The 106,150-nt window shown below is 43.0% G+C and overlaps 2 protein-coding genes across 3 annotated transcripts in view; both read left to right on the forward strand.

Moving 5' to 3' along the window:
- Nucleotides 1-4,888: 4,888 nt before the first annotated feature.
- Nucleotides 4,889-68,577, forward strand: ECI2 (enoyl-CoA delta isomerase 2). 2 transcript variants are annotated; one of them, XM_077810698.1, is made up of 10 exons: nucleotides 4,889-5,148; nucleotides 44,850-45,015; nucleotides 47,146-47,244; nucleotides 55,890-56,075; nucleotides 57,354-57,423; nucleotides 60,533-60,635; nucleotides 62,080-62,200; nucleotides 65,488-65,577; nucleotides 66,815-66,958; nucleotides 67,930-68,577. In XM_077810698.1, exons 1-10 carry the CDS (start codon nucleotides 4,889-4,891, stop codon nucleotides 68,083-68,085), a joined length of 1,395 nt encoding a protein of 464 aa, XP_077666824.1. In that variant the 3' UTR covers nucleotides 68,086-68,577. The 2 variants fall into 2 exon arrangements, with proteins under 2 accessions (XP_077666824.1, XP_077666825.1); XM_077810699.1 differs by having other exon boundaries at nucleotides 5,013-5,148; nucleotides 44,853-45,015.
- Nucleotides 68,578-89,671: 21,094 nt separating this feature from the next.
- FAM217A (family with sequence similarity 217 member A) overlaps nucleotides 89,672-106,150 on the forward strand; it is a 22,525-nt gene continuing 6,046 nt past the window's right edge. The window contains exons 1-6 of the mRNA XM_077809133.1: nucleotides 89,672-89,733; nucleotides 89,818-89,911; nucleotides 91,473-91,557; nucleotides 91,648-91,673; nucleotides 94,379-94,450; nucleotides 94,568-94,647. Of these exons, the coding sequence (XP_077665259.1) occupies nucleotides 89,672-89,733; nucleotides 89,818-89,911; nucleotides 91,473-91,557; nucleotides 91,648-91,673; nucleotides 94,379-94,450; nucleotides 94,568-94,647 (419 nt within the window). The remainder of the gene's footprint in view (nucleotides 89,734-89,817; nucleotides 89,912-91,472; nucleotides 91,558-91,647; nucleotides 91,674-94,378; nucleotides 94,451-94,567; nucleotides 94,648-106,150) is intronic.

The following is a 106,150-nucleotide window of genomic DNA, read 5'->3' on the forward strand; positions in this document are numbered from 1 at the left end:
ATCGGTAGAATGTGGAAACCCATCAGACAATAAGTTTATGCCTTAAAGGAGGACAGGAATGCTTTTTAAAAATCTAAACCAACTGATGAGATCTCAAATCACTAACAGAATGCATATTCTAGTTTCAAAATGACAAGTAGATATGTTTTTAAAATTAACTTAATAGATTTTTATCCGCCATAACCTGAATTCAGGTTTCTAAATTTCCCCTGTGGGAATTTATGGCATCACACACCTACCTAATAAAAGAAAGGAACTATTCTGTTTATCCTGCATTAGGTGCTTCCTGGTGTAATCAACACTTATAGGGTCATGAGAAACCCAAACTACAAATCCCATAAGGCACCATGACAGCTCAAGTGGGCACAGATTAATGTTAAAATATATCAATTTGGGTCAAATGTTTCAATTTAACTTGATAAAAAAATAAGAAAATTAAAAATGTCAGCCAAATCAAAATTGTAGTTTGTGGAAACTGTATTTTTCAAAGAAAAAACGTTGACTGAAAATTCCCTGACCAGCTCTACTTCCAGCCCAGTGCCCTGACTCCTAATTGCCATTGTTATTTGCACATCCCTAGATCCAGTTTTACTTAATTCCTGGGTACAATATGTAGAAGCAGATTATGTGGTCATCCAGATTTAGAAGACAACCTGTTAAATCATCTGGGTGATGAGACCCTTGCTGAAGAAGTTCTTTGATGAACTCATATTAGAACTTCTATTCCTATGACAAGGTTCCTTCCTGGACAGATTCACTTTTGATCTTCCAGCAACCAGTTATTTTAAATTAGTCTTCACGGGCAGTTAAACAGACATCTTCCATTTGTTACACTGTAAACTACTCTGGGTCAATTAGGTTTGGCTACTTGTGTGATGACAGATATGTGCACAGAGAAGAAAAAATACCATTTCCTGCTGAGTTTTAGCCAGTTTTGTTCACTAAGGTTCTAGAAATATAGGGAGAATATTCACATTGGTACCTGCAGCTTGGACCCATCTCTTCACGGCTAGTGAAATCACATGAAAAACTCTGGATTCACTGGTGAAAATTATTAATGTCTCTTTTTGGGAGGGTAGGGTGCCAGCATTCCTGGAGCAAGTTATTACTAGAGTTGCTCAAAAAAACAAGTGTTGACACTGACAATTTTTCTGACTATCCCCAATTTCATTGACTATCTTAAATTACATTTCTTGAGAAAGATGGTTGAGAAAATGGCAGTGAGGAAACTCAGACAGTTACTGGAGTCCTCAGATCACCTTGCTCTTTATCACTTAGGCCAGGTCAACTCTAGGAACTTTGGTTTGCATCAAGGGCGCAACAAGGTGGGGTGGGAGCAAGATGTCCAACTCTCCCCCACCCCCCGCTCCAACCCCTCACTTGAGCTGGCATGACGGAGAGATTGCCGGGCCAAATATAAGTGGCATTGCAACCCCATACACTTACTCTTCCCACACGCTTTTGCAGTCCTTCCAATCAGTGTCCATGGGTACTGGGCACCCCCAATCCCTGGAGCAGGAGGCATCAAGAACCTCCAGTACCCAGGAGTTCTGGGGGCAAGTGGATTTGGGCTTTTAATGCTTCCTGGGAAAACAGACACAGAAGCAGGATGGAATCTGGGGCTCCCAGAATTGCCTGGCCACTGGTGGGAATGGTCGTCTTCAGCCTGACTGCCTCTCTGGGTAAGAGCTTGAGGGATGAGGAGACTGCGGAGCTAGGCGCAGGGGGGAAAGATGGAGCTGGCTGTGGGGCAATGTGCGGGGAAGAGTGCAGGGCTAGGTATGAGACAGGAGGAGGGGTGTGTGTGTGTGGAGCTGGGTGCAGGGAGGGGAGCATGGGTTGGAGTGCAGAGTCAGCGTGAGAGAGCTCAAGACTGGGTATCGGGGAGAAGCAGGAGGAGAGCCTGCAGCTAGGTCTGGGCCCCCTCTTTAGGAATATTTTGGTTGTGCCCCTATTTGGCATAGTTTTGTTGGTCAGGGGTGTGAAAAAAACACTACTGCTAGCTATGCCAACAAAAACTGCAGTGTAAACCCCCAGCGTACATGCAACTATGTCAACTATGGGCATGTCTACACTACAGTGGCACAGCAGCTATGGCACTGCAGCTGTGCCGCTGTAGCACCGTACTGTAGACGCTTCCTACATTGACAGATGGGATTTTTTCATTGATGTAGTTAATCCACCCATCCAACAGGCAGTAACTAGGTTGATGGAAGAATGCTTTCATCAACCTAGCTGCGTCTAAACTGTGGTCTAGGTCAACATAACTACAGAGCTTTGGGCACACAATTTTTTATAGTCCTCAATGATGTAGGTAGGTTGACCTAATATTTAGGTGTACACCTGACCTATGTTGACAGAAGAGCACAACTGACATAGCTAATATTCCTGGCTTGGCAGAAAAACTCCTTCTGTTAGCATAAGCTACTATACCAGCAAAGTATTTGTGGTGTAGATGAGGCTTTAGTCTTATGGCTGGTCTACACAACACAGTTAGGTTGACGTAAAGCAGCTTATGTTGACCTAATTATGTCAGTGTCTACACTACAACCTTACATCCCACTGATGTAAGTGCCCTACTACACGGACATAATAACTCTACCTCCATGAGAGGCATAAGGCTTATTTGCAAAAAGAAAAGGAGTACTTGTGGCACCTTAGAGACTAACCAATTTATTTGAGCATGAGCTTTCGTGAGCTACAGCTCACTTCATCGGATGCATACCGTGGAAACTGCAGCAGACTTTATATATACACAGAGAATATGAAACAATACCTCCTCCCACCCCACTGTCCTGCTGGTAATAGCTTATCTAAAGTAATCATCAGGTTAGGCCATTTCCAGCACAAATCCAGGTTTTCTCACCCTCCACCCCCCACACAAATTCACTCTCCTGCTGGTGATAGGAGTGAATTTGTGTGGGGGGGTGGAGGGTGAGAAAACCTGGATTTGTGCTGGAAATGGCCTAACCTGATGATTACTTTAGATAAGCTATTACCAGCAGGACAGTGGGGTGGGAGGAGGTATTGTTTCATATTCTCTGTGTATATATAAAGTCTGCTGCATTTTCCACGGTATGCATCCGATGAAGTGAGGTGTAGCTCACGAAAGCTCATGCTCAAATAAATTGGTTAGTCTCTAAGGTGCCACAAGTACTCCTTTTCTTTTTGCAAATACAGACTAACACGGCTGTTACTCTGAAATAAGGCTTATTGTCAGTGTAGTTAGGGTGACGCAGTGGGCATGGCTACACTTACAGATGTAGAGTGCTGTGAGTTAAATCATCCCTCGGAGAGCGCAGTAGGGAAAGCTCTGCAGTGTGTTCACACTGTCAGATTCAAGCGTACTGGTGTGGCCACATTAGCAGCTCTTTCAACGCCACAGAGAGCAGTGCATTGTGGTAGCTATCCCAGCGTTCAAGCGGTTACAACGTGCTTTTCAAATGCGGAGGAGGGTGGAGTGTGACAAGGAGTGTGTTTTGTGTATGTGAGGGGAGAGAGAGTTGGTTCTTGGGGTGCTGAGAGTGTGTCAGCATGCTGTCTTGTACGTTCAGACAGCAGCAGACCCCTCCTTTCCCCCCACCCCACACTCACAGCAAGCAGCATTCCACAGTAATGGTTCCTTTGTCTTGGAGCAGATAAGAAGCCAGCTGTCAGAAACGGAGCTTCGAAAGGCATATCTGCATTCCTGCAGCGAGTTCAAAACAATGACAAGAGTCGTTTCAGAGTAGCAGCCGTGTTAGTCTGTTTTCGCAAAAAGAAAAGGAGTACTTGTGGCACCTTAGAGACTAACCAATTTATTTGAGCATAAGCTTTCGTGAGCTACAGCTTCATCATCCGATAAAGTGAGCTGTAGCTCACGAAAGCTTATGCTCAAATAAATTGGTTAGTCTCTAAGATGCCACAAGTACTCCTTTTCTTCCAATGACAAGAGTGACCACTTGACTTAAGGGGATTATGGGACATTTCCGGAGGCCGATCACAGCGCAGTAATGCAACACCTCGTTTACACTGGTGCCATGGCGTTTCAGCCAAGGCGTTATGCTTCTCTTGGAGGTGGATTACAAGGAGTGCTCCAGCTGTAAATAAGTGCCTTGCCAGTGTGGACAGGTCAGGAGTTAGGGTGCCTGGGGCTGCTTTAATGTGCTCTAACTCCGTAGACACTGCCTTACTTACATTGGCTGTTGGGTGTCTTCTCAATTTCACGGCAAAAGCCCTGAATTTGACAAGAAAGCTAGGCAACCAGAGCCCAGCTGGGTGTCTGGATCCTGTGCTCAGCTGAGAGCCAGGGCAAGAAGCCCAGGCATCTGGACCCCGCTCACCAGGGCCAAGAAGTCCCTGGGGCCACTTGCCCTCCGTTCCCCCTGGGTAATGGAGAGCCGGGAAGGGGGGCTGCACAGGAGCATGTGCTGCAGGAGGGCTTCTGGCAGGGAGCTGCTGCACCTCTTAGGTCAGTGGAAGCGCTCCTGGCGAGGAAGCACACTACCGATCCATGGAGGGTAGTGTGAACATGCACCACCACAGTAATTACTGCAGTGGCAGTAAGTCGACCTAATATAAGTCGACTTACCTTTCTAGTGTAGACATGTGTCTGCGTCTGGTTTGTAGAACTAGTGCAGAACTGCTCTTGCACCGCACATTTCACTCCGGTGGATGCTGCATTTTCTGCCACACAAAAATCTGACGGCGAAGACCCAACTCTACTAAATGGGGTTAAAGTCACTATTGAAACCGCTGCCAACACTGGCGTCTCTCTCGCTCACACTTCTCCCCATACACACAATCTCTCCTCTCCCCACAGCTTCACTGCCCCTCTCAGAGGCAAATTCTCTCTCTCTCTATCACACACACAGTGTCTGTACCTCATTCACCCCCATGCCGGCCTCACATGTCACACACCGCCCCTCACGCCCACACGCAGCCCGCTCCCAGGCGCCCCCTGCCAGGCGCGCCCCGCAGGACAGGGAAGGAGGCGGTGGCAGCGGCTCCTCCCCCGGGGCCTTGTCCTGCAGCCGCCTCCGACGAGCCGGAGCTCGCTTGCCTGCTCTCTGCGCCAGGCTTCTGCATGGCAGCTGCTGCTGCCGCCGCCGCCGCCGCCGCCTTCCGCTTGGCCCGGAGCTTGCGGCTGCGCCCGGTCTGTGGGGCAAGGTGAGCGGCTGCGGGGCGCCAGGGAGGCTGGAGCTCCCGGGCTGGGAGGGAAGGGGGCTGGGCACTGACAGAGCGAGCAGGGGCGTCCTGTTAGCCTGCTGCGAGGCGGGACCCGCCGAAAACCCCAGTCCAGCGCCTGGCTGGCTCCTGGTTAGGAGTGGAAGGTTTCACAGGCAGGGGCGCCCCTCGGGGGCCTGTGCAGAATAACATGGAGCCTCCCTGCCCTCCCCCCACTGTGGGCATGGCTGTGAGGTCCTGTGCAAGCTCCAGCTCCCTCCTCTAGGGTCCCACCCTACAGGACATGCCACCCACTCCAGTCCCTGAGAACACCCAGCTACTCCCAAGGAGAGGGAGAACTAGGGAACAATAGGGGCCAGAGAGCCCAGCAGGGAGGGGAAAGGGTCCGGGTGGTCTATGTATTGGCAACAGGCATCCTTACAGTGAGGCATCAGTGACAGTCACTTCTGCTGGCTTTGGCCAGGGTTGGCCTTTGAAGAAAAATTCTAGTGCTGATGTTAACGTGTAACAAACTTCTTCCTACTGCAGAGCTAGGTAACTCTTGTTTTAGCGTCTCACTTTTCACACATAGGCTAATAGGCGTTTTCTGCTGCCAGAAAAATTGTTTTTGCTCAGTTCATTCCCTCAATTTATTTTGCAGGCTGCAGGGTCATTTTTTATTACAAAAGAGTCCTGTTGAATTTTAACCACTTCTTTGTCATTTAAGACATGTTATCTTTCTAAGTCAAAAGTAATAGTCTTGCTATCAAGTTGTGTTTATTCCCAGTGTTTAGTTAATATAAACAGCTCTAGGGGGTCACAAGCTGTCTCGCATGTTCTCTTCTCTGCAGTGATACAGTTGCTGTCAGTGTTAGAGAGAAAATATAATAGAAATTTTATAAACTTTTAAAGTGGCATGAACATGTTAGGTCTTTTTCAAATATTTACATGCTTAAAGATAAACATGCAAGTAGTCCCACTGAGGTAGTGGAATTAATTTCATTCTTAAAGTTTAGCATATGTATAAATAGTTGCAGTATTTGGAACTCGAACACTTGTTGTTCAGTGAAGATTTAAAACTGTCTTGTAAAGAGTTAGTAACCAAAAAACCTGCAGTATTGTGGTTGCTTGTGAGAACCAGAAAGTGAAACTGACAAGTCTTTTCTTCATCAAGGCTGAATGAATTGCCAAATAGTATTAGTAGTGAATGAATTTGTTTCAGAGTAACAGCCATGTTAGTCTGTATTCGCAAAAAGAAAAGGAGTACTTGTGGAACCTTAGAGACTAACCAATTTATTTGAGCATAAGCTTTCGTGAGCTACAGCTCACTTCATCGGATGGGAGCTGTAGCTCACGAAAGCTTATGCTCAAATAAATTGGTTAGTCTCTAAGGTGCCACAAGTACTCCTTTTCTTTTTGAATGAATTTGTTTTTTTAATAACATCAACTGATTTTAAAAACAGATTTTTACCCCAAAGTGTCCCTTTAAGTTCTAAAAGATTTTCAGAGAGTGCTGAATGAAAGTCACAGATCCACAATATTTTAAAGTTGTAAATTTTCAGAGAGAACCTGGTCCTTTATTTCAAAACAGAGGAGTTTATTTTAAACCAGTAATTCCACTGTTGAATAATTCAAAGGAGATCTGCTGATCTTTTCTAAAGATAGCACATAATCCTCAATGACAGAAGTGCTCCAAGTAGTAACAGGCAAAATAGGCTGTCAGTGTTTGTTTATATGAGCACTTACTATGGGGCAAGCTGAGGTGTAAATCTGTAAGCTGCTTGACCTTGTGACCTTTATCATCTTGTTCTAATTGACAATTCAGCTCCAATAGTGCTCTGTCAAGTTCTCCCATATGATGTGTCTACATAGAGAGCATGATATACAAGGATGGAGTGAGCAAGTAAAATGGGTTCCGGGGAGAAATTTGAGGCTTCTGACGCTCCAAACAAGATAAACTATTACATTGCAGCCAGGAGTACCCGAGGGAAACAATTTGTTGGTAGATATTTTCGTCATCTTCAGACATGTGCATGTGAGAGGGTAAATCCATTACATTGATTGAAAAAAACCCTTCATTTGAAATGTGCCTGTCAAGTTTAAAAAAGATATTAAAGCACTGTAATAGTTATACAATACATAAGCTTGAACCAAAATTTCAGATCCAAATACTTCTGAACACTGAAGTGCTTGAAATCCAGATTCTAATTTGGTGACTTGAATCATCTCTCAAAGGTACTTTTTAAAAAAAAATAGTTCATTGCTCTGCTATAAAACAGCTGAGTTCAGCTTTGGTAGCTTTTTTTTGGCTCATATGACATTAATAGCACGCCAAAAATGTGGCTGTTTTTTGTGTATCCTTTATCAGCTTTGACTTGACAAAAGGTTTGGGCCTGGTATCCTCCCCTCTGAGGCATTTGATCATCACATGTTGACCTATATCAAAATCATCCCAACAGTCAAGCTCACAAACCTATTTTTCTGTCTCGTTCATTCTTCACTGTCTGCTGGGGACTATCCACGCTGCTGCTCCTTTCAGCTGGGATTCAGTTAGTGGCAGCTGGTGATTGACAGGTGAGGCATCTATCACAAACTCTGACATTCCAATATACACGTTCCTCCTTGCAGTCCTGGCCTGGAAGGGGGAGTGCCTTTGTTCTGCCCTTCCAAGGCAGCAGCCTCCCCATTGCATTTGCAGATGTCCAGTGTCACTGGCCCTGTGGTTGTGCAGGGAGCCCTCTGCAACTCTGCTGTCATACAGCACTCTCTCACCAGCCAGGAGTGTGGGAGCCGTCCCAGGGCAGGAATTGTTCAGCAGTGGGGTGGCCTCCCCCCCACAGCCAGGGGCTCACTGGGTTCTTTGTAATCCTGGCCGGGAGTCTCTAATCTGCCAACCCAGGATGTCTACAGCTTCCCCTGCGACTTGTATCCTTGTGTCTTAGGCCCCTCAGTGGTGTAGGTAGCCCCCCTGCATTTCCACTGTATCAGTGCTGGGAGGGAACCCTGCATCCATTCTGGCAGAACTGCCTTAACTTCTGCAACCCTGCAAGCCCTGGCTAGCACAACAGTGCCCTCAAAGTGGCTCCTCAGCAGGGTTAGTTGCCATAGTTACAAGGCAGCTTTGAGGCACTACTACCTATACTGTGATTTGAGCCTCATCCACAGCACTACATTTTTTTGGCATTACGGAGATGGAGAGGGTGTGAGTAACATGAATTTAAATCCAATCACAAGTGCTTCTTCTGGATATATGTATATATAAATAAAAAAAATAACTGTCCTTAATCTTTATATACACAAAAATGTAGCTTTTGGGAATTGGCTTCTGAATTCTTTGGTTAAGCTGTGCCTCACTTGCTTAAGCTGATGAGCCACCCCTGGATAGAGGCCATCCATATAACAGTTCAGACCAACTGCACCAGTATTTCCCCTGGGGCTCCAGCAAGGGCACCACTGTCAGGCTTTCAGCTCCCCACCCATTGCATTTCTTTGGTGAGACTCATGTCCCACTTCCTTCTGACCAACTATTTCTAGGCTGCATAGTTCTGATATAAGCTTATTGGCATGCATCATCCCAGTTCTAACATGGGCTCTGGCAGGAGCAATCCTTCAGTACCCTGCCCAAGGGATTTCCTTTGTGATAACAAGTTCAACACAGCTTCAGCTCAGAAAAAGTACCCAGTTTTATGAACCTCAGTAGGCCAAGTCCTTCCAACCCTACTCTAAGGTCTAGGGTCTTTCATACCAGAGGTTTTGTCCATTTGCTGGATCAGGAAGAAGGCCCTGAGCCAGTTTAAAACCAGGCTATTTATCCAAAAATCGTTTATTGGTCTCTGGAGAATCCAGTTTGAACTAGTATATGTGGATCTTTCCAGGGAGTAGAGTTTCTCTGGAGATATTACAACCTGAGTGAATTTAACTAATCACCCCTGCCTGCTGTTCTCCTGTTTACTCTTCTCATGGAAATACAATGACACAGAGATGAAAATTAATTGTATTAAAATGTAAAGATATTAAGCTCAATTGAATAAGGCTTAACTCAATTAAGTAAGGTTTGTCCAGGATATTATTCTGTCACAACCTCCTCCTATCCACATGTCCCTTGGTCTTCCTCCACTCTGTCCTTATCGCTAATAACCCCAGTTGATATGAGCTAGAAAGTTTGTCCCACCTATCTACAATTCTTATGACAGACCAATCTTCCATCCCCACTGTGAAGGGACCAGTAAAGAAGTATGGTGTTATCCCTTTTTGGCCTGAGTGGCTAGCCAAAAATATGGGGTCTTGCAGGTTGTTCTTCTTAAGGGGAGAAATTGAGGGTGGAGTTGGGTACCTTTGATGCAATCTTGTTTGTTTGTACAAACAAAGGAATGTACAAAATCCTGTTTTTTCCTTGAAGCTGTAAGCAAAGAAGCTCTTAGCCAGCACCACACTATGCTTGTCCAGGCTGTGACAGTCTGCCCGTTGTGTCATTCTCGCTTTCTCACGCACATGTTTCCCCCCCACACTCCAGGATACCTAGGGAGCACTCTGCTTGCATAGTTCAAATTCCTGAGTGGCCTCAGGTGTGCCTTTGTTCTGAGTGGTGACGTGTGCCTGTCCTTTGATTTGGAGACAACAATTATTTCATAAAGGAGTTTAACTGTTTCTAATGGAGAGCGGCAGTTACACCCACCAGCCGCAAAATGGTTTAATTTAACGCATCCCATAACAGTACAGTCATTGGATATACTAAGGGGCCAATCCTGCTTCCACTGAAGTCAGCAGGGGTATTGTGATGAAATATGTATTTCTATTTGATAGAAGTTAATTAGAGTTTTGGGGCACTATAAGATTTAGGTCTATTAATTTCCTTGATCTTTAGTGCTTGGGTTTTGTAAGTGATAAGGTAAGTGTGATACACTTGTCACTTAGTAACATTTACTAGTATTTTAAATGTTACTCTCTCAGTCTCTAAGGTGCTACTAGTACTCCTTTTCTTTTTGCGAATACAGACTAAGCCCTGGTCTACACTAGGACTTTAGGTCGAATTTAGCAGCGTTAAATCGATGTAAACCTGCACCCGTCCACACGATGAAGCCCTTTATTTCAACTTAAAGGGCTCTTAAAATCGATTTCCATACTCCACCCCTGACAAGTGGATTTGCGCTTAAATCGGCCTTGCCGGGTCGAATTTGGGGTACTGTGGACACAATTCGACGGTATTGGCCTCCGGGAGCTATCCCAGAGTGCTCCATTATGACCGCTCTGGACAGCACTCTCAACTCAGATGCACTGGAAAAGAACTGCGAACTTTTGAATCTCATTTCCTGTTTGGCCAGCGTGGCAAGCTGCAGGTGACCATGCAGAGCTCATCAGCATAGGTGACCATGATGGAGTCCCAGAATCGCAAAAGAGCTCCAGCATGGACTGAACGGGAGGTACGGGATCTGATCGCTGTATGGGGAGAGGAATCCGTGCTATCAGAACTCCGTTCCAGTTTTCGAAATGCCAAAACCTTTGTCAAAATCTCCCAGGGCATGAAGGACAGAGGCCATAACAGGGACTCGAAGCAGTGCCGCGTGAAACTTAAGGAGCTGAGGCAAGCCTACCAGAAAACCACAGAGGCAAACGGCTGCTCTGGGTCAGAGGCCCAAACATGCCGCTTCTATGATGAGCTGCATGCCATTTTAGGGGGTTCAGCCACCGCTACCCCAGCCGTGTTGTTTGACTCCTTCAATGGAGATGGAGGCAACACGGAAGCAGGTTTTGGGGACGAAGAAGATGATGATGAGGAGGAGGTTGTAGATGGCTCACAGCAAGCAAGCGGAGAAACCGGTTTTCCCGACAGCCAGGAACCCTGGACCTGGAGCCAGTACCCCCCGAACCCACCCAAGGCTGCCTCCTGGACCCGGCAGGTGGAGAAGGGACCTCCGGTGAGTTTACCTTTTAAAATACTATACATGGTTTAAAAGCAAGCATGTGAAAGGATTAATTTGCCCTGGCATTCGCGGCTCTCCTGGATGTACTCCCAAAGCCTTTGCAAAAGGTTTCTGGGGAGGGCAGCCTTATTGCGTCCTCCATGGTAGGACACTTTACCACTCCAGGCCAGTAACACGTACTCGGAAATCATTGTACAACAAAGCATTGCAGTGTATGTTTGCTGGCGTTCAAAAAACATCCGTTCTTTATCTCTCTGTGTTATCCTCAGGAGAGTGAGATATCATTCATGGTCACCTGGTTGAAATAGGGTGCTTTTCTTCAGGGGACACTCAGAGAAGCCCTTGTGGCACCTTAGAGACTAACCAATTTATTTGAGCATGAGCTTTCGTGAGCTACAGCTCACTTCATATGCATCCGATGAAGTGAGCTGTAGCTCACGAAAGCTTATGCTCAAATAAATTGGTTAGTCTCTAAGGTGCCACAAGTACTCCTTTTCTTTTTGCGAATACAGACTAACACGGCTGTTACTCTGAAACCTGTCAGAGAAGCCCGTTCCTGCTGGGCTGTTTGCCTATGGCTGAACAGAAATGTTCCCCGCTGTTAGCCACGGGGAGGGGGAGGGGGTAGCCATGCAGTGGGGGGAGGCAAAATGCGACCTTGTAACGAAAGCACATGTGCTATGTATGTAATGTTAACAGCAAGGTTTACCCTGAAAGAGTGTAGCCACTGTTTTATAAATGTGTTTTTTTAAACACCGCTGTCCCTTTTTTTTTCTCCACCAGCTGCATGTGTTTCAATGATCACAGGATCTTCTCGTTCCCAGAGGCTAGTGAAGATTAGGAAGAAAAAAAAACGCACTCGTGATGAAATGTTCTCTGAGCTCATGCTGACCTCCCACACTGACATAGCACAGACGAATGCGTGGAGGCAAATAATGTCAGAGTGCAGGAAAGCACAAAATGACCGGGAGGAGAGGTGGCGGGCTGAAGAGAGTAAGTGGCGGGCTGAAGAGAGGGCTGAAGCTCAAATGTGGCGGCTGCGTGATGAGAGGAGGCAGGATTCAATGCTGAGGCTGCTGGAGGACCAAACCAGTATGCTCCAGTGTATGGTTGAGCTGCAGGAAAGGCAGCTGGAGCACAGACTGCCACTGCAGCCCCTCTGTAACCAACTGCCCTCCTCCCCAAGTTCCATAGCCTCCACACCCAGACGCCCAAGAACGTGGTGGGAGGGCCTCCGGCCAACCAGCCACTCCACCACAGAGGATTGCCCATAAAACAGAAGGCTGGCATTCCATAAATTTTAAAGTTGTAAACTTTTAAAGTGCTGTGTGGCATTTTCCTTCCCTCCTCCACCACTCCTCCTGGGCTACCTTGGTAGTCATCCCCCTATTTGTGTGATGAATGAATAAAGAATGCATGAATGTGAAGCAACAATGACTTTATTGCCTCTGCAAGCGGTGATCGAAGGGAAGAAGGGAGGGTGGTTAGCTTACAGGGAAGTACAGTGAACCAAGCGGCGGGGGGTTTCATCAAGGAGAAACAAAGAGAACTTTCACACCGTAGCCTGGCCAGTCATGAAACTGGTTTTCAAAGCTTCTCTGATGCGTACCGCGCCCTCCTGTGCTCTTCTAACCGCCCTGGTGTCTGGCTGCGCGTAACCAGCAGCCAGGCGATTTGCCTCAATCTGCCACCCCGTCATAAACGTCTCCCCCTTACTCTCACAGATATTGTGGAGCGCACAGCAAGCAGTAATAACAGTGGGAATATTGGTTTCGCTGAGGTCTAAGCGAGTCAGAAAACTGCGCCAGCGCGCCTTTAAACGTCCAAATGCACATTCTACCACCATTCTGCACTTGGTCAGCCTGTAGTTGAACAGCTCCTGACTACTGTCCAGGCTACCTGTGTACGGCTTCATGAGCCATGGCATTAAGGGGTAGGCTGGGTCCCCAAGGATACATATAGGCATTTCAACATCCCCAACAGTTATTTTCTGGTCTGGGAATAAAGTCCCTTCCTGCAGCTTTTGAAACAGACCAGAGTTCCTGAAGATGCGAGCATCATGTACCTTTCCCAGCCATCCCACGTTGATGTTGGTGAAGCATCCCTTGTGATCCACCAGAGCTTGCAGCGCTATTGAAAAGGACCCCTTGCGGTTTATGTACTCGCCGGCTTGGTGCTCCGGTGCCGGGATAGGGATATGGGTTCCGTCTATGGCCCCACCACAGTTAGGGAATCCCATTGCAGCAAAGCCATCCACTATGACCTGCACATTTCCCAGGGTCACTACCCTTGAAATCAGCAGATCTTTGATTGCGTGGGCTACTTGCATCACAGCAGCCCCCACAGTAGATTTGCCCACTCCAAATTGATTCCCGACTGACCGGTAGCTGTCTGGTGTTGCAAGCTTCCACAGGGCTATCGCCACTCGCTTCTCAACTGTGAGGGCTGCTCTCGTCTTGGTATTCATGCGCCTCAGGGCAAGGGAAAGCAAGTCACAAAGTTCCATGAAAGTGCCCTTACGCATGCGAAAGTTTTGCAGCCACTGGGAATCGTCCCAGACCTGCAACACTATGCGGTCCCACCAGTCTGTGCTTGTTTCCCGAGCCCAGAATCGGCGTTCCACAGCATGAACCTGCCCCATTAGCACCATGATGCATGCATTGCCAGGGCCCATGCTTTCAGAGAAATCTGTGTCCATGTCCTGATCACTCACGCGGCCGCGCTGATGTCGCCTACTTGCCCGGTATCGCTCTGCCAGGTTCTGGTGCTGAAATATTGCTGGATAATGCGTGTGGTGCTTAATGTGCTCCTAATTGCCAAAGTGAGCTGAGCGACCTCCATGCTTGCCTTGGTATGGCGTCCGCACAGAAAAAAGGCGTGGAATGATTGTCTGCCGTTGCTCTGACGGAGGGAGGGGCGACTGATAACACGGCTTACAGGGTTGGTTTCAGGGAGCTAAAATCAACAAAGGGGGTGGCTTTACATCTAGGAGTATTTCAAGCAGGACTTCATGGAGGGTTCCAATAAGAAATGGTGCATCTAAGTTATTGTTCTTATTGCAACAAGGAGGTTAGTCTGGCCTCTGATTGATACATGGCTAGATTTACCTCGCTGCACCTTCTCTGTGAGTGACTGCAGTGTGACCTAGAGGAATGAGTCCCCTAGACGGGGGAGGGGGAGAAGCAAATGAGTACAAAACAAATCTGGTCTATTTCTTGTTTTGATCCACTCCATCTTTTACATCTTTGGCTGGCAGCAGACGGTGCAGAAGGACTGCATGCCATCCACATCTCAGGGCTGCTCGGCAGAAGATGGTACAATAGGACTGCTAGCCATCCTCATCTCTTGCCTGCCTGGCAGAAGATGGTACAATACGACTGCGAGCAATCCATATCGCCTGGCTGCTCACCATAAGATGGTTCAATAGGACTGCTGAAGGACTAAAGAGAATGAGTTGATCAAGTCACTCCAAATTTAGTCCCTGCGTCCATGTCTGCCCAGGCGCTTCTGGCCGACATGGCCAGGAGCACCTCGGACATGATGATGACGGCTACCAGTCCTATTGCACCGTCTGCTGCCACAAGGTGATGGGTTGCTGCAACTGTGTAGCAATGCAGTACCGCATCTGCCAGCAACCAGGAGACATACGATGACAGTGAGCTGAGCGGGCTCCATGCTTGCTGTGGTATGGCATCTGCACAGGTAACTCAGGGAAAAAGGCGCGAAACGATTGTCTGTCCTTGCTTTCACGGAGGGAGGGAGGGAACGGGGGGCCTGACGATATGTACCCAGAACCACCCGCGACAATGTTTTAGCCCCATCAGACATTGGGATCTCAACCCAGAATTCCAATGGGCAGCGGAGACTGCGGGAACTGTGGGATAGCTATCCACAGTGCAATGCTCCGGAAGTCGACTCTAGCCTCGGTACTGTGGAAGCACTCCGCCGAGTTAATGCACTTAATGCACTTAGAGCATTTTCTGTGGGGACGCACACACTCGAATATATAAAACCGATTTCTAAAAAAGTGACTTCTATAAATTCGACCTAATTTCGTAGTGTAGACATACCCTAAGACAGCTGCTATTCTGAAACCTCTCATTCTATGTGTTTCCATACATTCAAAACATTGTCTGAAAGCCCAGATCAGATAGATTCCTTTCTAGATTTCGAGGTCATTATAAGGATTAGAGTTGGGAAAAATCTTTTCCATTGTAGTGCCTGTTTTCTTTGCTCCATAGTTTTGTTTTGTTATATAGTATGTTTTTGTATCAGTTTGCCTAAGTCAGTAGCTTATGGTTTTGTTTTTTTGTTTTTTAAATAGAGCCTTAATGAAAAGGCATATCAAAATACCAAAAGTAAATGACACTGTATGTCCCCAAACAAGCATCAGGGCACATTTGATCCAAAGTTTAATTGTGTCAGCTACATGACTCTAAATAACATTGTCATAAACATACAGCTAAGGGTAGCATAAAATCCCTCCTTTACCTATAAAGGGCTGAGAAGCTCAGATAACCTGGTTGGCACCTGACCAAAAGGACCAATAAGGGCCAATAAGGGGAGAAGATACTTTCAAATCTATGGGGGAAGGTTTTTGTTTTGGGTTTTTGTGTTCTCTCCGGAGACAGAGAGAGACCAAACAAGTAATCCAGCTCCTACTGAAAGATACATATAAACTTCAGAAATAGTAAATAATAGCAAGGAAATGCGTTAGAGTATCTTTTGTTTTAGCTTGTGAATTTTCCCTGTGCTAAGAGGGACATTTATCCCTTTTTTTGTAACTTTGAAGTTTTGCCTAGAGGGGAATCCTCTGTGTTTTGAATCTGATTACCCGTAAAATTACCTTCCATCCTGATTTTACAGAGGTGCTTCTTTTATTTTGTTTTTATAATAAAGTTCTGTTTTTAAGAACCTGATTGGTTTTTAGTGTCCTAAAAACCCAAGGGGCTGGCCTGTGCTCACCTTGTTAACCGATTTGGTTGGTATATTATTCTCAAGCCTCCCCAGGAAAAGGGGTGAAGGGGTTTGGGGGGATGTTTTAGGGAAACAGGAACTCCAAGTGGTCCTTTTCCTGAATCTTTGTCTAACTCACTTGTGCCTTGGGGAAGTTTTTAACTTAAGCTGGCAGAAATAAGCTTAGGGGGTCTTTCATGTGGGTCCCCACATCTGTACCGCAGAGTTCAGAGTGGGGAGGGAACCCTGACAAATGTAAAAACAACTACATATTCACTTATCCCATTCCAAGGATGGAGCACAAACTGAGTCATCTTAAAATTGTAATGAAATACTTAGTAGAATTACACAGCACGTTTCTATATGACTTGTTCAGATAAAGTAGGGATGGTCATTAGATGAGTAAAGCATTTATCTTTCTCTGTCCTTCCAAAAAACTCTTTGTCTAATGTGTTTAACTTGTGCGGAGCCATAAATGCACAGTACTGGCAGTTGGAGAGCTGTTTTGGTAATTTCATTTTTTTTAAGAAGGAGCAGGAGTGGTGATGGGGGAAATTGCTATGGCTTCAATCAATTAAAGTCAGTGGGACTACTTGCATGTGTGAAGTTAAGCATATATATAAGTTTGCAGTATTTGGGTTCAAACGTGTAGCCATGACTTCTTATCTAATATGTTTCAGTTGCTTATTTTATGATGTAAGGGTCTCAGGGGAAGGGCCTTGAGGAACAATGAGTATAATCTGGTTCTCTATAAATAGTTGCTTAAATGTCCTTGTATGTTTCATATGTTGGGAGATAGTCCAATCTTTCAAAATACAATGAGATTCTTTGCTCAGAAATTGGTATCTTCATCAATAGCAAAGCAGTCCCATATGGTACAGTCCAATATAATTTTAATGAGGATTTGGGTTTGAGAATATGTACTGTGCAGAGAGGGTGGTGGGAAACTGAAGAGATTGTGTAGGCAAGATTGTTCTTGGACTTTTATTTTACAAACTTTCAAACTCTATTCTTAGTGAAGAACATGATTTTAATTACTTTAAACTATATTATGAACACTGATAGGACCAATTATTTGATCAGCTGGCATGAGATGAGGGAAATTGTGGGTTATTTAAGAAGTTGTCGCTCTAAATATGCAACCATAATAAGGGCTTGGATAATACACTGGAGTTGGACGGTGTAATTTTCTGCTCAAGCAGACGTACCTGCACTTTCTTTGATTGAACTAGTACCGTAAAAATAGAGGTGTAGCCGCAGCAGTGCGATGAGCTGGATGGCCTAGCTTCCCCAAGTATGATCCTATCCAGGACCCTAGGTACATAGGCAGGTGGCTAGCCTCTCTTGCTGCTTGTGCTGCTGCGGCTACACTTGTTTTTTACATGAGGTAGCTGAATCGGAGCAAGCATAGGTATGTCTACGGCCACATCTACACTACCTGCCGGATCGGTGGGTAGTGATTGATCTATCGGGGATCGATTTATCGCGTCTAGTGTAGACGCAATAAGTAGATCCCTGATCGCTCTGCTGTCGACTCCAGAACTCCACCAGGGCGAGAGGTGGAAGCGGAGTCGACGGGGGAGCAGCGGCCATCGATCCGGCACTGCGAGGATGCGAAGTAAGTGATTCTAAATCAATCTAAGATACCTCGACTTCAGCTACACTATTCTTGTAGCTGAATTTGCGTATCTTAGATCGATCCCTGCCCCCCAGTGTAGACCAGGCCTACGTGAGCTGGAAATTACACTTCCAGTGTAGACATACCCTTAGTGGGTGTGCAGGATGTAGATGAGAAGGGCGGAATCAGGCTCAAAGTGCTGTATTAACAGTCTGCATCCTTTATTGTCGGAGTCTATCTTAAAAACATGCTTTCAAAACAAGTTTTAGAAATAGATAGTTCACTTTCTCCTGCATGGTGAATGGTCTGGAAGCTGCTATTTTTGGATAATTCCCGTAGGAATCCCAGTCTGATGTAGTTTAGGATTTGAGGGTCAGTCAGTCATGCTGTCTGTTAGCCCATGCGATCTCACTGACTATTGTGGGGTTGCTTAACTGTAACAAAGGACACAAGTTGATCGAAGGAATGCAGCTGCCATTTGCATTATTAGCAAGTGAGCTGGGGGAGACTTTGAAAGTTTGAGTTTAATTGTTTCTGGTGATTTAGCTTTTTTAAAATTAATTCAATTAATTTGATAAGAAAACAAAACTGATGTCAGGTTTTTTTAATTAGTTTCTCTTTTCCCCTGGCTGCTATTCATTCTTCTCCTCCATTTTCTTTTTGGCTGGATTGTTTTCCTTAGTTATAAGGAATAGTATGAAGTATGTATATTTATCTCACATACCAATATTTTGTGCCCAAGCATTATATTAGAATGTGAATTGCAGGAGGTTTTTAGTCTTTTCTGAATATTCACTGTGTCTCCTCTGTGTGTTGCTGTCTCTTTGCTTTCGTATGTCTGCTCACATTTATCTTGAATTAAAAAAAAAAACCAAAACCATTTGGTCATGCATTCACTGGGGTTTTTCATTTTGCAAGTCATTCTGTACATTAGGTTAGCAGCTCCCTATGTAATAGTTATTTTCAGGAACGGGAGGAAGGGTGGGGTGATGGTGAATAGGCACAGTGGAGGGAAGAAAAGTCTATAACCATGGATAGAACACATTCCCTCACAGAACCTGGAATTGTAGAAACTGAGGACTCCTGGGAGACACGAGATCAGATTTGCACAAGCGCTGAGCACTTAAAACCGCAACTGAAGTTGATTAGGGCTGTGCTTTGAACATGTATAGTGCTGTAAAAATTCTAAATACTCGGAAAAGTCAGGCCTTGGATGTCTCAAGCTGGGCACCAAAATTTAGTGGATACTTTTGACCTTAATTTCACATCCGTTCCACATCTGTAAAATGGGGATAATAACACAACTTAATCTCACAGAAGATAAGTGTTGTGAAGATAAATGCATTAATGTTTCTGAAGTACTCATACTATGAGAACATGAGAGAAACACTCGTGAAAATTAATAATTTTGTATTCAATGCAGGATTTGGATGGTGTCCATTAAATAAAGCCTGGGGCCACACATTCAGTGTTGAGGATAAAAAGAAATATCAAATAGCTGTCCATTCTCTGAATAAGGTGGGGAATGTCACTCACCGCCGGGCTGGCGCCTCCTCTTGGTTGCTCTGGGGATTAGCTTGAGGCCAGTGCCCCCAGTCTGCGGCTTGCACACTGTCACTGCATTTGCCTGTAGCTCCTCTCACAGCCTGAGGCACCATAGCACCCTCTTTGTCACTCAGCCCTACAGCTGTGTCATCATCTGTGTTCCCCCCACCTCCAGGGGTTAGTGTCTCAGTCCAATAATCATGCCACTTCCTCAGTGGCAAATGGAGGGCAGGGGGACCCTGGCCCACCCACTTCTCTGAGTCCCAGCCCAGGGACCCTGTGGATAGCAGCCTCCTGCTGTGATCCCCATGGCCCCAGCACCTTCTTCGCCCTTGCCCCAGGGCACTCAGCTGCGCAATCCCTGCAGTCCACCAGGAACTCTCCCTTGCTCCCCTGCTCCTTTCTTTTAGCCTGCTAGAGACACAGTCCTCATTATCTTGGCCATTATCTTTGAAAACTCATGGCGATCGGGGGAGTCCTGGACGACTGGAAAAAGGCTAATGTAGTGCCCATCTTTAAAAAAGGGAAGAAGGAGGATCCTGGGAACTACAGGCCAGTCAGCCTCACCTCAGTCCCTGGAAAAATCATGAAGCAGGTCCTCAAGGAATCAATTCTGAAGCACTTAGAGGAGAGGAAAGTGATCAGGAACAGTCAGCATGGATTCACCAAGGGCAAATCATGCCTGACTAACCTAATTGCCTTCTATGATGAGACAACTGGCTCTGTGGATGAGGGGAACGCAGTGGACACGTTATTCCTTGACTTTAGCAAAGCTTTTGATATGGTCTCTCACAGAATTCTTGCCAGCAAGTTAAAAAACTATGGGCTGGATGAATGGACTATAAGGTGGATAGAAAGCTGGCTAGATCATTGCGCTCAACCGGTAGTGATCAATGTCTAGTTGGCAGCTGGTATCAAGTGGAGTGCCCCAAGGGTCGGTCCTGGGGCCGATTTTGTTCAATATCTTCATAAATGATCTGGAGGATGGTGTAGATTGCACCCTCAGCAAATGTGCAGATGACACTAAACTAGGAGGAGAGGTAGGTACGCTGGAGCGTAGGGATAGGATACAGAGGGACCTAGACAAATTGGAGGATTGGGCCAAAAGAAATCTGATGAGGTTCAACAAGGACAAGTGCAGAGTCCTGCACTTAGGATGGAAGAATCCAATGCACCGCTAGAGACTAGGGACCGAATGGCTCGGCAGCAGTTCTGCAGAAAAGGACCTAGGGGTTACAGTGGACGAGAAGCTGGATATGAGTCAACGGTGTGCCCTTGTTGCCAAGAAGGCCAATGGCATTTTGGGATGTATAAGTAGGGGCATTGCCAGCAGATCGAGGGACGTGATCATTCCCCTCTATTTGACACTGGTGAGGCCTCATCTGGAGTACTGTGTCCATTTTTGGGCCCCACACTACAAGAAGGATGTGGAAAAATTGGAAAGAGTCCAGCGGAGGGCAACAAAAATGATTAGGGGACTGGAATACATGAGTTATGAGGAGAGGCTGAGGGAACTGGAGATGTTTAGTCTACGGAAGAGAAGAACGAGGGGGGATTTGATAGCTGCTTTCAACTACCTGAAAGGGGGTTCCAAAGAGGATGGCTCTAGACTGTTCTCAGTGGTAGCAGATGACAGAACAAGGAGTAATGGTCTCAAGTTGCAGTGGGGAGGGAGGTTTAGGTTGGATATTAGGAAAAACTTTTTCACTAGGAGGGTGGTGAAACACTGGAATGTCTTACCTAGGGAGGTGGTGGAATCTCCTTTCTTAGAAGTTTTAAGGTCAGGCTTGACAAAGCCCTGGCTGGGATGGTTTAATTGGGGATCGGTCCTGCTTTGAGCAGGGGGTTGGACTAGATGACCTCCTGAGGTCCCTTCCAACCCTGATATTCTATGATTCTATGATTCTCATTGCTTAGGCTCCCAGTAGCAACTGATTCTGCTCGCCCCTGTGGCTCTTCTTATATGGTCCTGCTTGGCCTGGATTGGCTGTTCCTCACAGTGTCTCTCCTATTGGCTCCTTCCCGTGCAGCCTTCCTAGGGGTCTGTTCACCCCTTACATGCTGGTGTGGGGTGGATGCTCCATCCCAGGGGGGCTGGGGAAACAATAGTATGTAAACATGTAATAAAGACTGTATCATAATATGCACAAGGGGGCTGAAAAGGTTGCATATTTGCACTTTAATTAATCGCAGCTGAATAGGGTGGGGACTTTGACTGCAGACTTTGTTTACAGGAAAGCAGCATATGGTGGGAGATCTTGCTTGTGGAAGCTCCAGAACTTGATGTAGTAAACTTATCTTTCCAGAAAGCAAGTCTTGTTGTTGAAGGTGTAACATTAGTACATACTTGGATCTGGATGTCCTTATGCATTGCTAAGGAACTACAGAGCTTCTCATTTGTAAGTCAACAGTTAGAGCTAGGCTAGGCTAGATTCAGTAGGGATTAAAAATTGTTTCCATCTAATGGCTATTTGGAATCTATATGAGAAATTTGGTGGGTCTCAATTCTCACTCCCACATCACAAACTCACTAGCATGCTGTCATAAATCCAAAAGTGGCCTGACGGTGTCTACTATGAGGGGAAAAGTGCTGGTGGCGTGGAAGAGGTGAACCTCTCCCTGACCCTTGGGCGTATGCAGCGACAGCAGATCAATGAGCTGTGCACTAACTACGTGCCGACGTTCTCAGCCATCCCAGGACTAACTGAACGGGCATACCACTCCATTGATACAGGTAATGCTCACCCAATTAAAGTACAACCTTACCGGGTGTCTCCTCAAGCTAAAACTGCTATAGAACGGGAGATCAAGGACATGCTACAGATGGGTGTAATCCGCCCTTCTGGCAGTGCATGGGCATCTCCAGTGGTTCTAGTTCCCAAACCAGATGGGGAAATACGTTTTTGCATGGACTACTGTAAGCTAAATGCTGTAACTCGCCCAGACAACTATCCAATGCCATGCACAGATGACCTATTAGAGAAACTGGGAAGGGCCCAGTTCATCTCTACCTTGGACTTGACCAAGGGGTACTGGAAGGTACTGCTAGATGAATCCGCCAAGGAAAGGTCAGCCTTCACCACACATCTCGGGCTGTATGGATTTATTGTACTTCCTTTCAGGCTGCGGAATGCACCCGCCACCTTCCAAAGACTTGTAGATGGTCTCCTAGCGGGATTAGGAGAATATGCAGTCACCTACCTTGACGATGTGGCCATATTTTCGGATTCCTGGGCAGAACACCTGGAACATCTACAAAAAGTCTTTGAGCGCATAAGGGAGGCAGGACTAACTGTTAAGGCTAAGAAGTGTCAAATAGGTCTAAACAGAGTGACTTACCTTGGACACCAGGTGGGTCAAGGAACTATCAACCCTCTACAGGCCAAAGTGGATGCTATCCAAAAGTGGCCTGTCCCAAAGTCAAAGAAACAGGTCCAATCCTTCTTAGGTTTGGCCGGATATTTGTACTGCAATTTGTACAGGCGATTTATACCACAATACAGCCAAATTGCTGCGCCACTGACAGACCTAACCAAAAAGAAACAGCCAAATGCCGTTCAGTGGACCGAAGAGTGTCAGAAGGCCTTTAACCAGCTTAAAGCGACACTTATGTCTGACCCTGTGCTATGGGCCCCAGACTTTGACAAACCGTACCTAGTAACCACAGATGCGTCCAAGCGTGGTGTGGGAGCAGTTTTAATGCAGGAAGGACCGGATCAAGAATTCTACCCTGTAGTGTTTCTCAGCAAGAAGCTGTCTGAGAGGGAAAGCAACCGGTCAGTCAGTGAAAAAGAATGTTACGCTATTGTGTACGTTCTGGAAAAGCTACACCCATATGTTTGGGGACGGCGTTTCCACCTGCAAACCGACCATGCTGCGCTACAGTGGCTTCATACTGCCACGGGAAATAACAAAAAACTTATTCGGTGGAGTTTAGCTCTCCAAGATTTTGATTTTGACATCCAACACATCTCAGGAGCTTGTAACAAAGTGGCTGATGCACTCTCCCATGAAAGTTTCCCAGAATCAACTGTTTAAAATCGTCCTTGAGATGTGGAAAATATTGTTAGTCTTTATATACTTGGTCGTATATTTAGAGGTGCATGTGTCTTATTAACTCTGTTTTCTCCTAGAGCTCCAGGAAGAAATCACAGCCAGCGTTTCACCCTATCTGTGATTTGGGGTGTGTGTCATAAATATAAAGGGAAGGGTAAACACATTTAAATCCCTCCTGGCCAGAGGAAAAATCCTTTCACCTGTAAAGGGTTAAGAAGCTAGGATAACCTCGCTGGCACCTGACCAAAATGACCAATGAGGAGACAAGATGCTTTCAAAGCTGGACGGGGGGGAAACAAAGGGTTCTCTCTGTCTGTGTTGTCTTTTGCTGGGACCAGACCAGGAATGCAGGTCAGAACTTCTGTAAAGGGCTAATAAGCATTCTAGTTAGATATGCGTTCGATTCTGTTTTGTTTAAATGGCTGATAAAATAAGTTGTGCTGAATGGAATGTAGATTTCTGTTTTTGTGTCTTTTTGTAACTTAAGGTTTTGCCTAGAGGGATTCTCTATGTTTTGAATCTGATTACCCTGTAAGGTATTTACCATCCTGATTTTACAGAGGTGATTCTTTTACTTTTTCTTCAATTAAAATTCTTCTTTTAAGAACCTGATTGCTTTTTCATTTTTCTTAAGATCCAGGGGTTTGGGTCTGTGTTCACCTATACAAATTGGTGAGGATTTTTATCAAGCCTTCCTCAGGAAAGGGGGTGTAGGGTTTGGGAGGATTTTGGGGGGAAAGACGTTTCCAAGCGGGCTCTTTCCCTGTTATATGTTTGTTAGACACTTGGTGGTGGCAGCAATAAAGTCCAATGGCAAAAGGTAAAATAGTTTGCACCTTGGGAAGTTTTAACCTAAGCTGGTAAAAATAAGCTTAGGGGGTCTTTCATGCAGGTCCCCACATCTGTACCCTAGAGTTCAGAGTGGGGAAGGAACCTTGACACACGTTTTGCGCTAATTAGAATACTCAGCAGAAAAGCTGAGCCATGGAAACTGAACTGTCTCTGCCAATCTTAGTTACTAGCACCTCCCTCCTCCTCCTACCCCCTATACACACGCTACCCATAAGAAGTGAGGCCTTCGGGGGGTGTGTGTGTGTGTGTGTGTGTGAAAAGCTTGCTCTAATGCTGTCTTGTAAATAATAAACAGAGGACTCCATTCACCAAGGCAGTCAAGCCACTGCCTTTCACCAACATTACATCCATATGATTTTTCTTATGCTGAAGTTTGTAGTTACATATAAATTACATTCAAATATGTAAATTATCTCATTGAATACATTGCGTAAAGTGTCACATGGAATTATACAACTTGGCACCTATGAACCTTCATTTGTAGGGGTGGATGAATGAAGAGGAAAGAACAGCTTGATTTAAAGAGACATGGTTGAATTTGCTGTGTTGCCTTTTTGTTTTTATTAAAGCTGGTAAGTGGCAAACTTCAATATAAAATTTGATGAATAAATGTGGAACTAGAAGATGTCATTTTTAGTCACTTCTTCATGTAATAACAGCACTTAAAACAATTTTCCAATTTAAATGGGAGTCTCTTCAGTAAGCTTACATGTGCTCAATAAGCAAATTCATAAGCAGAATACATGTATACATTATACGTTTTTCTCAATGTTTGTTTTGATCATGATCAGGGAAATATGAAGTTTGATCAGCAGAACATGAAAGTTCATCAACTAAAGTGTGCACCTTAATCAGTAAAACGTACAAACTGAAGAGCCTGTAGTATATAGCTCAATTAGGGAGGAGAGCATTTTGCCCTGTAAAGTATAGTCATTCATGTAGCTTGCCCATTAAATTGTAAGTTTTTCTCTCCAAGCTGTGTGGAAAAATTAACTGAAGTATGCAGATTGAACATCTTAAGATATGGGGGGAAACTGAGAACATGCAAATTCTGTGATCAGCAGGACTTCTGCCTTCATTTAAAAACAGAGCTCTCTTAGCAGGCTTCCTACAGATAAACAATGTTGATTTAATGTAGCTGGTTAATAATAAAAAATAATCAAATCCAGGTCAGAAAACATGCCTTGATAGACCTCAGATTTGCTTATTACCGTGTCTAGAGGGGGGAAAAGCAAAACATATATTAGTTTTAAACAGTTTAAGATCCTAAACTAAACATAAGTAGCATTAAAAATTACTGTCCACTTTATTTTAGAGACCATCTCAGGTTACATAATGCTGTATAAAACACTTAGACAATTTATGTCCTCAAGGAGTTCTCAAAGAAATTGAAAGGAAAAAAAGGCTTTCAAAGAGGACGGGGAGCACTGGGAATGGGAGGCTGTTCCATACAGGGGGCAGCATGAAAGAAATTGCTGCTTCTTTCTTTTTTCATTTATCCTGCTTTTCCTGGTGAGGGTTGCAGCAGCAGCATGGAGAGTAGGAAGGACCGGACCTCCCTTTCCTCTGCAACAGGTTCCAGCTCCTAAGGGATTCCCCACCATTCACAGGCCTGCTGGGGGGAGATAATCCCTCCAGCATGTCCTGGGTCAGCCTCAGGGCCTCCTCCCAATGGGATGTGCCTGGTAGAGTTCCAAAGGAAGACTCCTAGGAGGCATCCTTATCGGGTGCCCTGAACCAGCTCAGCAGGCTCCTCTCTATCAGGAGGAGTAGAGGCTTTACTCCAAGGCCCTCCCGAATAGCTGAGCCCTTCATCCTGTCTCTGAGAATAAACCCAGCCACCTTGCAGAGAAACCTCATTTCAGCTGTTCGTACCTGCGATCTCGTCCTTTTGGTCATTACCCAAATTTCATGACCGTAAGTGCGGACAGGGACATGGATTGACCTATACACCTAGAGCTGCGTATGAGAACTCAGCTCCTGCTTTACCGCCATGGATCGGTACAGCACCACCACACCAATTAGCCCATCGATCCCACACTCCTGCTTACCATCACTCGTGAACAAAATGAACTCTTCCACTGAGGACAGCTGCTCCCCCATCACCTGGAGAGAGCCGTCCACTTTCTTCTGGGAGAGGGCCATGACCTCCAATTTGGAGGTGCTGATTCTCATCCCAACACTTCACACTGGCAGCGAAATGTTCGAGTGCACATCAGAGATTGCAGTCTGAAGAAGTAAGAAGGACATCATCATCTGCAAACAGCAGAGACGGCCACCTTCTAGTTCCTGTACCAGATGCACTCCAGAGGTCAGCTGCATCTTGATCTTGTGTCTGTGAAAATTACATACAGAAGTGGGGACAAGATGCACCCTGGGCGAAGTCTAACGCCCATCTTGAATGAACTCCACGTAATGCCAAGAATACGAACACAGCTCTCACCCCAAGAATAGAGGGACCTGATAGCACGCAAAAGTGGCACTGGCACCTCGTACTCCTGCAGCACTTCCCATAGGACATCTCAGGGAATTCAGTCATATGCCTTCCCCAGGCCCACAAAACAGGGATACTGGATGAGCAAATTCCCACGGCCCCTCGGGTATCTGTGAGTGAGCAAAGAGCTGGTCCGTTGTTCCACGGCTGGGATTGTTCCTCCTGAATCCGAGGTTCAGCTGATGGGCATAACCTCCTTTCCAGCACCCTGGCATAGGCTTTGCTGGGGGGAGGCTGAGGAATGTCATCCCCCAATAGTTGGAAACACCCTCTCATCTCCTTTCTTAATGCTTGGGACCACCACCCCGGTTTGCAAGTCCAGAGATACTGCACCCACCTTCCATGCAAGATTGAAGAGGTGAGTAAACCACAACATCCCAACATTGTCCCGTGGTTTCAGCACCTCCGAACAAATCTCGTCCACCACTGCTAACTTACCACTACGAAGGCACTTTACCACCGTAGCGACCTCAACAACAGTAATAGATCCAACCTCACAGGAGGTTTCCAGCGCTGCCTCCTGAAAGGAGGGCATGTCCACCAGGTTGAGGAGTTCCTCACAGTGCTCTTTCTGCCTCTCAACAATCTCCTCAAGTCTAGGTCAGTGTTACATCACCCTTGCTGAGAACAGCCTGGGCAACGTCCCACCGACCCCTCCTAAGGTGAACAGTTTGCTAGAACACCTTTTGAGGCCATTCGGTAGTCATTCTCCATGGTCTTTCCAAACTCCTCCCAAGCCCAGGCTTTCACTTCAATGACCACCTCATCCCTCTTGGCCAACCACTATCTTGCTCTGCTGTTATCAGGAGTCCAGTTTGTGAGCATTTCTCTGAAGGCCGCCTGCTTCACCTTGACAGCTACTCTCACCACTGGTGTCCACCAGAGGGTCCTAGGGTTAGAAAGAAATTACCTTTAAAACTAAAACAAAGATTTCAAACTTATGCCACCTCCTGCTACCTGAGTAAGTAGACAATTACTTACTTTTTTCCTGCCCTCTTGCGTGATTATACATATTAGGATACTGTTGTTCCAGTTGTCTGGACTCCTGTTGTCTGTAGGCCATATTTGCTTTCTCCTTATGTTATTTTTTGTCCTGCCCCTTGCACTGCCTAAATAGTTGATATAGTTTATTCCTTCACAGAAGAAGAAAAGGGAGGGGGGGAAAGGGGAACCAACAAGAACCCTAATATTAACTTTTTTTTTAAAAAAAAGAAGACCAGGTTTAATCCTCCAGAGAATGTAAATTCATCCTGCCTCTCATTTAAAATGAAGATCAACAATGAGTCAAGTGACACATGAGATAAACTTTAATATGATTGCAAATAGACTTTTTAGGTAGCTAATTTGCATATATTTGCCCCGATCCTGCAAAGAAGCATATGTGTGTGTGTGTGTTTTTGCAGAACCATGGACTCAGTATGGCTTTTATGACTAAAAGTGTCTTCCAAAAAGCTTTAAAGAATCCTAGAACAAATAGTTGGGCAACAACAGATAACTCGCTGATGGTATGATGACTACGAGAATCTCTGGACATACTTATATGTTTGTGTTCCACTGTCCTGGTTATTATTGTATTAAGAGTCTTGCTCATTGTTTTGTTTGTGCTTGCGTTTTATGTACTTTAAGCAATCCAGCACAAAATAAAGTAAAATACCTCTAGTCATTTGGCTGGAAATGTGGTTGTGTGTGGGCATTTTGTCAATAGATATTGTGTGCCCTGAAACATGATCACTGGGCAGCAAGATTTGAATATTTAGCCTAACAATTCTGCAGCAGTGCACTACAGAAGGAGACAAATAGTTAAAATCTGTTAGGGAAGCCAAACTATGGTAGATTTTCTGCAATGGTACTAACATTAATTTATCTTAACTGAACTGTTACTTTCTGTTCCACTGGATCTGCAAGTTTGCAAAAACTCTGTTTATATTTGCATGCTTAAACAAAGTGTGAAGGCCATATTACGGAGCTACTGTCCAGACAAAAAAATTAATAAATTAGATCCATATGGAAGCACAGGAGAATATGCTGTTTGTGTACATTTCTATAGGAAACGATTGTCCTGTAACAGTTAAAAATCAAATGAAAACAATGAAAAACAAAACCGCAATCTCATCAACTCTGTAGCTGAGCCAGCATTTTATAACTGACTATTATATAGTTAGGTATCTGTTTTGGAACATGGATTGAAAAGTACCTTTCTGTTACAGTTAATGAGCTTTGAAGCAGGTATTTATTGAAATTCATTGACAAAGCTGAAAGTTATTTTTTAGTCCTAGATCTTTAGCTGGTTCTGAAATAGTTTTGCTGTCCTAAAAAGAATCTGGTTATGTAATAAATGTGAACAGGAGGGTAGTTAGGATGTAAATGTGTTTTTAAAACTGGAGGGTAGGAAAAGAGAGGTGAATTCACAAGACTTCAGCATCTGGAATCATTTTCACCACCATTTTAGTTAAATTTGTTGAAAGGCAGTCCAATGGACCTGAACTGGACGCACGGAGGGTTTTTTTTTTTTAATGTATGTAAATTTTCCCAGTGTAGACATATAATTGAGATTCGCTTTCTGAAATAGTATGACAACATTTTTTCCTGTTTACATTAGTAATCAAGCCATTTTCAATACCAGTTCTGGGATATTGCTGCCATGAAAACCATTTTCATCAATGGTTCAGATTTCTAGCATAAACAGTATTTGAAGTGTATCAAATTCGAATCCATACTTGCACAAATCTCTCTAGCTGGGTATTAAGTTACAAGTAAAAGACAGGACACTATTACGTAGCAACTTGTTAGAGTTGGCTCTTCCAAATCTTTTTGTGGGAGTCACAACATTATATTAAGAAAAGGAGTACTTGTGGCACCTTAGAGACTAACCAGTTTATTTGAGCATAAGCTTTCGTGAGCTACAGCTCACTGCATCGGATGCATATTGTGGAAAGTACAGAAGATCTTTTTATACACACAAACCATGAAAAAATGGGTGTTTACCACTACGAAAGGTTTTCTTTCCCCCCCACACCCCACTCTCCTGCTGGTAATAGCTTATCTAAAGTGATCACTCTCCTTACAATGTGTATGATAATCAAGTTGGGCCATTTCCAGCACAAATCCAGGTTTTATATTATTATAATATACATTATTATTCTACCAATGTTCATGTTTGTAATTTTTTCATGAAAATAATTTTTAAAGTATCTACATTAGAAACTCTGCAACTTGCCTAAGTGCATCTTATAAAAGAAATAACAGAGTATCTTTTGCCTCTTAGTTTTAGTCATTAATATTCTCATTCTTTTCCAGTTCACTTTGAATTGTGTAAGAGAAGGCTTTCATGGGGATACAAAGTGATGAAGGGAATAATTACAGTTTCCTTTGTAACAGCTGTGATTAAAGAATATTAACAAGTGCACATTATATATGATAGTCTCATTTTGACTGTAATACTACACTATATCTCAATGTTTATTAACTATTCTTTGGATCTGAAAACTATCAAATGCAGCTAATCAATTCACCCTTAACAATGGTGAAGCAGCACTGTGATCTGCCAAGAGACATATCATTATTTTGTGTATTTTACATACTAAGACAGTATAATGTAAAATGTTAAGGGCCCGTGGGTATAGTAGGCATAAATTGCAATTAGAAGAAATATTGAACCTTAGGCTCCCCATAATCTTTACCTGCTAACTCATACAAAAACTACAATGTACCATGTCGTCTTTAGGATTTTACTGCAATTACATTAAAATTAGCTACTTACACCTTTTTTTAAATATAGTGAAGACAAAGGCCTTTGTCTTATGTGATGCTAGTCACAGAAAAGCTATGTCAATCACTTAGCAATGGTTAAGCGTTACCTCCTTCCACACATCACCACTGTGAGAAAGCTATATATTGGTTGCTGAAGTCTAAAGGAGCAGGGTTTGTCAGGGGCTTAGCACAAGTCAGGGTCTCTGGTCCTGCCATCTTCTGATTCAGGGCATGTAATTTCATGAGTCTTTCATACTGATTGCATCTTAAAATGCTTTAGATAAACACAGAATCATAGAATATTAGGGTTGGAAGAGACCTCAGGAGGTCATCTAGTCCAATCCCCTGCTCAAAGCAGGACCAGCACCAACTAAATCATCCCAGCCAAGGCTTTGTCATGCCAGACCTTGAAAACCTGTAAGGATGGAGATTCCACCACCTCCCTAGGTAGCCTATCCCAGTGTTTCACCACCTTCCTAGTGAATACTGTTTCCTAATATCCAACCTATACCTCCCCCACTGCAACTTGATACCATTGCTTCTTGTTCTGTCATCTGCCACCACTGAGAGCAGCCTAGCTCCGTCCTCTTTGGAACCCCCCCTTCAGATAATTGAAGGCTGCTATCAAATCCCCCCTCACTCTTCTCTTCTGCAGACTAAATAACCCCAGTTTCTTCAGCCTTTCCTCTTAAGTCAAGTGCCCCAGGCCCCTAATCATTTTCATTGCCCTCTGCTGGACTCTCCAATTTGTCCACATCCCTTCTGTAGTGAGGGGACCAAAACTGGATGCAATACTCCAGGTGTGGCCTCACCAGTGCTGAATAGAGGGGAATAATCACTTCCCTTGATCTTCTGGCAACGCTCCTACTAATACAGCCCAATATGCCATTGGCCTTCATGGCAACAAGGGCACACTGCTGACTCATATCCAGCTTCTCGTCCACTGTAATCCACAGGTCCTTTTCTGCAGAATTGCTGCTTAGCCAGACAGTCCCGCAGCCTGTAGCAGTGCATGGGATTCTTCCTTTCTAAGTGCAGAACTCTGCACGTGTCCTTGTTGAACCTCATCAGATTTATTTTGGCCCAATACTCCAATTTGTCTAGGTCACTCTGGACACTATCCCTACCCTCCATTGTATCTACCTCTCCCCCCGGTTTAGTGTCATCTGGGAACTTGCTGAGGGTGCAATTAATCCCATCATCCAGATCACTAATAAAGATGTTGAACAAAACTGGTCCAGGACCGACCCCTGGGGCACTCCGCTTGATACCGGCTGCCAACTAGATATCGAGCCGTAGATCACTGACTGTTGAGCCCGACAATCTAGCCAGCTTTCTATCCACCTTATAGTCCATTCATCCAATCCATACTTTTTTAACTTGCTGGCAAGAATACTGTGGGAGACCGTATCAAAAGCTTTGCTAAAGTCACGATATATCACATTCACTGCTTTCCCCATATGCACAGAGCTAGTTATCTCATCATAGAAGGCAATCAGGTTGGTCAGACATGACTTGCCCTTGGTGAATCCATGTTGACTGTTCCTGATCACCTTCCTCTCCTCCAAGTGCTTCGAAATGGATTCCATGAGGATCTGCTCCATGATTTTGCTGAGGACTGAAGTGAGGCTGACCAGTCTGTCGTTCCCCAGGTTCTCTTTTTTTTGTTTTTTTCCCCCTTTTTCAAATATGGGAACTATATTTTCCTTTTTCCAATCGTCCGGGACCTCCTCCGCTTGCCACAAATTTTCAAAGCTAATGGCCAATGGCTCTGCAGTTGCATCAGCCAACTCCTTCAGCACCCTTGGATGCATTAGATCTGGATCCATGGACTTGTGCATGTCCAGCTTTTCTAAACCTGTTCTTTCACCACTGAGTGCTGCTCACCTACTCCCCATGCTGTGTTGCCCACATAATAGCAGAAAGAATTTTAAGAGGGAGAGAAGAGGTGATTTCATAAGAGGTGGGAGAGTTGGTGAGGCAGGTACAACAAGGTTTCAGACAGCAGGAGCTGCAGTGCAGAAGGTTCTCACACCTTCTGTAGCCACTCTACATTTTCTAGTACAAGACAAGAAAGTCACAAGATGGCTATGAACCAACAAATCAGCTGGAGAAATGCTACTTTTTAACATAATGGCTCTCCTGCTGAAATCTTTTTAATAGGATGTTTTGACTGATTGTTATGTAATTTAGACTTGCATAGCTCTGTGATGGGGAGTGCAAACCTCACATTGGCCAAGAAGGTCTTAACAAGAGCCTGTGGGATCAGTCAGCCATGTCCTAACACACCTGCAGTAGGTGTCCGGTCTAGAGGGTGGAGGTGAAAGGGGAGAACCCAGGTCAGTTGGTGGCTGACTGGGAAAAGGAGCAGATTTTCAGCTCTCACTTGGTAAGAGAAGCCTGGCTGGAGACAGGAAGCTGAGTAAGACTGCAGCCTGTCACAGCCTCCCTGAGAGAAGCTAGGTCTGAAGCAGGGAGTCCAGAGGAGTGTTAGCTAGAAAAACAGACTGAATAGCAGGGCTGCATCCAGCCATGAACTGGAACAGTCAGTTCTCTTTTCTGGTTTTGTTATATTTGTTTTGTAACTTAGATACTCCAAAAACAGAGGAACTTCGACATGATTTAGTCCTGACAGCATCAGGCCACATGGGAGGTGGCTGCTTTGTATGACTACTGATGACCTGGAAGGAAAGCAAGGAGGATGAATAGTGCTACGACAAGCCACAAGTGAGCGTTGTGGAGGCCAACCCTACTACAGACTGAAAAGAGGCACTCCTTTCCACTTGAGAATATACTGATGGGATTGTCCTGCAGGCATGCTATTATTCTGATAGGATTATCTACAATGAGATTATGCACTATGATATCCCGCTGTGAATTTACCCTCCTAGAAGAAAGAGAATGGCTCCTTTTAAAACAAAACAAAACCTGAGAAGGGTGGATGAGGGGAAGAACTAGTGTCTAACTGGCTAGTCCCTCGAGCTCTTGTGGTGAGGCCCTTTCATTTTAGACTGTGCTGTTATGTGTGCTCTATATTGAGTCTCCAATAAATATAGTAATTGGCCTCCCCCCTACTGCTGAGTGGCTCGTGGGCATGTTAGAGACTGGCTGGGAGAAAAAAAAAGACTGGCTGAGAGAATGTAACAAAGTGTTCTTTTCCTGGATGGTGCTGTTTGTTGTTGCAAGGACAGCGTGTATAGCATGTCTATTGCTAAGCAAAAATATACTTCAGAGTTATTGTAAATGTATTGAATGTACAAAATTCTGCAGGCGGATAGTGAAAGGCTTTAGCAAAACTGTTTGTTCAGCCTTTCAGGGAAATTGAGTAGTAAAGGCATAGTTAATGACTTGTTCATAGTCATTTGACACTTTTTAAGAGTGGCTATCAACCTTTTAATCCATTTTTAAAATCCTTTTGTTAGAGTTTCACTTGATTACTCATGAGGCCTTAGAAAGTTAAAGTGAAATCAGTTTCTCAGATTGAATCTGCCTCTCCGTGTAAGACATTTATTTTCTTTTATTTTCCTATGGAAATAGTTTTATTTCAAATACTGATTCTAACTCCTAGCATCCCTTCCTTTTCTGAATTGATTGCTGCATCAGGGCAGCCACCCAGCACTCCTCCTCATCCCCTGAACTGAGGCTATGGCTACACTAGAGAGTTTACAGTAGATTATCTAGTGTAGCTGCTCTAAACTGACAGAGAGCTCTCCTGTCAATTTAATCCATCCCAATGAATGGCAATAACTCTGTCAGCAGGAAAGCTACTCCCGGCGACATAGCACTGTTGACACCGGTGCTTAGATCGGTGTAACTTATGTTGCTTGTAACTTATGGGTTACATACACCCTGAGTGACATACACGGTAGTGTAGACATAGCCTTAGTCTTTTTCTCTCTCCTGAGCAAATAAATTGATGGTAAGGTAGTGGGAGCATGATGCTCCTCCCCCAGTCCCCTTTCCTTCTCTGATCTCACAATAACTCCTGGAGGAAAGAGGAATGGAAGGGAAAAAACAAACGCGTTTTTAAAAAATGCTCAACTCCTACAGCACTAGTAAGCATTTCCCCTCATCACTGATAGCTCTGCCAAGCAGGCAGGAAGTGGGCCATGTTAGCAGTTTCTGAGATACTCTGTGTTCACACGTGAGGTTCTGTTCTAGCAGCAGGGAGAGTTGCTAGTATGGAACTCCCATGCAGATAATTATTCCTTTTTTTTCAATTTGCCAGCAGTTTCTCAGTGAAGTAGTTGTTCATGCTGTGGCAGGCCTTTTGAACGCTCTCTGGATTGAGTTAACACCCTTGTAGCCTTTAGAAAATTACAATTCTGGTTGGCATCCTGGAGTATTGGCATATTTTATGATGCATTGTCACACACAGCGCAAGCGCAGCAGGAAGAGACTGAAAAAGTAGTTACCATATTATGAAGACTAGTTTCCCCACTTACTCACTAATGCCATGTGTTAAGAGATGCAGGGAAAAATCTCAAAACAACTAACATACAAATGACTGTAGCACTTTGTCGCATTCAGCTTGGCAAGCCAAAATGGAGATGCAGTTTGTAACATGCTATATCTCTGAAACAGAATTTTTATATTACTACCAAAATTAAAAGCCCATGGAACATGATCTGTCTTCAGGATTTTGGATTGTGTAAGGAAAAGACATTATTTCACGGAAAGAGTGTGTGTGTGTGTGTGTGTGTATGTATATGTGTGTATATATATATATATTTTTGATGGTCTTATATTTGGTTTAATGGCAACTCTTTGTCAAGTCTGAGATACTCAATTGAAAAGAGAACCTATTACTGGGAAACAAAATTCTCCAGTGAAAGAGACCCCATGTTTTTTTTTCCCCCTACTGTTCCTCACACGTTCTTGTCAACTGCTGGAAATGGCCCATCTTGATTATCACTACAAAAGGTGTTTTTTTTTCTCTCCTTCTGGTAGTAGCTCACCTTACTATGCACACTATAACAAGAGTGATCAGTTAACACCCACTGTTTCATGTTCTCTGTGTATATAAAATCGTCCTACTGTATTTTCCACTCCATGCATCCAGTGAAGTGAGCTGTAGCCCACGAAAGCTTATGCTCAAATAAATTTGTTAGTCTCTAAGGTGCCACAAGTACTCCTATTCTTTTTGCGGATACAGACTAACACAGCAGCTACTCTGAAACTTTTCTCCAAAATGTGTCTCCTGCTATCCAAACGACCGAATCGAGTTTGTTTATATACTTATTTTGCATAGCAGTTAAGTACTTGTGTATTTTCTAGAAAACAGAAAAACTGAGTGACTGCTGCTTAGTAGCCTGTGCTAAACTGATTTGGAACTACAAAAAAACCAAAACAAAAAAACCAGAAATAATTGGGGCTGTCCCTCTTATTTTTTTCTTAGGCCTTGGAAATCTACTTGGTGGATATATATATTTTCTGTAAAGCAAGCCTTAATTAATGTCTCTGTAAATGTCCCAGAAAGCAACATGCAATTTTTCTTCCTAAACAAATAGTTAATTACATTATTCAGGACATAGTAGATTAGAAACTCATGGGGTACCTAGGATAGATCGTGTGCCTTCTAGGACAGTCATTGACATTATACTCTTCACTGCTGTACTGTGCCATTTCTTATACCTAGTCCCAGAAAGAGACTTTAAAACACAAAATATCAGTAACACACATAGCTATTTGATAAGAGAAATATTCCCATTCGGTGGTGGTTCTCCTCCTCCTCTGCATAGTAAGTAACCAATAATTTGTTCATACGTCATAGGGCCCTAACAAATTCACTGTCCATTTTGATCAATTTCACAGTCATAGGATTTTCAAAATTGTAAATTTCATAATTTCAGCTATTTAAATTGGAAATGTCACAGTGTTGTAACTGTAGGGGTCCTGACCTAAAAAAGAGTTCGGGGGGAGGGGAGGTCGCAAGTTTATTGTAGGCGAGGTTGCGGTACCACTGCCCTTACTTCTGTGCTGCTGCTGGGGACAGCACTGCCTTCAGAGCTGGGCGGCTTGGCTGGGAGCCCAGCTCTAAAGGCAGCGCTGTTGCCAGGAGCAGCACAGAAGTAAGGATGGCCTGGTATGGTACTGCCACTCTTACTTCTGCGCTGCTGCCTGCAGAGCTGGGTCCTCAGTCAGCAGCCGCCACTCTCCGGCCATACAGCTCTAAAGGCAGCAGCGCAGAAGTAAGGGTGGCAATACCACACCTACTTCTGCAGTGCTGCGAGCAGGCTATTGCCTTCAGAGCTGGGCGACCAGCCAACAGCTGCTGCTCTCCAGCCATCCAGCTCTGAAGGCAGCGCAGAAGTAAGGGTGGCAATACTGTGACCCCCACCCCTTTCCACGGCTCTCTTTTGGGTCAGGACTCCCAATTTGAGAAACATAGGCCTCTCCCTGGAAATCTGTATAGTATAGGGCAGTGGTTTTTTTGAACTTTTTGAATTGAAGGGCAAACCAGGATCTACCCTGCCCCAGTCACTCCATCCTCCCCCCACCCCCATTGCTTGCTCTCCCTCACCCTCACTTTCACCAGGCTGGATCAAAGGGTTGGGGTTCAGGAGGGGGTGCAGGCTCTGGGCTGGGGGGTTTGCAGTGTGAGATGGGGCTTTGGGCTGAGCCTGGGGCAGGGGGTTGGGTGCTGGCTCTGGGAGAGGACTGAGGGCAGGGGCCTGGGGTGGAGGAGGAGGTTCGTGGTGCAGGAGGAGGCATGGGGTGCTGCTGGCTCTGGGAGGGGGCTCAGGGCTGGGGCAAGGGCTTGGAGTGCAGGAGGGGCTCAAGGTTGGGGTGTGGCCTCCCACTGGGCAGCACTTAGCTTGGTCAGCTGCACAGCAAGGCTAAGGCAGGCTCCCTGCCTGCCACGGCTCCATGCCACTCCCAGAAGGGGCCAACACGCCCTTGTGGCCCCTGGAAGGGCCAGAGGGCACATGGCTCCGCGCGCTGCAGCTCTCTGCATGCACCACCCCGAAAGCTCCCATTGGCCACAGTTCCCCATTCCCAGCCAATGGGAGCTATGGGGGGGATGCTTGCAGGCAGGAGCAGCGCATGGAGACCGCTCCCTCCCCCCGGGGCTGCGGAGGCGTGCTGACCGCTTCCGGGAGCGGCATGGGGCCATGGCAGGTGGCCCCTGCTGCGCTGCCTGGCCAGAGATCACAGTCAACTGAGAGAGTCCCAAGGATCAACCAGTCATTTGTGATCGACGGGTTGGTGACCACAGGTATCGGGTAAAAGCACACAAAAAGACCAGATTTCATGGGGGGAAACCAGATTTCACGGTCCATGATGCGTTTTTCATGGCCATTAATTTGGTAGGTATTTTATATTAATAATTTATTCTAAAGTAGTAGGTAAGTGGTAGAGGACCTATTGATCATCTTTAACATGGTATATGATGATAATACTGTATATGTAACCCACACGCTTGCGTTGCAACATTTAGTGGTGCAAATAAGGGAGGATACATAGTTTCTTGTTTTGGGAGCACTCTCTGTGCCTGTAGACTTACCTAAGCTAGGCAAGGTGACTCCACTGGATGGTTTATAGCAGGGGTGGGCAAACTTTTTGGCCCAAGGGCCACATCTGGCTATGGAAATTGTATGGCGGGCCATGAATGCTCACATAATTGGGGTTGGGGTGCAGGCTCTGGGGTGGTGCTGGGGATGAGTGCTTGGGGTGTAGGAGGGTGCTTCAGGCTGGGACCGAGGGGTTTGAAGGGCACGAGGGGGATCAGGGCTGGGGCAGGGAGTTGGGGCATGGGAGGGGGTCAGGAGTGCAGGCTCCAGGCGGCGCTTACCTCAAGCAGCTCCTAGAAGCAGTGGCTTGTCCCCCCTACTCCGGCTCCTACGCGGAGGTGCTGCCAGGCAGTTCTGCACACTGCTCCATCCACAGGCGCCACCCCTGCAGCTCCCATTGGCCATGGTTCTTGGCCGATGGGAACTGTGGGGGCAGTGCTTGGGGCAGGGGTAGCATGCCAAGCCCCTTGGTTGCCTCTACATGTAGGAACCAGAGTGAGGACATGCCACTGGTTCTGGGAGCTGCATGGAGCGGGGCAAGCCCCCAACCCCGCTCCCTGACTGGAGCGCCAGAGCAGGGCAACCCCCGGACCCTGCTCCCTGGTGGGAGCTTGAGGGCTAGATTAAAATGTCTAAAGGGACAGATGCAGCCCCCAAGTCATAGTTTACCCATCCCTGGGCTAGCGTCATTCAGAAATTGGGTGTGGCAGGCACTAGGCATGCATCATTAGCTGTTTGAAATTACTTGGGTGACTTTCATTCCAGTCAAGAAGCCTAGCGGGACACCATGAAGAGTCACCTTCCGAGTGGAAAATCAGAGAAATGTAGGACTGGAAGGGACCTTAAGAAAATCATCAAGTTCTCTGTGCTCTGGCAAGACCAAGTGTTTTCTCCAACTTGTTTTTAAATGCTTCCTGTGATGGAAGCCTATTCCAGAGCTTAACTACCCTTATAATGAGAAGGTTTTCCCTAATAGCTAAACTAAATCTCCCTTGCTGCAGATTAAGCCCCTTGCTTTTTTGTCCTACTTTCAGTGGACATGGAGAACAATTGATCACCACGCTCTTTATAACATCCCTTCACATATTGGAAGACTTATGAGGTTGCACCCCAGTTTTCTTTTCTCAAAACTAAACATGCCCAATTTTTGTAACCTGTCCTCAGAGGTCAGGTTTTGTAAACCTTTTATCATTTTTGTCAATCTTCTCTGAATTCTTTTTAAGTTGCCCCCATCCTTCCTAAAGTGTGGTGCCCAGAATTAGACACAGTAGTCCAGCTGGGGCCTCACCAGTGCTAAGTAGAGCAGGACAGCTACCTCTTGTCTTGTAGACAATACTCCTGTTAATATATCCCAGAATCACATTAGCCTTTTTTTGCAGCTGCATCACATTGACTCCTCATATTCAGTTTGTGGTCCATTATAACGCCCAGATCCTTTTCAGCAGTATTACCACTTAGACAGTTACTCCTCATTTTGTAGTTGTGCTTTTGATTTTTTTCCTTCCTATGTGAAGTACTTTTCACTTGTCTTTATTGAATTTCATCTGGTTAAATTCAGACCAGTTCTCCAATTTGTGAAGGTCATTTTGAATTTTAAACATGTCCTCCAAAGTACTTGCAATCCCTCCCAGTTTGGTGTCATCTGCATATTTTATAATCATCCTTTGTACTCCATTATCCAAGTCATTAATGAAAATAGTGACTAGTACCGGACTAAGGACTGACTACTGTGGGACCACCCCAAATACACCCTCCCAGTTTGACAGCAAACCATTGATAACTGCTTTTTGAGTACGGTCTTTCAACCAGTTGTACACCCACCTTATAGTAATTTCATTTAGACCACATATTTAATGTTTCTGAGCAAATGGCCGGCCTGCTTAAAAAAAACCCGGAGAGTTAACATTTAAATATTTTATTAATGTTTTAGTTTTTAAACATATAAAATTTATTTACACCAATGTTAAGCTAGTTTTACATCATAATGGGAGGCTGTTATTTTAAACAGCCTTCTACAGGGTGAGGGAAGGGCTTGCCGTGCTGTAAGTGTGACAAGTAGTGTCAGTCATTAGCTAAATGGACAGATGCTACTAGCTGTAGAACTGATGTGAGCCCAGTTAGAGGCTTTATGTTCAAATGTTTTCTAGGATAAGAGGCATTTGACAGAGAGAGGTCAAAGTGAGTGGAAAGATGGATAGTTCATAAGAGATCACGAGTGAGTAGGAGGACTTTAAGTCTGTGACAAGGCACTATAGTTGAAGTGATTGTCAGCATGGATATTAAAGGTTCTGGTGTTGATGCCCAAGGACAGTGATCTTTCATGTTGAGAAAATACAACTGGCCAAATGCAAATTGTATTTGGCAATAGTGCCAGTGAAAAATTACAGCTTTGTCTAGGTTGGTGAGTTCAGATCCTAGACTCTTCTTCTCTGCCTCATCCACTTTGTTTCTACTGACTGAGCAGCGTCCATGGTAACTTATCTGTTTGTTCAGCTGTGCTGAGACGTTGAGTCCATTGCTGCTGCACGAGAAAGTGAACTGTAATTGGGGGGAAATGACTACCAGCAGGGGAAGCACAGTAAAAGCTGAAAACTTTAAACAAACAACAACACAGTTTTCTGTATGCTAAAGTGGTGTTAAAAGATAGGAAGGAAGAGCAGAGGCAAACGCTTTCTCTCCCTCCCTTTGGACTCACATTTACTTCATTGGGAGCAGGATTGAATTTTGCCATTGATTTCTACAGGTCACATTATGATACTTCTATTCATCCTGAGGAGTATCTTGCTGGCTTCAGTAGGGTGAGAAAAGGTATACAGGATCTAGTCTGATGTTTCTGATTAGGTTCATTATTAGGTCTGCATATATGCTTCACATAGGTGCTGACTCCGTGGGTACTCCGGGGATGGAGCACCCACGGGGAAAAAATGGTGGGTGCTGAGCACCCACCGGCAGCCCCCAATCGGCCCCCTCCCTGCCTCTCAGTGTGTGCCGCTGGCCAATTTTTGTCTTCATTTGCATCTTTTAAAAATATAGTATTTTACTGAAATCCTATAAAATACAGTAGCATTCAGATCTTGAGAATTGATTGTGGCCCTTGTAACAGGGCCAGCCACCTCCTGACCACCCCCTCATGGCCAGAGAACACTCTGGGGTCTCCTGCTACCAATTTCTCCACTTCACTTCAACTCCACCTAACAATAATTAAAACATTCCCATCCTGGGGTTCCATTTGTAGAGTCCTTACATACTGCCGCTACTGAAGTTCATTCATGCTCTCCCTTAGGTAGGGAGTCCCCAGCCCTTTTTCCGAGAGCAATTCTAAGTCTGTTAGGCTTAACCTGGATAGAACTCAGCCCTTTGGCTTCCAGGCCCCCAAACTCATCTCCCAGTCAGGGTCTGTATTAGGAGCTGGGGGCCCAGTACTCCCAGACGTTACCTGGCTGAAGCTCATCAGCCTCTCAGCTTTCTGGTTTCCAGGCCCAAACCCTTCTCTCAGTCAGTGTCTGTCACAGTTCAGTTGGCCTCATGGTCTTCCCTGCAGGAGCCTGTCCCACACTCTACAATCTCTCTACCATTTTCCCAAGTTTCTCTCCTCTTCATTGTAGCCTGCTGCTGCTGTCTATAGGGCAATCACCCTGATCTCTCCCAAGTGTGTCACATTCTGAGCAGGACTGGCTACCCCAGCAGTCCAACCCTTATGTGTGAGCTACCCTGTTACAGCCACTTCTTCATGGGAAAATTCCCTCAAGAGACATAGGGAGAGTAGGCACACAGTAGGGACCAAATCACAAATGGTCTACAGAAAGTTGAGATACAAGTGAGGGGGAAAAGATTTTAAAAAGTATAATGAAAGAGTGGCACAAAAGGAAGGATAGAAAGTGGCATAATAGTAATACAAGTGATTGGTCTATCTAGTAACTTTGAAGTGTTTGGGTAAGATAGGACTCAATGTAACACGAGGGTGCCAGTGACTGTAGCTCTGAGTCTAGACCTATTGGAAGGAAATTTCCTGCTGTTCTTCAGTTATTTCTTTGCCATCCAACTGCCTCTTTTCGTGCTTACTAAAGATGAAAATTTCTAACTTGACAAACCCCAAAGCTTATTTGATGCTGAATACATGTGTGGTACCTTGCAACAGAATCTCAGATACTCTCTTTTTTCCCCACTACCTAGCCTTGGAAAGACTACATGACACACAGTTTAACGAATCAGATCGTTTAACATGATCGTTCCTCTCTATTCGACATTGGTGAGGCCTCATCTGGAGTACTGTGTCCAGTTTTGGGCCCCACACTACAAGAAGGATGTGGAAAAATTGGAAAACATCCAGCGGAAGGCAACAAAAATGATTAGGGGACTGGAACACACGACTTATGAGGAGAGGCTGAGGGAACTGGGATTGTTTAGTCTGCGGAAGAGAAGAATGAGGGGATTTGATAGCTGCTTTCAACTACCTGAAAGGAGGTTCCAAAGAGGATGTCTCTAGACTGTTCTCAGTGGTAGCAGATGACAGAACGAGGAGTAATGGTCTGAAGCTGCAGTGCGGGAGGTTTAGGTTGGATATTAGGAAAAACTTTTTCACTAGGAGGGTGGTGAAACACTGGAATGCGTTACCTAGGGAGGTGGTGGAATCTCCTTCCTTTGACGTTTTTAAGGTCAGGCTTGACAAAGCCCTGGCTGGGATGAGTTAGCTGGGGATTGGTCCTGCTTTGAGCAGGGGGTTGGACTAGATGACCACCTGAGGTCCCTTCCAACCCTGATATTCTGTGATTCTATCAATGCAGTACGGTTGGTTAGCTCATATAAAAGGCTTGACTCTTTTTGCTTCCTGTGACATGGTGGTTCTTCTGATGTCATATTGCATGACTTATTGGTGCTTTTTTTTTTTTTTAACTCAGGCTTTTGGAGCCAATTATGAGTTACATCAATTTGTAATAACATGCAAGGCTGAGTGTCACCATTTTCTCCGTATTACTGATGAAGGGTATGTTGCTCCACCTACACACAAACTCAGTGGCCCATAAAAGGAAGAAACACCAGAAATTTAAAATTCAACAATGCTAACGTTAATGATAGTGTCCCAGAAGGGCTGTAGCTAGATAGAAATTCTGATAGCCCTTATAAATTTTAGTACAAGATGACTCTGGAGCTTTATAACTGCATCTCATGGAGAAGCACTATAATCCAATGTTTTAATAGTATTCTTTGCATGCTTTGCCTGTAATTTTTTTCTGTTTCATGCTTAATAACATAAAATATCTTTTATATAAGATGGATATAGCAATCAAGGGGGTTGGATATTGCATTATGCAACATCCTGGAAAGGCATTATTCCTAGATTTCTTTAAGATTCTGACTGTCTATACGTATAGGAAAAAAGGGTGAGTTTACTTGCTATGGATCTGATCTGCAAAAGAATGTTTTTGTACTGTAAGTACTAACAGAATGACTAAGAATGATATGAAATTAAGACCTGGAAAATGTTTACCTGTTAATGTCCCAACTGGAGCTGGTTAGAAAATGGAATTTCCATTCTGTGAGAAATACTGACATTGTAAAATTTGTTTCCTTCTTTAATTGGAACAAAAAGTCAATTTTTTTTTTCACAAAACAGAAATGCAGAAAATTTTTTATTCAGAAACCTTGACACACTTTTGATAATATTATAGTAGATAAAATATCAGCTGTATAAGTGAAAATTATTAGAATGTAGAAGTGAAATAAAAAATGAAATGAGTCAAAATGATTAGTTTCAACCCTTTTCCACAGAAAAGATTGAATTGAAATCGCTACATTCCTGCAAAACATTTTTCAATTATGACAAAAAACTGCATTTTCTGATGAAAAACTTCAGTCCAATATTTTGACCAGCTGTAGTCCCAAATGTCAATAGAACATTTTGGGACTGATTCTTCTCTTACACCAATGTAGAAAAGTGGTGCAACTCCACAACCCTCACTGGAATTACTCTTGATTCCCGGTCTTCATAGAGAAGAAACAGACTTAGACGAATAGACTTCAGTATCTGATGTTAGATATATTTGGACTTGAGGAGTTTATAAAAAATTACAGTGACTACAAGAGATTTTTTTTTTTTAGACTTATGTAGCTTGTAAACTAAATACAGTAAAACCTCAGACTTACAAACTGACTGATCAACCACACACCTTATTTGGAACTGGAAGTACACACAATCAAGCAACAACAGAGACCCCCCCCACACACACACACACAAATGCACATACAGTACAGTGTTAAACCTAAACTATTAAAAAAATAAAGGGGAGATTTAAAAAAAATTGGCAAGATAAGGAAACTCTTTCTATATTTGTTAAAAGCAGCATTTTTCTTCTGCAAAGTAAAGTTTCAAAGCTGTATTAAGTCAATGTTCAGTTGTAAACTTTTGAAAGAATGGCCATAACGTTTTGTTCATAGTTATGAACATTTCAGAGTTACAAAGAACTTCAATTCCTGAAGTGTTCGTACCTGAGGTTCTACTGTATACACTACATTGAACACATTAACAATCTTTTTTTTTTCCATTGTGTTCTCCAGTCCAGCCAGAATAGATTGAATCAGTGGAGTTATGGATTTATAGGTAAAAACAAACATCAATTTGCCTCCCGTGCAACTGATTGGTGTTTTGCAGCTTGGCTGGCACCTGATCACATAACTTTCTCCCTCTGTCCCCTTTCTCTTCTGGCAGCATCCTGGTGGACTCCTATCTCTGGCACTCTATTTTATGTACAGGAAAGGGTTAGGTACTAGTTGTTCAAAGGTTAATTATGCTACGAGTTGCATCAAACTTCTACAGTGACTTTTTGTAACTTTTTTTGTACTTATTTACTGGGTGGTTGGTTCGGTTTTTTTGGAACATTTACTTGTGGCCCTGTGAATATGTTTTTTTAAAGGCAAACATTAAACATCTTGAAAAACAACATGTATAGTTACAGCAGACAAAACAGCTAGCTATAAGTAGATATTTGTTTTCCTTCTAGTAGGACAGTGCATGCTGTCTGTTTTCCTGTAATTCAGCTGCACACGACTGGAGCTGTCATGCGAGTCAGTCAGGAAGATTTTGAAAAGGCTAAAGATCAGCTGAAGCTTTTGAAGGAGGACCCTGGTAATGAAGTAAAGTTGAAGCTCTATGCATTGTTTAAACAGGTAGGTCAGACAATTTTTGTTTAAATTGTGGCTATAGTCTGAAAAGTGACTGTAAAAGAATTCTTCTTAAAAGGCATTATAGGGTTCTACATTTTGTGTCTGAGCAACTTCATTGCATTTCAAAAATGCTTTTAAATTGTTTTTGAATAAATGACAGCTCTGCCAACTCAGCCTGAGCTCTGAGAGTCCAGCAGAGTTCTTCTCACCTCATGAATAATCACCAGTAACTGGTTTGTGAGTCATATTATGCCCTCAATGACACCTGTACCATTCCATTACCGTCAGTGTGATGTGAGGTGTGTCTGATTTGGACTGGGAGTGTGTGTGGAATTGTTGATGCACAAGAAGAAATAGAATCCAATTAATTCCCTTTTAGCAGTTGTACAGGTCCTATATTTGTACAGAATTTATTTCTGAGGTAAAAAATTACTCAAAATTAATCCACCACTTAGTTTGTGTGAAATGATTATAGTTTCAACCAATGTTTCCTCTAATTTTTCCCAGGCATGTGTGGAATTAATTTTGTTATGTGAACCAATATGGAGATGATATGTGGTAGGGGTGGGGCTGAGGGGTTCGGCGTGTGGGAGGGATCTGGGGGCTAAGGGCTCCAGCTGGTGGTGCGGGCTCAAGGGTGGGGCTGCAGATGAGGGGGCTCAGGGCTGGGGCAGAGGGTTGAGGTTCAAGGGGGTGAGGGCTCCAGCTGGGGGTATGGGCTCTGGGCTGGGAATGAGGGGTTCAGGGCCGGGGCAGAAGGTTGCAATGCATGGGGGGTGAGGGCTCCAGCTGGGGGTGCAGGCTCTGGGCTGGGGATGAGGGGTTTGGGGTGCAGGTTGCCCCAGGGCCACAGCTGGGAGAGAAGACTTCCCTGAGTCTTCTCTCATCGCAGCGGAACCTGGGCTGGGTGGGAGAGGTGCCTCTCCCTGGCCACAGCAGCTCCGGGGCTGGAGCTGCAGGAGAGGCGCCTTTGCACCTCCTCGCTGCAGCCCTGAGTGCCTGCATGGTACTTGATAGGCTGCTGCACAGCCGTGCAGCTTAGAGGAACTTAGGTTTCAGCCCATCGTATTATTTATTACTAAGGCTTAAAGTGGACAATGTGACAGAGGGCATTATGCAAGCCGTCTATAGTGGGGTGGGTCTTACTACCCTAAAGGAATCTTTTTGTAATGGTATGAAGCAGTGGCTTTCAACCTTTTTTTTTTTTTTTTTTTTCATTTGTGGACCCCTAAAAAAATTCATTCAAATAGAGGTGCGGATCCTGTGGTCCATGTCCCCTACCATAGAAGTCTTAGACTGAAAACTGGCTGAACAGAATTCAACTATAAATGTTGCACGTGCTCAGCCTGGCATTTGACGCAGCGTGAGAAAGGGTGTTAAACTGTGGACATCTATGGTAACAACACCACTTCCAGGTTTTGACTTGCAGATGGAGGTATTCCCATACTTTTGATCAGAAAAATGAAATGCCTTTTCTGGGATCTGAAACTTTAGTCTAAGGGGTCTGTGAAAGGTCACTGAAAATAGTGTGCAGACCCCCCCAGGGGTCCGCGGACCACTGGCATGAAGTGGATGGGAGGAGAGATTAATCTAGGGGGTTAGTCTGGGCCGTATCTTGTTGTATTGAAGGAACTAATTGTTCTTTTAATAAAATACAAGAACACACACTCTTTAAAGATAGACCCTTACATGTTATTGTCAGTAACAGCTGACATTAGAAAGCTAGTAAACTTACTTTTCTGGGGTCTAAATACTTCTCTCGCTGTATATGTAATGTGCTTTTCTTAAAGAAAGATTGATCTCATGCAGCGATATTTTTGTAAACTGTATACACAAATGCACCTTTTAAAAGCATGTTTTTTTTAAAATTCATTAAAATGGTTGGAGTCTGTACAATATTGAGATCGGGTTCCTGAGAACTTACATGCTTATCTTGAATACTTAAAAGACTTAATATAGACATAGTGACTTTACAGTACTCTTTTCTTTGGAGCATACTTGTTTGTTTTCAGAGCTTCTGTGCCATGATCATGTAATGATTGATAGTGGTTGTGTTCTTTGCCCCCAGCCTACTGATTGAGAAATTTGAATTTACTTGAAAGCTTACATGAGTTTATTCCACCCTTTATACAGGCTACCGAGGGTCCCTGCAGTTCTCCGACGCCTGGCATGCTTGACTTTGTCAAGAAGGCAAAATGGGATGCATGGAGTTCACTTGGCAGTTTGTCTAAGGTGAATATAGCACTGCTTTCAATTCATCACTTCATTTACAAACCAGATATTTGATACTGATTAGTGAAGGGTTAGTGTGTAATCATATTGTGTGTTAGTTGAAAGTCTGTTTCAGACATCAGCATATTCTGCACTATGTCTTACAAAGTTCTAAAATATTTTGGTTATATATTTTAGCTTTATAAACTTGGAATAAAGTGTTACCAACAGCTGATGGAAATGTTAATCTACAAGAGTATTAGGTGTAATTACTTATTCAAGGAAGGTTTGTTTGTTTGCTTGCTTTTAAAAGTGTCATTCTAATTGGGTCACATTTTAGCATTTCTTTAAAAAATAAAAAATGAAATGGGCTTTATAGCACTTTTCATTGCCATACAGATTAATCCTGAGTGTGTATATGTGGGGGACAACAAGGGTGTCTACCTCCCTTTGTCTCTCTTATTTGTTGAATAGATATACAAATAGAGAGAGAGCATGCTTCTGGTGTTCTAGGAAGAGATAAAAAGCCTTAGTTCTATAGGATATTCTATCAGCTGATCCAGGACGGAAAATGACTTGTTCCAAACGCCTGTCTTACCCAGGCCTCTTGGCTAACGTATATGTTGATGAATTGGGTGTTGTCATAAGGAAGTTTAAAGGTGAGGATCTTTAGACTAAAGTCTAATTTGGTTTTAGCTGATAAACAACACTACCCCAGCAACAAATTTGTGCCTACTTTGTGGACTTTACAAGTGGAATTAAGCTAGTTTCTATCTCTTTCTTTAAAAGAGGAAGAAATCTTCCATCGTGAATGCTCATTTCATGGATATTGGTAACTTGTCACGTGAAATAGGGGACTTACATCATAGGCTAAAAGACTGTGAAAAGTGACTCTAAAAAATAGCCTAGTTGTATCCTATTTTTATTCTGTCTCAATAGATTCCATGTTAAAAAGTATTCTTAGTTTATAAGTAAAAATACAGTGGTTCTAACTGTAAGCCTTGCAAACTAATGCAGGTAGATTACCAGAGCCCAAGGATGAGTTTGCAAAGCTGATAGAAGAACTATATATTTTTATTTTTAAACTAAGCACAGTTTTTTATATGGAATCTATTGAGAAAGAATAAAAATGTGTTTCCCACTATGGCATTTTAGAGTGAGTCACTTTTCAGAGTAAAGAGCCAAAATATCTTCTTCCTAAGTCGTGTCAGTTGGCAAAATTTGACTTTCCTAAAACAACTTCTGCTAGTTCCAGAAGACAAACTACTGCATCAGAAATATTTTTTCTTCACTTAGCTTATCAATAATATAGCTAAACTTGCTTATCCAATCATTGTCAGAGGGGTAATGATTTCTTTCTTTCATATTGATTATGCTGTGGTAGCTCTTGTAAGAGCTCTCTCTCATGTTCTGATTCTCAGATCATGAACTGTTGATCCCTCTTCACTGATGCACTACTTTTTAAAAGGACTTACAGTTAATAAACAATGTTTACAGACTGCAGTACTTCAGAATAGGATGAAATTGAATAGTGAAAAGTGCAAAGTCATGCATTTAGGGATTAATAAGAAGAATTTTTGTTATAAATTGGGGACGCATCACTTGGAAGTAACAGAGGAGGAGAAGGCCCTCTGAGTATTGGTTGATCACAGGATGACTATGAGCCGCCAATGTGATGTGGCCGTGAAAAAAGCTAATGCGGTCTTGGGATGCATCAAGCGAGGTGTTTCCAGTAGAGATAAGGAGGTGTTAGTACTGTTATACAAGGCACTGGTGAGACCCCATCTGGAATATTGTGTAGTTCTGGTTTAAGAAGGATGAATTCTAACTGGAACAGGTACAGAGAAGAGCTACTAGGATGATCCGAGGAATGGAAAACATGTCTTATGAAAGGAGATTCAAAGAGCTTGGCTTGTTTAGCCTAACCAAAAGAAGGCTGAGGGGAGATATGATTGCTCTCTATAAATATATCAGAGGGATAAATTCCAGGGAGGGAGAGGAATTATTTAAGCTCAGTACCAATGTGGACACATGAACAAATGGATATAAACTGGCCATCAGGAAGTTTAGACTTGAAATTAGATGAAGCTTTCTAACCAACAGAAGAGTGAAGTTCTGGAACAGCCTTTTAAGGGGAGCAGTAGAGGCAAAAGACATATTTGGCTTCAAAACGAAGTTTTATAAGTTTATGGAGGGGATGTTATGATGGGATAGCCTAATTTTGGCAATTAATTGATCTTTGACTATTAGCGATAAATATGCCCATTACCCTGTGATGGGATGCTAGATAGGGTGGGCTCTGAGTTACTACAGAGAATTCTTTCCTGGGTGTCTGGCTGGTGAGTCTTGCCCACATGCTCAGGGTTTTAGCTGATTGCCATATTTGGGGTCAGGAAGGAATTTTCCTCCAAGGCAGATTGGCAGAGGCCCTGGGAGGTTTTTGCCTTCCTCTGTAGCATGGGGCACGGGTCACTTGCTGGAGGATTCTCTGCACCTTGAAGTCTTTAAACCACGATTTGAGGATTTTAGTAGCTCAGACATAGGTCAGGCATTTGTGGGTGGGTGAGATTCTGTGGTCTAAGTTGTGCAGGAGGTCAGACTAGACGATCGTAATGGTCCCTTCTGACCTTAAAGTCTATGATTCTATGATTCTAGAATAGTAACCATGCACAGTGATGTTCACGGTGCGAGAAAGTAATGGCTCTTCGTGCATTGTCTGAGTGGGGTGGCCGCACCAGTACACTGAAGGCTGAGCTGCCTTGTACAACCTATAGTTAGGTCTTTGCACTATGCTGTCATAGGCCTAACTGCTTCTTCCTAGCCACACTACTGTATTTAGCAGACCTAGTTCTGGATTTTGAAACTGGCCAGCTCAATGGCAGAAATGCCAGTCCTCCCTTATTTTCCATACTCTCCTGATTTATACATTTATAAATTCAGGCCTCAAATCTATGACTTTTGTGTCACTTGCCACTGTTCGGGTCCAACAAATGCAGCAAATAGTGTCGTGGCCATGGGGTTCGTTCTTCTCCTCCTGGCACATGCACAGACTGAACTGTGACGGTCTGATAGAAAGGAAGCCTCAGCAATTTTGAATGGGGTTTGTGGCACTGGTTGCACAGCCCATGCTACAAGATGTGTGTCATGCTACAAGATGTGTGTCGTGCCCTAACTGCCCCATGTAGACCCTGCTGGACTATATTAATGTGCTCTAGATCAGTGGTCTCAAAGTGGTGGTCCGCGGACCTGCATGCCATCGGCTGCCTGTCTGTGCGCACATTGGGGAAAAAAAATTTGCCAGTCCCCCACATCAGATAACTTTTGAGAGCATGCCAGCTGGGCCCCCAGGGGGATTGGGAGAGGTCATGGCTATGCAAAGGGGGAACCCGATACACATGTGCAGGCCTCTTGGGTGCCCTCCTTATGAAAATTCTGGTTGCACCTCTAGTGAAAGGAGTGCCATGGGGGCAAGCAGGCATAATTTATTTTTCGCTACACCCCATTTCCCCCAGAGTTCACCAGCTGCCATTGTTGATAAAAATGGCTGATGTGGGTGATAAAAATGAGCCAAATATCCCAGAAAAACCCTGAGTGGAATGTTTCTGAAGTTCAAAATGGGCTATGCAACCAAATTTAAAGTAATTAAGCTATTGAGAGAGAGTGAAAATTATGTGTACTGTGACCTATGTCACGTGGACATATCCATCATGCATGGCTGTCGTAACAATGTGAAAATTTGCATTGTGCGAAAAAGCATGTTGAGACAGCAAAAACACCAGCCAGCAGCATGCAGATAAAACAATTCTTCACCGCAGACATCAACGAGAGTGAGACCTGTGCTGAAATGTTAGTAACAGGTTTTGTTGCTGAGCATAACTTGTCAGTTGTGGTGAGCAATCATGTCTCAAAGCTGCTGAAAACTGCATTTTCTGATTTGGAAATCGCCAGGAAATATGTATGTATGCACACAAAGACGACAGCCATTATCAAAGAGATGGCAAATGACAGTGTGGACCATCGAGCAGAAAACATGCGTTGTTCATTGTTTAGTCTAGCCCAGGACAGCAACAGTGGTGCAGGTGCCAGCAAGCTATTCCCAATCATTATTCAGCATTTTAATGATAGCAAAGGTAAAGTGATCACCTCGTTGCTATCAGTCTCAACCTGTACAGTGTGCCACTGGAGAGAATATTTTTCATCTTCTGAATTCAAATATGGATGCCAGGAAAGTCCCACGGTCAAACCGCTTGGCTTTTGATGCGACAGTGCTTCTGTCATGATGGGCGTACACAAGGGTGTTGCAGTGTTTATTCAAGAGAAACATCTGTCTCTTGTGGGCTGCCCACTTTACCTTGTGCACATCACAGCTGAGAGAAGTGCAAAATATCATGATTAAGGCTATGTTATAGTCATAGGTATTTTTAGTAAGTCATGGACAGGTCACAGGCAGTAAACAAAAATTCATGGCCCGTGACCTGTCTATGACTTATACTATATACCCCTAACTAAAACTTGGGCCTGGGGTGCTCTGGGAGGGGGGCGGGCCGGGGGTGCTCTGGGGGGAGCCCAGGATCCCCACTGGTGCTGGGGGGGGGAGGTGGGAGAAGTCCCGCTGGTGCTGGGGGGACAGGTGGGCAGTGGCCTGCAGCGCACAGCTCAGGACCCTGCTGGTGCTGGCGAGAGTGGGTGATGGCACGCAGTTCGGGATCTCCGCTGGTGCTGGGGGGAGGGTGGGTGGTGGCGCGTGGCCTGGGACCCCTGCTGGTGCTGGGGGGAGGGAAGGGTTGGTAGGGCTCATAGACTCTCTACCTGTCTCCGCGTAGCTCCCTGGAAGCAGCTGGCATGTCCCTCCAGCTCCTAGAAGGAGGGAAGGCCAGGGAGGCTCCGCGCGCTGCCCCTGCCATGAACACTGGCTCTGCAACTCCCATTGACTGGGAACCGCAGCCAATGGCAGCTTCGGGAGCAGTGCTTGCAGGCAGGGGCAGCGCGCAGAACCCCCTGGCCCCTCTGCCTAGGAGCTGCAGGCACATGCCAGCCACTTCCGGGGAGCCCGCCCCCTGAGGTAAGTGCCGCCCTGCACGCCAACCTGCTACCCCGGAGCCAGCTGCTGCAAATGTCACAGAAAGTCATGGAATCAGTGACCTCCATAACTGACACGCAGCCTTACTCCTGATGAGCTCCTAATTGACATCTTCTGTTATTTCAACAACAGCACCAAATGTCCTCTGGAGTTAATCATGTGTCAAGCTGTGCAGTGTGTAAGTCTGTAAGATATTGAAGCACGTAGGCATGCATTGGCTGTTGCTTGGCCTATATCTGACCCAGCTCATCCAGCAGTAGAACCATTGACCATCCTTCTTCTGGGCTGAAGCAGCAACATGAGTTCATTCATGCAGCACCAAGCCCAAATCTGCAGCTATCAGTCTGCACAGTCCTCCTTTGCGGCAACATAAAAGGACCACAGATGCTGATCAGATTCATGCTAAGGTGACAAGTCAGGAAGACTAGGCCATAAGTGACAACCTAATGCAAATCAGGATGGGCCACGCAGAGCACAAATCAGCAACAACCAAAACTGAGCCAGGTGTAGCAGCAGCCACCAGCCAGTTATCAATAGCAAAACTGGACATCACAGCAGCAGCACTACTGTAGTTACGGTTGCATCACAATTTCTGTTTAAAGGTCAACCTGTCTAAGGCCTTTAAAATTGACATGCATATTTGGATTTCTTTGAAATTTGGTGTTTATCGGGAGAGTGCCTGGATAGGGTTAGGTACCCAATTTTGGGGTCATTTCAGCTAGCGGTTCTAGAGAGAGAAGCCCCCTCTCCCCAGAACTAGCCATTTTTCAAAAAGTTTCTAGGTGGGCTTTTTTGTGCGGTGCTAGAGATCAAACTGCTGATGTGATATGGGTCAAAATACGTCTTAATCTATCAAGTTTTACCCAAGGTAGTGCATGGCACCACTAAATCTTTGGGGTGCCCAAACTGAATGGTGTTTAAGAAAATGTACATTTTTTTATAGTGGGCATATTCCAATACAGAAAAATGGCAAGAGTCTTTTTCCCACCATTTTATATGCTTTAACGCTCAACTCCTTTAAGTGTTCTAAAATCTGAACAGTTACTTGAATTGCATTGAAATTCGATTTGCCTCAGGCGGCGTTAGTGGTCCAACCACAGGGTCATTTGACTAAAAGGTTCCCAAGTTACAGCCCCCCACCCCAAAAACCCAGTTTCCTTCTGCTGCCTTGTACTGTTAAACTGAGCCCTGCTCTACACTACAGTTAGTCGACACAAGGCAGCTTATGTTGACCTGACTCTGTAAGTGTCTACACTAATATTTAGCTCCTGCCAACGTAACTCACTCACTACGCCAACTTAATAATTACCTCCACGAGAGATGCAGAGTCAGTGTCGATGTAGTTTGGTAGGCATAGTGTCAGTGTAGATGCTGAGTTGCTTACATTGACTGTTGCTGGCTTTCAAAAGCCATCCCACAATGCCCCATACTGACATGCTTCAATATGCTTGAGTGAAGTACTCCTGGTGAGAATGCATGCCACTGACGTGAGCAAAGCATAGACACGCACAAGTGATGTAATTACTGCATGGCTGTGTGCCAGCATAAGTTAGGTCGACTTAATTTTGTAGTGTCGGTGTGCCCTGAGCGATACTAATGACTAGATGAACCGCAGACCTCATCAAGATTGATGGCTTTGAACATCCTTCATTTAACATAACTATGGATAGGTAGGCGTGTGTGATTAACTTAAGACAAAAGGATTTTGACTGAGTGGCAGGAGGCTGCTATAATTTGTGCCTCCTGGGTGGCAATTTTATTTTGGGGGAATGTAATCAAAGTCTTGGTGGGGTGGGAGGGTGGGGACGACGACTGGAATTAAATGTGTGAATGTTTCCTGGGAGGAGATGGACATTAGGAGGTGGAGGAGTGGTGGAATAAGGGGAGGGGGGCTTGGGGTGCAGCATGGGGAGGGGAATAAATGGGGATGGTTGCTAGGGGAGGGGAGAGGCCTTAGGGAAAATGGAGGAGGGCTACCTTTTTCCCCCCCTTGTCTATCTTTTAATAGTGTTAGATGGAATCTTGAGAGTGAGAGTGAATGGGTTGCAAGAGGAAGAGAAGAGCTTGTACACTGCAGCACTTCTGGGGTTGGAAAAGTAAAAATATGTGTGTTAATGGGGAGAACTGGGGCATTGCTGAAAGAGGGAAAAGTTAAGGTTGTGTGTAAACAAAAACCAAAAAACTTGAACCTTGGGTATGGGGGCATAAAGATGAGGTAAACCAGTGTATGCAAAATTAGAACTGAACTGAAATCGCTTTGGAACTCAACATTGGTTTAAATTTCCCTCCCCTCAGTTTTTCCTGTGTCTCCATACTGACTGGTTTCTGCCAGAAACATAGAGGGTCTGTCATGAGATTCCAGAACAATTTTTAGACCAAGAAGTCTTTGGATAAGCATCCAGAAGTTTTAAAGTACTTCTGTGAATTGAAACTTTTGAGCTCCACCTATCATTAGGAAGAAGTTTCCCAAATCACTTGGAAGTGGGAAGAGAAAAGGGGAGAGAGAAGGTGAGGGTTTTTCTGGTGTTGGTTTTTCTGGTTTTTTGGGGAGCTAGCTGACCAGTCTTATGCTCTGATCATTGTTACTGGCAAATCTTTCTGTTTGGAAGGTTACCACTTGTAATTAAATGTTTATTCCCATGTCACCTCTTAGAGTGAGAGAAGAGCAAGTCTGGGTCATTCTTGCACCCTAGAATGAATAAAGACTCTTATCGCTCCATAAAAGAATTCAGATTACAAAGTGTAAAGATTTGAGATATCAGTATTTTACATATGGAAGTTTAAAAAAAAAAATCTGTTGAGCAATCTTATCAACATAAAAGACTGATGCATACAGAAAAGCAGTTCTCTGATGAAACTATAAGAGCTACAAAATGTGTGTGTGGGTGTTTGTAGATGGTTGTTTTAAAATGGGCTCTCTGCACCCTGTAGAATGAGCTGAACAACTCGTATTACTAGAGAATAATCCATTCTTGAAGTTCAAGTGACACACCCAAGAATTTACAGTATTCTTAATCTTTACACTGTTAACAGATTATTTTTTTTGAGAACTTTGTATTTTATTTTGAGCTGAACATTTAGTTTTCTTTCATATCTGTAGCTTACTGTTTAAAATGTGTCTTACCCTCCTTTTCTGGTATTTTATTTTCCATCAGTACTTACATTCTGAAATAAAATTTTTGTTTTGCTGAAGGAATGTCCCAATGTGTGTCTCAGTATAGAATACCTTGAGAGCTCTCTTGTCCCAAATCTGGAAAACCAAGTGATGATCCTTGCCTTTAGCATATTCTACCATAAGGATTTTCAAGACAGATATTTTCCCCCTGAAACTGGCAGTGCTCAACACCATCAAAACCTTTGCCATTGCTCTCACCAGACACAAAATGTACGAAGTGTTCATTCAGTAAACATCCTTATTTGCATCTTGGTCACCTTGATGAACATAACTTCTATTTAAACAGATTTTTCTAGTTTGATTTACACTGAGAAGAAATTCCTATTTTCAGTTCATCATTGCACTAAGCAGAGGAGACTGAGCTGGACTCCAGCATTTTTTAATAATATTTTTGGGTTTTCCTCCCCACAGGACAATGCCAGACAGAAATATGTTGACCTTGTGTCAGGTTTGGTCTCTTCTGAGTCTTCTAGCCAGGTGAAAGATACCACTCCGGACAGCAAACATGGATATGAAACCCTACAGGTTACCACCACAGACAACATCACTAAGATAATGCTAAACCGACCTGAGAAGAAAAATGCTATCACCACACAGGTAAAGACATTGACATTAGGGGTTAAATATGATCTTACATCAGGTTAAAAACCTGGTTTCGCTGACATATGGTGGTGAAGTTTTATAACAACTTTTTGGAGTGTCTTTCAAATATTGTGGGCCCAATCCTATGAGATGCGGACTTCCTTTACTCCCATTGAAGCCAATGGGAATCGAAACCTTCAGCACTGAGCAGATGAGACCCACGGTTTGGTATAGTGATGCATGTGGACACATGGTGAACAACTACGTTTTTGTGAAGTAACTTGGAAGAATATACTGTGCTAATGCCCAATCATAGCCTCAAGCAGCAGCTGCTCTTCCTCTTGGTATTTGTCTTTTCAGCATAATGCCTTAGTGGTGTGTTTTCAAAAGCAGAAAGCTGCCTTTTATTTTCCCTCCAGTTCTGGTGTGTCCTCCATTTCCCGGCTATTTCAAACAATTTATGTAATTCTTCTGCTTCTATTCAGTTTTTCCATTTCAATCTTTTCTTTAGGTTTGAGTTGATGTACAGAAACTAACCACCTTGATAGCGATGTACAGCTTTTTAAAGTTCTGATTTTTTCAAAAGCTCTTAGTGTTCATCTAAATCCTACCCTAACTTAAGACTGTAAACTGCAGAAAGGCTCTACTGTGGTTCATTTAAAAGACTGTGAAATGCTTTCAAATCTACTAATGAAAAACACTATAAAAGAATTAGGTATCATTATTATTAATTTAAACATATGTACAAGACCTCTCCATAGCCCTGTCTAAACCAAGGAATATGTAAAATTCCCTAAACTGTTTTTTTTGCAAAGTTGTATGTGTGTCTAGATAGCTGATCTGCTTCTGCAACTAATTCCAGCAGCATAGAATGTTCAGGGGAATCCTGATGTAGGAGCTGCAAAGCTGGCAGCCAGATTAGGGACTGGAATCTGATCCTTTATGTTTTATATTTTTAGCTCTTTTTAAATTCACATATGTATAATGTCATTTGTCAGGTTTTAAAATAAGTTTTATCCAATTCATGTGCACTTTTTAAGGGGCCTCATTCTGGTCTTCAAACTTGCATCTGAAATGTTACGCACGCCCCTCTGTGGATATAAATATCAGACTGCAATATTTAACTATTGCAGGCATACATGACCTGTGGGCATACATTGCAGGCACAATTTTAGAGGCAGTCCTTGGAAAATTTGGCCCTTCCAAGTTCTTGATTTTCAGTATGGGTTTTCTTTTGTGACATCACAGCTTTTTTCTTATGAAGAGTGCTTTTTTCATCCTTCTTTTACATAGATGTACAGAGAAATTATTCAAGCACTTGAAGAAGCTGCCAAGGATGACTCAGTCATAACTGTAATAACAGGTATCACGTTTCACGGGCTTCTCAACCAAATTTATTTCTCTTTTTTTGAAGAGATGAATTTTACCTTATTCCTAAATATAACGTTGACAGATCAGTGGTGCGCTGCCCCCAGCAGCAGCACAGAAGTACGGGTGGCAATGGGGTGCTAGGATGTCTGCTGTAAAAAGTGATATTTGTATATTTTAGTAAAAGAGCAAAAGGCTGAAGGTTCTTCATGCCTCTCCTGAGAACCTTTTGCGCCCCCCCGGTTTGCGCACCACTGATTTAGGTAACCGTTAGCAGACTAAGGCAGAACTGTGTGTAAACAAGGAAACTAAAATAAGAACACTTCCTTCCTCTTTTTTTCCTAGGCCTGTTGATTTAATGGCCGTTAACGCATGCGATTAACTCAAAAAAATTAATCGTGATTTAAAAAATTAATCGCAATTAATCACAGTTGTAATCACACTGTTAAACAATAGAATACCAATTGAAATTTATTAAATATTTGTGGATGTTTTTCTGCATTTTCAAAAATATTGATTTCAATTACAACACAGTATACAAAGTAGACAGTGCTCACTTTATATTGTTATTCTAGTACAAATATTTGCCCTGTAAAAATGGCAAACAAAAGAAATAGTATTTTTCAATTCACTTCGTACAAGTACTGTAGTGCAATCTCTTTATAGTGAAAGTGCAACTTACAAATGTATAGTTTTTGTTATCTAATTGCACTCAAAAACAAAACAGCGTAAAACTTTAGAGCCTACAAGTCCACTCAGTCCTACTTCTTGTTCAGCCAGTTGCTATGGAAGATAATGCTGCCCGTTCCTATTTACAATGTCTCCTGAAAATGAGAACAGGCATTTGCATAGCACTTTTGTAGCTGGCATTGCAAGGTATTTACGTGCCAGATTTGTAAACATTCATATGCCCCCTTCATGCTTTGGCCACCATTCCAGAGGACATGCTTCCATGCTCATGACGCTCGTTTAAAAAAAAAATGCATTAATTAAATTTGTAGCTCAACTCCTTGGGGGAGAATTGCATGTCTCCGATGCTGTTTTACCCACATTCGGCCATATATTTCATGTTATAGCAGTCTTGGATGATTACCCAGCACATGTTCGTTTTAAGAACACTTTCACTGCAGATTTCACAAAACACAAAGAAGCTACCAGTGTGAGATGTCTAAGGATAGGTACATCACTCAACCCAAGGTTTAAGAATCTGAAATGCCTTCCAATATCTGAGAGGGACGAGGTATAGAGCATACTTTCAGAAGTCCTAAAAGAGCAACACTCCTATGTGGAAACTACAGAAACCGAACCACCAAAAAAGAAAATCTACCTTCTGTTGTTGGCATCTGACTCAGATGATGAAAACGAACATGCATCAGTCCACACTGCTTTGGATGGTTATTGAGCAAAACCCGTTATCAGCATGGATGTATGTCCTCTAGAATGGTGGTTGAAGCATGAAGGGACATATGAATCTTCAGTGCATCTGGCACGTAAATATCTTGCGACGCCAGCTACAACAGTGCCATGCGAACACCCGTTCTCACTTCTCAAAGTTTTACATTGTTTTATTTTTGAATGCCGTTATTTTTTGTACATAATTCTACATTTGTAAGTAACTTTCATGATAAAGAGATTGCACTACAGTACTTGTATTATGTGAATTGAAAAATACTATTACTTTTGTTTTTTACAGTGCAAATATAAAGTGAGCACTGTATACTTTGTATTCTGTGTTGTAACTGAAATCAATATATTTGAAAATGTAGAAAATATCCAAAACTATTTCAATAAATGGTATTCTGTTATTAACAGCGTGATTAATCGCACAGTTAATTTTTTCCCGAAGTGTCACAGCAGAATCTTTTCAAAATAATGTTATAAGTTCTTTAGCAGATTTGCACTTCCTTCTGCCTCTAAATATCCTTCTGAGATGCTAAGTTGTGAAAGTTACTGGAAAATATAAATTTTGAGATATTTGTACAACTTGCATACCTCATCTCCAGCATGGGGGTGTTGCTCTTGCGTTTTTGTTTTGTTGGTTTTTTTAAATTCTCCGCTGTAGTCACAGTTTGGTTATATATAATATGTATCAACATAGTAGAAATAACTGTTCTTGATAAGCTAATAGAAAAACTACACTTGCATGTTTTCTTGTGACCAATCAAAAAATCTTAACTTCTCTTATATGGTCTGTGAGCCCTGAATGCATGTCATGTCCATCATTAAAAACACACATTCAAGATTTGGGTTTTGTACCAAAACTAGTAACTTTGCTCAACTACCCTTAAAGCAGTAAGAAAGGTAGTTTTGTTGGCATTTGTAGGCCACCCATCACTATGGTATCTGGGGGGTGGTCTCAGAGAACCATAAAAACTGGCAAGGGCCCAATCCTGCAAATACTTATGCATATACTTTTATGCCGCTGATTATTAAAAAGGACTAATTGGGCACAGAGTTCTGAATGTGTTTAAGTGTTTACAGGATTGGAGCCTTCAGCCATCATGATAGAATATAATATATGTTCGAGAAACAGGAAAGAATCATCCAGTCAATGTTCTAATTTTTAACCACACCCTTTCTGTTTGAAAATTGTGGTCCCAGTAACCTTGTATTGTAAGATGCTAGTCTTTGTAGTCTTCACTGTAGATTACTATCTTTTTTTTTTTTTTAAAGGGACACAACATGAAATTTAGGGGTTTAGTTAAGATTCCCCTGTCAGTTTTGAGGGGAGAGGAAAAATCTATAATTGTATTTTCCTATTTGTTTTTAAATGTGTTTTCTCTCCTTTGTTGCTGTGTGAAAGACCCATACAGACAGGGGAAACTGACTAGTCACAAAGTGTGATCAGATGCAAAAAGTAAACTGAATTTTTTTACCCCTAACTTTCATTTTCACTGCTTTTAGGTATTGTAACAAAAAATATCAGAACTAATATTGTTAGGTTGAAGATATCCTTTAACAAGGAATTGTTTATGCTTTGAAGCAACTTCTTAATTACTTACCCTAAATATCTAAAGTTAAGCTTTCTCTTCTAAACATGAGAAGAAAGCTTGAGTTTCTTTATTTTGCCTATTCAGAAGTTTTTGTCTTTATATTGTCTGCAGGAAATGGGGATTATTACTGTAGTGGAAATGACCTGAATAACTTTACCAATATCCCACCCGGTGGAATAGAGAAGATGGCAAAAGATGCTGCAATATTACTCGAGTAGGATTTTTTTTATATTGTATGTGCATACACTACTGTAAAGGGTAGGATATTATTTACTTGACTTAACTCAGGGTTACAGGCTCCAGCCAAGAGTAGGGCTCTGTAGTACATACACATAGTAAGAGAGATCTGTCTCAGAGAGTTTACAGTGTACATAGACAAGAGTGGGAGAAAGGAAGTATTAACCACATTTTACAGATGAGGAAATGAGGCAGGTCTACATTAGAAACCTTTGCCAGTATAGTAATGTCAGTGAGGGATGACTCTGGGATTTTTTTTTTTTTAAATGACATTTCTGTACTGGCAAAAGCTCTAGTATAGATGCAGTTTTACAGTATAGCATATTTTGTTGAGGAAACCAGTAGAAGCTATACCAGCAAGAGCACTCTTGCTGGTATACGCTACATCTCCGTGAGGAGGCTTTGCTCATGTAGCAAAACCAGCAAACTTTTTCTAGTGTAGACTAGGCCTCGAACTGAACACATCTCTTGAGTCCCAATCTCATGCCTTCACTAGAAGACCATACTTTCTCCCTATATGCTGAACAATGAAAAATTATAGTTTACAGTCTTACGGTAGATTGGGAGATAATACAGTGCAGTAAGATGCAGGACAAATATAGGGCAGGTATGTGGGATGAGACTGTGGCTGGCATATATATTTGAACTGGCAGAAACTGATCTTTTTGGTTTAAAAAAAAAAAAAAGATTAGGAGATCTTTTACCTTCACCATTGCTTCTTTGTGCTTATAAATTTGAGAAGGAAACTTTGGGAAATACTCTTACTTTGGATTCCTGACTAAAGCATCAGATGCTACAGTAATGCACACAAGAAAACCCTAAGTTAGGTAGATAAGTACCTGCTGCTTTCTATCCAATATTTAAAGATAAACTGCAAGTGAAGGGCTGCAGGACTGGCTTCACTTAGGCAAGTGACCTATGAACCTCAATTTCCCCCCCCCAGGAGATGACAACAAGACTCAGATCTATTTTGAAAACTTTTTATCTTAGTATGTGATAAATGGCCCCATTAATCATGCTAAGTAGAGGATTCAGCACTATACCTAAAATTTCACCTGTTTGGTTTTTAATTTCAAGTTCTGTTGAGCCTTATCCCTTTTACTCTTGTGGTGCCCTTGTATTCATTATGCTGCTGACATCCCAAAATGAACATGTGTTGTACCCTTCAGGATATAAAATAATTGTCTAGAATACAATAGAACACCCTTGTGTGACCCTGTATCGACAAGCGGTACTGAGGCTCCATGGTAGTTATGACATCGTTAGCCTGGTGCATGCTGGGGCATCATGGCAGAATAGAAACTAAACAGCATTACACAAGCATAGACTATGTAACTAGTCTCAAGTTTTGCAAAAGACTGGTCTTCCCTGTCAAAAGTTAATGTGTCATCCTGATAAATTCTGCTCCTTCCCCTCTCCAGGAACTTTGTCAACCATTTTATTGATTTCCCTAAGCCATTGATTGCAGTGGTGAATGGTCCAGCTGTTGGAATCTCTGTAACTCTTCTTGGGCTCTTTGACATTGTGTATGCTACTGACAGAGTAAGTAAACTGCATGGCTGATATCAATCCGATATTTGTAAATCCCTGTCTACAAATTTGTGGGAATGAAATTTCCCAAGGTAAGCTGCACCTGTGTAAGCACTGCTTTGCATCAGTGCAGGCCATTTACAGTAGGGGTTTGCACTAGTGTAACTAAACTGATGTTCTTACACCCATGATATTTCTCTCATGTAGATATGGCCTGTAATTTGAACACAGCCACCAAGAGTAATGAGACTTGATATGACTTCTAGTGAAGAAAATTCACTACATGTTGGCACAGTAAAGGGTAGATGATGTGAAATTATGCTTTTAATGAGTTTGTTAACAATTAGGCCATTTTTACCAACTATAACCAATTCCATTAGCGAATCGGAATACAATAAACTAATTTTACCCAATGTATAATTAAAAACTTCATGACAGCTTTTCTTTAGTCACATCAGAGATGGCTGAGATTACCAAATTTACTGTACAAAGAGCCATGCTAAAGCTTGACCTAAAATCCAAATACATATGCAATATAGATTGCTACTGTACAAAATAGGACGCATCTGTCATTCATTTGTTGTAAATTATTCTTTACTGCTTCTACACAATTAATTTTCTCTCTGGTCTTGAGGCCCATTTTCTCATTCCTCAAACAAGAGATATTATTTCTGTGCTATGCCCTTAAACACCTAGTGTGAAACGCAGAATTCTGTGGTTTTGTTTTGTTTGTTTGGGTTACTATTCTCTGTGCCGAGGAAACCGTGGTAACAAACCCTGAATTGCCAGATTTCTTTGCTGAACTTTCCCAACAAAAATCTGGTAAACATTAAATAGAACAAATGATGTATTGTTACCATCTCATATTGGATATTGTACAAAAACTAAGAGTCCTACGGTGGTGCTAGAAGCTGTGTGCAGCTTGGTGTGAGTAGAAGATAAATTTTAAACTGAGTGTGATACCCCATACCAATAAAATGAGAGAGATGTTCACTCAAATTTACATGGCTGGCGTATTTATTGCCATTATCTAATGGTACAGAAGGTCCATACTCAGAAAAGTTTTGGAAGAGAAATGAATCCACATCATATTTGAGGCAAACCTAGGATATAAAAACTCTAGGGTTGGGGTTTTTTTAAGACAACCTATTACCTCCTGAGCTAAAAAAGTAATCCTTAATGGGTACCCATCTCAGATTGTTGCTTCAGCATTTATATCAATCAAACTTTTTTCTGCCAATCTGTTGGATAGTACTTCATCATTCTAAGACTCGATATAGTACATGCACAAATTAGTATACAGTACGTTTCATTTAAAAAAAATGACCTTATTTAATTGTCTCACTGTATAACTGTTTGTAATAGAGTAGAGGTGCCCAGCCTTTATTAGGGTGTGGGCAGTATTGGAAACTTGGCAGGAACTTGAGATTCATACTCAATTTGCATGCACATTTATGTTTTTAAAATAGAAGATACTCAGTGAAATCCAGCAGTTCAATTTTTTCTTTTTTTACCGTTAATGAGTTTTAACTTGGAGCTAGTTTAGGGTTCCATGTGACATCACATTGTTCACCTTTGCCATAACTTCTTTATGAAAATGTTCAAGGTTTCAGCTCTGAAGCAAGTGTGTAACAGAATTTAAGTGGGGAGAAAAAAGTCTTACAATATTTAAAAAAAAAAAAAAAAAAGCGTGCTATGATCCTTTACAGACAATTTATCTGCATTGCTGTAAATTAAAAACTGACCTGTTCAGAAGTGATATTTTTGCATGTATTTATGCGACTTACCTATTTAACTTCTGGGGAAATGTATGTAAATATTCCATATGAAAAAGTGCTGCACATATGTACTAGTTAGGTTCCCCCCCCCCCAAAAGGGTTTCAGTAGTCAAATTTAGGGTCCAGTCCTGCAAGCACTCTGTGTATGGAATTCACTGCCAGAATCGGACCCTTTGTAACTCTTGGATCCTGCCTTGGGTCTCCTCTCGATGAACTTGTTGATACCATTATTTATTCCTTTTTAGGCTGTGTCCCCACTGTGATTGAAACTCTGCTAGATGCTATTGTGTTTAAGTATGGTTGTTGCGGTTTAGCTACCCTGAGAGTGGTTTTGGCCAACAGTGCTATAAACCCCTCTAAATAGGCAATTTAATCATGTTGGGGGATTGATAAACCCGGTCAGGGGATTGTGTTCTGTAACGCAGTTGGGTCTTATATGTGTAGAGAGAACCAAGCTGTATATTAACAATGTGTAATGGGGTTCACTACTCACCACTATCACTCCTCTTTGAGGCTTATCTGGGGATTAGTTCACCACTGATTGGACATCCTTTCCTTCAGTCACTCAGTCCGTTGTCTCAATCTCACCCTGCAGGACTCTGGGTAGTTGTCTTCTTTGTAACTCAGTCGTCTGGTCTGGTCACTTTAGTTCTCCCCTTCCAGAGGTCGGTCAGTCGGTCTGTCTGTCTCTGAACAAGCTGTGTCTCTGCTGTTCCAGGCAATCCCCTGTTCTATGTCCAAGACTGTGCCACTTTCCCAGTGGCTGATGGGGAACCTGGGCCTGCCCTCTACTTCAGGCAGGGGTGCTGGCACAATTTGTATAGTGGGGGTGCTGAGAGCCATTGCACCAAACTGTAAACCCTGTATGTAATGGAAACCATTTCAAGCCAGTGGGTGTGGTAGGACCCCTAGTTCCAGCACCTATGACTCCAGGTGCCAGCCCAGGGACCCTATGCTCTGCAACTATGATTTACTTACTCCCAGCCCTGGTTACTACTTCCCTAGGCTCTGTTCTACTCCCTCCTTCGATCCTCTGGCACCTCTGGGTTTACCCCCCATCTAAGCTTCCTCTGTTCCCTATGACTACTTCCCCCTTTTGCTTCTTGCTGGACCCTGTAATGTGACAAACTGCCCTCCTGTCAGAAAGTGATTACATACTATTTCCCCTTGTCCCCCCTTCTGTTCTCAGCTTCTTAGCTTTATAAGAGCCCCCACCTGTTCCTGCCCAGATGAGCTTCATTCTTAATTAAGCTTTATTGATCCATAGCTCCCCCCTTGGTGCAGCCTACGTGGTAAGTTGGTCCATCTAACCTACCTTAACCCCTTCAGGATTGGTGTGGGTGAACACCCTATCACACCATGTTGCTAAATTGTGTTTTAAAGCCTGTGAAGGTAATGGATCAAATTAATCTCTGGTGCAACTTCATTGTAGTCAACTAGACTCTAGTATTTTTCTTCTATTTAAAATGACAAATTTAATGTTTGATTCCTCACTTTAAAGCTGGATTTACTCTTTAATAGGCCACATTTCACACCCCATTTAGTGAACTTGGCCAGAGTCCAGAAGGATGTTCTTCTTACATGTTTCCAAAGATAATGGGCTTATCCAAGGTAAGAGAACACAAGTCTGTACTTTAACTTAGTAGTTTCTACGTACGTTTATTGAACTCCAGTTTTCCTCAGTAGTGCCATCCAGCTACATGAGTGAGAAGGGTGACTGTGGGAGAGTCATTTAAATGGAGCCCACTCCCATTGTGCTTTGCACTCTGTTTAATTAAACTTTTTTTTTAAACATGAGGAAGGTAGTCAAATAGTATCACCAAGGGCACTGAAATTAAGAGAAAACTGAATATCAAAACTAAAAAAAAAAAAAAATCCACTGCCAGAGGTATGTAACCCTTCTCTCTCTCCCCTTTCCCCCAAACCGTGTATGTCAGCTTTCCCTGAGGGCTTGCATCTTTCCTCCAGCAATGGCAGAGGCAGTTGTAAAGTTGTCAGGAAGGATATTGCACTAAAAAGCACCTTTCAGCTAAGCACCTCTGACAGGCAGGGAGCAGTAGTTGTAGGTACTCCTGCTGAACCTTTGGGAAAACTATATATTCAGTCTTTCCTCAGTTTTGTTAGGAAGCTTTTTCACAAATTCCAGGACCTTTCTCTACTACCTGTTAATGGCTGAGTTATTTGTTAGTCTCCTATCCACAAACTCATGCACTCGCTCTTCTGAGCCTGCAGTAGGAATAAAAAAAAATCCAATAAAAAGGCTTAAATGCACACAATCAAAATAGAGCAGATCTTATCTTCCTATTACAGTTGCGTAATTCCCATTAGCTGTTGTTTAGGTATGCCACTATGATAGTTCTGGCAGTTTTAAATAGCTATATCAGGTTGCCTTTATGTTAACAAAACTTCTCGATAGAAACTGTGACAGTTTTGTATAGTACATAGGGAAATAAGTGCTTTCTAGTCACTGGGACGACAAGGATGATCTTTTCAGCAATTTACAGAATGCCAGTCCCTGTTCTGGAGAATTTAGAATAACCGAGTAAGTAACAATTAGCTTTGACATTAGCAAATCTTGGGTGATCTGAGAGGGGACAGCCCATCCTGTGCCAGATTCTCTGACAGCTGTACCGCTGCTACCCCACAGTGCTCTAGGATGCGACCCATCAGTGAGTACCTGTGGCCAAACCCTTTTCAGAGAACAGAAATTAACAGGCAACATTTAAGTTTCCTTTTCTACTATGAAAAAGAGCACTGTAAACTGGAGGCTTATGTTTCTCTATTTTTCTTTTTAGTTTCTTAATTCTTGTGTTTTATTAGATTGACAGTCTTGTTTTCCTTCACGCAGGCAAACGAGATGCTTCTTTTCAACAAGAAGTTGACTGCAAGGGAAGTGTGTGCCCAGGGACTTGTGACTGAGGTTTTTCCTGACAGGGCTTTTCAAAAGGAAGTTTGGATGAGACTTAAAGCTTATGCAAATCTCCCCAAAAACGTTAGTATTTAAAAATTGTGTCTATACGGCCTGTAACAAGAGAGAGTTCCCGCTCTCCTATGAGCAGACACTATAGCAAGGTACTATACAGAGTCCAGACTTACCCTCTTGGGGTTTGGCTTTATTGGTAACTGAAAAAATAACAAACCTCAACCTAAGTTTTCTTCTCAAGCTTGGTTGTTCCTATGGTTTTCCCTCCAGGAATTAATGTCACAGTTGCCTCTCTCCCAGAGGCTATCCTGGTTGAAGTTGGCAAGAGGCACTTGCTCATCACTTTCCATTCAAGTACCTTTAAGAAATGAGCTGTTAATCAACTTGAAAATTATGTGCATTTGCCTTGGATGCTAACTCCTGCAGGGTTGACAGAGATACTAGTTTCAACAGCTTTTTTAAATGTATTTAATAGATACAAGTTTGCTACAACTGCTATCATGTGGGATATTCATTTTACATACTTACCTAGGAGTGGTACCTTCAGCACCTTCAAAAGTGGATTACTACACAAACCAACAAACAACCTACGGGGAAAAAAATCCTGAATCTCTGCACATTCATTTCTCTCCCGAAAAGAACCTACATCCATAGTCCATCTCTTTTCTGACTGCTTGGAATGTGTAGAAAAACATGGTGAGCTGGTCTCATAATAGAGACACTCATACCAGCAGTTTATAAAAACTCCATTTATATTTGGAGCTGCAGGTAGTCTAACAAATTCCCAATTGACATTTGTCTGTCCACACACATTCTGGGCATTGACGGGATGGATGTATTGTTCCTCCTGAAATGGCACCCTACTAAGTAGTCTTAGCAGCAGCCCCTATGTAAAATGCCAATTTAAATTAAAAATCTAACTGGAATACATACTACTTTTCAGAATGCTGAACTGAGGAGATGTGTAGAATAACACAATTTGTACTATGTATGCCTCACTAATTGTGAGCTTTTGTTTTGTTTTTGTTTTCTTCTCCCAGTCCTTGGCTCTGTCAAAGCAGTTAATACGAGGTGTGGAAAAGGAGAAGCTGCATGCAGTTAACTGTCAGGAGTGTGAACTCCTCACGGAAAGGTGGTTATCTGACGAATGCAGGACTGCTATTATGAGCTTCTTTGGGAAGAAATCAAAACTCTAATTTTTATTGTTGGTGAAGATCAAGCTCTTGAAGCTCATCTGTTTATCCTCACTGAAATAATTTTAATAAATGAATACACTTTTGGGGGGGTAAATTCTAGTTGTGCCTTTTTATTGATGTTGATTATTACTGTATTAATTATTGTATAGAAACAATTTCATAAAAATTTTAGTAACTTGTAAGTTTTATCTTTCTGTGGCCTGACATTTTATATTCAGACATGAATTTGTGATGCCAAACACATTGGATCCTTCGGCCTGGGTTGTTGGCTGGGAAAGCATTCATTGCTTTACATGCTGAAATGATGTCTTTGAATATAACTACAGCTGTTTGTCTTCCAGAAGGAGTCACGGATTCAATAGCACCAAATCTTGATAGTTCTTGGATAACTGAATGATAGTCATATGATGCTAAAATGTTTCTTTTTATCCATCTAATATAGGAAAGGAAATATTGCATAAGTATAAAATAAATATTAATATTTGTTCCTAACTCTTGCAGCTCATTATTGCTTTGGTAAAGTGACATGAAGGGAAAAGGCCCTATTACTTTAAATAATTCCCTGAGGCTTTGTTGATGTTACCTTGTTTCTTGGCCTTCCAAGTGAATACTGCTCTTTAAAAAGTGTTCACCTGGCAGGCAGGCATACAGATCTTCTTGTTTTATATTTATTTCCAATGTTAGAATAACCTCTTGCCCAAGACTGGAGCACTAAAAAGCTTGAAAGTGCAGAAGATTTTTTAAAATGCTGTAAAGACTCAAATCTGATATTTTCAAAAGAGAATAGAAAAAGTGGTTGCATATCTGCATATTATCAGGGCAGCGCATCCTGCATTGCAAGCTGCTCCTCTGGCAGATCTCAGCATGTGACTACGGGCAATGTTTCCATGCCTATTTGTGACCAGTATGGCCACTGTTCAGTCCACACTTTAGATGAAACCATTATATAATCAACCACATGCTTCATTCTGACTGTCCAGGCTAGGACAATCTCCCTAGCCATTTGCTTATCAGTAGCTGCTAGTAATGCTGTGTGAGAATAACTTTGTCAACTGCAGGTCCAGAACAGCTCATTCAGCTTGAATGTGTTCAGGAAAGATATAATTATAAAAATGTCTGATGGCATTTTGAGATGTCTTAATTCCTTCCACTCAAGACTTGTATCTTAAAAGGGCACATTTCAGAGAGGGTGAAATGCGCTTAATTTAGGCCCAAAATGTAGTTGTTCTTTAAAGGGAATTACAAACCCTAACTACAGCAGAAAATGTTTTCATGGATTTAAGAAATGTGGCTGGGATTTTGTCCATTAACTTCTTTTAAGTCAATGGGGCCATATACAACAGCACTGAGCCATCTCGTGAGATTCAAAGAAACTGCTGTGTAGTTTTAGCACATCAGATGAACAAAGTGCAAAAAGTAAATGGCAATAAGGTGGAAAGTCAATTGTTTTAATAATCAAAGGTTTCAGCAACATAGGTAGATTGAAAAAAAATTCTTGTTGTGTCTGACTCTCTCTAATCCCTTTGCCTGTAAAGCTAGGGGCCTTAATTACCATCTGACAATCTGTGTATGGTGTAAAAGGAAGATAAAACTGCCACAATGGTGCCAAATTTTGCTAGTATAAAACTGGAGTAACTCCACTGGCTTATTTCTGTTTTACATCAGTATAAGTGAGAGCAAAATTTGCTCCATAACACCTCCTAAAATAGCTTTCCTAGCTATATCCCCACTTATAATCACAGTGTTAAAGATCTCTGTCTACAGTATCCTGACAGGATAAGACTGATGAGTTTTACCTTACAATTACTGCTGACATCGGGGTGTCCTTTAAATTCAATCTGAATTGCCTGTATTTCTCAGCAAGCCTGTTGGAAATATTTCTTTTCCAGAGTGGTACGTGGTCTGGCTCTGGTGAAAGATAAAGCTCACGGCGTAGCCCCTTACTGGTTAAAATATTTTCAAAGCTGAAGCTGTGGAAACCTGTACTCAAGCAAGAGAGAAATGAAAAATATAGATTGAACCTTCAGTTCTCTTGGCCAAGATTTTTTGTTACCAGCAGTGATTTTGGCTGCCTCAATGTTTGGGGGACTAACTTGTGACACCTTAAAGAGAGCCCAGTTTTCAGAAAGCACTGTGCACCAACCCCCTGGAAATCAGGATCTCTTAAAGTGTCACAAATTGGGCACCAAAAATTACTAGTCATTTTTGAAAATCTTGGCCCTCAAACATTATTTTAAATAATCTATTGCAGCACAGAACCTGCTTCTTTATATGGCGTGGCTGTGTTGGCAGAGTCTCCGAAATCTATCCAGGACTGATGCCTGTCATGAAAAGTGCCATCTTGAAATTTTTAATAACCAGAAGTAGTTGGAAACTTTTTTTCTTTTCCTTTTATGCTGAAGATGGCACCTCTAGTAGCTGAGAGCCCCTCAACACCAGACTAATGTATTGGGTCAGTACTGCCAACAGGGAAAGATTGACACTGAGTGAGCAACACCACTTTCAGCAGCATCGAGGTTAGTGTTGACCTGGCTTGACCCTGTTTAGTTTGTACGTACTAAGGCGATCACAGACCTAAGTGGTATGGCTCCAAGCAAATTAAATGAAATCTGAACATAAGTTTGGGATTTTTGGGCTTGTAACAATGATACTTTAAGCAGAAACATTAAACTTCATTTATCCTGTTTGAATTCTGCTTTCTGGACCTGTCCTAATAAGTATTGCCGTTATGAGCAAGTATTTCCCACAGCAACCATCTTTGCATTATTAATAACTAAATCAATTTGGCTTTCTATAGTAAGAGCTTTCCTTAATATGTCCGACCACGTTCAAATAACAGTCTTTCAGGAATTCATGTAAGGTTTTCCCACTAATTGGTTTCTAAGCATGTCATCAATCTTATCACTAAATTCACATGGTTAGGTGCTTGTTCCCTAATGCAGAGACTAAGGCACAGCTGAAGAGATGAAGGATCAAAGAAGTGGAGCACAAATAAAACTAAGAATGAAGATGAATAACAACATTCCACAGCATGAGGGGTGAGAATAAAGGGACAGACATTTATCTGTTGCATTTAGAAGAATGAGAGTTCATCAGAATGGGAATTTACAGGAATAGTGGAAGTTTGAGTTTGCTTGAGCTCCATGACTGAGGTAACAAAATGACGACTAGGGGGTGAAATACTCTAATTAATTCCTGATTGGTCTTTCTCAGGCAAAGATACCATTAAAGTCAACCACTGTTATCAGATAATTCAATGGGCCAGCACCGTTACCAACTCCTGTGATTTTTATTGTGAGTCCTGCGATATCGGGGTGGTTTTTTTTTAAAGCCCTAGTTCCTGAAGTCATGCCATTACATGAGAATCACAACTATCTTTTTTTTTTTTTTTTTTAAAGAAGCATGTTCCTAGCCCTCATGGTTGTGGAGAGAAGTTGGAAAATGTGACCCCTAAATCAGAATGCAAATACAAAGACCGCAAAATGTATTATTTTAAAAAATCATATGATTTTTTTGTGTGTGGATGCTGACTCATTATTTTGAATCTTGAGGCTGGCAATACAGCAAAAGGGGGAAATGATTTGAGAATCATTCACTTATTTATATGCAGTAATACAATATTTCTGTTGTAACCACATTATTTAATCATGTCCATAGGATAACAGTTAAAGTTTTAAAGGTTTTTTTTAGTAAGCATATACTTTAATAAAGGGGAAATTTATTTTATATCATCTGTGATGGAGGGAATAGAATACAGAAGAGCTTTGCAGTACTCTGCTAAACAGCTGCTGCATTCTGCTCTAGAGTTGGCTGCATTTTAGTAGTGGGTGAAGTGATCCTTCTATATAGACCTGATCCCCCAACTGATCTAAACAGGTTGGGATCTCTCTACTTGTTTAGAGCCCCACTTACTTCATAGAATCATAGACTATCAGGCTTGGAAGAGACCTCAGGAGGTCATCTAGTCCACTCCCCTGCTCAAAGCAGAACCAATCCCCAACTAAATCATCCCAGCCAGGGCTTTGTCAAGCCTGACCTTAATAATCTCTAAGGAAGGAGATTCCAACCTCCCTAGGTAACCCATTCCAGTGCTTCACCACCCTCCTAGTGAAAAAGTTTGTCCTAATATCCAACCTAAACTTCCCCCACTGCAACTTGAGACCATTACTCCTTGTTCTGTCATCTGGTACTATTGAGAACAGTCTAGATCCATCCTCTTTGGAACCCCATTTCAGGTAGTTGAAAGCAGCTATCAAAATCCCCCCTCATTCTTCTCTTCTGCAGACTAAATAATCCCAGTTCCTTCAGCCTCTCCTCATAAATCTTGTGCTCCAGCCCCCTAATAATTTTTCAAAGGGCTAGCTGTGTCAGCCTGGATCTGTAAAAGCGGCAAAGAGTCCTGTGGCACCTTATAGACAAACAGACGTATTGGAGCATAAGCTTTCGTGGGTGAATACCCACTTCATCAGATACATGTAGTGGAAATTTCCAGAGGCAGGTATAAATATGCAAGCAAGAATCAGGCTAGGTATAACAAGAGTACTTCAATCAGGGAGGATGAAGCCCTCTTCTAGCAGTTGAGGTGTGAACATCAAGGGAGGAGAAACTGCTTTTGTAGTTGGCTCGCCATTCACAGTCTTTATTTAATCCTGAGCTGATGGTGTCAAATTTGCAAATGAACTGAAGCTCAGCAGTTTCTCTTTGAAGTCTGGTCCTGAAGTTTTTTTGCTGCAGGATGGCTACCTTTACATCTGCTATTGTGTGTCATTTTTGTTGCCCTCCGCAGGACGTTTTCCAATTTTTCCACATCCTTCTTGTAGTGTGGGGCCCAAAAATGGACACAGTACTCCATATGAGGCCTCACCAATGTCAAATAGATCGGAATGATCATGTTCCTCGATCTGCTGGCAATGCTCCTACTTATACAGCCCAAAATGCCATTAGCCTTCTTGGCAACAAGGGCACACTGTTGACTCATATCCAGCTTCTCATCCACTGTAACCCCTAGGTCCTTTTCTGCAGAGCTGCTGCCGAGCCATTCAGTCCCTAGTCTGTAGCGGTGCATTGGATTCTTCCGTCCTAAGTGCAGGACTCTGCACTTGTCCTTGTTGAACTTCATCAGATTTCTTTTGGCCCAATCTTCTAATTTGTCTAGGTCCCTCTGTATCCTATCCCTACCCTCCAGCGTATCTATCACTCCTCTCAGTTTAGTGTCATCTGCAAACTTGCTGAGGGTGCAATCCACGCCATCCTCCAGATCATTAATGAAGATATTGAACAAAACCGGCCCGAGGACCGACCCTTGGGGCACTCTGCTTAATACCGGTTGCCGACTAGATATGGAGCCATTGATCACTACCCGTTGAGCCCGATGATCTAGCCAGTTTTCTAGCCACCTTATAGTCCATTCATCCAGCCCATACTTCTTTAACTTGCTGGCAAGAATACTGTGGGAAACTGTATTAAAAGCTTTACTAAAGTCAAGGAATAACACGTCCACTGTTTTCCCCTCTTCAGTATGGTTCCACGCAGGCATAAGTATTAGCCAGCACCGAGCAGCTTGCAAAATCAGGTCCACAATTTGTGATTCTGGATCCCTTTGGATGAAAAGTGCTCTACATTGTAAGGACCTGATTTCTGGAGGTATTGCGCATCCATAACTCCCATTAAAGTCAAACATTTCTGTGAGTGCTAAGCATGTCTGAAAGTCATGCCATAAATGTATATTATTTTTTGTACAAGGTGTGCTCTGTAATAATAGCCTCAACCTTGATTACCTGAATGTCTAAGATATTTTGATCTAACTTATGGTTAGCACCATCAATATTTAATTTCTTTCAGGAACTGAATATTGTTGGGGTCTTCACCACCCCCAAGATGTTTTTCTACTGAACATTCAAAGATCATAAACAACAATCATTTTAGTATAGTATCATATATCTTAATTTCTCTTAGGGTAAATGCAAAGTTGATAAATATATTAAGGTAGTGGTTTTCAAACTGGGGTACGTATATCTTTAGGGGTACACAAACTCTGTAATGATGGACAGCACATTTTATTTAGTAAGAGTTGGCAATCTAATCATAGGTATATTCTGACCCTATGTCAGATGGGGTGCGTGGTAGACTACATTATTTGGAAAGGGGTATGCAGCCTAAAAAGTTTGAAAACCACTGTATTAAGTAACTGGTGCTTCTTTTTAATGGATGTGTGGTCATGTTCTTACACGTTCCAGAGTAAGAAAAATGAAATATATTGAACAGCAATGTAAAAAACAAATGATATTTAGAACACCTTTAGTCAGTGAACTTCTTGTTCCTTGTTTAGAATAGGAATAGGATCCTTTTGAGATATACTCAGAGATCAGCCCATGTTGTATTGAGAAATTGTTACAGTATTTTAGGAGAAGGGGCAACTTGTATTCCTCAGCCAGGAAGGGACTAAAATTAGAAATTAGCAAATTTGGTGTTGAGGTCACTTGACCAGGAAAAAGTTCTAGGTTAGCATCTCTGCTTTTCTCTAGATCAAGTGAAAGAAGCCAACTCATCCTGCCATCGGATATTATGGACTGACATAAATGTTGCCTTTGTGGGAGCGGAGTATGGAGTATTTGTTGTGTGTAGGTGGTTTTTTTTTTTTCTTTTTTCAAACTGTTAGGCCACAATTCTGCCTATCTTAGTGACACCTTCAGTAAATTATTCCTTTAGTTAGGGATGAGGAGGGTAGTAGATGTCTGATTAGTTAAACTACTTTATTAAGTGTGTCAGATATTCTAATTAGGATCTGTTCTGATCCCATGGCTCTTTGGTACTGACTAGAGATGGGCCTAAGCCACACAACCTGAATCTGGATATGGTTCAGATTTCAACCCAGAGATAATGGGATGTTTAAATTTGGTGTTCCTGTTGAGACCCATCTCTACTACTGATCTGAATGCATCCGATGAAGTGAGCTGTAGCTCACGAAAGCTTATGCTCAAATAAATTGGTTAGTCTCTAAGGTGCCACAAGTCCTCCTTTTCTTTTTGCGGATACAGACTAATACAGCTGCTACTCTGAAACCTACTACTGATCTAGGAAATCAAGTAATTCTCCTGATCTCCATGTTTGAGGAAGAGGAGAACAAGTTGAACTCTCCATTCCCTACAAAGAACATTCATATAATCATTCAAATCAGAAACTCTGAAGACTTCAGAAAACTGAGTTCCATCTGTACATGTATTTTACAGGTTCCTTGAGCACAACCTTACTTTCTCCTTCCTTGAGAGGAGACAAAATTCCTTATACTTGGACTTTTGTTCTACTTTAAAAATCAAAACACTATTTCCCTAGTTGATATTGATTCTGAAGCCCTAGGATAATGTTTTAGTGACTGCATCTAGAACTGTCCGTTCGGATCAGGGCATTTTCATCTTTGATAGTGAAAGGAGTGAATCAATAAGATCTGGGTTCTTTATCTGCCGCCTCAATCGCTGGTGTGAGATAACTTGTGTTCTGCCATTCACATAGACGTTTTTTCCTTTGTAAGGTGTAGTTGAGACGGGTGTCCATTTTCCCCATTTCCAGCTCACCAACCCACCTGCCTCCTGAAACTCACGTTAAATTTCTGGCAGTAATCTCTCAGGATTTAAAATCTCATTATGTAGCAGGATTGTAATTAAACATTATAGTTATATTGCTTTTGTCTTTGTGGCAAGAAATTCTCATTTTTAAAGTTGGAGTTTTAACTTTTTATTCAATTCATTTTCTGAGTTATCCCCTTGGTTCCATCTGAACTTAATAACAGTTTAACTTCTGTTTCAAATGGGTCCAAATGCTTCAATTTTCTAAAAAAGTCTTTCAGCTTTAAGTGCTTTTAAATTTAAATGATTCTTAGAATCTTTGAACTTAAATAGTCAAAGAAGGTATTGTCTTTTCTTCTTTACAATCTTTTGAGAGGTGATTCTTGTCTTCCTGAGTTAGTAAGGAGGTTGCTTAAACATTGCCAGATTGCTAATTCCTCAATTAATATAAATACGCGAATACTCAAATGGCTTCTTATAGTAGTAACCAGTTATAGGCAAGTTCATTTGATTACATATTGGTACATAAATCATCTCACTATTCAAGTCACAAGGATATCAGGAAATTGTTACATTAAATGCCTACATTCAGATTCTAACCAACTGCAAATGAACATAGCAAAAAGAAGCTTACAACATCGTAAGCATTTAAGGAATAAATGAAGGATTCTTACTGGTGACTGGAGTTCTTAGAGATGGCTCTGCATATTCACACTTAGAGGTACTGCACTGCCTTGTGGTGCCTCATGGTAGAACCTTCTCCCTTCTGAGTGTCTGTCAGCATGCTCTTGCACCCCCAGCCTTTCCCCTCAGCATTTCTGAAGGTCCTGAGAGCAAGGCTATATAATGAGTGCAGCGCCCGTTATCACCTCAATTCCTTCCACTGCAATGGCAGAGAACAATAAGTGACTAGGACTCTGACAAAGAGGGGAAGGTGGGTGGGAAGTGTGAATATGCAGAGCCGTCTCAAAGAACTCCAATTACAAGTGAGTAACCTTCATTTCTTCTTTGAATGGCTCTGCATATTCCCACTTATGGGATAGACTGATAAGCAGTGCTGAAAATAACATGGAGCTAGGCACAGAGTTGTAAATGAATAGAGACTGCAGCATCGCTCTAAGTCCAAAGCATAATGCGTAGTGAAAGTTGTGAACAAAACTCCAGGCAGCAGCTCTGCAAATCTCCAGAGCAGAGACTTGTTTAATGCAAACAAAAGTGGTTGCCACAGCTTTTGTCCCAGGTCTAGGAGTATCTACTAATGAATAACATTCAACAATAAATAGCTAATTATAAATAGCTAATAATAGGATGCATCCCATGAAGTGAGCTCTAGCTCATGAAAGCTTATGCTCAAATAAATTTGTTAGTCTCTAAAGTGCCACAAGTCCTCCTTTCCTTTTTGCGGATGCAGACTAACACGGCTGCTACTCTGAAACCTGTCAACGAAGGACAGTATGTGTCAAAGGAGGATGCACAGTAGATAAGTCCTTCATACATTTCTTAATGGCATTATATACAAACAATGATCTACTATCAAATAAAGTATCTACTATCAAACAAGGGCTCACTTGGCAGCCATTTCTGCCTTTAACAATGAATTAACCCTTCATTTTTAAAAACATAAAATATTCTAGTGCACAGTGTATGGATACTGAATCAGAAGAACCACCCTTTCCAGTCATCCAAGTCACAAATCTGGTCTATTCTGACTTGTAACCATGTCTGGTTGACTGCTTCCTAACATTAAGCAGCACATTGCGAACAGCCAACATGTAACTCGCAAGCCAAATGCAGCTACAGACACCTTCATCTTTAACATGGAGGATGGCCTGTGGAGATGACAGTTCCCAGCATACAGTATTCCACCTTGATCCAAGTGGTATCACATGATACGACTCGTCACTACCAAAGGCCACGCTTCATCGGTAAAGAGGAGGGCACCTGCAATCTCCACTTCATTTCATACATTTTGGGTGCTGTTATTCCTGTGCTATTGGCAACTCGCATCTCTCCAGCAGAAGCCAGGCCAAATTTTGACGCCCCGCCTGCCTCATAGCTATAGATTATACACACATACATTCTCCTTCCTCCTCACTAGTACACTGATAAAGCAGCTCCTTCAGCGGATCCTTCAGTTTGCAGTGAAGTCTGGACAGTTTTATAAACAGTTTGTAGATATCCTCCTCCTTGTTATAGGAGTTAACTTTCTGACACTTTCCTAGAGGGGGCAGTTTCAGGAACGCTTGCTCCCCAGACATCCTTCTTGAAGAGAGATGGCCCTTTATTTCATGGGCCAAGGTAAGTAAACACTCTTGCAAGACAGGCTGAACTCTCCTCTCTCCTTTATAGACAGGCTGAACAAAGTGCCCAGCTGGTGGGAATCGGGCTCTCACATCTTTGGCCTTGCTGCTTTGGATCACAGAAGTCACAATAGTTCCATGACATCACAAAAAGACAACTGAAGGAGGGGAATGCATGCTCCATCATACTAGATAGTGGGCTCAGGAGCTGAGTGGTTACATTCTTCTGCTCTATTGCTTCATATTCTAGGACTAATACTGGGTCCGTAACATCAAGTGGACTCTGACTGTTGACATTGCTATCTCCTCCCTCTAGACTAAGAGCTCCAAGATCTTTTAATTTCCTGTGTTATAAGATGAATAGTTATAGGTAGTAGTAATTTGGATTATTAGTAGGATTTGATTATTAGAAATATAGATAGTTTGGTTTTGTGATGACCGGGAAACCCGCATGCAAGTTAATTGCCTACTGGGCACAAAGGTTGCGGATCTCACAAGACTGCTAGATAAATGTATGTGCATTGCTGGGGAGGAGCCAGTGGTCATGATGCATGTAGGTACCAGTGACATAGGGAAAGGTAGGTGAGAGGCCCTGGAGGCCAAATTTAGGCTGCTTGGTAAGAGATTAAAGTCCAGGATCTCCATGGTAGCATTCTCTGGACTGCTTCCAGTTCCACACACTGGGCCAGAACGACAGGCAAAACTGCAGGGCCTCAATGCGTGGATGACACAGTGGTGAAGGGAGGAGGGTTTTATTAAGGTTTATTAAGAACTGAGAAACCTTTTGGGTAACAAGAAGCATATGCAGGAATGATGGGCACCACTTAAATCAAAATGGAACCAGATTGCTGGCATGTAAAATTAAAATGGTCATAGAGGATTTTATAAACTATGGGCTGAGGGTAAGCTGACAAGTGTGCATCAGTACACAATTCAGGTGCAGAAATCCCTTAGCAGATGTGTTGACTTTCTAATGTGCCAGGGGGTGCTCCCTGCCCCCCCACTCCACCCCTTCTCCCAAGGCCCCACCCTGCCCCGCCTCTTCCTGCCCCCGCTCCTCCCCTTTCCTCACCAGCACTTCCTGAATGCCATAGAACAGCTGATTGTAGTGGGTGGGAGGTGCTGGAAGGGAGGGGGAGGCACTGATCAGCGGGCCCGCCAGTGGGCGGGAGGTCCTGGGGGGAGGTGGGGGAGGAGCTGATGAGTATTAAAAAAAAGGAGTATAATAGTAGGAATATACCACCTGACCAGGATGGTGATGGTGATTGTGAAATGCTCGGGGGATAAAGGAGCCTACAAAGGCAAAAAATGAAGTAATAATGGGGGATTTTGACATCCTCATATTGTCAGGGGATTTTGACTATCCTTATATAGAGTAGGTATATGTCACCTCAAAAATTTCTGGACAGAAATGAATACCTGTAGGAAGAGCTCATCTTGGAACCCACAATGAGAGAGGCAATTCTTGATTTAGTCCAAAATGAAGCACAGGTTCTGGTCCAAGAGGTGAATATAGCTGTAACAGTAACTATAATGTAATTACATTTAATATTCTTGTAGGGGGAAAAGGCCAAAGGCACCCACCCATAATAGCATTTAACTTCAAAAAGGGAAGCTATGCAAAAACGAGGAAGCTTGTTAAGTGAAAAATTAAAAGGAAAAGTCACAGGGATGAAATGCCTGCACTCTGTATGGAAACTTAAAAAACACCATAATAGAGGCTCAAACTAGACATATTCCCCAAATAAATTTAAAAAAAAACCAGTAAGAGGACCAAAAAAAGTCACCATGGCTAAACAGCAGAGTAAAAGAGGCAATTTGAGGCAAAAAGGCATATTTTAAAAAATGGAAGTCAAATCCTAATGAAGAAAATAGAAAAAGGTATAAACTCTGGGAAGTCAAGTGTAAAAATAGAAGAAGGTGACCCAAAAAAAGAATCTGAAGAGTAACTCGCTAAAGACACAAAAACTATCAACAAAAAAATTATTTAATTCAGAAGCAGGAAGCTTGCCAAACAGTCATTGGGGCCACTGGATGTCTGAGGAGGTAAGAGAGCACACTAGGAAGGGAAGGCCATTGCAGAGAAGCAAAATGAATTCTTTATAATGGTTTTCACTGCAGAGGATGTGGGGGAGATCTCTATATCTGAGCCATTCTTTTTAGTTGACAAATCTCAGGAACTGTCCCAAACTAAGGTTTCAATAGAGGAGGTTTGGAACAAACTGACACATTAAACAGTAATAAGTCACTGGGATCAGATGGTATTCACTCAAGAATTCGGAAGGAACTCAAATATGAAATTGCAGAACTACTATCTGTGCTATGTAACCTATCACTTAAACCAGCCTCTGTACCAGATGACTGAAGGGTAGCTAATGCAATGCTGATTTTTTTAAAAAGGCTCTAGAGGTGATCCTGGAAATTACAGGCCAGTAAACCTAACTTCAGTACAAAGCCAATTGACTGAAACTATAGTAAAGGACAGAAATATCAGACACAGATAAAACATGATTTGTTGGGGAAGAGCCGACACAGCTTTTGTAAAAGGAAATCAGGCTTCACCAACCTATCAGAGTTCTTAAAGGGGGTTAATAAGCATGTGGACAAGGGTGATCCATTCCATATAGTATACTTGGACTTTCAGAAAGCCTTTGACAATGGCTCACCAATGGCTCTTAAGCAAAGTAAGCAGTCATGGGATAAGAGGAAACATCCCCTCATGAATCAGTAACTGCTTAAAAGATCGGAAACAAAGGGTAGGAATAAATGGTCACTTTTCACACTGGGGAAAGGTAAATAGTGGGGTCCCACAACGATCTGTACTGGGACCTGTGCTGTTCAACATCTTCATAAATGATCTGGAAAAGGGGAGTGAACAGTGATGTGGCAAAATCTGAAGATGATACAAAATTACTCAACATAGTTATTTTATTTTATCTCCATGTGGAAAAGCATAAGAGCAACTTAATAGCAGAAACAAATTATTTTTTCATTCTCTTAACTCAGAAATGACTGGCACAATTTTTCCTCAGCTTTTCAGAAGAAACAAAATAATTTTTAAGCAGAGGAGAAACTTGGCAAAATTCATCCGCATAGAGAGAAACTGTGGATAGTTAAAAGTACATGAAAACAAGGTTATACTGGAAATGATTATGAAACCTTAATTAGGCTGGTCAATGTTAGTGACTGCTTCAGTAATAACTGGAGGAAAAAATCTGAGCAAACATACAAGGATTTATGCCCAGATCTTCAAAAGTTAATTCCTGGCTATTACAACCTAATAAATCTTGTGAGAAAGAAACTGGGTTTTTTTCCTTGCATATGTTTGGGACCAATTCCACCATGCCAGCTTTTATGACAGCCTCTAGGCAGGTCTACATTTAAAACACTGCAGCGGCACAGCTTCAGTGAAGATGTTGATGGGAGAGCTTCCCCCATTGGCATAATTAATCCACTTCCATGAGAGGTGGTAGCTATGTTGATAGGTGAAGCCCTCCCGCTGACATAGTGCTGTCTACACTGGGGGGGGTTAGGGGGGGTTAGGTCAGTATAACTGTGTCATGCAGGGGTGTGGATTTTTCATACCCCCTGAACAATGTAGTGTTACCAATATAAGTTTGTAGTGTAGACCTGGCTACTCTGATGTAGTCATTGTCAGTTCTTCCGATTCTGAAAAGCCTGATCAAGTGTGAAACATAAATATTGATTTGTTTTATACTTAGGGTTGTTTAGTTCACAAAGTAACTGTGGGGTGGGGCTAAGAGCTGGGAAAGTTTATTCGTTTAAGGACTAGTCATAGGATAATGGAGCCTTTTCATTGAACATTTTGGTTCCATTCACTGACGATAAAAAAAATGCGTTTAGTAAGCATGAGAACATGCCTAGCTCTTTAAAACTCAAAATATGGCTATTACTACCTATGAAAACAACAATTTTCAGATGTGTGCATATTAAACATATAGCCCAGCCAAAATGGCTTGCCCACAATCTAAAAATAACGTAGACCATAATATATTCTTCAGGTGTTCATTTACCTATTTAGTGTAAATTCAGTCTGAACAGTGTGTACTATCAGTCTCATGTAATATTGCTGCAATCCACATATTAAACCCTAAGCTGTAAGTCCTCCTTAAACCTTTTGATTGGGTCATAATGGCTTTGTGATTGATGACAGAGTAAAATTCTGAAGAACAGAGTTCTAATAAACTTGTACTTATAAAAAGTATACAGCAGCACATTGTGAGATTATTCAATTGAAATCATGATTTATGTTTTGCTATGATGTCAGGAAACAAATGTTCAGACTCAACTTTTATGTTATCATTCACCAATTTTATTATACTTTCCGGGTCTTAACTTGGTTTATTATTGATACTTTTAGGATGTTAAAGTGGTGTTTTAAGCAAACATTTATTCCCCCCTCACCAACAGATAGCAATAAACTGCTACATATTTTGTTTCTGTGATTTGATGGCAATATTCCATGTAGTTAAACTTAAGATATATCATTAACTTAACTGATCCCACAGCATAGTTCTTGTCAAATTTTCTCTGCCATTCTAGTCAGGCTCCTCTAATCATGCCATTATGGCACATAAAGGCAACTGTTGTATTCTCTCTCAACACTGAATCTTCCATTTATGCTGCTTCTTATTATAAAGCACTTGGGTCTCAGCCACAAAGAGATTCAGCAATGTGCAAACAGAGAAGATGATCTTAAGAATACTTGATGACACTGCCTGGAGGACAACATTTTATTCCAGGACAATAGAGTTGATAGATTTCACTATGAGGAAGAGGATTCTAGACAGTGTTTTAGTGCCAAAGAGCAGTAGTTTCAATTTAACTGAAACTGTGGGCTTTAAAATAAAGCATAAAATATTGACTTAAAAAAAGCAGAGATTGATATTAGTAAGTATCTGAAGGACAGGGAATACATTTACATGGAGTTTAGTACGGATTTTAATAGCATTTCAGATACGACATTAATATGAAAAGTCAAGGAAATTTGTAGGAAGCAACACTACAGATATAAAACTAGATGATTAGAAGAATGCAGACAAATAATAAATGGAAACAAGTAGACATGGAGAAAGGTAACAAGTATTGTCTGCCAGTACTTGTCGTTGGAACTAATTCTCTTGGAGCAAGAACAAATTGCGTAGTATTGAAATTCACTAAGAGAAGGAACAGTGGACTCAGATGAGAGAAGTATACAACTGCAAGAGGTTCTGAAGATTTAGTTGTGGTGAGGCAATGGATTTATTTTGTGCAGAAACATGTTTAGTCTCAGCTAAGCACACACACACACACACACACTTCATTTATCACTCATCAAAAAAAAGGGGGGGAATTGAGAGTAAGCATGTTGCATCACAAAACACCAAAATTTTTGACAAGATTATAAAGGAGTAAAAGAACTGGCAGTTAGTAAAAGAGAAATATATTCCCAACCTTCTCAATCATCGTTTCCAGTAATAAATACTATTACAGGATAGGAGAATCCCAATTTCCTTACTATGTAAAAGAATAAGCACAACTGCTACAAATGGTTTAACTTCTTCTGAAATGATTTGTAACTCCAAACACTTGATTTTTTTACAAGTGCCACTCACGCAAATTGTATCCCAAAACACTTTGTGCAGACTGTAGAATACAGTAATAGAATTAAAATAAAAAGTAGCATCTGTGGCAGAAAGAATAGACATAGGCAAAGGAAGAAAATATGTTTGAAATGAAATGTGAAGTTAGATTTGGTGTAAATGCCTAGATAGACCTACGGTTTAGTCAGTGAAGAGAACTGTTACTTACCTTACAGTAACTGTTGTTCATCTAGATGATTTCTCCATGTGGATCCCATTCTAGGTGCGAATATGCTCCTGGCACCCAAGATTGGATTTTTTTGGCCAGTAGTGTCTGTTGGGGCCATGCATGCACTCTCTTTGCACCCTGCACTCAAGGACAGAAAGGGCACAGCATCCCCAAACACCAATACAAAAGAGAATTCCAAAGCTAAAGGATTTTGCATTACTGTGGAAGAAGGATGGCTCATGGGATCTGTGTGGACAAAATATCTTGAAGAACCACTGTTACTTACATTACAGTAACTGTTCTTTCTTTGAGTATTTGTTCATATGGAGCCAACTCTAGGTGATTGTCTAGCAGTTGTCTCCCTAACGAGGTGAATACCAGGAGTCCTATTTAAATAAGGACTGTAAGACTACCCTGCCAAATTGAGTGTCAAGTGTAGAGTCTACCACTAGAGAATAATGATTGGTAAAGGCATGCATCAAGCTCCAAATAGCTGCCCTATAGATTTCAGATCTAGAGATGCTCCTCAAACAAGCTAAGGAGGCTGCCTGAGCTCTAGGACTGTGCTTTGATCTGAGAAGGAGAAGCTAATTTATTTCATATGAGATCCTGATAAAGTCTGACAGTCACTTTGAGAGTACGGTACGCCTACACTACCCGCCAGATCAGTGGGTAGTGATCGATCTATCAGGGATCAATTTATCACGTCTAGTGTAGGCGCGATAAATCGAACCCCGATCGCTCTGCCATTGACTCCTGTACTCCGCCATGGGACGGGGGAGGGATAGCTCAGTGGTTTGAGCATTGGCCTGCTAACCCCAGAGTTGTGAGTTCAATCCTTGAGGGGGCCATTTAGGGATCTGCTGCAAAAATTGGGGATTGGTTCTGCTTTGAGCAGGAGGTTAGACTAGATGACCTCCTGAGGTCCCTTCCAACCCTGATATTCTATGAGAGGCGGAAGCGGAGTTGATGGGGGAGCGGTGGCAGTCGACCCCGGACCGTGAGGACACGAGGTAAGTCAACCTAAGATACGTCGACTTCAGCTACGCTATTCTCGTAGCTGAAGTTGCACATCTTAGGTCAATCCCCCCCCCAGTGTAGACCAGAGGCAAAATAGCTTGCCCGCTAGACAGATCTCCAAAAGTTGCAGACTGTGTGAGCTAATAGGAAAGGGCTCTCAATATACCTTGTATGGAGTTTTGCTTCTGCAGGAGATGAGTGAGGACCTAGGTAAAAATACTGGTAAGTGTATGTATGTACCAGTTCAAGTGAAAGTCTGAAACTACTTTAAGTAAAAGTTTTTGGTGAGGTCAAAGAGTAGCTCTGTCTTGTGAAAAGAAGTCCTGCCATTAATGCCTGAATCTTGTTCACCCACCAAGCAGATGTAAAAGCCACCAAGAATGCCATTTTAATAGAAAAGGTGGTATAAAATACATGATGACAAGCTCAAATAGGTGTTCCATCAAAGGTAGAATACTACATTTAAGTTCAGGGAGGGAGAATTTCCTTAACTGGTGGAAAAACATGAACCAGTCTCTTCAGAAATTTAGTCCCAGTCAGGTGTGAAAATACTGTTAGACCTGAATGGGAGGGTGACATTGCTGCAAAATGAACCTTAATGGAGCTGACTGAAAGACCTGAGAGTTTCTGGGATAATAAATGATCCACAGTGATAGGAGTGGAAGTCTTCAAGGGTTGAAGATGATGTTAAACAGTCCATAATGAAAAATGTTTCCTGTTGGCTTTATATGTAAAACTCAACAAAACTTTCCTGCTATAAATTGGAATGTCCTGCATTGTAGCAGAACAACGTATGTCTACCAAACTTAGCCAACTATCTCATACTAGCAGATGTAGAAATGATGTAGATGGGTCCAGATGTAGAACAGGCTCTGCAAAATGTTTTCTGGAAGAACTGGGAGTATGAAGATGGACAAACTTCTAGATGCATTGGCTCCAAGTACCAAAACTGGTACACCCACGATTGTGCTGTCAGAATTAATTTGGCATTGCTCTGGCTTATTTTCTGAGGACTCTGGGAACGAATGGAATCAGAGGGAAAATTTATCTTAGATTTGTGTTCCACCAAATGGGAGCATCCAAAGGGAGCGTGGGCGCATTCCTCCTTGGGAGCAAAATAATGTAACATTTCTTGTTTGAGTTGGCTGCAAAAAAGTCTGTGGTGGAAACGTCCCATAAATTTTTCATAACTGTGGGGACTGAACCTTTCAGGGTTCATTTGCAAATGGGAAAGCACTTCTGGCTGACTTGGCCTGCTAAACTGTTCTGAACCCCAGTCAAGTGCAGGGCTATCAAACTGACAATGTTGAACTCCCCACACCCATCGATGAATAATCTCCTGACACAGAGGGGATGATCTTCTTCCTCCTTGTCTGTTTACATAGTGCATCACTGCAATATTGTTTATCAGAATTTGGATGGTGGTCCCTTGATGAGAAGTAAAAATGCTTTGCGAGCCAAATTAATGACCCTGAGTTCTAGCACATTTATATGTAGCTGAGATTATGTTGGGAACCACCATCCCTGTGTCTGTCTGAAGAGGTTTCAGGTGTGCTCCCCAGCCTTGTCTAGAGGCATCCGTTACAGGAGTCTTTATAGGGGATGGTGATGTGAACATCACACCTTGGCAGACATTTTGCAGATCCTTCCACCACAGCAGAAATGATAGAACCCCAGGGGGAAGGACTTGTACATGCATTGTGTGTCTGCTTAGCTGATGGATCCATGTTAACTAACCCTGAAGAGGCCAAAGATGAAGTCTGGCATGTGGCATTGCATAAATGCAAAAGAATATATGACCCAATAAACTGAGACTGATGGGTTTTTTGAATGTGAAGAGCTATTATGAGACGCCCTGTGATGCAAAATCTGTTGTGAGGGAGGTAAGCTTGCTGATATTGAGTTGAGAAGTGCTCCTATGAACTCTATTGATAGACTAGGAGTGAGACCAGACTTGACTAATCCAGAGACCTACCAAGGAGAACAGATGGAGAACCACCTACACAGTCTTGGTGATCTGCTGTGACCATTTCCCCTGAATCAATAAGTCACTGACATAAGGATAGATGTCTTCACAGATGCACTACTACCACCAGTAGTTGATGAACATCCTTCATGCCACAGAAAAACCAAATGGTAGCACTCGGAACTGGTAATGAATGTCCTTCACCATTACATGTACTTCCTGTGGAGTGGACAGGAGATTGGGAAGTATGCGTCCTGCAAGTTGAGAGTCGTGAACCAATCCAGTAGATCTAGGGAGGAGATTGTAGAGGCTAGATTGACCACCCTGACCTGAAGACTATGGATGAACTTTTTGACTCACCTGAGGTCCAGTATGGGATGCTACTCTCCTTTCTTCTTCAGAATAAGGAAGTAATGGGAATAAAATCCTCTGCCCTAAAACTCAGTTGCTCTCCTTTGTATGAGTAAAAAAATCCTCTACCCCAACACCCTCTCTATTGCACTCAGATGTAGAGGAGAGTCTTGCTCTTGTAGCACTACTAGTAGAGCCACCTTGTCAATCAGCTGATCTAAGGACCTGGAATTTAGCTCTATCGTTGAGTACTCTAAAAGTTTTTCCATAAACTGGGAGATCTTGTCTCATTGGAGGTAGTCATATTTGGCTAGCAAAGCATGGCAATTGGCAATCTGAAAGCTAGCAGAAGAATTAGACCTTCTCCTGAGTAGGTCTATTTTTTTTCAAATATTTACCCTGGGTGTTGACTTTGGCTAATTGTGTTGCTTAGTTTTCTCATGAACAGCAGCTACTGTTAAAGAACTGGAACACGAGGAGTATAACAATACTCAAAACCTTTTGGAAGGACTCAGTATTGATGCTCTTTTTGTCTGGGAGATAGCTAAGAGGGAGGCTGGGTCTGTCATTGATCCTTGACTGGTTCAAGGATACCTCTGTGTATGGGCATTGCCAATTGACCTTGAATTGTATGGTGTAATGCATCAAACTAGTTATGTTACTATTCTTGTACAACTTCCAAAGGATTTCTAAGGTGACAGCATCCTCTTTAGGAGATCCTGAAAAGCCTTAAAATGGTACATTGTAGATAGATTGACCACTTCATCCAGCAAAGATGAAGAAATTGTCAAAGGAATAGAAGGATACATATGATCATCATCCTCACTTTGGATTTCCTCTCCCAAATCACGAGGGTCACTCTGCCAAGATGGTTGCACTAATCTTGAAGGCTTCACAGTAGGACATGACCTATTCCTAGACAAAGGGACTCTCAAAGAATATGCAGCAGATTAATCAAGTTGAGGGTTCCAGTAAGGCCAGGACTGGTTACCATAAGGATAGGCCATATGAAGCTAAAGTGGAACTTGTAATCTGCCAGAACAGCGTCTCCTGCAATGAGAGGAAGAATGCCCTGACATCCCTTTCGCTGGTTCTTCCTCATGAACTGACCCAAGAAAAGAGGAGGCAATCCTTGGAGAAGGACTTCTGCTATAGCTAAAGAGGAAGACTCAGAATAACAGTAACATAATACATCTTCTCTGTAGGATGTACTGATCTCCGCAGAATCTGAGGAAGTTGAAGAGAGCGGTTGAGAGTGATCTTCTGTGCCGAAGATGATGAGTGTAGAGAAATCTTCAAGGAGGCTATTAAGTCCCCAGATGTAGTAAAGGTAGCTGGACAGAAGCTAACTGCACCACACTGGCATTACTGATGGAAGGAGTACCAACTAAGTTGGTACTGGAGTGGGATGCAATGGAGAAATAAGTGAAGAACAGAGATATACCAAAAGGCTGTTCCAGCTGGTCAAAGCAGTAGAGATGACTCTCCATCTGGAAGAGGTGAGATTCTGTGAAGAAATGGACTGGAGAGCTTGGTGCTTAATGAGCAGGACAGGGAACAGAAGAAAACCTAGAGCAAGTTCTGGGAGGGCATATACGAACTGGATCCTAAACAAATAAGGACCCAATTGAGTTATCTGAGAAGGAGTTATTGTGTAGTTGCTCTCTTTTGTATGAGTAAAAAAAATCAGGCTTTGCATTCTATATATGCTGCAGTAAGGAGAACTGGAATGTGGAGAGGCCACAGACAAGGGAAATGCAATATCTAAGGGGAGACGAGATGAAGGCCTAGACTGAGGATTTCATCACAGGTGGTGGAACTGAGGTAGTGTTGTAGAGGTGGGGCCAAGCAAACATGCAGATGTGAGACAAGGCACATTGAGAATGAAGATGATGTGAGAGTGGAGAGTGAAGAAGGGAAATCCAGGTGGGCAGGAGACACGAAAGGAGATAGTAAGAGAAGGCAGGAGTGGAGGCGAAAAAGAGTGAGATTGAAGAGGATTTGACTGAGTGAAAACAGAGGAGGAAGAGAAGGAAGCAGACAGGAGAAAAACTGCTGCTCTCTTGCCCCCGGTTCCTAAGATTTCAAATTTAGTTGTTCAAGAAAACAGTTGTCCCCATATTTGGGCTTGGTGGCCTGGGCATGTTTGGCAGCCCTCAACACAAGCAGGCTCCAGCTTGCTGGGGGTCCACACACCCTGCCCCCACCGTAAATCTATAAAACGAAGTAAGTGGCACAGCTTGGGCCTGAACTGCTCTAAAACCTCCCCAAAGGGGGGGGGGAATTGCAGCAGGGGGTCAGAGCGTTGGGGGCGGGGGCGCCAGACTCCCCCCCCGCCCCCCCCAACCTGGGTCTGAGTGCGGGACGGGGGGTGCAGACGCTCAGGGGCCGGAGGGAGAGGCTCGAGGCGGTGGCTCTCCGCCCCCGCACTGGGTGACAGGCCTCCGTGGGGCCGGGGCAGCGGCTGGGCCCCGGGCCGGTTCCCATAGCGATTCCTTGTGACGCGGGGCGGGGCCGGGGACGCCGCAACGCGGGGCCGGCCGAAGCGGAGGCGGCGGTGGCGGCAGGAGGGTCCGATGGACCGGCCCGGCAGCGGGGCCGGAGTCGCTGCGACACAGTCACCCGGGAGCTTCCGAGGGTAGGTGGGGGGGCGGCCCGGTCACCCCAGGCCCGGCCCGTGGCCTGCCCCTCACGCCCCTGCGCTTCTCTTCCCCCCGCCCAGGTTTGGCAGGAGGAGCTGGCGCTGCAGCGCTGTGGACGGGGGAGACTTCACAGGCGGCATCTATGGCACCAGCCTCTCCTCCGACTCCCGCCAGGTACGGGCTCCCCGCCTCCTCGCTGCTCTGCAGGAGCAGAGCGGAGCCAGCGCCCCCGGGTGGGCTTGGCCTGGCCGCGTCCGGCGGGGACGCAGCTGGTCGGTGGTTTCTTTGTGAATACACCTTAAACCGCTGCCCTCGGGGGCACCAGACACGGGTCACGGCGCAGGGACGTCGCCACCTGCCGTAGCGCTGAGAGTCCGGGGCTGTGGGGCCGGTTTCCGACTTGCACGCTCCCTTTCAGTGGTCGGTAGTTACTGGCCGCGATCCCCTTCTTCACCTCGCAGCCGTGCTGCTTCTGCTCGGGCTCCTGAGTCTGCAAGCGGGACACAGCCACCAGCTTTGACCCCCCTCCCTCCCTCCCAGTCAAGGTGAAAACAGGCCCCTACTAACCGGAAAGCAGGAGTGGCTACAGGTTGTCACAACGAGACTCTGCCGCTGGGGTTGTAACACACTCAGCAGGTCTGTGGATCAGGTGCGGAGGAGGTCAGGTACATTGCCAAACAGTGGACTCCACAAACACATCAAAAACAAGGACATCACTTCATGCACACAACTAGTGTTACTGAAAAAGCCAGTGGTAATTCTCATGCAGGCAGTTACTGATGCACAACCCTAAAGTCCCAATCTCGTAGTGAACCCTAAACAGACAGACCCAGCTTTCCGTCTGGAGCACCAGTCAAATTCATAGGACTTTGCAAAGGAAAAAAGGTCTGCCCACATGAAGCCCCCTGCAGGATCAGGACTGTGATCGGTAAATTCCTTTGGGATACTTTGAGATTAAAGGCACTATATCGGGGTGGCCAACCTGCGGCTCCGGTGCCACAAGCGGCTCTTCAGAAGTTAATATGCGGTTCCTTGTACAGGCACCGACTCTGGGGCTAGAGCTACAGGCGCCCACTTTCCAATGTGCCGGGGGTGCTCACTGCTCAACCCCAGGCTCTGCCACGGGCCCTGCCCCCACTCCACCCCTTCCCACCCCCTCCCCTGAGCCTGCTGCATGCCACAAAACAGCTGATCAGGGCGGGAGGGGGAGGGACTGATCTGTCTGCCGGTGGGTGGGAGGCGCTGGGAGCAGGATGGGAGCTGATGGGGGGCTGCTGACACATTACTATGGCTCTTTGGCAATATACATTGGTAAATTCTGTCTCCTTCTCAGGCTCAGGTTGGCCACCCCTGCACTATATGAATGCACAATATTATCTTTTCAATGTATTTCTTAGTCTAGTACAAGTAATAATAATACCTAGCTCTTATATATCGCTTTTCATCAGTAGATCTCACAGCACTTTATTACAGAGGTCAATATTATCCCATTTTATAGATGGGAAAACTGAGGCCTGGATAGGGGAAGTGACTTGCCCAAGGTCACCCAGCAGGCCAAGCGGAAGTATTTACTTCATATCATTTCTCTGTCCCACAGCTATTCCTGTTAACAGCTCTCTCCATTCTCCACTTCCTCGGTCTGGCTCATAAAGTTATTAAACCTACATTGTCATAGTTACCATATATCTTTAGTTTCTCTGTTTTTGCACTTACTAAAACTCAAATACTGTTATAGAATATACATACCAGTGATTTGGAACATGATGTCCACCTTCCTGAAAATAAATACTATCTGTCGGGAGACAAGACTGGAACAGGCGGTAAGGAATCCCAGCCATTCAAAATTCTGTATGGAGAAAATTTTTCTAGAGGACTTCTGTAAGCATAAACCAACTGTTGGTCTTTTACAGGTGTTCTTTCAAGCAAGTTGCACAAGGTAAGAGCAGAATAAATATCAGTCTTTTGATAGTAATTGAAGTCAAACCTATCTGGAATTAACTTCATAGGTTTCAGACCTAAATGTTGGTTTTGAAAATCTATCAAACGAATTAGACACTTAAGTTGAAAAGGACTAAACCACTACTGTACTACTTAAAAAGCCATAAATGAAATTATCAGAGGGGTAGCCGTGTTAGTCTGTATCCACAAAAAGTGAGGAAACAGATTGGGAAGTGAGGAAACAGTTTGACAGAGTGAGACAGATACCCAGAAGTCACCTACTACAGGACAGGCCCAACAAGGAAAATAACAGAACTCCACTGGCCATCATGTACAGCCCCAGCTAAAACCTCTCCAGCACATCATCAACGATCTGTAACCTATCCTGGAAAACGATCCCTCATTCTCACTGACCTTGGGAGGCAGGCCAGACCTCGCTTACAGACAGCCCCCCAACCTGAAGCAAATACCAGCAACTACACACCACACCACAGAAACACTAACCCAGGTAACAAACCCCAGGCCTACTCTGTCCCCATATCTACTCTAGCAACACCATCAGAGGACCCAACCAGATGAGCCACACCATCAGAGACTCATTCATCTGCACATCTACTAACGTGATATATGCCATCATGTGCCAGCAATGCCCCTTTGTCATGTACACTGGCCAAACTGGACAGTCTCTACGTAAAAGAATAAATGGACACAAATCAGACATCAGGAATGGTACCATACAAAAGCCAGTAGGAGAACACTTCTGTCTCCCTGGACATTCTATAAAAGATTTAAAAGTAGCCATTCTTCAACAAAAAAAATTCAAAACAGACTTCAAAGAGAAACTGCAGAGCTACAATTCATTTGCAAATATAACAATAAATATAACATTAATTTGGGCTTGAATAGGGACAGCGTGGCTGGCTCACTACAAAAGCAATTTTCCCTTTCTTGGTATTGACACCTCCTCATCAATTGTTGGGAGTGGACTACATCCACCCTGATTGAATTGGCCTTGTCAGCACTGGTTCTCCACTTGTAACTCCCTTCTCTTCATGTGTCAGTATATTTATGCCTGCATCTGTAATTTTCACTCCATGCATCTGAAGAAGTAGGGTTATAAATGAAATTATGGCTCCACTAGGAAAAAAAATGTTTCTTTTTTAAAATATTTTTCAAATAAAGATAGGCAACTGCATTTTTGAACAGCGTTCTCATTGTAATTGGCCAATCACTTATTCATATTCCAAGTTTTCTTTAAAAGTTATAGTTGCCCTCTTTGATTTGCATGAGGTCAAACTGTAAGATGTACTTAGTTTTAAAAAGTGAAAACTCATTTCAGTGCACTTTACACCTCACCAACAGGAAGACCGTTTTGATTGCAGAATCTAAACCTGCAAAATATAGATTTTTTGAGCAAATATAGCAATCTATGCTATCTTTGTTACATATTTGTATCTTCTATTCCTTTCCAGGGGAGTTACATGTATGCATGTGAGAATAGACCCTTCATATTGTTGAACATGATTTTCCTTTCCCTTAGATAAAATGATGAAATATCCATTTGGTGGCTGCTCAGCAGCCTATGTGAAATTAATTTGGCAAGTTCCCATGTCGTGCGCATGCTCTCAATTAAACACACATGCACACAGACACACACAAAAGCACAAAAAAACTCATTACATAATTAGCAACTATAATGGCAGCAAGGATAGTTGAAGCAAACCTGGAAGGCCCTGGGAAGCATTCCAGTTGTGTCCCTTAATAGAGCAAAAGCTATTGTCACATTCTGTTACTTTGTTCTGAATTAGAGCAATAAGTCAGTATTCACCTCAGAGTTCTGTAGAATTCATCAGTAAGGCCTCAGGGAGTGAATTCTTCAATCTGAATAAGGGCTTCCCTAGCTTCTTCTCTGTCCCAGTCTGACAGAAAGCAACAGGAACCACTCTTGGGGCCAGGTTCACAGGTGATGGGACACTGGGTTAGGACATCATCTCTGTACCGTCAGACCAACCTGGTAGCAGAATGAGGTTCTCAATAGAAAGTTGACTAACTCATTCATTCACATGGATTGAATTCAGCAGCGCTGCTGATTTATTGCCTGAGACGGGTAGCCTGACGCATCTAAAACAGGCTTGAGGAGTTAAAGCTCAGTAGGCCATGTTTACCACAGCAGGAATCTTGCTGCTCTCCATGTGCTCTAACAGTACATTACAATAAGAATTGAGCATCTGTGACAAATCAGTTTAGCCTGGGAAAAGAGCCAATCCATGACTTTCTCTGTCTGCAGATTTCACAACTTGTCTAACTGGCAGTCTCAACAGAGAGGTCAAAAACTGAATGAGTGTGGGTCAAAAACTACTATGGAGTAATATTAGCCCTGCCACCTATAGAAAAGTGATTTCTCTTGGACAACGTTGCTGTATAAAGAAGCCCTGCCCATGTGCTGTACTTTTTCTGTGTGATTCCAGGCCTCTCAAGCCATCACTGTTCATGAGCACTAAATTCACACAGCAATTTAAATGTTTTATTGAAAGCTAAATTCAGCCCTCAGTTACACACTTGGAACCTCACTGAAGCGAATGGGGTTGCATGGTTTTAACTGAGGATAATTTTTGGACCAAAAGATCCAAGATAAATAAATGATCATGCCTGAAAAGTGTCTTCACATCTACGAAATATTGTAGTTGCTCTTCTGTTTTACAGGATGCTTACAAGACAGCAGTGGAACAACTGGCAGATCTTAGTTTGTCAAAAAATACAACTAGAAGAACACAGGTGGGATTTGTTTGTCAAATAACTTTAATTATGCCATTTATTTCATTTTGCATTCTTGGTGCTTATTCTAAAATATATCAATAGTATTTTTATAGATATTCTTTCTGCTTATTGCAGCTCAGTCAAAATAATAGCAAGGAAGGGATGTTTCATTCCTGGAGATATGCACATGATCAAAGCAATACTACTGTGAACAGGTAAAAAAAAAAGTTTTATTCTTAACACCTAAATCCAGTTAAACTGAACAGTTTTGTTAAAAGGTGTCAAATCATTGTGAACAAGCAAGAGAATTGCATCTAAAACATGCATTTAACACTCTGTGAAGTTATATACTTATGGTTTATTGTCAGCTTATACATTTTCTAACAGAGTAGAGTTCAAAGGAGTTTTATGAATTTATGCATTGGTATTTTAATTAAAAGTGAGATAACAGAGTTATGAATTCTGATGTTCTGGTAAATGCCTTTAATCTCTTCTGGACCACAACTATTTTGTACTATGGTTAAACCTAAAGGATATTGGCTTGCCATCTTGGTATGCAATTCATTAACTCTTTTTTCCAATAAATCCTTCATATACTCTGTCAAGTCTTCAGTTTTCACTGTTAATGGAATAGCACCAAACATATATATAGCAGTATTTTATCCTTTTTCACACTGGAACCCTCCCCGCCCCAGCTGAGGCACCCTCATTCTCCTCTTTTAGCAATCCGGGAAGAGCAGGGTGTTTGTGGCACCTTGAAGGGGTTTGTGACTCTAAGCCTTGAAAACCTTCCAGGACCTTACATGTGGTACACAAATGTTCTAAGGAATGGGAGGGCTCAGGAAGTTATGCTTTTTGAAAACTTCCATTTGAGCATTGAATGATTCAAGTATGACGTTCAAAAATTTAGTCTTTGATGTTATTCCTAGAGATACCATTAATAAATTGATGGTGCTCAGAAGTTCAGTTACAGATTGCAATGCATCCACAGGATTACAAACACTGTTCTGAACTCACTCTATACCAACCATGTTTAATCCATTACTGCATATAAGATCTAATCATTTTTTTCATCCATTAGATTTTTGTTCAAATGCCTTTATCTAAAATATTAGATATAAAACTAATGTAATCAATAATTCAAATATTATGAAATACAGGGAGTCCTCGGACTTATGACACAATTCGTTCCTCAGAATTGCGTTGCAAGTCGAAACCGCTTTTCCCATAGGACTCAATGGTATGAAGGGGGCATTGGTTCCTGAACAAAGGCTTGATACACTATTTTCACCACAGGTTTCAGAGTAACAGCCATGTTAGTCTGTATTCGCAAAAAGAAAAGGAGTACTTGTGGCACCTTAGAGACTAACCAATTTATTTGAGCATGAGCTTTCGTGAGCTACAGCTCACTTCATCGGATGCATACCGTGGAAACTGCAGCAGACTTTATATATACACAGAGAATATGAAACAATACCTCCTCCCACCCCACTGTCCTGCTGGTAATAGCTTATCTAAAGTGATCATCAGGTTAGGCCATTTCCAGCACAAATCCAGGTTTTCTCACCCTCCACCGCCCCACACAAATTCACTCTCCTGCTGGTGATAGCCCATCCAAAGTGACAACTCTTTACACAATGTGCATGATAATCAAGTTGGGCCATTTCCTGCACAAATCCAGGTTCTCTCACTCCCTCACCCCCCTCCAAAAACCCACCCCCATACACACACAAACTCACTCTCCTGCTGGTAATAGCTCATCCAAACTGACCACTCTCCAAGTTTAAATCCAAGTTAAACCAGAACATCTGGGCGGGGGGTAGGAAAAAACAAGAGGAAATAGGCTACCTTGCATAATGTGTGGTCATTTGCTCCAACCCCTCAGACAGAGACAAACACCTACAAGATCTCTGTCAAGCTTTCTTACAACTACAATACCCAGCTGCAGAAGTAAAGAAACAGATTGATAGAGCCAGAAGAGTTCCCAGAAGTTACCTACTACAGGACAGGCCTAACAAAGAAAATAACAGAACGCCACTAGCCGTCACCTTCAGCCCCCAACTAAAACCCCTCCAACGCATTATTAAGGATCTACAACCTATCCTAAAGGATGACCCAACACTCTCACAAATCTTGGGAGACAGGCCAGTCCTTGCTTACAGACAGCCCCGCAACCTGAAGCAAATACTCACCAACAACCACATACCACACAACAGAACCACTAACCCAGGAACTTATCCTTGCAACAAAGCCCGTTGCCAATTGTGCCCACATATCTATTCAGGGGACACCATCACAGGGCCTAATAACATCAGCCACACTATCAGAGGCTCGTTCACCTGCACATCCACCAATGTGATATATGCCATCATGTGCCAGCAATGCCCCTCTGCCATGTACATTGGTCAAACTGGACAGTCTCTACGTAAAAGAATAAATGGACACAAATCAGATGTCAAGAATTATAACATTCATAAACCAGTCGGAGAACACTTCAATCTCTCTGGTCACGCAATCACAGACATGAAGGTCGCTATGTTAAAGCAAAAAAACTTCAAATCCAGACTCCAGCGAGAAACTGCTGAATTGGAATTCATTTGCAAATTGGATACTATTAATTTAGGCTTAAATAGAGACTGGGAGTGGCTAAGTCATTATGCAAGGTAGCCTATTTCCTCTTGTTTTTTCCTACCCCCCCCCCCGATGTTCTGGTTTAACTTGGATTTAAACTTGGAGAGTGGTCAGTTTGGATGAGCTATTACCAGCAGGAGAGTGAGTTTGTGTGTGTATGGGGGTGGGTTTTTGGAGGGGGGTGAGGGAGTGAGAGAACCTGGATTTGTGCAGGAAATGGCCCAACTTGATTATCATGCACATTGTGTAAAGAGTTGTCACTTTGGATGGGCTATCACCAGCAGGAGAGTGAATTTGTGTGGGGGGGTGGAGGGTGAGAAAACCTGGATTTGTGCTGGAAATGGCCTAACCTGATGATCACTTTAGATAAGCTATTACCAGCAGGACAGTGGGGTGGGAGGAGGTATTGTTTCATATTCTCTGTGTATATATAAAGTCTGCTGCAGTTTCCACGGTATGCATCCGATGAAGTGAGCTGTAGCTCACGAAAGCTCATGCTCAAATAAATTGGTTAGTCTCTAAGGTGCCACAAGTACTCCTTTTCTATTTTCACCACAATAACCCAGATTTTTGTACTAAATGAATTATAGATGACTCATGTTGCAACATCAATGTGTTTACTGTACACTGTATTTTGTAAACAGCATTCAAATAAGCATATAAACTCACATATGCTGCTCAGAAAGCCAGGGAGAATGGCACACATGCTGAGCCTCAGCCAATCACTGTTCAAGCTTTCTGATTGGCTGAGCCCAGGGCCGGGAGCCAATCAAAAACAAGCAGCAACCCTACTTGGCAACAAGCTACCCTGCTGCCTTGAAGCCAATCAGAAGTGACTCCTTCCAGCTCCGTACCGGTATAAAGCAACCAGGAAGCGATTTCAAGCGAACTTTATGCAAATTGAGCGTCATAAGTGCGAAACAGGCAGTCAGTTGAAAAGCGTTGTAAGTGGCATCCGACGTAAGTTGGGCGTCGTAAGTCCGAGGACTCCCTATATATTTACCTGTATGTGTGGGGTTCCACTGAACTTTTAATTGTTAAACCATGCAAACTCTTGTGGCCTTTTTAATTAACTATAAAAAGTAAGTTAGTTCTGCAACACTCAATAAACCAGACACCGTAACACCAATAAAACAGACAGCTCTTCTTCAAGTAGTGTCCCTATGGGTGCTCCACTTCAGGTGCGCATGCGCCCCACGCATCTTTGATCAGAGATTTTAGGGAGCAGTGCCAGTTCGGCCCATGCATGCTCTCTATTCTGCCTTGTGCTTTGCGCTGTGGCTATATAGAGCTGTGCTGGCGAACCATCCTCAGTTCCTTCTCAAGCACCTTGGCCTGAGATGGAGTCCAAGTTGAGCTTAGTTCAATTGCAGTTTTTCACATAGTTTTACTTATCTAAGTTATTGTTACTATTAGTTAAAACAATGGTTGTAAGGACCATTGTCCTTTCAATTTTTCCCTGAGGGGAACTTTAGATTGCTGGGTGGATATGCCTGGCTCTCCAACTTTTAAACATTGTCTTCTCTGCCAGGAGGCTATCCTAGTGAGCAACAGGCAGTCCTGGTATGGTCCGTTACACTTTGGGGGGGTGGGGGATAGCAGCGTGCATGTGATTCCCCAAGGAAATTTTTGCCTGGTCTTAAAATCGAGACCCAGAAAGAACCAGGAAATTAAAATGTGTTTCCTTATAATGGAGAGCTCCCTCCATCCAGCTTCTCACTCAGGCCAGGGACTGCCTTCTCTCCCCATACATCAGTCTCCTGAGTAAGTTGACTGCCTCTATCACTTCAGTGCAATACTCCCCTAGAGCTTCTAAGTGGAAGATTCAAGAATCCTCTCAATAGGACTCTAGGAAAGGGAGCTTGAGTTTTTTCACCTACATCATGTGGACCCCCTTCATTGGCCATACTGGGATCCATGGGCAGCATACCGCCAACAATTCTCTAGGGCCCTTAGCATCACTTGTTGCCATGATAAGGGTAGACAGTCCCTCTCCTCCTCTCTCTCCAAAAGGTCTGATCCAGAAGAGGATATCTTTGAGAAATAGGAGATAAGAATCATCCTGCCAACCAACCTCTCTTCTTCATCCCCAATGAAGCAGTTATGCCTGCCTCACCATCCCAGGCTGACGACTTCAAACAGTTCCAGGACTTCACTGAAAGGACAGCGAACTCCTTACAAAATTCCACTTGAGGAGACTAAGGAGTCACAACATAAACTGCTTGATATATTGCACGCAGCGTCATCTGCCTGACTTGCACGACCTATTAATGAGGCTCTTCTGTATCCTGCAAAAGTAATCTGGCATACCCTAGCAACAATATTGCCCACCTGTAAATGGGCTGATAGGAAATATTATGTTTCATCTAAAGATTCAGAGGTTCTGTTTTCTCATCCATCTCCCAACTCCCTAGTTGTCAAGGCTGTACATGAATGTGTAAGGCAGCACCATGGTAAATCAATACCACATGACAAAATTCAGAAGTATCTCAAATTTATTTGGTTGCAAATCATATTTGTTTACATCTCTGCAGTTTAGAATTGCTAACTATCAGTTGTGGATGGTGAAATATAATCACACCAGCTACTCAAAGTTCACTTCGTTTATTGAGCATCTACCACCACAGCAGAGGGACTAGTTCCAGGCAGTCATTACAGAGGATCAGCTTCTTGCCAGACCATCTGTGCAGGCCTGTCTGGATGCCGCTGACACAGCTACTCGCTCTGTTTCTATGGTACTGGTCATCAGAAGGGCCTTCTGGCTTCAGCTCTTAGGATTTCTGAGGAAGGTCCAGAATACAGTTGAAGACCTTCCCTTCAATTGCTTAAAATTGTTTGTGGAGAATACAGACAAGTCTCTGCATACATTAAAAGATTCCCGGGCCACTTTATGGTCTCTGGGAATTTACACAGCTGAGCATAAATTTAATAAGTCCCAGACAGCACAGAGATCTCGTCCTGCTCAATTCCCTAGCTCCCAGAGATCTTATGAATCCATACAAAAGATGCAGAGGTTCCAGAAAAAGAGACTGTGTGCTACACGAGCATTGACCTCACGAGCCTCATCTTCAAAACACCAGTTTTGGTGGGTGGTCTAGGTTCTGAGTTGCCTTCCCCCTTCTTCTTACCATCTGCAACTGTTCGCATGCCTTCCTCCCTTTCTCACTTCTGACAAGCTTGGGAGCATATCACTATAGACAAGTGATTTGTGGAGATCATATGAGCAGGATGTTTCATCCACTTTACTTCCCTCGCTCCCTCCCACCCCTTTTCCCTATCCTTCTTCATGGACCCATCTCATAAGTACCTTCTAAAGCAGGAAATAGACTCCCGCCTGAACTTAGGTGCTACAGAAGCAGTTACTGTAAAACACAGAGAAAAGGGGTTTTACTCCAGGTACTTCCTGGTTCTGAAAAAGAACAGCAGGTGGGGACCCACTCTAAGTCAGGTTTGTGAAGATACAGAAGTTCATATTTGTAACACTTACAGCAATACCACCATCATTGGCTTTAAAGGGCTGGTTCTTGGCCCTCAGCCTACAAGATGCATATTTCCATATCGTGATTCGCCCTTCCCACAGAAGTTTCTGATGTTGCACTCGAGGCGAAAACCACTTTCAATACAGAGTGCTTCCATTTGGTCTCTCTCTTCTGCTTCCAGAGTGTTTTTGAAGGTTCTGTCAGTGGTAGTGGCTTACCTTCACAGAGAAGGAATCCTAATATTCTGATAGCTTGACGATTGGCTGCAAAGGGACGCTCCTACAGCGAGACCTTGGTCTCCACTCAGATGACCATAGATCTATTTCTCAGGCCATGTTTCCACTACCACTTTTGTTGGCAAAATTTACATCGCTCAGAGGTGTGAAAAAACCACCCCCCATAGTGATATAAATTATGCTGGCATAAGTGGTAGTGTACACAGCACTATATTGGCGGGAGAGCTTCTCCCACCAACATAGCTAGCACGGCTCATTGGGGTTGGTTTAATTATGTTGACAGGAGAGCTCTCTCCTGTCAGCATAAAGCAGCTACATGGGCGATCTTACAATGACACAGCTGCATCGGTACAGCTGTGCCACTGTAACTCTCTAGTGAAGACACAGCTTCAGTCTGGGGCTGCAATTAAAAATTCAGACATCCACATTGGCCTCAATGCAATGATGGAAGTTCATAGGAACTTGCTTCGATGCAATAGCTGCCAAACGTACCTCCCAATGCACAGGTTTACAACCCTATCAAATTTAGTCACTACTGTTCAAATCAGCCCCCAGATATAAGTCAAAAACTGTCTCCAGTTGTTGGGGCATTTGGCAGCTGGGACTTTGTGGTAAACCAGGTCAGGTTGCTCGTGCGCTGCCTCCACAGGTGGCTCAGAAATGGTTATTTGCCAAGCAAACACAGCTTGAACAAACTACTCTGGGTGCCTACTGTTGTGAAGAAGTCCCTCAACTCAGAGGCAACGCATGTGGTGGGGCACGTGGGGTCACACCCTCCCCAGATTTCTGCGAGTGCTGAACTGCCCTTGCAGGGCTTGCTCTGGTTTGCCTGTTGGGGAGACGGGGGGACTCAGTCTTTCTCATGCTGCACCTCCTGCACAGCACGTTTCTGGCTTACTTGGCCCCTCTCCACAGCAGCTGAGCCTGGACAGGGAGCGGAGGGGGCAGGACGGAGCCGCTTCTCCTTCTAGGTGAGGGTAATAGCTCTGAATCAATGCCCCTGTGCAGCGTGGTGACTGCCTATGAGAGCCCAGCTGGGGAAGTGGCAGAGGCCTGCCCTCTCTGCTCCCTGCCAGGCTGCCTGGTAAAAGGGGGGCTCTGGCTGTGCCCCCACCCCTGCCCCGGCACGTTTCTGGCTCACTCAGCCCCATTCTCCAGCTGCCAGGCCTGGGCAGGGAGCAGAGGAGGCAGGCCACCACCACTTCCTCAGGCCGGCTCTCACAGGCAGCCGCAGGAGCTGATGAGATTGGCTGCCCTGGACCGGAAGGTTCCTCCCAGAGGCGACATGTCAGGGCAGTCACATGACCCGCCCCCAACCTTTAAATTGTGCCCCCCCAGCATCATCAGGTACAGATAGTCTCTGCCTCAACTGGTGGAAAGAACATTTGCACAGGAGTCCCCTTCACTCAACCATATCTAACAACAGTTACCTCCCTGTTGGGATGAGGAGCACATCTTAACACTCATGTAGCTTAAGGCAGGTGATTGTCTCACAAGAGCACTCTACACATGAACTTGCTGGAACTTATGGTGGTCAGGAATGCACATCTCCATTTTATGCCATTGATTGGGGCAAAGATCGTGACAGATGATAGTCATGAATGTTTTATATCAATTGTCAAGGGGGAGTGAGATCACCCTCCCTCTGCACCAAAGCAATGAAACTCTGGAGTTGGTGATACGAAATCATATCAGCATGTCAGCAAGCTTACCTTCTGGGCATTCAGAACATCATCGCAGATACCCTCAACAGATGTTTCTCTGAGGATCACAAGTGGGACATAGATTCCATTATATTCCACTGCATATTTCAGTGTTGGGGAGTCCTGCAGGTAGACCTCTGTCACGGCCAGATACAAGAGTGCCTCCAGTTCTTCTCGAGATGGGGAGTGGGCGACCACTCCTTGGGAAATGCCTTTCTCCTTCATTGGATGTCAGGTCTGTTATATGCGTTTCCTCCAACTCTTCTGGTATCCAAGGTGCTGATCAAGAGAAGGAAAGACAAGGCCAGGGTTATTCTGGTGGTTCTGATGTGCCAAGAAAGATGTGGTTTCCTTACCTCATCCAGTTGGTGCTTCTTTTGTAAACCCCACCTGAATTAGGCGGATGTGGTATTACATACACTTGATATTAGAATGGCATTAACCTTTACTTGGACAGGAATAAACCATTTAGAAAATCTCCCAGATAGTTTGTCTCTATTGTGGACAGCAATAATGGATCTCCAGTTCCCACGCAAAGACTTTCTCCATGAATATCTAGCTGTATTACCTTTTGTTATCAATCTCAATCTCCAACATTCTTCTGTACTAGTCCATTCAGCAAGAGTTCTTTCTACTTTAGTGGCCTTTCTAAAGAATGTTCCCATTGCTGAAATATGTAGAGCCATACACACCTTTTCTGAATATCATGACACAGCTTCTGGTGCTGTGTCTGGCAGTACTGTACCGTCTTCAGTTTTGGACTAGATTCCGAAAGTCCCTCCCCTTCCTGAGAGGATACTGTTCAGTACTCACCTTAAGTGGAGCACCACTAGGGACACTACTTGAAGAAGAAGGCGAGGTTACTCACCTGTGCAGTAATTGTAATTCTTTGCATTGTGTTCCCCTATGGGTGCTCCATTACACACCCTCCTTCCCCTCTTCTTCAGAGTTCTCTGCTACAGAGCTTTGCCGTAGAGAAGGAACTGAGGGTGGTTTGCCTGCACAGCTCTATGTAGCCACAGTGCACAGCATGAGGTGGAGTAGAGCACTTGTACAGGCTGAACAGGTACTGCTACCTAAAATATCCGATTGCAGGCAAACGTGCACCTGAGGTGGAGCATTGATAGGGTGACCCATCTCAAAGAACTACAGTTACTGCACAGGGTGAATAACCTCTCTTTATACCTTTTAATTTACTTGGGCCAAATTCAGCAATGCCTTAAATTTGTACAACTTGCATTGACTTCAAAGGTAATCTTGGCTTCTTACACCCAGAATTAATATGGCTCATTTTCCTTTTGGCCTTTAAGAACTCTGCTTTCCTATTTTCCCTGTTTCTTAGCATAAGTTTGTTGTGGTTCTCCTGAGACCTCTTCTACCTTGTTCCCCAAGAACTCAGTCTCTAGTCTTGTTACTCAGGTTCCTTTATCTTGCATACAGCAAAACTACGCTGAGTTGATCAGACTCAGGACAGGGGGCAGGTATAGGGTGTACCACACATCCAAAGTTACACAGAAAAATGTTACCTTATATGCATTTTTACTAACACTGATAACACATGAATTCTTAACTATACATTGCATCATACACTTCATGATTGGCTTGGTTACTTTTCAGGAACCAATCCCTATCCAGCATGCTCTGTACTTGTGCTGGTCATATATAACCTGATCTTTACATTCCAAGTTTTACATCTTTACATCTTGTCTGTTGTCCCTAGTACCAGGGTGTTCCTGCTTGTGTTAGCTAGCACAGATATTCTGACTCCAGTATACTGCTTGCTCAGCCCCTATTTATGGTTTAACCTTCCATTCACCTGCCCACTAAGAACATAAGAATGACCATACTGGGTCAGACCAATGGTCCATCTAGCCCAGTATCCTGTCTTCTGACAGTGGCCAATGCTAGGTGCTTCAGAGGGAATGAACAGAACAAGCAATCATGGAGTGAGCCGTCTCCTGTTGTCGACTCTCAGCTTCTGGCAGTCAGAGGCTATGGACATCCAGAGCATGGAGTTGCATCCCTGACCATATTTACTAATAGCCATTGATGGACCTATCCTCCATGAATTTATCTAATTCTTTTTTGAACCCCATTATAGTTTTGACCTTCACAATATCCCCTGACAACAAGTTCTACAGATTGACCGTATTGTGTGAAGTACTTTCTTACGTTTGTTTTAAACCTGCTGCCTACTAATTTCATTGGGTGATCCTGGGTTATTGTATTATGTGAAGGGGTCAATAATACTTCCTTATTCACTTTCTCCACACCATTCATGATTTTATAGACCTCTATCATATCCCCTATTAGTCATCTGTTTTCCAAGCTGAAACCTCCCACTCTCTCCGAATATGGAAGCTGTTCCATACCCTTAATCATTTTTGTTGCCCTTCTCTGTATCTTTTCCAATCCTAATTTTTTTTTTTGAGGTGGGGTGACCAGATCTGCACACAATATTCAACCTGTATACCGTGGATTTATATATTGGCATTATGATCTTTAGTTTTTATTATCTATCTCTTTCTTCATGATTCCCACCATTCTGTTAGCTTTTTTGACTGCTGCTGCACATTGAGCGGATGTTTTCAGAGAACTATCAACAATGACTTCAAGATCTCTTTCTTGAACAGCAACAGCTAATTTAGATACCATCATTATGAAATGACGTCCGTCTTATGTCAAATAACTTATGCCCAGATAGGCCTACAAAATCAAGTTTGAGTGACATTGATTTTTTTTGTTTGTATTTAATATTTGAGCACCAAAAGGAAACACACTATTTAAACTGTTCATACTGTATGATAGGCTGTGATCCTCCAAGACTTAAGCGTATGTGTAATCTTACTCTCTGAGACTACTCAGGTAAATAAAAGTGACACATTCTTAAGTCTTTGCAGGATCTGGGCCTAATATTGTTCAAGGAAAAGCAGCAGAAGCAATTGTGCTACGGCACCAAGTGACTCAGAGAAAACAGTTTCTTATAGAATCTTCTTACATTAAAATATGTCTAAAATTATATTAAAATACTAGAAATAACTAAGATCCTATCCACAGTATGGTCCAAACCATGGCAGTAATAACCAGAGGTGGGATTTTTTTGGTAACATAGGTTCAGTAATAGTGCAGACAGGACATAACATCTCTGAATCCACCTTTTTCAGAAGGATTTTTTCCCCCTGGTGCACAGTTGACCAGATGTATTCTGGAACTTTCCCTCCCTCCCCCTTCTTCTGAAGTATCGATGATTGCCACATCTGGAGCCACAACAGTGGACAGGGTGGACAAGTGCTCTAAAGTGGTACAGATAATCCTCTCTCAGATGCTTTGCTGATGTGTCTAGCTCAGATGCACAGGATCAAACAGATCACTAGATCAGAGGTCAAGAAGAAATTTTCCTTAAGGCCTCATTAGCAAGGTCCTTGGGGGGTTTTCACCTTCCTCTGCAGAATGAGGCATGGTTCACCTGCTGGGGTCATCTGGGCATCTCATATAATCAATACTCTGCCATTGCAGGAGCATTGAGCATCGGTGGCACCTCGGTTCCACCTGGACTCTGCCTATGTAACACACTGTTTAGTCTCAAGGATTGAAATGTTTTAGTCTATCAAATTACTGGGACCAATATATGGGTATCTGGGTGAAATTTAAAGGTCTGATCTAATGGTC

Source organism: Eretmochelys imbricata, chromosome 2 (genome assembly GCF_965152235.1).
Source record: "Eretmochelys imbricata isolate rEreImb1 chromosome 2, rEreImb1.hap1, whole genome shotgun sequence".
NCBI classification, from domain to species: Eukaryota; Metazoa; Chordata; order Testudines; family Cheloniidae; genus Eretmochelys; species Eretmochelys imbricata.

What these genes read in the sequence shown, in the direction of transcription:
- ECI2 (XM_077810698.1), top strand. Translation starts at nt 4,889, where the DNA reads ATGTCACACACCGCCCCTCACGCCCACACGCAGCCCGCTCCCAGGCGC. An exon ending in CACTTGGCAGTTTGTCTAAG is followed by an intron (nt 47,245 to 55,889) that starts GTGAATATAGCA and finishes TCCTCCCCACAG; the next exon opens with GACAATGCCAGACAGAAATA. An exon ending in AGTCATAACTGTAATAACAG is followed by an intron (nt 57,424 to 60,532) that starts GTATCACGTTTC and finishes TATTGTCTGCAG; the next exon opens with GAAATGGGGATTATTACTGT.